Source organism: Phalacrocorax aristotelis, chromosome 23 (genome assembly GCF_949628215.1).
Source record: "Phalacrocorax aristotelis chromosome 23, bGulAri2.1, whole genome shotgun sequence".
Lineage (NCBI taxonomy): Eukaryota > Metazoa > Chordata > Aves > Suliformes > Phalacrocoracidae > Phalacrocorax > Phalacrocorax aristotelis.
Window position 1 is genome coordinate 5,095,143 of NC_134298.1, and position 137,235 is coordinate 5,232,377.

The 137,235-nt window shown below is 51.1% G+C and overlaps 9 protein-coding genes and 1 non-coding gene across 12 annotated transcripts; 5 read left to right on the top strand and 5 right to left on the bottom strand.

Annotated features, from left to right (window-relative positions):
• Window positions 1-6,460: 6,460 nt before the first annotated feature.
• Window positions 6,461-17,079, bottom strand: ABI3 (ABI family member 3). The gene is made up of 8 exons (XM_075116624.1): window positions 16,799-17,079; window positions 15,559-15,726; window positions 14,528-14,704; window positions 13,783-13,865; window positions 13,502-13,597; window positions 12,950-13,104; window positions 12,728-12,850; window positions 6,461-12,506 (listed from the first exon to the last, which is right to left on the bottom strand). Exons 1-8 carry the CDS (start codon window positions 16,913-16,915, stop codon window positions 12,346-12,348), a joined length of 1,080 nt encoding a protein of 359 aa, XP_074972725.1. The 5' UTR covers window positions 16,916-17,079; the 3' UTR covers window positions 6,461-12,345.
• Window positions 8,528-11,676, top strand: PHOSPHO1 (phosphoethanolamine/phosphocholine phosphatase 1). The gene is made up of 2 exons (XM_075116626.1): window positions 8,528-8,644; window positions 9,487-11,676. The coding sequence occupies exons 1-2, from the start codon at window positions 8,600-8,602 to the stop codon at window positions 10,246-10,248; spliced, it is 807 nt and encodes a 268-aa protein (XP_074972727.1). The 5' UTR covers window positions 8,528-8,599; the 3' UTR covers window positions 10,249-11,676.
• Window positions 17,080-17,572: 493 nt separating the features above from the next.
• On the top strand, window positions 17,573-20,265 carry GNGT2 (G protein subunit gamma transducin 2). The gene is made up of 3 exons (XM_075116630.1): window positions 17,573-18,405; window positions 19,515-19,604; window positions 19,974-20,265. The coding sequence occupies exons 2-3, from the start codon at window positions 19,521-19,523 to the stop codon at window positions 20,097-20,099; spliced, it is 210 nt and encodes a 69-aa protein (XP_074972731.1). The 5' UTR covers window positions 17,573-18,405; window positions 19,515-19,520; the 3' UTR covers window positions 20,100-20,265.
• Window positions 20,266-22,556: 2,291 nt separating this feature from the next.
• Window positions 22,557-22,628, bottom strand: TRNAQ-UUG (transfer RNA glutamine (anticodon UUG)). The gene has a single exon. It is a non-coding gene; the product is annotated as a tRNA-Gln (tRNA).
• Window positions 22,629-27,911: 5,283 nt separating this feature from the next.
• IGF2BP1 (insulin like growth factor 2 mRNA binding protein 1) lies at window positions 27,912-62,209 on the bottom strand. Its single transcript, XM_075116914.1, has 15 exons — window positions 61,534-62,209; window positions 60,390-60,450; window positions 39,647-39,695; window positions 39,105-39,156; window positions 38,257-38,320; window positions 36,243-36,524; window positions 35,422-35,556; window positions 35,052-35,174; window positions 34,408-34,543; window positions 34,185-34,307; window positions 33,747-33,863; window positions 33,482-33,556; window positions 33,047-33,178; window positions 32,740-32,853; window positions 27,912-32,323 (listed from the first exon to the last, which is right to left on the bottom strand). Exons 1-15 carry the CDS (start codon window positions 61,706-61,708, stop codon window positions 32,231-32,233), a joined length of 1,731 nt encoding a protein of 576 aa, XP_074973015.1. The 5' UTR covers window positions 61,709-62,209; the 3' UTR covers window positions 27,912-32,230.
• Window positions 62,210-72,340: 10,131 nt separating this feature from the next.
• Window positions 72,341-79,652, top strand: GIP (gastric inhibitory polypeptide). Its single transcript, XM_075116898.1, has 6 exons — window positions 72,341-72,418; window positions 74,485-74,612; window positions 75,671-75,817; window positions 76,159-76,290; window positions 78,448-78,540; window positions 79,509-79,652. Exons 2-6 carry the CDS (start codon window positions 74,539-74,541, stop codon window positions 79,516-79,518), a joined length of 456 nt encoding a protein of 151 aa, XP_074972999.1. The 5' UTR covers window positions 72,341-72,418; window positions 74,485-74,538; the 3' UTR covers window positions 79,519-79,652.
• Window positions 79,653-81,070: 1,418 nt separating this feature from the next.
• SNF8 (SNF8 subunit of ESCRT-II) lies at window positions 81,071-85,679 on the top strand. The gene is made up of 8 exons (XM_075116680.1): window positions 81,071-81,167; window positions 81,545-81,595; window positions 82,653-82,791; window positions 83,105-83,209; window positions 83,895-83,967; window positions 84,619-84,760; window positions 84,927-85,001; window positions 85,437-85,679. The coding sequence occupies exons 1-8, from the start codon at window positions 81,114-81,116 to the stop codon at window positions 85,572-85,574; spliced, it is 777 nt and encodes a 258-aa protein (XP_074972781.1). The 5' UTR covers window positions 81,071-81,113; the 3' UTR covers window positions 85,575-85,679.
• A 268-nt stretch (window positions 85,680-85,947) lies between these two features.
• On the bottom strand, window positions 85,948-98,421 carry UBE2Z (ubiquitin conjugating enzyme E2 Z). The gene is made up of 7 exons (XM_075116679.1): window positions 97,988-98,421; window positions 95,542-95,614; window positions 93,564-93,751; window positions 91,681-91,792; window positions 90,954-91,066; window positions 90,330-90,420; window positions 85,948-88,505 (listed from the first exon to the last, which is right to left on the bottom strand). The coding sequence occupies exons 1-7, from the start codon at window positions 98,320-98,322 to the stop codon at window positions 88,335-88,337; spliced, it is 1,083 nt and encodes a 360-aa protein (XP_074972780.1). The 5' UTR covers window positions 98,323-98,421; the 3' UTR covers window positions 85,948-88,334.
• A 2,160-nt stretch (window positions 98,422-100,581) lies between these two features.
• ATP5MC1 (ATP synthase membrane subunit c locus 1) lies at window positions 100,582-103,161 on the bottom strand. Of its 3 annotated transcripts, none has more exons than XM_075116627.1 (5): window positions 103,042-103,161; window positions 102,522-102,570; window positions 101,834-101,911; window positions 101,385-101,560; window positions 100,582-100,806 (listed from the first exon to the last, which is right to left on the bottom strand). In XM_075116627.1, the coding sequence occupies exons 1-5, from the start codon at window positions 103,128-103,130 to the stop codon at window positions 100,692-100,694; spliced, it is 507 nt and encodes a 168-aa protein (XP_074972728.1). In that variant the 5' UTR covers window positions 103,131-103,161; the 3' UTR covers window positions 100,582-100,691. The 3 variants fall into 3 exon arrangements, with proteins under 3 accessions (XP_074972728.1, XP_074972729.1, XP_074972730.1); XM_075116628.1 differs by having other exon boundaries at window positions 102,980-103,062; XM_075116629.1 differs by lacking the exon at window positions 103,042-103,161 and adding an exon at window positions 102,736-102,989.
• Window positions 103,162-104,532: 1,371 nt separating this feature from the next.
• Window positions 104,533-123,557, top strand: CALCOCO2 (calcium binding and coiled-coil domain 2). The gene is made up of 14 exons (XM_075116623.1): window positions 104,533-104,614; window positions 107,501-107,689; window positions 108,038-108,140; window positions 108,484-108,617; window positions 109,341-109,466; window positions 109,951-110,078; window positions 110,190-110,280; window positions 112,324-112,446; window positions 118,985-119,112; window positions 119,224-119,314; window positions 120,086-120,208; window positions 120,938-121,079; window positions 121,483-121,520; window positions 122,010-123,557. The coding sequence occupies exons 2-14, from the start codon at window positions 107,510-107,512 to the stop codon at window positions 122,184-122,186; spliced, it is 1,584 nt and encodes a 527-aa protein (XP_074972724.1). The 5' UTR covers window positions 104,533-104,614; window positions 107,501-107,509; the 3' UTR covers window positions 122,187-123,557.
• Window positions 123,558-137,235: the final 13,678 nt, after the last annotated feature.

The following is a 137,235-nucleotide window of genomic DNA, read 5'->3' on the forward strand; positions in this document are numbered from 1 at the left end:
ATTTGGTGTTAGCTGCACGATGACCTGGTTCCCAGGGGCCAGAAGGAGAACCAGTGCATTGAGAAGCGGGAGTGTCAAGGAAGCGTTATCTAATTGCCCCGTCTAGTTGCAGGTTTGTAATGGAAAAGGATTCATCAGCCGTCACCAAGGAAACCAGGGAGTGTGTCAGAATATGCTACTTTACCTAGAGTTTTGAGTTTGTGCCCCTTTCTTTTAGAAATCCTATATTTAGTAATTTAGGGTTGTTAATTCATAGAAGTCCTACGTGGCCTGAAATGTCTCGTGTTCCGTGAAAATTTAAGCTTTTTGTTACTACCAGAAAACAACTGGATTTTATTATACAGTGTCTCGTGGATTTTAATTTATTCATTTTAGACATATATCTCCATTGACTACAGCAATCCATCCTCTCTGCCTGCCGTTTAAAAAATGACAGAAATAATGTTCGATTGTCACAGAAGGTAACTTCAGTGGTTTAAATTAATTTAAGCTAATGTAACTTGTGATACGTTATGTTGTTGTCATGGCTCTTGGCTTTTCCCATCCCACAGGGAAATCATTCTCCAGAGGGTTGCGATTTAATCTATGTCCTTTCTGTTGAGGAGGAGACAGATCTGCCGGAGGAACACACTGTGGAGGATTAGCCAGGAGGTGGCAGTGGAGCCGATCGCTGCCTGCTTCTCGAAGAAGCACATGAAGTGGATGAAGGAAGGCAGCTTGCTCCTCTGACGGTATCGATGTTGGAATCTGTGCACGAAGTAACTTTCTGAATTAGAAAACGTTTCCAATTTGCAGCTTGTTTCTAATTAAGCGCTAACATCCCTGATCTCTCAAATTTTCACATTGCTTAGGTTGTATTTCCCTAGAGCCGCTGAACACTGTACGTCTGCGTTGCAGTTGCAGTGACTCTTCGTTGTAGCTCTTGCCAGCAGAGTTGTCTGAGCTCGTTTATGAATTGCACTGAGGCAGAGCCCGGAGTTGCATTCTCGAGTATTTTCTAAATATGCTCAGCAACTTGAGGCTGCAGTGAGAGATTTGTCACCTCCGTCAGCCTCTCTAGAAACCGTGGTGATGACTGGTGTCAGTTGTTATCCTGGATGACTGGCAAAGAGTAGGAGGACTTTTAGGCTTGGTTTATGTCAAAGCAGATAGCGATTGAACTTGCTTCCGTGTGAAGGAATAGGATTTCCAGCTGGACGCGTGCGGTGTGTTTTGCAAAGTGGGCTGCAGTTACTGGGAGCATCATCTTGCTCTGCTCACCAGCGTGGGGGAGGTGGGGTGTGTGAGAGCCGCCGGAGCGGCCGACGCCGCTGACCTGCAGCGCGTGGAGATTGTCAGCATTATCTGTGCATCTCTTGTGCCGCTTCAGCAGAAAGCTTATCCCACCTGGGAAAAAGCCCTTCTTGTTGCCTATGTTTCCTAATTTCTACGTGTTACATGGAACAGAACATACAAAACACTTTGGCTCCTGATGGGTGGTGACCTAACCACTCCTCTAGCGAGTCCTCATTTCTTCCATGGTGACTTGTAGCATTAAATGCAAAACTAAAGCCCATGTCAACAGGAGAGGCTTAGGGAAACCTCAGCCCGGACTGGTGTAGCCCACACTGAGCAAAGTTGGCCGCTTTCTTTGTCAAGCGTCCCGACTGCTGCGCGGAGCAGGACTCGGACATGGACGGGAAGGTCACCCCACAGGGTGAAATGAATGGAGTTGGCTCTCTTGTTGCTTGTTTGTGCTGGAGGTTTTTCGTGAAATTGACCATATAAATATTATTCAGGCACCAAAAATGTATTCCTATAAAAGAAACACTGTCTGTCAGAGAATACTGTGGTGAGATGGCACGAGGGGACGAGCTGTAATTGAAGTGTCCTTATCCGTGTTCCTTAAAGACCGAGCTGTAGGGATTAGGTCCCCTTGTGAGCAAAGGAAAGCTTCGGTTTTACCCTGAGCTTCCCCAGAATACATACTGCAGACCATGGGCGCCAGCGCGAGGAGGTCTGACGTAGGCGGCCAGATTGATTTCATGGGGGCCACTGAACTAGTCTTAACCCAGCTTCTGTTGCGCGCTGCAAGATGGAAATAAAGCAGAGGGGGACGGGACGGACAGACAGGCGGCTAGGTAGGCATTGTGGGTTTAGGATTGCTTACGCGCTGATGCGATTCGCTTGTTGAAAAAACAGGAAGACAAACTTGGAGAGAAGCGTGCATCAGTGTATTTCTCGTAGCGCGAGGATGTTACACCCATTGTGGGGAATCCGTGTGTTCATAAGAGGGTTGCCTGTCTATTCAGAGGTTGCCAGGAGCCAGGTCAGCCCAATGCAGAGCGCGCTGTCCTCACTTGCTCTCCGGGGTTCTTAACAGTGGAAAATCACTGGGATACAGGATCACCCTTGCCAAACTCCTCCGTCTGTGATGTTTCTGGAATGATCTTTGCCCCCCCTGCCTTTCAGTGGGAAGGAGACAGAAGGCAGCGGAGAATTTGCCCTTTTGAGTTTCCCACTTGCCTTATACCCACTGACAAATCGCTTGAACGCCATCCCCTGTGCTAACAGGAGCTGGTGTAACTCCAAAGGGAGGGGGGGGGGGGTTTTACCGCGAAAGGGGAAACAGCAAAACCCACACTGTGCGCAGGAAACGGGGTGTGCTCTGCATCAAAAAGCCCGATTCTCTCGGACTAAATAGACAATAAAATCTTTCCTTGATAACCAGGGTTTCTCAGGAGAAGGCGGTGACCGCAGGCGGCTATCCGTATGTAAACGTCGGTGTCCTTTAGCAACTGGGAGCATGGGCTGTTGAGAAATGTCCCAGAATAGCAACGGTTTGGCTGCAGAAATGGGCCGAGCTCTGCTCCTGCCTGGAGCTGGAACTGAATTTTGCCTAAAACAGGGAAGTTTTAGAGCGTCAGGGCTATGGCTTGAGCACTCGGACAACGTGGCCTTCCCCAGAGCAGCCGGCACAGGACGGCCGGCTCGTGTCCAGCCCACATAGGGAGCAGAAAACTGTGGGGTTTTGCAGACCTTTAGAATTTTGTTTGCATCCTTCCATTCTTAGACATATTTAATTAAAAGGCAAGACAAAACCCAACCTCTGGTGGTCTCCTAACTGCATGTTTTTAAGGCGGTGCTGCTGCATCCCCTCCCTGCCCACACCCTCTGCCTCCAGCCTTTGAACAAGCTGGCCTTATTTTGGTTTTTTTATATCACAGGCACCTCCAGTACAAATTAGCCTTTCTGCAAAACCAAAGAAACCACTTAAACACCACCCTTCAGCCGAGGAGAGTATTTTGGGGTGTGGATACATTTGCTGGGGCTGCCCTGCTTGTGTCTGCACCCGGGCACCCTGCAATTGGGTGTCCCCAGGCAGCGCCAGCACCTAAAATTAGCCTCGGCTCCCCCTTCTCCCCCCCGCCTGCGGGCAGGAGCTCGGCCCGGGGCCGGTGGCTTTGGGCCTCCGGGGGGGCGCCGGTAACAGGCGCCTTTCCCGGAGCTTGGTTTTGGGGAGAATTTGTGCAATTTTTGGTCTTGGGGAGGAGGGGGGGCGGTTTGCTCGCCCCTTTTGGGGGCAAAATTTCCTTCCCCCTCCTCCGAAAATGGCTAAATTACAAAATTGCTAAATTGGCTGTTTCTAGGAGGTTTTTTGGTTGCTTATCTCCGATTTTGCAACTTTGGGAGAGCAGCTGCGGCGGCGTTAGCGGGCAGCCGCGCGCTCCCAGCGCCCCCCTCCCCGCCGCGTGAGGGCGGGGCTCCCGCGAGGCCCCGCCCCTTCGGTGCACGCCGGCGCTGCTGCCATTGGCTGCGCGGGCGGTGACGCGGTGGGACTGCGGTTGTTGCGCGGAGCCGCCCCGCCGCTTCGTTTGCGTCGCTTTAAAGGGGCCGCGCTCGGGGCAGCCCCGGCAGCGGCGCCGGCCCCGCCGCACCGGACCGCGCTCCCGAGCCGCCGGTGCTCGGGCCGAGACGCCGGGCTGCCTGCCCACCCGCCGGCACCGGGGCGAGCCGGGCGCTCCCGGGAGGCTCCGACCCGGTAAGGAGGCTCCGGGGGCTGATCAGGCTTGAGTCTGCACCGGGGCGGTCGGTGCCGGTACCGGGAGGTGACGATCCGGTAGGACCCTGCGGGGACCGGGGCGGCTGGTGCCGGTACCGGAGGGTCTCCGCCCCGTTGGACTCTCGGAGAACCGGTGCGGCCGGTACCGGGAGGTGCCGAGCGGTCAGGAGCCACCAAGCACCGGCGGTGCATGAGTCAGCCCCGTTGCGGCTGTCACCGGTACCGGGAGGACCGGAGGAGCGGCCGTGCGTGAGTCGGCACCGGTCCCGCTCCCCGGGTGGCGAGCTGGAGCGTACCGGTACCAGTACCGGAGCAGCCGCTGTGGGTCCCGGCACCACCGGCCGCAGGGAGCTGACACCGGGCTGGCACCGGTGCCCCGGAGGGCGAGAGGCCGCGGGGGTGCCTGCGCTCAGCAGTGGGTCCGGCACCGCAGCGGGGGATCCGGGATCTGGGATCCGGGTTTGGACTCCCGCAAACCAGCCGCCAATCTGGCACCCAGCGCCTGCCAGCCAGCCGCGGCGTTTTGGGGCCAAAACCACCTGTTTCAGGATTTTTTTATTATTATTATTATTATTTTGTTACAGAGCAGAGAGCTCCGGCCCTGACAGCCGCAGCGGGAGCCCTTGGCTGCAGTAACGCCGCGGCTTCTTGGCAGGCGGCAGGAAAAATAAACACCATTAAAAAAAAAAAAAATATGGAACATCCCCATAACCCGAGGTGACCGGCCACGGCGTCGCAGCCGTGCGGGTGGAGGGGGCCAGCCCCGGCCCCGGGGAGGGTGTTCCCGCTCCCATTCCCCCCGTGCCCAAGGGATTTGGGGTGCAGCGGGAGCCGTGGGGCAGAAGAAGGGGGTGAGGTGGCACCTCGGCGCATGGAGGGGGTCGGGGCTGGCTGAGACGCCCCTCCCCGAGCTCTGCTCGCCGGTGATTTGTTATTAATTTGCTCATTTGCTTCTGCTTTGGGAGCTGTGTAGCTGGCCAGGGATGGGAGTGGGTCGGGTTTTGTTCCAGGAACGGTGAAATTGTCTCATGATCCCGATGACATGGCTGCTGGTGCCGATGTCTGTGCCGGAGAGGAAGGTTTTCCCTTCCTTTTTGGGGTGGCAGGACTCTGTCCTCTTGTTTTGCCCTTACCGCCATCCGAAGGGGTGGGCAAACCCTTTTGCCAAAGGTGAGTGGTTGGGTTTTGAGTTAAATTAAAAAAAAAAAAAAACCTAACACAGTGTATGTACCAGAAACATCAAATGTTTTTTTAAGATTAAAAACGTTAAAAGCAGGCAAGGGCAGAGTATGCCAGGGGGTTAAAACCAGCCCAGGAACTGTGCATGCAATTGGGAAATGCCCCCGCGCCCCCTTGCATTCAAGGCTCAGCAGTTCCCAGCTCCGAAATCAGGTGCTGATCCCCACCCACACTCGCTTGGGTGTGCTGGGGGCTCATGTAGGGCCTGATCCCGCAGCGGAGGGCGGGTGCGTAGCGCAGTGCTGCTCCTCTCCGTGCAGCTTGTCCCGCGCTGAACCCAATGCAGGATGAAGCCCAAAGTCAGCGCAGAGGTCCCCTGGGATGAGCAGCAAGAGCTGCAGAGATAAGGAGCGCAGCAAATATTGCTGGGCTGCAGCTTTTCCTCTGTGGGCCTCTTTGGGGCAGAAAGATCCCGAGGATGGCTGGAGGTATTGCCAGAGGGGAAAAAAACATTGAGATTTTGGGGATAAACCCTGGAAAATGATTCTCGGGATGAGCCCAGCAGCTCATCGCTTTCACGAGGCTTATTTTTGACCCTCATCCCAAATTCAATTTGTTTAAGCCTTTATGTTTGATGTGATTAATAACTAAATAACTCATTTATTTTCTGTTTCATCATTCAGGCTTTGCATAATGTTAGGAAGCGCGGCCGCGTTCCTTTTATTCTGGAGGGAGTCCCTTTTTTGCAGAAGGTGGACGGACGCGCTCCCGGGAAGCAGCCGCCGGGTGAGTCATCTCCGTGCAGAAATAGCTCTGCTGGGAGCAGTGACACGGTCCTGCAGGGATTTCATTTCTCCCTACCCCGGATGGAGCCGACTGCTCCATCCCACGCCGCTAGCTGTGTGCCCACGGGCGCTGCCGGCTCCTGGCTGGATTTAACAGGGTAATTCAGGGCTGGGAGATTTGCTAAGTATTTTTTTTCTCATCTCCGCTCCCTTCCAGCGCCGGGCAGAGTCAGGGTTTGAGGTAGCTGCTGCCAGACTCCACAGCTCAGCCTGCTTGTCTTTAGCTGGCGAGGATGAGCGCTGGTTTATTAAGAGTCGCTCCCAACGCTGGTATCTCCCTTTTCTGTATCGTAAGGGGAAAACAGCACGTGGGGGGAAGGACGTGATTTGTCCAACAGCCCCCAGAGGCTAGTGGTGAGAAGTCCCATCCCAGACCTTTAATTCACAAAATAAAGCTGGCTTAGATTTTAATTCCTCCTTTGCACAAAAGCAATGCACATTTTGATAAAAATTAATAGCGGTGTTGGGGACGGCTGAGGGCAGAAGGTGGCTCTTGCAGAAGTGTGGCAGGGGTGGTCCGATCTCCTGCCGATAGACGGGGGCAGCAGTTGTCCAAGCTGACTTCACAGATTATTGTTTTCCTTAGAAATCCCATAGAAAACCATCCGGTGGGCTCTCTTCTCCCCCACGACGGGGAAGCTGCTGTCGGGGCACTTGGCTTGGAGCCCTGGACTGGGAGCGGTTCTGTGCAGCCCCGGTGGCAGTGCCGGGGCGACAAGCCTGGTGGAGCAACCGGTTTTGTTTTCCAGCTCTTGGGAGTGGCTGGATTTACCCCTGCTGGGGCTATCGGTGTCTGCAGGGCTTCAGGGAGAGCAAAGTGATGCCTGGGAGGTGGGGAGGGGAGGCAAGAGCTCACAGGGAGCTCCGCTGAGGACAAGTTAATGTGAGATCAGGGTGGCTGATGCTGCTTCCGACCTCATGCTGGTCAGCTCTTGAAGGAGTCAGAGCTAAAATAAGCCCAAAAAAAGCCCAAAGTGGCTTTTCACTAGCTCGTAGGTCAGTTTTTTCTGTGCGTAACAAAACGCTAATTCAGGAGGGGTGACTAGATGGAACCTCAGGTAAAGGAACTGTAGATTGTGTGAGGGTTGCCGCTCAGGTCTGTTTGCCCTAATCTGCCCAAAATGCAAGACGTGCGCTGTTAGCCTTTCTTGTTCTGCAAAATGCAAAGATCTTGGGCCCAGAAGAGCCTTCTGAGGAGCGGGTTAGCACCCTGTGTCCATGTCATCCCCTGTAGCTACCCGTAACGGTATCCACAGGGTTAACCAGCCGGCCAAGGGCTCTTTCCCTGTGCCGCTGCATCAGTACTGCAACTTCTCCTTAAGGCTTAGCCCCAGATTATTTCCTCACCGCTGGCAGCTCTTTAGAATGTAATGACAAAAATTACAATTACTCTTTCATGTTTAATCTTTTTTTTTCTGTTTCTCTTGGTTTGGACCTGAAAATCGCAGTGGTTAATCCCGCTCCTGGGCTGGCTGCAGCATTATTTGGCTTCAAATGGTGGCTATAAATAAACATCAGCTTTTAACAGATGCTTCTGCAAAGAAATGACGAGTGTTTGGTTTGAAGGCTTCACAAAAAGTCAATTTTACAAGATTTCAACCCCAGGGTTTACTTTCAAGTGCCCACTTCCTTCTGCAGTAGGCCACCTTTGAGCTGCAGTTGTGGTTTGTTATTTTAGCAGAGTCATGAATCGCGTTTGTGCCCAAAATAGTTTGATACTGGGCTTCAAACCAGACAAATCTCCCACAAATCACCTTCAGCTGAAAAACCCTTCCTGTTGTCATGCTGATGACAAAAAAAAAAATCATTGAAATCCTCCTAGCCCCAGCTAAGCCAAGCTACTGGTGCCCAGTTAAAATCTCCCCCGGCCCAGCGTGTTATTCCTCCCGCTAACCATCCGGCTGAGTTTCCAGCAGGGTTTGGCTGCAAGGTGGGTTTTTCTGAGGTTTCCCATCGCTCTGCTTTGATCACTGTGGACCACAAGAGGTTGGCAAAATTCAGGAGACGTAACCTGGGCTCTGCCTTCGCTCCGGGGCAGCAGACTCGCACGTCCTCACCAGAGCCATGTGGGCACCCAGCTTCATTCCAGGAGAATTACTCCATTAAAAGAAATACCCCAAACTAATTATACTGGAAGAAAATCAGGGCAATTTTGGAACAGGGTATGTGTTGCTGGGGTTTATTGCCGAGATGTTCTGCTGGCTGCTTTCATGTGCAGCAAAGCCTGGGCGCTCGGGAGAATTAAGAGGGATCAGAAGCATTAAATAGGCTCTGCCCACTCACCCTGCTCTCCGGAGACTCCTTTAATTCCCCTGTTCCTGGTACAAAAGGTCCCAAGCTTGGGAGTTCGCTGCAGGACGTAGCCCCTGGCCGTGCAGTGACATTTGGTGCCCTGCCCGAAGGTGGCAGCCGGGGAACACCCAAGCCATTAACCAAACTCCCCCTTCTTTGTGGTTTGCAGCCAGGAGAGCAGCCCGGCAAGCCCTAAGCGCCGTCTTCAGCAACGTGCTGCCTGCAGAGTGATGGTCTTAAAATGAAAAGGTGCTGTGAGGGCGTCAGGCTGCCATGCCTGTTTAAGGTCAGTGCCATTCTCACCCGTCTTACCCTCTCTGGGCAGGGCTGTCCCCTCTCTTCTCAGGGTCAGGGAGCAGGAATTAGGTCCCCATCCTGCAACCCTCTGGCCTCAGGCAGCACAGGAGCAGCAGGGAGGTGAGTGGGTGCTGCTGGGGCCATCGTGGCTTTAGCTGAGGGGAGCAGGTGGGCACTGGGAGCCTGGGCTGGGGCTCACCAGCTTTGCACTGTTGGCAAAGTGGGTTTACATTGGTTTTGGAGCAGGGCAGGAGGCAGTTCTGAGTTATCCCAGGCTTCTCAGGAGCCTGCGGAGCCTGGCCCAGGGGGAAACTGCCTCCAGGTGATGGAGCAAAAATCAACTTGCGAAATGTTTTCCTCCGTTGGGAACAGCCAGACTTGTTTTGGCAGCAAGGGGGGTCTGCAGGGACACAAACCCCTTCTCAGAGGCGGGACAGGAGCAGGCTGGGGAGTAAACCCCCCACCCCGATGACCCTCCCTGCACGAAACACCCCAGGGTGCGTGCTGTCCCCGCGTCCCTTGGGAGGACGTGTGTGGCGGTAGCTCGGCACAGTGACCGTCTTGACTGCAGGAATGGGATTAGCAGTGACAAAATGATCTCTTTATAGGCAGGGTAAACGCCTTAGGGCCGGGGCTGAGGTATGTCAGCGGCAGATTAGCCTCTCTCCCCAGGCCCAGCTGGGCTAATAAGCTGCCGGGGGTAAGGCAGCCAAGGAGCATTGCCCTGCAGTGCTGGCAGCCTCTGGCTGCTGTGGTTGCCACCAACACTGTGCCAGGCCCCAAGGAAAGTGCCTGGAACTAACAGCTGGGTGTTATCCTTCCGCCTCGCAGGGTGTTGGTATGGCCAGCCCCCGGCCTCCCAAATACCTCCTTGTCTTCGATTTTGACGAGACCATCATCAATGAGAACAGCGATGACTCCATCGTCCGGGCGGCGCCGGGGCAGACGCTTCCGGAGCACATCCGACAGACCTTCCGCGAGGGTTTCTACAACGAGTACATGCAGCGCGTCCTGGCGTACATGGGGGACCAGGGGGTCAAGATGGGGGACTTCAAGACTGTCTATGAGAACATCCCCCTGTCCCCTGGCATGCCGGACCTCTTCCAGTTCCTCTCCAAGAACCACGAGCTCTTCGAGATCATCCTCATTTCCGATGCCAACATGTTCGGCATAGAATGCAATCTGAGGGCAGCCGGTTTCTACTCCCTCTTCCGGAAGATCTTCAGCAACCCGTCCGGCTTTGACAAGAAGGGGTACTTCACCTTGGGGCCCTACCACAGCCACAAGTGCCTTGACTGCCCGGCCAACATGTGCAAACGCAAAATCCTAACGGAATACCTGGCGGAGAGAGCCCAGGAGGAGGTGGAGTTCGAGAGGGTCTTCTACGTGGGAGATGGTGCCAATGACTTCTGCCCTTCTGTGACTTTGACTTCAGCTGATGTGGCTTTCCCACGGAAGGGCTACCCCATGCACCGGATGACCCAAGAGATGGAGAAGCAGCAGCCTGGAGCCTTCCAGGCCACTGTGGTCCCCTGGGAGTCGGCTACAGAGGTCACCCGCTATCTCCAGGACGTCCTCAAGAAGAAGTGTTGAGGATGGCTCAGAAGAGACTTGCATACTCTAAGCGGCTGGGAAAGGAGAAGCCGGGGGGGGGGGGGGCATGCTCTGTACCCCACGCTCATCAGCACTGCTCGCTCAGCCCCCGCTCCTGGGTTGCTTTCCTGCCTTTCCTCTCCGAGCTCCTTTCTCCCCGGTGATTAAAGCACTTTCTCTAGGTCCCCCCTTCTCCTTCCCCCGCCATGTTGCGACGAAGCCTTCTCTATGCAGCTCGGACATCTACCCAGCGTGGGTGTTTGCCAACGCTAACGGTGATTTTTTTTGTTGTTGTTTTTTTTTCTTCTTTTCCTTTCCCTTTTGATCTCACAAGAACAATTCCTAAAGGACCAGAAGCCGGCTCCCTGCAGGCTGGGCCCTGCACGTGCTTCCTCCTGCCTTCATCCCCCTCGCCTGCCCGACCGCCACTGGCCACGCTGGGAGCCGCGTGTTTGCTGCCTTGAACGCGATGCTCGAGGGCTCCTTGCCTCTTTGTCAGGCCACTGGAAATTTAATCGGGGGAACTTGTGCTGCCCAGGTTCCCGGGCTTGCCCTCTGCACCATGCCTGGGCGGGGCAGCCCCTGGCTCAGCTGCGGAGCCTTCCAACGGACTTACTTGGCCCTTGAGACTTTCTTCTCTGAAAAAACATGACATGAGGAACACGACGCTTTTTGGAAAGGTGGTACTTCGGAAAAAAAACCTCCTCAAGCCCATCCCCACCCACTTGCCCCAGGCATGGCGATTGCATCCTGCTGTGGGGAGGAGGACCTGCCCTTGCCTTCCATGTCCATCCTCTGCTTCTGCTTCTAGGAGAAAATGTCCCGTGTCCCTGGGGCAGACAGGTTCCTCCTTGCCCCAAGCCATTACCAGTCATCTCCTCGTGTTTGCTGGATGTTATCGACTCCGCTCTTAGCCTGGGGGGGAATTTCCCTCCTATGTGGTCAAGAGGTGCTGAACCTCCCCCCGGGAGGTGTGGTGCTGCAGCACTTCTCCTGGCATCAGGTCCTGGAGGCCAAACCACCCCCCCAAGCCCCCTTGCCCCACTGCAGTATTAATTGCCCCGTCTAATTGCACTCTGCAGGGGGGGCTACAGTATTTGCTGCTCTCTGGTGTTGGCTTCTCCTGGATTTATCCACAGCCTTACCGGCCCCTGAGGGTGGCTCGTAACTCCTCCAAAGCGTAGGAACGCTGGCAGCAAACCTGAGCAGTAAGGAAATAACCAAAGCAGCCCCAAGTTGTTCCTCCTCTATTTCATTTCCCCTCTCTTTGTTCTTCCTTCTTCCTCCTCCGGAGCCTGCTCAACTGTGTGGAACTTAAAGCCATGGAATTAAAAAAACCCGACATATATATGTATATAGATGTATATCTATATATTGCAGATACACAAGTTGTTTGTATCCAGGACATAAACCTGGGTGTGAAATGGCTCTCTGTGTTACATGTTGTTTCTCTTCCTTGGCCTGGAGAAGCGGGTGACAGCGTTGGAGGGGGAGTGGGGCCAGGCTACAAGCGATGCTCTGCAGAGGACACTATGGGGACCTCTTTGGTGGAGGATTGGGTCCTTGGCTCATCCCCCTCTGCATCTCAAGTTGATGGGGACAGCAGGCAGGTTCCCTGGGGCATGAGCCGGGTGCTGCTCTCCTCCTTGTCCCTACGGGCGTTTGGCCCCACCTTTGCCTGCGCTTTGGGCCGGTGCTGCCCTCGCTCCTCCCACGGGGCTGGGAGCATCGCCAGGATCAGCCCACGGGCCCAACATGCTGCCCACCGTGTTTCCATCAGCTGAGAGCGCTGCGGTGTCAGATGCTAAACTTTCCCTGCGCCAGCAGCTGCCAGTGCTGCTGCCGTTAAAAATACGAAGAAAAGGAAGGTGGGAGAAGAGCCAGGCGGGGGGGATGCTCTGGGTGCTGCCAGGGTGCAGCGGTGCCGGCAGCAGCACCCAGCCTGTCTGCCCACGCAAGGGCCAAGCTGTGCAAAGCCAAAATTCACAGGCGAAGCACCGCCCTTGCCCGAGCAGGAGCAGGACGCGGCCGATCCAGGTGCGTGACCCAGGGTGGGGGGGATGCAGGGGGATGCAGGGGGCTGCACGCCCTGGGTGCTCAGAAGGGCTCCACGTAATTGCCAGGGAAGAAACCCGCTTCTTCGCCCATGACGCCCTCGCACCAGCCATCCGAGTACCGCCGCGTGATGAAGAGGAGGGTGCCGGGCTGGAAGGAGAGCTCGTTGTCCTTCTGCTGTGTGTAGGGGTAGATGGTCACCACTGCAAGAGGAGGGAGAGGAGCTATGGAGCCCAGCAAGGCCACCGCAGGGGACAGGCCACCGCAGGGAAGGTCGGGAGGGGTGGATGCGAGCAGACTCACCATCCCAGCCCTGGCCAATGCCAGGGCAAAGCTGGGCCTTCAGTGCTGCGGTTGTGGGCAGGGGCTCAACCAAAAGCACTGCAGCAAAGAGATCGGGGGGGGATCTGGGGATCCACCATACCCTTTTCCAGGTAGCTCTCCGGGGCCCAGGGAGGGTCCTCTGCAGCGGGCGGCGGCGGCGGGGCCAAATCCTCAAAGTCAGGCAAAGCTGGCGGTGGCGGCAGTGGCTCGAGGTCACTGGGGACTGCAAAACCCCCCCCAAAAACTGATGGGTGATGAAGGGCTCCGTGAGGCCACACTAACCACCCCCATCCTGAGCACCCCTGGGCCACTGAACACTCACCTGGGGGCACAAGGTCCAGCGGGGGCACAGCCAGCTCCAGCGGCGGTGGCAATGGCAGGTCCCCGGGGAGAGGCGGGGGCGGTGGGATGGAGGGTGGCGGCGGCAGTGGCGACGCAGGGGTGCCTTCACTGGGTGCTGCCGGGGCTCCGCTCGAGCTGAGGGTGGGGGAGTGATGGTGTTGGGGGGCGCAGGCTGGGGAGATGGCTCTGCCTCCCCCCACACCTTTGAACACAGACACTTGCCCCACGCCAGGATGGGGTGCCACTTGCTGCAGTCACCATGGGCAGGATACCCCAGCATCTGTGCATACCCCTACAAGCCCTTTTCCCGCATCTGTGCCTCAGTTTCCCCATCAGGGGACTTTCTCTGTAACAGGGTTTTGCTCTAGAAATAAGCACTGTCCAGGGCAGCAAATCTCCCACTCCCCAAACGTGTATTTTTCACCAAAACCCCTTTGCAGCAGAACCTCCCCCAAGCAGCGGGGTAGCAGTGGCTGCCCCAGGCTCTCCCGACGCCCCCAGGCCCTCCCAACGCCCCAGGCAGCACCGGTACCTGGCGGATATCAGCGAGGAGGTGGAGGAGGCCACGGAGAGCTTTCCCTCAGGAACCACGGGCGGCTGAATGGGCTCCGGGACACGAGTGCTTCTTCTGCAGGTAAAGTGGCCACTGAGCCGCCAGCCTGGCCAGCAGCTCAGTATGGGGATGGGATCCCAACGGCAGCAGCATCGGGCGAGCCCATGGTGCACCTCGTGGCTCTGTCCCTGACACCGTCACCACCTGACACAGAAAGGCAAAGCCCCCGACCCCGCACCCATCCCCACGCGCAGCCTCACCCCAGGGTGCCTCCAGCCTGCGCCACCGACTTGATCCCCTTCCGAGCCAGGGTGCCCGTGCGGGACAGCTGGGTGCTGTGGTCCTGAGGGCACAGGGGGACGGAGACGCGATGGGTAAGGGCAGCCGCAGCTGCCCCACAAACTCATTGCACCCCAAGGGGCTGTGACCCCCCCCTACCCCCAGTGGGCAGCAGCACCCCAAGCTCTCCACTGGCCCCCCCTTGACAGGAGCAGCCGAGCGGAAGGAGCCACTGGCGCTGCGGTGCGGAGGCGGACGAGAGGCGCCTGCCACCGTGGGAACCACAGCCCCAGCACCACCACTTCCCCTCCAGCCCCGCGGCGGGTTCGCTGGGGGCTCGCTCCTGTGAGGCCGCCGAACCCCTCCCCCGGCGGGCGCCTTCCTGTGCGGGTGGTTTTGGTGCTGGGAAAGGCACCGAGGGGATGAGAGCATCATGGCTCAGCACCCACCCCAGCAGCGCTCATGGCCTTTGCTGAGCGTTGTGTGCCTCAGTTTCCCCTTTGCTGTTTTGGACCAGGTGTCCCCTCCCCAAGCTGGGACCACCAAGCCCCAGCGGGATGAGTCCCAGAGTGGGCTGTGGGGCACAGATGAACCCCACTTCTCCATCAAGGAGGGGATTGGGCCCACCTGGGCACCCATCAGTGCAACACCAGGGACGTGGAGGACTGAGAACGCCCATCCAAGCCCCCTCACCCCTGTGGGACATCCTCCTAGCCCAGGGCTGACCTTTATGCCGTGGCCAATGTCATCCAGGATGCTGAAGTTGAGGGGTTTCCTGTAGTAGGGCTCCAGGCAGGGGGGGCTGGCGGGGGGCATGATCTTCTGGTAGGATGGGAACCTCTTGCTGACTGTCAACAAGCCAATCCCCCGGCGAGACACCTTCTCCTTGTGCATGTCAACCTTCTGCAGAGATAGCGCTGTCCCCACTGTCCCATCCCAGGTTCTCCTCACCTCCTGCTGCCACCTCCAAGTCCCACCACCCTTCTCAGCCCCGTCTCCCTGCCTGTACGGGAAGGGGTTGCAGGGAAGGGTCATGGTTGAGCCTGAACAACTCCAGCCTGGGCAAAGTCACAGGGGCAGGTCCTGCTCTGCTCCATCACAGCATGGTGAGTGATGCCCTTGGTGCCACCGCAGCAGATATAGCCCTTCCTAAAGCAGGGGACGAGGGCACAGGGTGGTGGGAGGGGGATGCATGAGTCTCAGCTGCCCATAAGTTGTTATTCTGCTGCTTCCAGTGTGACCACAAGGTCCCGTCTCAACCCATGGCTGGGAAGGCTCCAGGTGGCTTCCAAGTGCCATCAAGGGGGCAGGTGGCCACGGGACTCCGTATCAGTGTCCCGAAACTCTGGGAGGACGAGGCCAGGACCAGCAAGGAGAGAACATTGCAGCCAAGACAACGCTCTGAGCCCCATCACTTCACTTCAGCTTCTCTGCGATTTCCCGGGCAGTTCCTACGGCCCCTCCACTGGGATTTGCAAGTGCCCAGACTGGCAGAACATCCTGGAGACCAGTTTCCCAGCCCCAGGTGGACTCATCCCCCCGTGACATGTTGGGTGACACCACCAACCCCCCCCAGGGAGATGGTCTTGCATTTCCACTGCAAGGTGATGCTACAGGGGCTGATGGGCTCTTCAAGCCATAGGGAAGGAGGGTCTTCAGCCCCTTCAAGCTATCCAAACCCCCTTTCCCAGAGCCTACCCCCTTCTCAGGACCCAAACCCCAAAAATGCACCAGCACCCGTTGGAGGACGATCCCACCTGGGCCACACAGCTGACATTGGCCTCCACCTTCCGCAGCTCGGCCGCCTGCAGGTCCAGCAGCCGGAGGAAGGCGGTGGCCAGGCTGCTGACCTGGTACGTCACGCTGGCCAGGGACTGCGTGCTCAGTGCCATCGTCTCCTCCAGCGCCTTCCGCTTGTCGCTCGCCTGGAGGGGGAAACCCAGCCGGTGGGACGAGCCCACCCCGTGCAGCCACCCCTGCCCTCCATCTTCATACTGGGGTCACACGGTAGCAAAGATGCTTCCTTCTGCTTTCCAAATGCATCAAACTTCCCCTTGGCTTCACCGGCGGGACACACGGACACCCGTCAGGCAACAGCGTTCAGCTTTTCTGGCACTGGGGATTCACCATGATTCCTCCTCGGAGTGCTGCCGTTCCAGCAGGTGCCGGAGCCGAGGGCCTGGCTCAGCCTCCTGCCACCCTTGGGGACAGCCGGCCATGCCACCAGCCATGCCAGGGATTGCGTCTCAGTTCTCTGAATAGTTCAGCATGTTTTCCCTTCAGCTCCACTCCAGTGGGTTGGTCACAGCCAGCCCCTTGGGAGCAGCCTCGGGGTCTGGCACGGGCAGACGAGGCCACTGAGATGGGCTCTGCAAAGCACCCAGGGACCCCAGCCAAGACATCCTCCCCAGCAAACAGGGCCAGAACTCTTCTTCGCCTATTTCATCCAAAAAACTCCTGCCCCCTTTTTCCCTCAGCAGGTCACGGGTGGGGGGTGGGGGGGCAGGCAGAGAGGAGGAGGAGGAGGGACACCGATGGCTGCAGAGCTTCCTGCTTGCTCTGCATGTGCAGGCACCCAGCTCACCTCTGCCCTGCCAGGAGGCACCTCTGAAACCCTGGGGACAGCCCGGGGACAGCCCAAGCCAGGCTAGTGTCCCTGGTGGCCTCCCAGGGCTTCTGTGGAGGCACCAAACCCCCGGAGGACTCTCCCTTCATCCCAAACCTCACACTGAGAGCTGAGCAGAAAAGCTGCTGTGGAGCAGTGGGGAAACATAGGCATGGGAAAAGAAATACCAACAGCAGCATGCAACGGTTGGGAGGAAGCTAAGAGGGATGCTCAGGCTCCCGTCTCCAAGGTTAGAGCCTTCGCCGTCACCCACCAGCCACCCCACCGGCACCACCGCCTCACCAGGGCTCCCGGCTGTCTCCGGCATCACACCCAGCCCCAAAGCCACAGCTCATCCCACGACATCCCCAAGCCGTACCCGTGCCCCTCACCTGCAGGTAGTTGCTCTCGCAGTAGTCAGCGACCCTGTGGAGGTTGCAGTGGTGATCGCGCAGGACCTGCCGGCCCGCCGGGATGTCATGCTGCTGCAGCTGCTCCAGCTCTGACATGGTGCCGGGCTCGGCTCCCACTTCCTCCCCGGCCGCCTCGGCGCCGGGTTTTGAAGCTCGCGGCGGTGCTGACGCAGGGCCTGTGGGCGCCGCAGCGTCCCCATCCCCCTGAGGGATGCCCCGAAGGCGCGGAGCCCACCCCGTGGCCCTCAGGAGAGCTAGGGGGCAGCAAGAAAAGGTGCGGGGCTAGTAGGGAGGAAGCCAGCATGGCCCCAACCCCACAGGGGATGTGTTGGGGGGCAGCCCCCGTCTGCAGCTGGAAGTCACCCCACTGGGGCAGGAGATGAGAGAGGCCACTGTGGTGAAGGATGCGAGTCACAGAGGAACCGGTGGTGTGGGGTCTGAGTGAACAACCAAAAAAGATCCCGACCCCCACGTCTGCCACCTGCACCCATCCTCCATGAGCTGCTGCCACCCTCCCAGCACATACGGGGCTAAGCTTGGCTTGGCGGCATCCAGGGAGGGTGATTCCCTTCCCCTCGCCTTTATCAGCCAGACAAAAGACACAGCCAAGGGCAGTGCTTTGACTACCAGGGCCTCCTCCCTGGAAAATCCTGTGCACCCCACGTGGCATCACCCCGGTCACCCAGACCTCGCTCAGCTCAGGGCACAGAGGGATGCGAAAGCGACCCCACAGAGGTGCCCGTCCTTCCCTCGCCCAGGGCAGCGCGTCCTTCTCTGTGCTTTGCTAACAACATTTCACGTGCCCACGGGTGGAGTGAGGCTGTGCCGAGAGCAGGAAATTCCCCTTCTCCAGTGCTTGGAAATTCCCCTCCACCCTCTCCTTCTCCTCCTGCAGGCGCTTCCTCAGGGCCTCCCAGGCTCTGTCCTCAGCCCCAGCAGCTTTGCACCGGCCAGACAGGAGCAAAACCCGCGTTAAGGCTTGGCCCTTCCTGAGCCCGCAGCCCCACCAGCACAAGGACAAGGGAAATGATGAATTTCCTCCAGCACCGGCCCAGCTCCCCACACCCTGAAGGACCAAGAGCCACCTGAGCTGCCCCCAGCCCCCAGCAAAGCCACGCCAGCCCCCGGAGATCCCCTCGCCCCAGCTCCCCTCCTCTCCATCCCCTCCTAAACTCTGTGAAAGCTGCTGTGACTCCCACAGGGGACAGGCCCTCTGTCCCAGCCAGGCAGGACCCAGGCGCCCAAGCCAGGGAGTCAGGGGGTCAAGGGCTCCCCAGTTGCCCCAGTCACCCACCCCAGAAAGCTTCTCGAGCCCACCCTTCCACCCCCATCCTCACCCTCCCCACGGCCCCACCCCCAATTACGCCCGGGCTTTGAGGCTAATGCTCAACACCTGACCAGCTTATTCTCTTGAGTCTATTATCAGCTTAAGGACCAAAGACATCTGCTCCCTGCTACCCTCCCTGAGAGCTGAAGGAGTCTTCAAGCCTGGATCAGAAGAGCAAGGGTCCAGCTGACGGCATCTCCTCCCGGATGGGTCTCTGAACATCTCCACCGCTGAGAGGGCCAGCCCCTCGTCCCCGGAGGTAAGTGGCTTCACTCCCTCCAGGTACAAATGGCATCGGGTCCATATGGTTTGGAAGCCACCTCCTCTGCGGGTCGGTAGCACGGCTGTGCTGTGGCTTTCAGCTCCTTGTGCTCTGCCACAAGCATCTCCCGGGGCCGGCCACGCACTGAGGGCATCGATGGGGAGAGAAGCGCTCACGCCACAAGAGCAGCTGCAGAAAACCAGCGGGGTCCCGGGCACACAAGCTTGACGCCTTCCAAAGCAGGGCCAAGGCATGTTTCAGCTTAATCATATTTACTTCTTTTTAAAATTTTATTTAGAAGGTTGTGGTCAGGCTTTCAAACCCTAATTTAAACATGGGAACAGATCTCAGCAGCACAGGCCAGATGTGCCGGAATCTCACATAACCCTAGGATGGGCTTTCATGAAAAAAGAGCTGGGCTTTTCCAACCCACACAGTCCCAAAGTCCTTCTGTCGCAGCAAGCAATGCCTCTGCGTGCAAATCGCCGAGTTCACAGCACTGAAGGGGCCTCAGTTCATGTTAACACTTACCTGGGGGGTGGGCATAAGGAGGGGAAAGAAGGAAAAAAATAAAAAACATGTAGTTCCTTAGAAAACCTGTAAAGATGCCCTTACCCAAGCACAGGACACAGATCAGGAAGGTCTAGTTTGTACACCTGGGCGTCCAGGTTCTCCTACAAGGCTGCTGCTCGGACAGCCCCGAGGCAGCAGCTTTTCTCCAGGCTCAGCCAGCACCGCTGAAGCGGCCACCTCGTGCCTTGGGGAAAGGCCACCTCATGCCTCTGTGGTAGCAACGTCCTCTTTAAAACCCAGGCTGGATCCACCTCCGCTGCCCCCAAACTGCATCGGGCACTTGATGAGCCTGTGGAAAACAAGCAAATGAAAATCTAGTTACAGCAGGTGTTACAAGAAGGGTTCTGAAAGGGGCCCGAAAGGTGCCTCCTGCCTCAGGCTTTTTTTTTTAGCATCAGCCTATGTCTCGCCATGGGGGTAGCCGAGACATTAGCAATGCTTGCAATACCCTTGGGGCCAAAGCAATAGTCCTACTGTGCCTTAGGAGAAGCCCATTTTTATATTAATAATGCACCATTTCCCTGTGCTTACAGGGCAAAATGGCTCAGGACATGACAGAGAAAGAGCTGCTGAAGATGGAGCTGGATCAGCTGAAGAAGGAGGTGAAGAACGAGAGGCAAATGGTGAGTTTTTCACCCAAAATGCAAAGGGGCCGTTCCCCAGGGTACCTTCCTGAAATGATTGTGTTGCAAAGTTAAAAAAACTCAAACACAACCCCTGAAATTAAACCTCAAATACAGGCAGAAGCATGTGCTTTCACACCTCTCCCCTCGAGGCGAACGTGCCCCTTGGGCTTAGCCCCACATCCCAGAGCCTGGGAACCTCAGCCCCGCACGCAGCGAGGTGCCCAGAGCACCCCAGGGATGCTCTCAGGGACAGCCCGCGCTGGGTGGGATGTTCATGGCCGTGGTTCCCCTCTGACAAGCGGGAGCGCAGCTCTGCAGCGAGGGCTCGTTCCCATAACCCACACGGAGCATCTCCTTCCTTGGCAGGTCTCCAAGACCGGCAAAGAGATCAAGGAGTACATCGAGTCCATGGCGGGCGAGGACCCGCTGCTGAAAGGAGTCCCCGAGGACAAGAACCCTTTTAAGGAGAAGGGTGGCTGTACAATAAGCTGACCCCACCGCTGCTGTCACTGCTGGGCACAGGGATGTCCCCCTGTGCAAGCCAAGACTGTCAGAAACCTGCTTTCCCTGTAGTCTGACCTCAGCACTGGGGAGTCCAGAACCACAGCGTAGCGCATCTAAAGGACGGCAAAAGAAAAAAAAAATAGGAAAAGAAAAACATTACTCCACTGCCACCGGAGATGAGGTTCAGCAGCCAGCGTAGTCTGTGCTTTTTTGCTCTCACGGCTGATTTACATTTGGTTTCCTGCAAGCAAAACTTCTGTATTTTTAGCAGCCAGCAGCAAACTGGGCTTCAATGAAACTGCAGAGCTGTGTCTGGTCTCAAACTTCTCCAAGCAGTCCAACCCCAGAGCCGAGCCCCCGCTTGCTGCAGAAGAGCTTTCCAGCAAGACCTTGCTCAAGTCAGTTCCTCTCGGTGCCTCAGTTTCCCCAGCTGGCACAGAAAGGCAACACCCACCCCGCTGCTTTGAGGCTTCCAGGGCTCTGAAGCTTTATTTGCTATTCCTCAGCACCCCCCCAGGCAGTGAGCACCGCTGCCCACCACTCCTACAGCCCATGGCTCGCACCCACCTTGTGTCGAGAGCCAGGGTATGGCTGGAGCAGGGCTGGGTGGGCTCCACCCTACACGGGGTAGAGCATGGGAAGTAGCAAGGTCCCAGGCAGCTTGTTCAAGCCCTCGCTCTGCCTCTCGGTCTCGCTTCCTCCCCTGGAAACCCCCTGGCAGCTGTGTGAAAGCAAGCCTGGGACTGCCAGGTCCTGCCTACGACTGTGGTGGCTCTGAGCGCTGCCTCCACCGTCAGCTCCCCTCTGCTGCTGCAGCCGTGCTGCAGGCAGGGAGGGGCAGCCAGGCCCCGTACGGGCAGAGGGGCTACAAAGTGTTGGTCCACCACGGCCCATCAGTGACAGGGATGTCTTGGACCAGGCGGTTTTAGGGGCAGCAGCTCCTTGGAGCAAGACACGACTCGCCAAGCCCTAAGCTACCAATGCCAGGCCATGATCCTCCTGCTCCCAACGGCAGCTTTTTTTCTGGGACAAACTTAATCCCCAGATTGTTAGAAAAAGCAGAGCAGCTGGGGCGTAGCGTGTTTCTGAGTTCAGTAGGGTGATATCTTGGGGAAGATTTGTAGGGTTTGTTGGGGGGGGGACGGGGGACAGGGGGACTTACAATGTTTGGGGGTTTTGTTTCATTGGTTTAAGTCCATTACATCCCCGTACTTTCAGCAAACTCCTCCCCAAGGCCCAGACAGCCTCTGCTCGGAGGTTACACACATCCCATGGCAGATTTAGACACAGCAAAACCAACGGCTTCAAACTCGGGGCACAACAAACCTCTTCTGCCCCACGGGACAGGGCTTTTGGGAAGAGGTGATGGCACAGCAGGTGGCTGCATGTCAGGAAGGGTGTGGGTCTACCACGATGCCGGCGGCTGCTGCTCAGGGAGCGCATGGAGAAGGGCCTGGGAGTAGTTTTAAATACTGTGTTTGTAGAAAATTGCTTTTGGAGCAGCATTTTCCCACCTTCCAGGCAGGTCTTATGGATGGGCCGGCCCTGCTCAGCACCGAGTCTGAGGGGCAGAGGGGGTCCCCAGACACGCCAAGATGGGGGTTCCCCAGCTGAGGATGGACACAAGGAAAAGGCTCTTCCTCAGGCAGGCGTTCCCTGACACACCCCTGCAGCCAGTACCTCCACTCCTCATACCTCCCTAGACAAAAACAGTCGAAAATAAAGGTAGTTTTGTTCTTTCTCGCAAACGCTAAATAAACCCAACAGCTCGACCGCGGCCTCTGTCTTTCTTGCGGCAGCCGGTGGCCTCCGCCTGGGCCAAAGCCGAGCACCGGAGCCCGGGCTGCCCCTAATCCGGGGCGATAACGCGGATGTGCTCGGAGGGGATTGAGCCGTTAATCGACGTTAAACGGCTGGAAAGCTGCGTCAAAGCTGGCTAAGCCGCTGCTGAAGGGATTCGGGACGCTTCTTGGCCCGATGGAGGCTTAAGCCAGGGCTGGGCCTTCGGGGCCGTTTTCCCGAGGCCTCTCAAAACGCCCACTTACGATCGCGAAGCCCCCGCCCTCGCCTCAGCCGCCGCCTCCGCGACGATGTAACGCCGGAATGAGGCGGTGTCGCTACACTATAACGCGCTGGGAGGCGGAGCGGAGCGCTGTTCTAGCCAATAGCAGTGCGGGTAGGCGAGAGTGTCAGCCCGAGGGCCCAATCAGCTCTGGTCCACCTCGTCGCTCCCGCGCATGTGTAGTGAAGAGGAGGCGCCCCCGCACAAAATGGAGCCCGGCGGGGGCAGGGATGGGCAGCGGCGGGGGGCGGAACGCACCCGGTGTTCCCCCCCCAACCCGCCCCGTCCCGGTTCGCAACCGCCTCCCGGCGCGTTACCGGAGCGGCGACGGCGAAGGGGGAAATTAAAAAAAAAAAAAAACACAACTAAAAAGAAAGCACACGAGGTCCCACCGAGATTTGAACTCGGATCGCTGGATTCAAAGTCCAGAGTGCTAACCATTACACCATGGGACCGCCGGGTGCACAGCGCGCCGCCGCGCCCTCAGTCTGCGCCGCCGCCGCCGCCGCCCACGGGTGAACACCGGCCCCCGCCGCCCCCACGCGTCCCGGGCCGGTTGATCCCCCACCCCGTCCCGTGATAGCGGGGCTCTGCTTCCCCACCCGCCCCCCGCTGTACCGCGGGTGCGGCGCGTCCGCCGGGGAGCGACCCGCTCCGCTCCGTACCCGGCCTTTGGGGGGGCCGCGGGCAGCCTCCGGACCCCACCCGGGGGGGCTCAAGGGCACCGAGGGCGACCAACCGGTCGCCCTCGGTGCCCTTGAGCCCCCCCGGGTGGGGTCCGGAGGCTGCGGAGAGGTTGGGGAGCAGCCCCGGTGCTGCACGGCCGGGACAGAGCTGCATCCCCGGGAAAGGGGGGGGGGTGTCTTTGCAGAGGGTCCATCCCCCGTTCCCAGAGCCCCCGGGCAAGAAAATGGTATTAATTATTCCTACAAACCCTATTAAATCACGGTACCGGCCCCGTTTGGGTGCTACCGGTACCGAGGACAGGCCGTAGCATCCTCTGGGATGTCCCCGAGCTTCACCGCTGCCACCCCCGCTCCTCCTCCCCGACCCTCAACACCCATTTCCCCCCCTTTGTTTCTCTATTTTTCCTTATTTTCCCCTTTATTTGTCAGTTTTTCCTTATTTCGCCCTTTATTTCTCAGTTTTTTCCCTTATTCCCCTTTATTTTTTCTCTATTCCCCCCTTTCTCTTTTTTCTCTACTCCCCCCTTTATCTATTTTTTTTCTCTATTCCCCCTTCTCTATTTTTTCTATTTCCCCTTCTCTATTTTTTCTGTTTCCCCCCTTTCTCTATTTTTTCTCAATTTCCCCCTTCTATATTTTTTCCTCAATTTTTCCCCTTTCTCTGTTTTTTCTCAATTTTTCCCCTTTCTCTATTTTTCCTCAATTTTTCCCCTTTCTCTATTTTTTTCCTCAGTTCCCCCCCTTTATTTCTCTATTTCGCCCCCAAACTCCAGAAAAACACACAAACACTTTTTTTTTTTTTTTTTTTGCTCGTTTTTTTTTTTCTCTTTATTTTTAAAAATGAAACGGTGGAGTTAAGCGGTTTGTGGCAAAAAAAAAAAATAAATCCCAAAACAAAACAAAACAAAAAACAACCTCGCTGGAAGAGAAATGGAGCCCACGTCCATCCGTAATCCCAACTCCACATCCAAGCCAACAAACTGCCTCACGCGAGGGGACAAGGGAAGAACACGGATTAGAAGAGGCAAGAAGGAGAGGGAGGGGGAAAAGGCGAAAAGAAACAAATCAGCTGAAAAGAGGAAAAACAATATCGTTAAAGGAAAGTACAATTTTTATTTTTTTCTGAATAGCCTGAAATTTTATAGGGGCGGCTGCTGGGAGGAGCAGCACCCTCGGGTGCACCCGTCCTGTGGGCGAGGAGGCGCTGGGTGCTCCCGGCGCGGGGGGTGCAGCGATGCGGCACCCCAAATTCAGCTCAGTCGCCCCCCTCGTGCTGCCATCAACCTGCTGCCGCCGTCCTGCCCCAAAAAAAGCCGCTGGGGGTGGGGGAAAAAAGGGAGGGAAAAAAAAACCCAAAACCAAAAACATGGACTGCGATTCCCCCAGCAAAAACCCACGGGGTTCAGCCCCGCCGGGGAAGCGAGGAGGATGGAGGTGTACTGCTGATGGAAGAAGTAAATAGCAAAGTTTAAAGGGAAAACAAATAAAATGGAAGTTTGAGCATTAAAAAAAAAATAATCAGTCACAACCAAACGTTTCGGACTGCTGAGGTCTGGAGCTTTTACAACTAATGACCACTTTAAAGTGAAAAGAAAGCCCATAAAATCTATTCTTAAAGAACATTTTTCTTTGGAAAAAGAGAGTAATTTTTATTTTTTCCCCTAAACTACAGCATGTGGAGTTGCCACTACCTAGTTTTTCATCTATTGTCGCTAAGAGGTAGATAAACAAAAATGAATTGGTTATACATAAGGTCGCGCCCCCGGGTCTGACGTGCGGCGAAGCGGAGGGACTCCACGGGCGCCGGCCGCTCGGGGCTCTCAGGAAAATCGTGAGTTTCATGGGGGGGGGTTTCGCCTCCTCCAGAGGCACCCTAAAATTTGCTGGGTTGCCTTCGGCCGCAGGAGCCGAGGGAGGCGGCAGTGGCACGGGGCCGGGAGGGGCGAGCGCAGTTTAAGGCCAGATTTCCTCCTGAAGTCAAGGAATTTGATCCCGAGATGAATCCAGATGCGCTTCGAACGCACCGACGCAATTAACAGCTGGGTAATGAACGTTCACACCAATTACGGCCATTTTAAGGATTACTTTCTGCCCTGATTCCGGTCAATCCCATCGATTTCCCGGGATGATCCACAACAGCAATGGGAGAACCCGGTGAGCCCGGCACCATTCCCTGCCTCCCAACCCTGCCGCGGGCAGCTCTGCCGGGGCCGTGCTCCGGATCAGCCCTTCCCTGCCCCGAAACATCAGCAAACTCCCTCCTGCCAGACTTAGTGTTGCTTTGCAGAGACCATTTCCCATACTGGTCCAAAATAATGGCTTCAGTTCTGTCCTACATCCCGATTCCTGGGGCTTAAATTATTAATTTAAATCTTTTTTAAGCAAAAAAAACAACAAAAAAAATCTCTTTCGGTGTTAGTTTGTGCTGATCTGCAGCACCCAAATACTTTCCACAGTTCATAACCCACCGCTCCGCCGTGCCGGCGGGGACGCACTGCTGCCGTGGCCCGGCAGAGCATCCCGCTACCACGGTCCGGCAGAGCATCCCGCCGCCACCGCGCCCTGCCGCCGCTCAGAGAGGTGTTCGGCTTCAACAACACAAAAAAACCCTAAATAATTCTGTAACGTACAGTAAAGCAGCAGGGATCAAACGCACACCCGAGTCAGCCCAGGGCTGACTTTTTAAGGGGTCTGACTTGGCCACTGTCCCATCCTGCCGCCCTCCCGGCACCCCTGGGAGCCCTCCTCGTCGGCTCTCCTCTTCCTCCTCCACCACGCAGCTCCCCCTAACCGTAGGGCGGAAAGCCGGGGTGCCAAAACTGCCTCCCCACCAGCCGGGAGGGTCTCTGCTGAGCTCGGGGGTGCCGGCGGCCGGATCCTGCTGCAGGGGGCGGTGAGGGACCCCCCCGCCCGTCCCTCGGGGCTCCCTGTCCCCTCTGAGGTAGTTTGTACGTGTACGTTTCCAGCTCACAGCACCTGCACTGTCTCCGAAAAAAGAAAATAAAGTCACGATTTAAGAGCCGCTGGCTGGTTTCGCCCTGCTCTGGATCTCATCCACAATCACAAATGAGTTAAAAAAAGAAGTAAAATTCAGTAAAAAAAAAAAAAAAAAGCTGTTTTAACCGAACGGGGACGCATCTCTCTCCTCCCTGCGCGCCGCAGATGCGGAGCCGCTGCCCGACACCCCAAATTAATTCTAGCCTTGAACAGTTATTGCCGAGCACCCGCTCCGAGGCCGCTTCCCGAGCGCCGGCTACGCGGCGCGTGGCCACCCACCCCCGACCGGCACCCCGAAGCCTCCCGAGCTCGAGCACCGCTCTCTCCCATCGCCGCTCCCGGCTCCCAAAGCAAACCCGAAGCCAAATCCTTCACCCTCGGGCCGGGAAAGCCCACGGCCGGCCTCGGCACGGCACAACCCAAGCGGCCGCGCGCTACGAGGATGCGGAAACGTGCCCGTGCCCTCTCAGGAGAATGGGCCTTTCACAGGATCGCACCGATTTCATCCAAACAAAACAAAAGCTACAACGGAATAAAGAAATTAAAAATGACTGGGGGAAAAAAAATCAGACACACCCTCCCCCAAAAAAACCCAAAAAACCCCCAACTCTGTTACTAAATTCTCCGAAAACAAGAAAAGCTCCAAAAATATCAAAAGCCTATGTTGTGCGGACCAGCAGGGGACAGGGAGGGAAGACCTATACAATAAAAAGAAATTAAATTAAAGAAATGTCTTCAACTGTCTTATAGCAAGTCGGCGTTTCTGATCTTTTTTTTTTTTTCCAGAGTCTAGAAAACACTCAGAATAGTTGGAGCTAGAAATTTAAAGAAATTTTTTTCTTCTGGCACTGATTAACTAATGACTAACTTTTACTGTTTTTTTTTTTTTTAAATGTACTAAAAAAATAAAAACAAACCCAAAACCTAATGCCCAGGAAACATAAAATGTAGCTTAGAGGCAGTTTCTTTTCAATATTTACAATGGTTTTTCCTCTAGTTTGACTCCGTAAAACCCTGCCACGCTCGTCAGCCGGGTCAGGCTGCAGGGAGGGAGCGCGGCCCCAGCATCGCTGCCGAGCCCACAGATGCTCTTGGCAGCCAAAAAAGCGTTCAGAGCTTGGAAGAGAAGAAACGTTAGCTGGGATTTGTGGATTATTTTCTTTCCTTTGCCTCTCTTTTTCTCCAGCTGCATGGCAAAAGAAGACTCTGATAGCATTAAAATGAGGCGAACCCCCAAATCCAAGTCTCTCTGTAGCGCGGCGGCAGCTCGTTCCAGCGATGTTTTGCAGGGGATGCGGCACCGAGGAGCACCGAGTGCTCCCGCGACGCCAACCTGTTCGTCCTCACGCCAGCCCTGTGGGGTAGGAGAGCAGCATCACCCCGCCGGGGGAGGGGGAAACTGAGGCACGGAGCAGCGCTTTGCTTGCTCGCTCTCCTTTTTGCCCCCTGGCAGGAGGCACAAGCCCTGCCTGCTCGCTGCCCGCCTGCCTGCAACTCCTCCCCGGCACGACCCGCCGAGCAGAAACCCATTATACCCCATTCCCCTCTCCTGCCCGGATGCTCCCTGTGTCCCTCTGCCCCAAAAACTCCCCGTCCCTCCTCACCCCACGGACGTCTCCGGCCAGCAGCCGACCCCCCCGCACGCCCCAGGACGGGGCAAAGGCTGGGGCTGCTCCTTGCTTATGGAGGGGAAAACAAAAGAAATTAAAATGGAAAAAAAATAAACCCAAATTATTTCTGCTAGGATAAAAATAAGGCAGAGTAGAGCTGATGGCACCGCTCACCCCTCCGTGCGGAGGTTTCCCCTAAATTACCTTTTATTCTGGTGCAAAGAGAGCAGCTAGAGGAGCTACCGCGGGGCCGGGGATCCTTCCCGCGTGCTTTCGGGGTTCACTAGAGCTTTTTTTCCTGCTTATTCGTTCCAGGCCTGATCTAGGGCTCGCTCGCGTCTCCTGCCACCCAGGCCAGCCGCGCCGGGGGTCCCAGTTTATCCCGCTTTCACTCTTTCCAGCTCAGCTTGGCTCCGGAGAAAGATGGGAGATGCTTGGAGGCGTCTTCCTTACTGCAAATCACTTTATATAAATCATTTCCCTTGGGAAAACAAAGAGATTCGGCCTCTTCCCCCCCCAAAAAAAAAAGCACCGACTGCTCCTACGTTACAGCAGCGGGACCAGCTGGAGGGGGGGAAGCGTCAAAGGTTTCCCTGAATCATCAGATTTTAGGTCAAGATCTTCTCACTGCAACAACCAGATCAACAGGACTGGGGGTGCTTGGGGTGGGATTTGGGGTTTTGTTCTTGGTTTTTTTTTGTTTGTTTTTTTTTTTTTAAAGTGTTTTTTTTGTTTTTTGTGTTTTTTTTGTTTTTTTATCCCTCAATGATACAGTTTGAACCAGTTATCAAAAACGCTTGCTGTCGGAAGAGACAATTATAATCACCGATGTCTGAATACACTGTTCTGTGCAAGGCTGGGAAAAAAAAAAAAGTAGAGAGCCAGAGATTTCAAGTAATAAGAAACCATTTTTCCTAGGACAAATGCCAGTCTTCCTTAAAAAAAAAAAAAAATTAAAAAATGAGGAAAACCCCGCGGAAGCCCTTCTCCCACCACCCCGAGGGGCAGGAACTGCTGGCCGGGTGCTGCCAGCCTCATTTTTGCTCCTTTGAACCCCAAATTTCTGGGAGAAAAAGGGTCAGCGCTTCCCTACCGCCAGTGGCGGGCCGGGTCCCGCACACCCCCCCCCCCCCCCCCCCCCAAGATTTTTTGGGGTGGGGGGGGAGGCATGGGGTGGCGGGATGGGGACGGCAGTGCCCCCCCCCGCTCCCAAATTCACTTTACCCCCACCGAATTTTTAATTCTTTTTTTAAACTAACATTCAAAAAAGGGTCTTTTTTCCTGCAGGTCTGGTGAAAAATAGCAAGACGGGACTTTAAAAAAAATACAACAAACCCCCGTGAACCTTTTACAGCAGGCAGAGAGGTTCAGGCCCATCGGTCCTCAGGGTCGGATTCATCCTCTCTCTCCTCAATGTGCGTTTATATATAAAAAAAATTGGCTCCCATTAATTTCTCTCTCTCTCCTTCTCACTTTTTTTTTTTTTTTTTTTAATTGCTTATCCTCGGTAAAACGGAGGCAAATCTCTGTAAAATATTTAACAGCATCATAGTGGAGAAGATGGTTTTACGCTGCCTCCGTGGCAACACAGGAGGCCGATTCATTTGGGTTCTGGGATATATATAAATATATATATATATAAATATATATATATATATGGCTTCCAAGTGTTTGAAAACAAAAAAACTCGCCTGAGCTGGTGCGGTTTAAATACCAGCAAACCCCGTGTACCCCACTTTGCATAGTCAACGCTGCCTAGGAGTCCGTCCTCGCATCCCCGGGAGTGGAAGATTTCTGATCCCAAAGCTCTTTAATAAGTTGATTTCTCGATGGAGTTGGATTGAGAAAGGCCTTTCAGCCAGTGGCGGGTTTTGGTTGGTTTTTTTTTTTAATTTAATTAAAGAAAAAAAAAAGAAAAAAAGAAAAAAAAAGAAAGAAATTAAGGTTTTCCAATTGAAAAAGTTGGTGGGCTCCAAATTGTCCAAGGTCTTAAAGAGTCGCGGCATCTGACAGCTCTTGTGTTGTGGTGAAATTCATTCACTGGCTTGAAAAGGCCAAAAAAAAAAAAAAAAAATACTAAAAAGAAGCTGCTGCCATCTTTTCCACTATGTCTGAAATTCCTGTCGTTCTCCATAGAGAGCTCATAACACTTGGTTACCTGCACATAACTCCTGGCTCATAAGAAATTATGAAACTTAACTTCTCTTTTCATTAAAAAAATAAAATATTCAAGACTATCAGCTTTTATATAAAATATCAGCAAGCCCAAAAAAAAAAAAAAATCAATTGCTGAGGTAACTTCATACCTTGAGGTAGCTTTTTTTTTTCTTTTCTCTTCTTTTTTTTTTTTTTTTCTTTTTTTTTTTTTTTTTCTCTCATTGCTCAAACACACAGCAATACCTGGCCTTCCCCCACATCTCCCTGTTGTTGCAACGGTCTAAAGGACAGTAACTGCTGCCGTGCTCCCGTATCGACGAACCACCCGCCTTCCCGAAGCTGCACGAGCTGAATTTCAAGCCGGGTTTGGCATTGGAGGATGAGCCCAGGGCCTGCTCGAGCGGGAGGGCTGGTCTCCACTTCAGAAAATAAACGGTTAAAAGCATCAGTGTCAGGTTTGTTCCAAATTCCCTGCTTTTAGCCTCAAATTGGCTCACCCGGGGGGGTGGGGTGGGGTGGGGTGTTGCTCCCAGGTCTCCTCCCACCCGGCGGGTGCATCCAGCATCATCCCTCTCCCCCAGAATTAATCCCAATTTTTGCTTTTCCACCCTCCTGCCCCAATTTGCAGGAAAACCAGCATAAATCCACATTTTGGCTGAATTTGCAGCAAAAAAAAAAAAAAAATAAAGACGGCGCGGGGGCTTAGCCTGGGACTGCCCCAGCCCCGTCGTGGAGACGAGACCTTCCCCTGCCTGGAAGGGGCAATGGCAGCAGTTACTGTCCCTTCCAAATACTCAATATTAAAAACAAATCATTAAAATATATCTAAAATATAAAATCCACATAAGAGTGACGGGAATCAGTAACCATATTACATTCGTTTGACGTATATATTTGGTATCGTCTCATGAGAACAGTTATTCTTACTGCAGAAAGGAGGGTGGTGGTTGGTGGGTTGGTTTCTTTTTTTTAAATAATGAAACATACCCTTATAAACTAATAAAAATGTGCCAAATTTTGAGAAGATTTTTTTTTCCCCCACCTAAAGAGATTTGGAGGGGGGAGAATAAGACACGTATAGCCCCAGGGGAGTTCATGTGAGCTGGCACCTCCCCGCTTCGCTAATAAAAATATTCCCTGGGTGTTTTCTGAGAAAAGCCCTGTGTTCCCCCACGACTGAGCCCCCGGGGGCTCCGACGGGATTTCGGGGCACAAACCTCCCGCTCCAGGCCGAGGGCAGCTGGCAGAGGACGCGGCAAAGGAGTCGGGAACAAAACCGGCCCCGGTTGAGGGGCGAAGCCGAGTCCTCTGCGGCCGGGCATCGCTCCGCTGCACCCCTCAACCCCTCCGGCTCCCTCCCGACCCCCCAAACCAGTCTGCATGCATTGAGTTCCCATAATCTGATTACTAAAGAGATGAAGATTAATTCAATGATTCCTACCAAGCAGGGGGGTTCTTTGCCTTTTTTTTTTTTTTTTTTTTTTTTTTTTTTTTGGTGGTGGTGGTTTATTGCTGTTGCTTGGAGGGAGGCGGGAAAAGCAAAAGCCCTTCCCTCGCCCCTTCCCTTCCCCGGACAGTTTGCCTCGTCTCTAGGACGGGTCGTCACCTCCACAGCAGAGATCACTGAGCAAAACGGTCGCGTGTCCCACTTCGGCCGTTATTTCATAGGCTTAAAAAAAAAAAAATAAATCCAAAAAAAAAAAACCAACCTTCTGTCTTTAAACTAGCCTAAAAAGAAAAGAAACATTCAAACAACTGAAAGAAAACAAAAATTATCCTGGAAAATAGAGGTGCTCTCCTGGCTTCTAAGGCTTTACAAGGCACTGCACTGCAGGCAGCACAGGCAAGAGGAATCCTGCCCTCCTGCCCACCCGCCGGTGGTTCTGAGACTGGAGCGGTGCAGAGCTCCCAAGGGACCCAAATCCATTTGGTGCTAAGGTGGGGGGGGGGTTATCTTTTCTTTTTTTCTGCCCCACCCCTGCAATGGATCTCATTACCAACAGGGGTTGGTAAGAATCCACTGGAATTTCTCTTAAAAAAAAAAATAAAAGAATTAAAATAGGAGAAAAAAAAAAAAAAACCCAAACCAATTTAAATGCTCCAAAAGGCTTAACGTCGCTCTGGGAATATCCACCAGCCGCGGGGAGGGAGGGAGGGAGGGAGGGGTCAGGGGATGCAGCCGCCGGGCGGCCCGGCTGGGACGGGACCTCCAAAGGCTACTTAAATGAGAGGGCAAATGCTGCACCCGCGAGAGGAGACCCAGTGCCGCGGTGGCCACGGCTTCACCTCACCGTCGTCCCCGGGCACCCGGCGCCACGCCGGCCTCGGCCGAGCAGCCGGTTGGCCCGGCGCGTTGCAGCACCTCTCGTTTCATTTAAGTAGCTGTCCTGGCACGTGGAGCTACAAACAGACCTGATTTTTCTTTTCTTTTTGTTTTTTTTTTTTTTTTTTTTACCCTAGCCATCTACCTTGGAAGCCAATCAAACTGCCTTTTAATCTCGATCAGTTAATGAAACAATTAGCATCTGTCTACGGTAACTGATTCCCAGCCACTCTTAAGCCCGGCATTGGCTTGTTCCGCTTTTCACGTTGGTGTCGGTGCTGCTCTTATTTCCTCCGCGCTTGCGTTTGGCCACTCTGTCCCTTCTGGTGCTGCTGCTTCACCTGGGCCAGGATGTCTCGGATCTTGCGCTGAGCCATCTACGGACGAGAAGAGCAAAGGGGGGAGCTGGGGGGGACCCCCGGGGCCAGCAAGACCCCAGGGGCGAGGGAAACGGGTTTGCATGTTGTGAAAGATGCTACAGTGTTCAGCAGGGCTGGGTGAAGTTGCTGCTGGAGATCCCTTCCTGCCCTATTTTTAGCATGGTTTCCTCCAGAAGTTGGGTTTGGGAGGTCACGCTCTGTGTGTTTGCACGCTCCCACAGCTCTCCCTCCTTTCCCCACCGTCCCACACAATCACCCGTGGCAAAGGGCACAGCTCGCCATCGCCTAGTTCCGCAAACACCACCAGCCAGGCATGGAAAAATCTTCCACAGGAGGATACACATGTGGACACAACCCCATACGAGCCATCAGAGAATCCACCAGTGCTGCTGTGGGAGCTGCCGGGGCTGTACCTGGCTGGCATAGAAGTGCCCGATGATCTTCACGATGACCTGTTCGTTCTCGTCGGGGGTCTGGTCCCGCGGCACCACCACCTCCGCCGCTGTCAGATTCTGCAGCTCGTTGACCTGCAGGGAAGGGGCACAGACCACCCCGTCGCGCCACGTGGGAAGGATGAGCCCCTCCGGGAGATCCCAGCCAGGCCACGGGGAAATCTGTCCCCGGGGTGTCCCCAGGCACTGTCATGAAGCAGCCGCCCCTCCCAGGGACGTCCCCCGCCCAGGGTGCTCCCCTCCCCATCCAAGCACCGCTTCTGCTTACGGTTTTGCCCCCTTTGCCGATGACCCTGCCCGCGGCCGAGGCGGGCACCCGGATGTGCGTCTCCAGCTTCACTTCTTCCTTCGGTCCAAAGAAGTTTTCCTCCTTCAGCTTCCCGTAAATCCTGCCTTGCGCCTGCGGAGAGGAGGGAACACGGACTCGGGCGCCGTCCAAGATGCCCTACCCCGCCCACGTCCCCACCGGCTCAGTGGGTCTCCATCCCCGAGACCTGGGATGGGACAGCATCCCATGAAATCCCAGTTCCTTGGGGTTTCAAACCAGCTCAGCCCCTGGAAGAGCTGATGCTGGGTTTTACCCAGCCACAGACTGCGGGGGCTCAAAATTGGGGTCACCGCCCTGCTCCTCCCTTCCCGGTTCCACGAGGCGGCGGGGAGGGACACCCCAAATTCCCCACGGTGACGGCAGTGCAGGGGGAACCTTGAACTGAGCCTCTGGAGGGCCCGTGATGACGACCATGCGCACTTTGGAGTCCGGCGTCTCCGGAGGGGCAATCTGGAAGGGGGAGAGAGACCACGGCTGCGGCGGGGAGCAGCACAGGCGGGGTGGCGGCCGTACCCTCCCTCCCCACAGGATTGGGCCCTCAGGCCAACCCCCCTGGGCTTTTCAGGTGGTTTTCCCAGCCAGACAGCACCCATTCAGCAGGTGCTGGCAGAGGCGGGGGGTCTCCATGGGGCAACCCTACCTTGATAGAGGCACTTGCGAACCGGGAAAGCTGCTTGATGTGCTGGCCCTTCTTGCCGATGATGGCACCAACCGCCTGCGCGGGGATGAAGACGTGCACGGTCTCCTGCTCCGGAGGCTGCAGGTACAGTGTCACCGTTCAGGATACAGTGTCACCATGGGGATCAGGGCTCCAAGCTCCCCCGCCAGGTGATGCCCACACCTCTCCCAAGGGTGAAGGGCTGAGCCAGCACCAGACCCTGTGGAGTCTGAGCACCTTCTCCATCGCATTTGCAATAGTTTAAAACCCCAGATCCTGCACCCACGCTGGACCTGACCTGGCTGCTGACAGCACAGGATGCTGAAGGTATAACCCTGATCATCACAAGGGTCTTCTCCACGCAGAGGAGATCCCCGAGCTGGAAGCTGGAGCCGTTTGAGTTGCTGAGTGTTCACTTACCATGAAGGAGCTGTACGGTGCAGCCCCGGAGACGCTGCTCGGCGGAGGAGGTACTGCGTTGGAGGAGGCAGGGAAAAGGCCAACCGCAGCCAGGTTAAGGCCAGGGATGAGGTGAGATTGCAACTGAGGGCGAGAGGAGAGAAATGCTCGTTGCTTTTATCGGGGCATCCTCCTAGAGAGCTCCCATCAGCCGAGACACAGGGCAGGACCAAACCCCACTCACGCTCATGGCGGCCACGTCGTTCTCATAGGCTTCCCTCACTTTCTTCATGATCTCCTGCTCCGCTTTGCAGCAGTTCTCGATGGAGCCCTTCACCGTGATAGTCCTTTCGGGGTTGTACAGAGTCAGGTCCTGCAAGCTGATGGGAAAGCCAGCGTCAGCACCAAGACCCTGCCCTGCCTGACCAGGGCTATGCTGGGTCCTCCGGTCCTTCTGATGGGTGCTGTTGGGGTGCCAGGGACACAGGGTGCCACTGCCACCATGTACTGGGACTGCCTGGTTGCAGTCAGAGCAGTGACCAGCATCACGGCTAGCTCTGGGAAACCCACTCTGCTTTCACCCAAAAACATGGCTTTAGAGTAAAACCCTAGTCTTGGCCATCAAACCAGCTGGTCCTGAGCTCTGCAGCCCCGAAGGGATGGGGAGGGGACGCCGAAGGGACGGGGAGGGAAATACAGAAAATAAAGCCAAGTTTTTTCAAGAGAACTTTGGAGAGTAAAGAACCCACCCCACAGGCTGGTTTCCCAGCTGACGGGCAGGCATCTCTGCCCGCTCATCTCATCACCCGCCTCCTCCTCATCCTCCCCGTCCCCCCCAGCCTGAGGAAGGTCTGCCCTGGTTTCCCCAAAGGGAGCGAGGAGCCTTACGACGAGATGGTGATTTTTGTCTCTGTGTCCTGCTCCACTTTCTTCAAGTTTCGCCCTTCTTTGCCGATCAGGCGCCCCACAAAGTTGTTATGGGCCAAGATTTTCAGAGGCACTTCATCAGCTCTTGGGAGAGGAATGGGGAAAAAACCAACATGAAGGATTACTGCAGCCAGCAGAGGAAGGATTTGGTACAGAGGGATGGGGGAAGCTCAAGTCCCCTTGCTTGGAGTCCCTGGGTCCCCCAAACCAAAGCTCCTGAACGCATGGGAACATCACCATCCTACCGCTCGGGGCATTAGGATGGTATCGTAGCCCAGCAAAGAGCCACAGGCGGCACACGCATACACAGAAAGGCAGGGGGAAACCTTACGTCTTGGTGTCCTTTGCCTCCTTCTGCATGATCTCCAAAATCATCTTACAGGCGGCGGAGCAGCCCTCGGGAGTGGAATGGATGCTGATGGCTTTTTCTGCGGCTCCCGCATTTTCTTTCCGGTGCACGTCGATCCTGCAAGCACGGGATGGGCGCTGGGACGGGGAAAGCGGCTCTGCAGCTTCCCAGCGGCATGAGCGCCGGCTGCTCCGCTCCCCAAGAACCGCTTGGAGCTCACACTCGACTGTAAGGTTATATGCACCCAGGGAAGGCAAGAGGAGTTAATTCTGGGCTCGAGACTCGACATGGACGCAGCGGCTAGAAGCTCAAATCACAGAAATCCAAATAAGGCATCAGCTTCTATTTATTTTAAGCAACAGGAGTGATTAAGTGGTGGAACAAGCACGTGCCTGGGGGACGGGATGGGCTGTCCATCACTTCCCATCTTAGATAAAGCCCTCCTTGGGGGACAAGAGCTGTAGCCAACATAAGCTTGGGGGCCAAATCCAAGAGCAGGCGGGTGAAGCTCAACAAGCTCGTGCTAAACGAGACCAGCTGAAGCAGTGATCTCTCTGCATGCCTGCCCGGGTCCCGTCCCCGGCAGGGCGGCCCCAGCAAAGGGAGATGTGGGGAAGCGCAGCCAGAAAGCCTGGCTGGGGAAGGGCATGAGAAGGTGGCTATTGGACACACTGCCCTGCACGGTGGGAGAGCCGGAGGGGCCTCAGATGGCCGATTCTCCAAAATTAATTCCAGCCTCGTGTATCACTGCAGACCACTCGGCTCAACAAGGTGCAAACCAGCTCATGGGAGAACGGACTCACTTGGACTGCGTCTGCTTGGTGATGTTCCTGATGGTGGCCCCTTCCTTGCCGATGATGGCGCCCACATATTGGGTGGGCACCAGGAGGCGGAGGGGAATATCCACCGGCTGCTGCTTGACTGGTGCCCCAGCAGTGACGGGGGAGCCCTGCCTGGGAGCACCGCGCGCCCCGAAGCCGCCCCGCCGCCCGTTCTCCGGCCCTTGCATGGACTGCTCGTCGGGGATGTAGGAGACTTTCAGCGCGTGGTTCTCCAGCTGGTGCCCGTTCAGCTTCATGATGGCTCTGGAAGGGAAGAAGGGGTTGGGGTGGGGGGGGTCTCTCCCGGCACACTCCCACGCTGAGCAGTAACGCATCAGCATCAGCTCAACCCAAAACAGGCCAAGCCCTCCTTGGCGTAACGCCCAGCGAGGAAGCACCGGGAGGGGGGAAGGGGATGTCACCGGTGCCGTGGGGACCTGGCAGGACTTTCCACCCAACCTGGATGAGCCAAAGTATTTTAAAGGGAACCAATCCAAGCACCCGGAGGAGGGGATGGGAGCGATGGGTGCAGGACAGGGTTGTGCAGGGAGCGATTCCCACGTCTCCTCTGCCTTCTAATTTTTGGCTGATATTTCAAATCCCTCTCTTGGCGGGACTTCAGGGACTGCAAGAGCTGAAAGCTGTCGATAGATGGGGCTGGCAGCAAGAGCAAAGCAACGGCTTTGGCCACCGCTCTCCGCAGCTCCTTCCTGGCTTTCTACAGAGAAAACCAAAACTGCAGCTCTCCAGAAAGTGGTCGGTGACTCACCTCTTGGGAAAAAAAACCCAAAACAAACAAAGAAAAAAGAACAAAACCAAAACCCCCTAAAACTGGTTGAACAAAGACTTTCACTGCCAGCAGCCCTGTCTCTGCACCATGCAAAGGGACCAGAGAAAGATGCTTCATGAAGCACATGCATCCCCAGAGGAGGAAAAAGCAGGGGAGAAAGGCTGCAGATGTGAGAACGAACCTACTTGCATGAAACTCTTTTGGTGGGTGCTTCCTTCCCAGTGAAAGAAACCCAAAATATTTCACCTTACGGGGTGCAAAGCGCAGGGCTGGTGTGGATGGACAAGGAGGAGGAGGACAAACGGGGAGCATTCCCCTTTCTGGGCTCCGCGGCCAGACCCTGCCTTCCTTACAGAAAGTGAAACAAGACCACGGCTCCCCCGTGAAGGTTTGCCGCGGCCATGCACGCAACCACAGCAAATTCACGGTGGCCGCGGGTTTGACAGCTGAAGTATTGTCAGCCAGGCGGCCATTTGGAAGCCGGCACTTCGGTGGAGTGACCACAGGCGACGTCCCCAGGGATGGTGGTGTAGCCACGGTGGCCACATGTGAGACTTGCCTGCCTCGGTGACAGAAACCTTCCTGGATAAAAACCTATCAATCAATCCCCGCACTCCTCCAGGCTTCCCTCCAAGGAAAGTGCTGATCCCGTCCCTCTTCCAGCTTCCCACAGCCCTTCGTTTGGGCGAAAGGAAAGCAAAATAAACAGCACTGAAAACCCCAATTAATTTTCCATATGCGTTTAGTGCAAAGCCTGATCTTCCCCAGGCAGGATGGAGAACGGAGCTGCAAGTCCCCCAGTGACACGGCCACCAGCCAGAGAGGACACATGTTGCCTGACGCCTACTAGTGATATTTGGTCTCATTATTACTTTTTCTGGAGACATAACTTCTGAAATCTTGTAAGTACAAGAAAACCTCTACCTTTCCTTGAGGAAAAAGTTATGGTTTTACATTGAACTGCAGAGAAAAGCTTAAAGATGCCGATGTCCTCTGAAGGACTTTCATCTGAAGGTGAAGGAAAAGAAATCAGAGTTCTGGGGGGTTTCCTCAAAGATTTGCTGCATTTTTAGCCACAATTTAGGAATTCTGGGGTAACGGACTCCCAGCACTGGAAATCCTGTTTTCTGCAAGCAGGGAAGGGGCTGGGGCCGGAGCCCCAGCAGGGAGGGCAGCCCGAGCTCCCAGGGGGCGTGGGGCACTTACTGCCTGGTCTGCTCCCGGTTGGCATAGGTGACGTTGACAACGGCAGTCTCGCTGTCCGTGTTTACTGTGAGCAAAAGAGGCAGAAATTAGAGAGGCAGCGTGAACACCAAGGCCCCCCCAAAATGCAGAGAGTCCCCGCTCAGACAAGTTCCCCCTTGGACGGAGTCCTCCGCTGGGGCTCCCCAGGAATTTGCAAACATTCTTCTCTTGCAAGGGAGAAGCGTGTCCAAGGGCTCAGGCTATGCTGGGACTCAACCTGGGCAGCACAGACCCTCCTGCCTTATTTAAAGGATCCCCGTATGCCATTGCACTCTGCAGCAAAGCCACCAAAGCCAATTCCATCCTGCCACCCCTTGCCAGAGCCCAGGGACGGTCCCGGGAGCTCCTCCAAGCCCTCCATTCCATTTCTAGGAGGGTTATGGTAACTCTACTCTCATCAAACCTCCCGGGGGCAATATTAGACCTCCTGTCTCAACTGATCGCCATTAGAGGCTGAGATAAAACCTGCCGAGCGGAGACAGACAGTCCCTGGCCAGCCTCAGGAGAGCATCCTGCACCTTCCCCCGATGCGGCTGCTGGTGGGTACCCACGGGCACGGTGGGAACGATGCCGACCCGGCACCCGATGCGGGGACACCCACGTGCACTCCCCAAAGCCATCACACGGGACTCATCTTGTAGCAATAGGGAACAAAAACTAGCCCCAGCACCCAGGCCGAGACCTCTTGACATCCTTAGCCATGGCTTCTGCTGACAAAGGAAAACCACGTGTCTGCCCTCGCCCTCCTCCCCCCCAAAAATAGCTGGGGGAGAAAATATCTTAAATACAGCTTCTTTTTTCAGTCCTACCTTGCTCGCAGTTTTCTACAGTGCCATACTGGGCTAGCAAACCATCCAGAACCTGGAAAAGGGAGGGAAAAAAAGTACTTTACACTGGGAATGTCAGGACAGACCACGGAAATGCAATCAATCAATAAAGGCAGCTTTCTAGTCATTAAGATTTCACAAGCAATTAGACGAGGGAAGCTCCTGCCTGCCCCAGGACGCTGGACCGAGGGGCCTCGGACCCAGCTGGGGCCGGGGGGGAAGAGTCAGGGAAAGGTCCCAGCAGACAGCGGGAAGAAAGGATCCATTTTGTTCCTTATACAATAGATAAATCATATAACCCTGTTATTAATGGGGATTTTGTTGGTGTAGCTTACGATGCTTCTACCAGTTGAATTTACTCCTGTAAGGGAAGAGGAATAAGCTACGTGGACACAAAGATCTAGTATAATTAGACCCAAATAATAACAAAGAAAAGGATAAATCAACTTTAATCCCAAGTACAGAAACCTGGGGGGGAATTAGTCCTTAAATCTGATCTATACTTCTCAGCTTGCTCCTCTTACCTCCCATCGCAGCTGGGGTGGGATGTTTCGGATTTGAATTTTCCGGCTCCTGAAATGAATGGAAAACAATTAAAAAGCAGATTTGGTGTCCGAAATGTGTCCGTCTTGCGTTGAACTGTTGCATGTTGATGTATCTAATCAGGTTTTGCCTTTCCGTACGCTACCGGGGTTTCTGACGGCTTTTGGCTAATTACACCCAGTTGGTGCTGGATTTATGCCGAGAGCTTTACCGAGAATGCGATGCCAAAATCCGCCCCCCAACCCTTTGGCACTGGCTGAAGCCCTAACGTGGGCATGGCTGAAAAGGCAGAGACCTATGCCAGGTTAAATAGAATGATTAGAAAGCAAAAAGGGAGCTGTGCGTTCATGTAACCTGCCCTCCTGCACCAAGGGACAACCCTCGGGATGCCACCAACCGCTGGTGGGACCCGGCTGAATTTTAACCGGGAAGATCAAGGCGCGGGCATCCCAGCTCCACTGCCCAAGAGGGTCTCAGGTTGCTTCTCCGCTCGCATTTTTGGCTCTTCCTAACCTCACTTTTCCCAAAATAGAAACTCTTTTTTTAATTCCGATGCCAAATTTACCCCGGGGGCGCTGTGTCCCCCCCCCCCCGCCCACCGCTCGCCCTGCAGCTGCTGCAGACAGCTGAGAGCAGCCGCGGGCTCGTCCAGCGGCTCCAGCACTGGTGCACAGCCACGCCGTTACGGCTGCCGGCACCCCGATGTGCTGCTGGACACCCCAAGATCCCTCACCTACAGGCAATGACACCTTTAGGCGCCCAGTGCTTCGAAAGATGCAGCTTTCGGGTGCGACCCATGTGTGAACAGTGCCAACCCCCCACGGATGGCTGGTCCCCCCTGATGGCCTCTGTTTCTCAGGAATAACCAAAACCACTGATTTTTTAAGATGGCTAAAGAAAGGGAAGATAAATGCCACGACCACGGCAGGCAGCTCAGCGCTCACAGCACTATATCGAGTAAACACCCTCAGACCTGCTCATCACAGACCCGGGCTTCAAATTGGAAGTATTTATGAACATGTGAAATAATCCAAAAAAGGAGAGAAAATGAGATCCCAGATCCTTATCTTCTAATTACACAACTTCAGAAGGTGGCTCAGCTCATTTGTCAGTGAGAAGAAATCGTCTCAGCATGAACCAGCCCAAAGCAGTCGGTAGGTTTTAGCCACACAGGTAAGGATTCCTCCTCAGCCCCTTCATCCTTGCAAGGTAAAAGCAGCTGCCCCCAGCGTCCCCTCCGATCCGTGCTGCCGATGCAAACCCACACACATCAAAATCCCCGAAAGGGCTGGTTGGGTTTCAAACAAAAGGAGAACTGATGTTTCCCAAAGTCACCAAAGATTCCCCAAAGATTCAGACCAGAGGGATGGGATGGCCAGATTTGGGGCCGCCCCAGACAAAATGAAAAAAAAAAAGATGAAAAAAGTCAAAATAAAGCACAAAAAGATAAGGTTTTCAGTGCTCCCATCAGCTCAGCCACCGGGAAGGCTCCAAAACACTAAATTTTGTCGCTACTACAGATGCAAACTGGGTAGACGGGGAAAAAGAGACCAACCCAACCCTTAAAACTGCAGCGTGTTGCGGGGGGCTGCAGGAAGCAAAGGAGGGGGGGGTATGTTCTGAAACCAGACCTCCTGTTTACATGCTAATCCGCATCCCAAAATGAATGGGAGAGAGAGATTAAGAAATTCAGAATGCAAAGAATGTCACAGTCCAGGGAGGGTCTAAAGGATTTAAAGTGATAGAGGAAACCCCGTAGGTCTCCCACTGCCCACCCCTGCCACGGAAACTTCTCCAGATAGCTACAAGCATCTGCACGGGCAGAGCATGTGTTCTGCACATACGTGACCAGAATCAAATGTGCTATGGAGAGAAAAGAGCCATTTATGTCCTCACACCGTAATTCTGCTGGTGGCATCTAATTTTCTCCCCCTAACCAAAAAAAAAAAACTAAAAAATGAAATAACAAAAAAATAATCGGGTCTCCTTTGCCGAGCTTGCTGGAACGGCTGCCCGGGCAGAGCATCGCCCGCATCGGCGCCAGCCAGGCAAGGCAAGGGGGCTGCTCTGTGTCTCACCGGGGCCGCTGCACTTTTATTAATATGTTAATTAACCGGTAATTCCTCCCATCGCGACCATGCCACCGGGATTATTTGACGCTCCTAACGGCCTCCATCGCTGACAGATATTAAATCCCCGCGAGGCCACGCTTGGAGGGAGAGACGGGTCTTTTATCAGCCCAACCGGGTGAGCTGCACAAAGCAGAGCGGGATCCCACGAAATCCCGGGATGACCCAGCACTCCGAATACTTGACTCCTGGCCCATCTCCATCGGTGCCCATCCTGCCCCGGGGGGGGGTGGAATCGGGGCTGCATCCATCAACCCTCCAGTGAGGTCTGGCTCGACATGGAGTTGCCCCACGGCGGGTGGAAACCTCCCCCTCCAACAAGCGGCCCCTGCTCAACTCCGGCTCCGTCCGAGCGCTCGGCAGCGGCTGTGGTTAGAATTACAGAGGAAGTCATGAATAAATAAACCCCACTATTTGCTTTGCTAGAAGCAGGTCCCGCCGTATTTAAATCCTCGTCGCGAAATGCCACTCTTGGCGCCACCGAACGCGACAGCCCGGTTCTGCTCGCTCCCACCTCCGTGCCGAGCAGAGCTTCGCTCCAAATAAATAACTCCGCGAGGCTGCGATTGCCCGGCTTTTTATTCATGATGTGCCAAAGGCAGGAGCTCCTCCCTCCCGTGCTGCCGAAGGGCTCTCGCAACCTCCGCTCGCCCGCCCTTGGCTGCCAGCCGGGACTGGTGCTCGTGCCCCTTGGGCGAGCAGGAGCCACGGACCGGCCCCGGCACCTCCAGCCTGTGGGAGAAGGCAACAGCTCTGGTGGACGCTGCTCTCCTTAAGCTGAAGGCAGGAGCCTCCCAGGTCCTTGGGCTGAACCGGAGAGGGCTGATCGACCTGGTAAAAAGAAGTATCTATTTGCAGATCTGGATGGTTTCTGCCCATGTGCTGGTGGCTCTTTTTTTAATTTAAAAAGCAAAAAGAAAAGAAATTGGGGGTGGAGAGTGGAGGGCAAACAGCCGCAGGGCTGCGAGGGAAGAGAAACCACGGGTCCCAGGGATGGATCCCAGCATCGCCCTCCTGCTCCACGTCGACGGTGCTATTTGTGATAACGGGATTTTAGCATCCCACCACATCCATCCTTCAGCCCTCGAAAACCTGCCAATGCAGCCGGCAGCCCTGTACGGATCTGCTGGCTCTCCTGCCGAACTGGGAGGCAAAGGGAGAGCTCTGAAATCTCTTGACACTCTCAGTAAACCCTCCCCAGCCGTGGGTTGGGCTCACTGGGAAAAAAAACCCACCCACCCTGATGCAACTGGGCTGTAACAGGAGGCTGCGATGGGACCCGCATCACGAAGCCACGCCACAGATGAGCATCTTGGGTCGGTCCCTCGTTAGCCCCATGCAAGTGGGAGCATCAAGATCTGCTCCATCAAAGGCTTTCCTCCGGTTTTCCTTCAGCCACCTCTTTAAAGAGCTCAACACACCAACGGATTAAACTCTGCGAGGGAAAAAGCAAAGAGACGGAGCAAAGTGCCATGGAGGATCCTGCAACTTCCAGGTACCACGCAATTTTCTCACCCTATCGCACTGTGCCCATCGATACCATGTGGGTCAAACCCAAAGTGCACCAGGAGGGAATTTTCCTCCAGAAGGGAGAAACTCAAATGAAACAAGAAAAAGTGGCAGCAAAGGAAAGCCCTGTTTGTTCAGAAAACACCCAGTGCTGGTCTCCAACAGCCCTGGAGCCAGTTGGAAACCTCTCTGCGTCCCTAATGCACCCAGAGCCCTCCCAGCCCGCGCGGCATTGCTGGTCCTCGGTGCTGCATCGGCGGCCGCATCCTCGGAGCCATGCAGCCTCAGGTGCCCATGCCACGTTGGCAGCACAAATCGACTGGTACCCGCTGCAACCTTCGCAGAAAACCCTGATCACCCAGGCAGGCAGGATCATCGCTAAGAATCCCAAATTAGGTTTGGGGTATTTTTGTTGTTGTTGTTGTTTTGGTTTTTAATTTTTAAATCTCATTGAGAAACATCCAAGCACAGATTCAGCCATCAGGCTCACTCTTCTCTCACCCCTGGATGCGTCCCCAGCGATTGCCTTTGAGAGGGTGGCCAGAGCCTCCCGCTTAATTAAGAATCTGCTGGTAATTCCCCGGAGTGGACTGGCACGGTGGCGGTGGTGGCAGGGACCCAAGAAAGGGGCACTAGCTAGTTAGGAGCAGGCAGCCTGGCCAGTGGCCAGCGGGAGGCTGGCGCTGGCCGCTGCGAGCCGGAGCCGACGGCAAAGCAGCACCAGCGCAGCCTGGCCTCGCTCGAGGGTTCCCCTCCCTTTTGCATGAGCCCCGCTTGGTGTTTCCAGGCTGATTTGGGGGGAGGGCAGAGCCACTCCTCACCCCACCACCAGCACAGGCACATCCCTGCCTCCAGCGAGGAGCTCCAGCAAGGCTTGCTCTCCCCTCCTCCTAATGAAGTTTTGGCCACAGGGCCCACCAGAGCTGCTCTTTCCCAGCAGGAAAAAGCTTTTGGAGAGGAGCGTCGCTGCACCCTCAGCCACTGAGGTCATCAGCGGAGGCTGGGAAAAAACCCACATCTCCCCATTGCACCCCACGGATGTGCCTCCTTCCCCTGTCCCGCAGCACACAGAGCCTTGCAGTGCCGGCAGGAGCTCGCCGAAGGATTGGGGTTATTTTAGCAACAGGATTCAGCCCTAAGCATCCCTGGCATCACGGAGGCAGGTGGAGGGATCGGTGAGGGAGGGAGAGGAGGACAGAGGGTGCAGGATGCTCTGGTCACCCCAACTATCGTCTTCTGAGCATTTAGCCCCAAACAACGTTCCCTTTGATCTGCCTGTAATGGGTATGCACATCCACCTGCATTACCGGAGCGCGATGCTCTACCAGGCTCATCTTTAGGTGGCTACAACCACCCCTGCACAGGGGTTACCCCTACGAAGGAAACAGCCCCACAGCATGGCCATTTCCAGCACAACCAGCCCCACGGATTTCCTTCCTCTTCTCCCACTGGTCCAGGTTTTGTCCTGACAACTCGATTTCTCTTTAGCCCCAAAGCAAGGGGCTAATTTAGTGAACACCTGCTAGAGAAATGGCCAACCCCGAGCATCTCGGCAGGAGCTGCTGGTCCTATGCCCCCCACCTCTCTGCGTTAGGGTGCCAGCAGCAGCGGATGGGGCTCTGCAGTCACACGTATGCCAGACACGCTTTCTGTGGGCTGTTGGCTACAGCATGTCTCTTATATCCAACACCTCCTGGACCTTCTCCGTCCCCCACCATGTATTTCTCAAAGCAGAGGTGACTAACGGCACCAAGACGCTGAAGGACCGAGCGCTGATGGCAGAGTATGGCCAAGCTCTGGGCTCTCCTCGACCCCAAGCACCGACCCCGTCCTGGCCATCCCCTACCGAAACCGTTTGTGCAGCTCCTCGGGGCAGGAGGAGGATGGCCAAAGCCAGAGACATGGGGGGACCTACTAGAACTGAACAACATTAATGATGGCTTTTCAATCAAATGCAAATGTTATGCAAATTTGGGGGCTGAAAACACAGTGCATCCCTGATTCAATTAACAGCATTTCATTTATCTAGTTAGGCTTTGATTCAGGAAAGCACTTAATCCTGTGCTTAATGTGTTGTTGTTGTTGTTTTTTAATGTTTTAAACATTTTTAAATAGGAAAATGTGGTTGCTAAGACACAAACGTTGCCAGGGGGACTCGGAGAAAAGTTGTAGCTGGAATTACTTGCTTTTTCCTTATAAATTGATAGGCTTCCCATTTGCCGGCATCTCCGCAAAGCAGGAATATTATCCCTATGCTCCCTTCATTGACAAGGAAAAGCACAAAAAAGGAGGCACCTGCTGGGAGCCCACAGCAGATCCCCACCACACCGCTGAGCACAGCCCAGCGCCGCCCACCCGCTCGGGTGGGATCAGCCTCCAGGTTTTAGCCACTTCGCCTGTGATTTGCCATCTTTTGCATCGCCCTCCAAGCCAACACATCTCTTTGCTTCCCCACGTGCCGGTTGGTCATTGTACTGTTAAACCCACCGTCCCATGGACTTTCCCAGCAGGGCCAGGCATGCGAGGGTCTCGCTGGAAGCGCTCACACGCTGGCAAGGCAGGAAAAAAAACACATACCAGATTCACCAGATGATGCTCGAGCAAGGCCAACGATCCTTATTCCCTCGTCAAATGCAGCATTGCTAAGGTTTGAGTCATACTTAAGCAGATGCAGATATTTGAATCTTTTTCTGAATCCAGACCTCCTGACCCAGCTCCTCACGTGGGTGCAGCAGGTCCAGGTTGAGCTTTCAGAGCCTTCGTGGCTTGGAGGAAAAACCTCAGTGTGGGAATGGGGAGGAACCACGGAAAAGTTTTCCCCTGAGTTTGCAAAGAGCCTAAAACCACCAGAGCGCTGAGATTTGGAGTCATTGCACTTGTTTTGAGCATTAACACTGCCATGTTAATATTTAATATGAGCATATAAGTTTAAAAAAAATGCAGATCTGGGCCAGCATTTCCTAAAAGTTGGGGGGTGAGCCCTATATTAAAGGCATTTTTTAAAGCACTGAAGTTTTCTGCCAGCGCTAAGGTCATCACTGCCCTCTCCTGGCCATGCCACTCCCCACCACTGGTCCCCCACTGCAGCACTGCCCAGCCCCCCTGTACCCCTTGCTTTAAAGCCTGGCTTCACTGCTGAAGCTGCTGATTGAGGTGGGTCTGCACTATGACCTGGGCTGTGATATGGGGCAGCTCAGGCCAGGAATAGTCCCACAGAGCAAGAAAAAAAAGTGATAGAGCCCTATCGAAAAGCCCCCGGATGTGCTACAACTGAGCAGGATCGAGGAGGGATGGAATGGGAAAGGAGAGCATCCCTTGTCCTGAAGAGCGACCCAGCTTGCAGCCTGCTCAGGAAACATTGATTTAAACAATGGCTTTTCTGTACCTCCCATGAATAAAAAGCAAAGGTCTCCCAGAGAACCATCCCCCTGCCTCCAAAATACCTTCTCCCACCAGACCTTAACTTAACGTCAACAGAGCAACAAACTAACTTGACTCTTAATCTCTAATACCCTTTCTTCTAAAAGCCTCTTGTGTTACTTCGAGCTGCGCTCTTCCTTCCTTCCAACCCCAGTGACCTGCTCGCTGTCATATCCTAAATCTTCATGAAGAAACAACCTCTCTATAAACCACACAGCAGCGAAAAGCCTCCGTGGCCACAGTGGTTGCTGTTCGCTGGGCGACCTGGCCAAGGCGAGAGAGGAGAGTCCCGGCTGCGCATGTGCGACAGCAAAGCCAGAGCTGCAGGGTGGCTGACGGGAAAGAGATTTGGGGGTGGAATGAAAGGAAGAGAAGGTTGAGAAAGAAATATGCAAATATGTATAATGACAAGATTAAAGCAGCAGCAGCAAAAAGAAACGCAGAGACAAAACCAGGCTCATCCTTTGAAGAGAAACAATCCAAGAGGCCCCTCCTGAGAAGATCAGGCCAAGCCAACAAAGACATTTGGCTTCTTGCAGTTGGAAGGACCCAGATGTGAGCCGGCCATGGGATTTCGGAGAAAAGCGGACATATGCCCCACGGAAGGATCTCATACAGACCCACTCGCCTTGGTTAGCAGTTATCTCTGGCAAGCAAGCATGACATGATTAATCCTTTCCATCAATCATCTCAGCAAACAGAATTTGATCCTGGGCTAATAAATCTGTCTAATTGGTTTCTCCCCATTAGCTCTTTTTTGGAACCGCTTTGTACATGGAGAATCACGCCTAATAATTGATGAGATTTTTTCAGGGAGCTGCTGAGAATGAGAAGTTGTCCATGAGCATCCCTTAGAAAGCCTTGGAGGACTCACTCCTGTTTTTAGAAGAGCTCCTGGATCTCGGGTGCAGAAGGAAGGGGCTGGTTGATGCCCAGAGCTGAGAAAAATGCGCTTGTCTTATATTCCCTCCATTAAACTGCCATGCCACCTTTCCACTCCTCATTTTCCCCACTGATCCCAGGTAGGTGGTGCTGGCATGGAGCACACGCCACATCCACCCAGGGAAGTGCCAACCTCTTAGAGGAGTCAATACCTCGGTGCTTCAAAAGATACAAGAAATCTCAAAGAAATCTCAAAAGCCCTTATCCTCAACTTGCCCGGAGGAAGACTCTAATCATTCCCCAGGCTTCTGCAGTCAGTCCTTGCCAAAGTCAATACATCAAGTATCTGCAGACAGGACAAGTTTAACAGTAAGTAATAGAGAGGAAAGATGGATGAGTTTTATACAATGCATCCATTTTGCATTATCTTTCCATTCTAATTTGCTGGCGGGTTGCCACGTATTGAAAGGCTCTTTCTGATGCTCTGAACATGCCCCAAAGCCAAGCCCAGCTAAACTAGGTGGACTCCCACGACCGGCAACCCAACCCCAAACCTCACCAGGACACGCTGCCTCTGACAAAGGGGTGGCAGACAAGACACCAGTTCCCTCCCAGCCACCTCCAGCTGCGGGGCAGCTCGGTCCCACTGCGACCCAGCAGCCAGTGAGACACGCTGAGGCATTTTCACCCCTTAAGAGCAATCTAAAATTTCAATTCTCAAACTGACCGTAATCAAAGATGACCCCCGAGCTGGCACCGGCTGGACTACGAACACGCCAACAAATGTGAAGTTGAAAGGCAAATTTTCTTGCAGACCATTACACATGGAGGGGTGGCAGAAGTAGGACTTGTTCTTTGCCCCATCTCTTACTCGTGGAAGGGCCTTGAAACACTTCGAGACCATCGCTTCAGAGCACAGCACAAACTCTGAGGCAGCGGGGCAAGGGAGCACACCGTGTCCTCTGCATGTCCTCAAAGCGTCGAAGGGAGCGCTGCCAACCCGCACGGCTGGTACCTTCCCGCCGCCCCTGACACTGATATAAAAACATGAATAAAAGCACACAAAGGTAAAGTATGTTCTGCATTTTGGCACATTCTGCACGTTTCAGAGCATCTTCTTTCACCCACCAGGGCTGACTTTGAATAGAAAACATCCTAAGCGTGGATTCTCGCTCAGCCACCTGCCTCCACGAGCTACAACATCAGCCACCGAGCCAGGAGATGTCTCAGCCCACCAGGTCTCCTGCCACCCTCCCCCAAATCCAACAAGGCATAAAATAAAGAGCTCAGATGGTGTGAAACACACAGCACCGTCCCACCAACTCCCGCTCGTCGTTACTGCCTTCGCTAGGGTGCTGGGATGGGGTTTCAGCAGGCAGCTGGGGGCCACCCATGAACCTCTCACCCACTTCTCCTCGCCACGAGAGGGCACCTCTACCCTCCTCCAGTGCCCGGGATGTATTTCTAAATGGTTTCCAGTGGCTCTGATGGTGCTACGGGCTCGGGGAAGCTTTGAGATAAGTTCAGGCTTCACAAAGCAGCCGAGCGGAGCTTTGGGCACCTCCCGCACAGTCGGCGTCAGCAGGGACCTCAAACCCCATCAGCACGTGCTCGCGGGTGCACTCTAATTTCATTACCAGGGTGATTGACAGGTGTCAGTCAGATATGTTTCACATAATTTTGCCTCAGAAAGCGTCCAGGGCCATCTTTTTAGTCTGTATTTCCTGCCCCCCAGGACAGTGGGGTATTGGCCTCTTACTGGAGATCTTACAACCCCACAGGCTCGAAATACTTCGAGCCAGGGAAATAAGGAGGGATTCGTTAAAGCCGAGGGGAGTTGCAAGGATTCAGGGCCCCGACAACTCCAGGTGCACAAGCACGTGTCAGCGCCGGCACGAGAAAGGAAGAGGAAACAAAACTGTGTGTGACTTCTGAGGGTTTTTCCGATTGAGGTCTGTCGGGAGGAGGAGGCGGCGGCAGCGTGGGGACCGGTGGCTTTAAGGGCTGCTCTGCTACGACACTGCCGCGCCGGAGAGCAGCACGGTGCCACAGCCCCGCGTGCCTGGCAGGTACAGATGTGTCAGATAAGACTGGATCAAAAATCAATATAAGAGCATCTCCGTGCAGGGCTCCGTGCCAGTGGCATCAAGCCTGTTTTAAGCCGAATCAGGTTGAACCAGTGCAGCAATTGCACGCAGACAAGCCCTCCAAGATCAAAGCGGACTCGTAAAGGTAGAATCCAGAAGTTACAACATGGATTACACTATCTTATGAACTTAATTCAAGGGTGGAGACCCCTTTGCCAAAACTCAAGTTAAAACCCGTGATGACGTACTCAGACCTGCCAGGCCTCCCAGTTCGGGTGGGAAGGTGGTGGGGGGGTGGGGTTCGGACCTCCAGCAGCCCAGGCAGCGAACATCACGCTTGTCCCCACCGCATCGGGCACACGTCCCAGCCCAGACGCCACACGGGAGCTCCCAAAGCCCCTTCTAGCCCTGGCACCAGCACTGGCGGGTCCAGGCGAGGGCGACACAGAGACCTGCGGCAGGTTTGGTGTCGCAGCCGGGGCTGCGGCTGAGCCCAGCTGGGGTAAAGCGCGATGTTTTTTCCACTGAAAACTGCTAATGAAATCAAAATGCTTCCTTCTTCTGTCTAAGGGAAGGTGAAGAGAAGAGAAGGAGGCGAAGGTGAAGAGAAGAAACTAAGAGATGAAAAAGTACAAGTGAGGCTTTTTTTCTTCTTCTTCACTTCCAGCATAAGTTTTAAAGAGAAGAACCAAGTTCACCAAATCTGGTTGAAGGCAGACTCGCTTTCTCTTGCATTTCCTATTCAGAAAGGAGGTGAGGGCAAAGCAAAACTCTTCTAAGAAAATGCGACCTAGCATTTTCATTGCAAAATGAGAAATCAAGGCTTCTCAAACAGAGCCCACAAAAATCACTCTTCAGGGGCAGGAAGAACGATGCCAACGAATCCACCTTGGACGGCCCGGCCAGGGAAGCCAGTGGTGCCCACGCGATGTGGCCGTGCTCATCCTTGGGCATCTACTTGGGTTTGGGAGAGGGTTAAACCCCACACACACACTGCTTCCTTCGTCCCACCTGAGCTGGACCAGCAGCAGAGGAGATGTAAAATTTCCAGATTGGGGAAGACATCCTATGTTTGTTAGTTTGGGGTTGGCTTTTTTTAGCAAGGGGGTCATGAATATGAGAAGAAAAGGAAAAGATTGAGGCTGGGGTAGGAGAGGGCAGGAGCTGGAAAGCAGCAAAGATAGGGCTTTTCTACTCCACTGCCGTTCACCTCGTTACCAAGTAAATAGCGGTGCCGAAGCAAAGCCATTTAAAGCCCACCACTACTTTGGCACGGGCAACATGAAAAGCCAGCCCGACAAACACACACCAAGTAAATTCAATGCACCATTAGGGAAATCCAGCACAAAGCTGTCTGAATATCTGATCTGGACTTTTTCCTAAGTGAATTCCCCTCAGTCATGTTCATGCCCTCTCTCCTGTCTGCCTTCCATAAACATTCCCATCGCCAAGTTTTACTGGCACAAATAGCGGCAGAAAGTAGCTTTCAAAGTTGCATGAACAAGTATTTGGGGAAACTAAATATAAAATTTGCGCTGTGCAAATATTCGTGCCAGGCATGATGGGGTGTGCAGCCAGTAAGGCACAGGAACAATATCACGGGGTGGATAAAGGCTCACCGGGGAAAGCTCTTCATTCAAGCCATAGCTTTTAAAGAGTCACTAATATTCTCTGCCCCTGATACGTATCGCATGTAAAAGTCACAGCCACTTTGCATCCCTGCCGTAAGCAAGAAGAGGCTACGGATGTCAGAGAAATTTGTTGCATTATTAGTTCAGCTGTAAGTGAACGCTAAACAATGACTATACAAAGTTCATATAAAGTTGTATGTTTAGGCTCAAATTCAGCGCATGCCTCGTTTTACCATCGAAGCAGCCCCATTAACTTCAAAAGGATGGCTTCCTTGTTTAAAAGCACGTCCTTAGGAGCCTTGTGAATCCGAGCCTAAAAGTACAACATTTATACAAGGGTCTTGGCTTCCCACGAAATTACACCCCAACAAACAACTCCATAAAGCCTACAGCAGCCACAAGCTCTTCCTCCTTAGAGGGATCACAATTTTCTTTTAGTCTTTGCTCATTTGATCAATTTGTTTGTAAATGCTTTTATGCCGGAGGCTTGAACCACAGGAGATCACAAAACACACGAGAACGTCTTCACAGCAAAGAAAACATATATACTCACATAGACAGGTGTGTGTATCCATATACATACACAGCTACCCACTCTGGTGGTCAGGTCTGCTTGGACGTGCCCAGTATTAAGCGAGGAATAATGTGGGTGAGGCTGACAGCCCTGGTTAGAAGGCAGAACCGCAGAGCTCTCCCCACCCCGGCCGCGTTGCCGTTGAGGACGCAGCATTTCCCGACACCTCGCAGGTAAACGCTGCTATTGCTTGTGACACCTTAATACAGATACCATTTAATGGCAGGTCGCGCTCTGCACGCAACGCAACCAGCAGGGCTGATCCCACGGCCTTCGCGCAGGCGTTTAAGCAAAGCCAGTGTTTTGCAGGTGATAAACGCTGGAGAAAATGGAGAGCTAGAAGGGAGAATGGAGCATCTCCGGCACCGCTCCATCCCCACCTCCCCACGCAGCAGCTCTGCGCCCCTTATTCTGCACCTCATCCGCAGCTCCCGACCCCTTGGTCCAGGCACGCTCCCGAAATTCCCAAATAGTTTGACAAGCCTTTCGCCACAAGCACTAAACGCAAGAGCTCGCCACGCAACTAAGAGCTAAAACGTAGGGGACAAGTAACTCCTCCGGACCCGCCACCTTGTGCCCCTCGGGGCTTTGGGGCAGCAGCCGCCTCCGCAGCATCGGGGGGCGAAGGGGCAGAAGCCAGGGGGAGCCAGTAACGGCTGAAACCGCCCGGGTGTGAGCTGGCTGATCCAAATCTCAAGAAATAAGAAGGAATCCCGACAGTCAGATTTTTTCAAGATTGCTCAGCACATCAGGCGCTAATCGCTTCTGAAAACGGAGCTTTTATTTAGACGCTTAAATGCAAGTTGGAAAAATCTGGCTCCAATTGTGGGTGAAAATCTGGCCCTGAGAGCCTTTTTTTTTTTTTCTTTTTTAAATTCTCTTCCCTTTTATTTGGCTCTAGATCACAATTCTCCTGTCTCTTTTACACTCCGGACCGGGAGACTGCTCCCCTAGGATCTCCGCTTTTAACTTTGTAAAAAAGGAAACTGCAGCGGGACCTTCGTCGGAGTCAAAACTTTCTCCTTTTTGTGCGAATCAATTTCCCTGTAATCTCAAGTGCTGTTTACACATTGCAATACCCCTGGACCGTGCGGGATTTGCATCTCGCCGCGCGCTGCATGGAGCCCTGCCAGCTCCCAGCGGTTCCTGGTGCTCGGGGCTGCTGCTGCTTTTATTATAGGCAGACCGCGTTCGTAGCATCTTAAACTCAACCTGGTGCGTTACTCTTAAAACTAAAGCGCGGACCTAGTTCTGCCGGAGATGCCCGTGGGTTAGGGTTTTATTTTCTTAAACCGGTTTGCTCCACGCGGACCAGACAATTACAGTAGCCAGAAAAGTGTGAAATTTCAGCTCTGACCATGTCAGGGCTCCCAAGTGTCAGTTACAATAAAATAAATGACCCATTTCCTGACGGATCGCGAGGGCTCTTCTGAGACAGACGGACAGATTTTTTATGTTTGTTTATTTTCTTTTCTTTTTTTTTTCCCCCTGACGGGAAGGCTGCACTCCCCTGCTCTTTCGCATCAGGAGCTGGGAGCGGGGTAGGGATGCTCTTGCCCCTGTGCCGTTGCCCTGGCGGTGCCCTCCTGGCTGCTCCCATCCCATGCCGGGCATCGTCCCCACCGACGTCCCCGCTCCCTCCCACCGAGCTCTGCCAGCTCCTGGCCCCTCGCCTCCAGCCAGCATCTCAATAAACTGTCCCCCCGCTCTTCGGGTTTTATTAGCCTCCTTGGGGAAACTCCCATGCAGGGGCTGTAACGGCAGCCGGAGCGGGCTCGACTCGAGGCATCAGCATAGGGACAACGAACGGTTTCCCAAAAGCACTTCCCAGCACACACAGACCACCCGGGTACCCCAAAGCCTCCCGTCCGAACAGGTACTGGCACATCCAAAGCCTCAGCGATACCAAAAAGCAGCTGGCTTCACTTCAGACGCTTTTAAAATGAAGCCGAACCCCAGGGAAGGGGACAAGGGTCGGGCAGTGTCCCCTACGGGAAGGGCTGGCAGGAGCCAGAAACGGGCTGCAGGACCCCAACCCTCGCGAGACCCTTTCCAGAAAGCCCCACCCATTGCTAACTCTGTCCAGAGGAGAAAACTGAGCAGGTTTCAATTAAAGCATGATTTTTTTTCCCCCCCTTTTAAATCTATATACTTAAAACCATGAAAACCGCTCCAGCATCTTCAAGAGCAGGCTATGGACACTGGACAAAAACCAGCGGGGAACTGGTTTCCACTCCCCTTCAGCGGGTTATCCCATCAGAAGCAGAAAACACACACTGGTTTTAAGAAAACCAGCTTAAAACAACACCTTACATTAACTTTCCCACAGCTTCCCAGGGGCACTACCAACACCCGAGTGGTGCAAAACCTCCAGCCTGCTTTGGTCCAAGACACCTGCCCTCGGCTCAAGGCAGGACTCAGGTGGGGAGGGACCTCCCAAGGTCACCTTGGCCAACCCCAACGTCCCCCCAGCCCACCCCCTCCGCAGGGATGCGGGTCTCGATGCTGCCTGGGTAGAACATCTCATGGTTCACCAGAAAACACGCAAGGACAAGGGCAGACAGACGGATGGAGATACACGGACACCCTCCTAGCACCTCCTGCAGAAAGACAGAACACCTTCCAGCCGAGACCCCTGCTATCCCCCCGGCTTCACGACCTCCAGGATAAACTTGCAATTGTCAGGTAAACTCCAGCAAAGATTTCTGAGCTGAATTTCCCCACCGCGTTCACACATTTACTGGAAATGGGCAGACGACCTGGGAAAGCCGCTGGGATAAAACACCACACGTGTCTGGAGTGGACAAACAGCCCCGTGGGGCTGGGCTTCTCGTTTCATAAAATATAGGTTAAGAAAAACCTTCCTGGTGAGCGGACTAGTCCATAACTGCCTCTGCAACACTCCTCGTGCCTCTCCCTGCAGCAGCTAAAAGCCATCCCAAGCAGATGCAGGACGGCGTAGGACATCAGCCCCATCTCTGACCCATTTTTTTCCTGTGCCACTTGTTTTCTTAAATTTTTTAAGCTTTCCTGGGCAAGTGCATTTCTTACCCGCCCAGGTACTCAGCGCAGGGCCCTCCCAGCCCGTTTCCGCACTTCAAACTGGGCAGAATAAGAATTTAAAGGTGCCCAAAGGCTCAAACCCATCGGTCAAGCACAGAGCCTGGCAGTGAAGAGGACGGGCAGACCTTGCAAAACTACTTCTGCTGGATCCTCCCCACTATGCCCCGGTTTATCAGGAGCCGGCTGGTGGCTAGGAGCCCCTCTCACCCACAGACCCAAAGAGGCAGCGGGCAGTGCTGTTCATAAGTGGGTGATTTAGGGGTGCACATCCTTGCTTAAGCTTTTAAATGCCTCCGGTCACAACGAAAATGAGAGTTTTCACCAAAAAACTTTTGAAAAGTTCCTCTGCTGAAAAAAAACCCACAAAATAAAAACCAAGAAAACCCCCCAGAAAAGTCTCTGTGACTGCTTTAAAATGCATTTTTTTCCCTCAGTTTTTCAGTTTTCTCCTACTCCCTTCCTTAATTTTTGGGAAGGGGGAGACACCAGCATCCCCTGGGGGCTTCCCTATGCATTTGCTTTAGGCTCCCACTTCTCCCCATCGAAACTGTTCTAGAAAACCAGTGGCATCGTTAAAAGAAGCAGAAAAAACCCCACACCTTCCACCTGCATCGATGGAGGCACCTTCCATTCCTAAATCCAGCAGATCTGGAAGGGGGCGGAAAGGCGGGTACTGGGGCCAGTAACCCCGGCAGGCAAAGGGGCTGGAGAGGTTTCCTCCTGCTCCAGCATGGAGCTGCAAAGCCCTGGGCCAACCTTGGGCCATCCCGAGCAGCCTAAACTCTCCCAAACCCTCCCAGTAACTCTGGAAAACATTAACATTGCTGGGGGCTTGGGCTGGGGGGGACACAAAAATCGGGTTTTTTTCTTTCTTTTTTTTTAATTCTGAAAGGGCTCAATTTTCAAAGCGAGTACTTTAACCCCAACCTCCCTCGGCCATATCTCTGTTTGCTCGGGTTTTTTAACCTAAAAGGCAAAGATAGAAATGAATTCAACTGGGGAAGCAGATTCAGTCCTAGCGATCGCCACCAAGGTTCTCTAGGGAATTCAATTTATTCCTTTCTTTGGAATTTAAAAATCATCAAACTCTTAACAAAGGGCATCTACATGGGACAGGCTCCGTCTTCTACAGGTTCAAAACTTGAGGCTATGAAGTTTACGGTTAAATTGCAATTTCTTGGACGTATTTGCCAGTTATGGCTCCTACGTGGAAAGGGGGAAATAAAGGCATTTCTCTCACTTCAGGCTGTAAATTGGTAAATATATTCTTTCTCTCAGGTATGTTAAAATTGATTAAATTACCTCAGTTTTAAACCACATGGATGAAATTTCCTGACAAATTACTAATAACTAATTTAGTGACAAATTATTTCAATTTTTTCTAGCTGGAAATCATCAAAACCTATTAATTTCCAAATTACTGCAGTTCTCAGAGGTGTAAAACCAGCAGCAGAGAGCTCTCAGCTCAGAGCTGGGGGCTCACAAAAGTAAAGCGAAGGAGAACTCCAGATTATTACCCTTTTTGGTAATCAAAAAAAAGTAGTAACAAACCAAATCCCACTAAACCCAGCATCCTCAGAAAGGAGCATTCATCCCGCCTTTCCATTTCCAAGCACTGCTGTAAACAAGGGTGGTGGTAATTTTTTTAAATGATACTATAACTTGTATCCAGACCTGGTTTAAGGGGAAGAGAATGATCCCTAGGCTGGATTAAAAGTGTATTTTGCCTCAGCATTCAAGAAAGTGTCTTTATTTTAACGGAAAAGAACTAGCAAACTTTTCTCAGCTCAATTTTCAGAGAATCCGAACATCAGGAGGGAGAAAGGCGCATTTTTTGATTAACACTGACAAACAAAGAGATCACACTCGCTGTTAGCAAAAACTTTAAAATATTTCGTTACGAACAATTAATTGCACGACTATGGACATGCGAAGGGACCGTTTCTCCCATGTGAAAACAGTGATTCGAAACAAAGACTGAAAAAAAAAAGCCAATTTTAAGATTTCTCCGTCCATTTCCATGCACTAGGAATTTCTATACGCTAAATCCTCGCGTCATTAACAACATTTAATAATTCCCACCTCTGCTCGGGAGCACAGGGACCCCCTAAACCTACAACTGGCTTGTGAATGACCTCGACTTAAAAATACCCTTTTAGTTGTAAGTCCATGGGCTGTTATCAACCCAGCTCCCTCTTCCCCCCCAATTACTGGGTTTCATTCTCTCCGGTCGACTCACTTCCACATTCCTCATATTTGGAATGTCTGCTTGATGGATTCACTTTTTTCCCCCCTCACCCCTCCTCCTCTCTTCATTCATTCATTCTCTCGACCCCATCGACTTCGGGCTTTTCAGCTTCCCAGTTCCAACCCCCCCCACCCAATCCTTAATCTTAAGTAGGAAAAATTGAATTCTTTTTTCCTTAAAGACCCTTTTCTTTTTTAACCTTCCAAAGAATAAAGCATACCATAATTTTTAAGGTTTTTTTTTTTAAACCCCTCTTAAGTTTCTCCACGCTTTTCTATCAGCAAAGTTAAACAAAAATTAACTCCCAAACCACAATGAGATACTTTAAACAAAACTAAACTAACTTTAAAACTCAGGTTTCTTAATGAAACGACATCAGCACTGACATTTCTTTACAGTCTAATACTTCTAAAGTATTTCGTTAAAATGGTTCCCCATGATCATTAACATAATTTGCAGCTTTAAGTGTTAGTTGAAGAATCACTGTAATTAAACAACTCTAAATTGTTTTATCCTTCTTGGGTGTTTTGGTGCAGCAGCTACACACCCCCCTCACTCCTTCTTGTGCCACAGTAACACATTCAGTGTTTTTTAAATTCATTTCTACGATTGGCTTTAGGGACAGGAGAGATTTTAAAGAAGGAAATAACACCAGGAGGAAAGATTTATTTACAACAGGCAATTTCACCGGACACATTCATTTCGAAAAACACCCAAATCGGTTTTTCCTGAGCATTCCTATCTGCGCTTTCAACGAGAAGAAAACACAACCAAAAAGCCAACTTCTTTTTATTTTCTGAATTAGCTGGGAAGCGCACCAATGCTCATGACTTGTTTTCCCACATTTCTAAAGGGGAAAAAAAAAAAATTAATATCAGGTTTGGGGGGAGGGGGAGGTTGTTTGGTTTAGATCCCACCAAAACCATCTGATTTTGTCCTCACTGCTCACACTTAATTAACCATTTCCTGTTCTCTGTGCCTTTAAACTGGAAAATCCAGTCTTAAAAACAAGCAGAAAGGAAAAAAGAAGGCGGGGGGGGGGGGGGGGAGGGAGGGAAAGGCGCATTTGAGGCAACACCCCACCCCCCCACCCCCCATCTCAGCCCTTATCCAGGGCGGGGGAGCAAAATACACCCAATTACCCCCAAAAGCTCGGTTGGGGCAACCAACCTGCCAAGTTTACAAGCAGCTGCCAAAAAGTTGCTTTTTTTTTCCCGACCCAGAAACACAAACTACTTCCCCAAAGTGAGACAAAGTAACCACGGCCACAGCGGAGGGCGGCGGGGACAGCCCACCCCCCTCAACCCCCCCACCCTCCGGGACCCCCGGAACGATCGACAGCAAAAGGGGCTCCTGTCGCTTTAAAAGCAGCACTCGGGAAGGGGGGGCTCATCTTAACCCCCCCCCAGCCCCCAAAAAAGGGGTTTCGCAGCTCAACACAAGGCATAACCCGGTTTAAAGAGATCCAGGAGAAATGCAGACCAACCTTCCTTCCACCTATTGTCAAGTTTCCCCCCCCCCCCCCATTTCTTTGAATTACAGAAGCCAAAGAAATATTCCCATTTTCAGTGAATTTTTCCCCCCGCGCTCTCTTGGGGGGGATGAGATCTGCTCCCCCCCTAAACCTATCGATTATCCAGCAGCAGTAAGGAAAAAAAGAGGGGTTTGGGGGTTGGGATTTTTTTTGGAGTGTTATGATGTTACCCTTCACAGGGTAATTGCCTTTCCAATAACACCCCTTTGCTCATTGATAATTAAGCCACAGCGAGTCCCCCAGCGCTGTAACGAGCGCTATCGATCAGCCCACCCCGAGGTGCTAAAAAAGAACTAATAATAATAAAATCTCAGCTAGGAAATTATGAAATGGATATATATGTTTTGTTCTCTCTTTTTTCGGGGGCCTTTGGGATCAGCCCCTGCCGGGGGGAGCCCGCTCTGCCACGGCCAAGGCTGCAAAGTTTGGCAGCCCCCCCCCCCCCCCCAACCTCCCAAAGCGGGGTCAAGGGGTTGAACCCCAAAATGAGCTCCCACCGCCCAGCCAAAAGGAGGGGAGGGGGTTTCGTCAAGAGACGAAGAAATTGGGAGAGTTTGGGGAGGAAGAGTTGGCTTCGCCTCCTCCCTCCGCGCCCGGGCGTTGAAGTAACCGCCTCGTCACGTGGCCGACGCGGGTTTCGCGATCCAACGTGGACTATTTGGGGTTGGGGACTAACTCGCCCTCAGCCCGGGCGGCCTCTCCTTGAGCTGGGGGTAGGGGGGGGTTTCTCTGAAAAAAAGAAAAAAATAAAATAAAATAAAATAAAATACTCTTTAGATTTCATAAATAACCCCCAGCGGGGCTGGGGAGAGCGGTGCCCGGGGCTTGCTCCGGCGTCCTGCACGCCAGCCCGGCGCGCAACAACAAAGGGCCAAGAAGATGGAGAGGGCCGGGCTGGGCAAGGCCGGCGGCGGGCGAAGTCGCTTGGCAGGTAGATGGAAACCGCCAAAAACGTAGTTCTTGCCCCAAAATAAAAGTTGCCGGTGGGCAGGAGCTAGGCCAGCGCCCCGTGCTCGCCGGGTTTTAAATCCCTCCCCGACATGGCACGGTGAGACCAGCCCCATGTTGGTTTTTTTTTTTTTTCCTTTTCTCTAAGTCCTCACCATCGAATCCCAGCAAATTTCACTTTTTGTAAACATTTTTTGATTATTTTTTTTATTATTTTACAGTTCTCTTGGAAAACAAAAGATTTCGCCCATTTCGCAGCGGAGGAACCGAGCGAGGCTGGGAAATTCTTCCAGTGCCACAAGTTTGAAAACCCCAACCCAAAACGCCTCAGCCATCCATCACCTTGGGCGAGCTGCTGGATAATTGTTTAACCATTTATTTAAAAAAAAAAGAAAACCAAAAACAATACTTGCTCACACAGGAAGTTTTCTTTAAAAAAAAACAAAACCAAAAACAAAAATCCAAACACCAACAAACAAAAAAAAACCAAAAAATATTTAAACGTTGATCCTCAAAACTGCCTCTCACCTCACTGGGGACGCATCTACAGCCAAATCACCAACATCTCTAATTTCACATGCACATATTTGGGTATAATTTTTTTTGCCTCCTTTATCTTACGTTCATTTTTTTTTTCCCCCAACAGAAATTTAAAAAAAAAATTAAATTTTAAAAATAGAAATTAAAACACTGGATTACCTTTGCTTTTTAGGTACTGAATGTTCAATCTCTAGCTGTTTTCCATGAAGCTCCACTTTCCCTAAAAACAAAATGTGTCTGTTTTTTAAAATCTGGGTGGAGTGGTCAGAAAGCTTTGGATAACATACTATCACGTGAAACCTCGCAATTTAATTCAAATTACGACCAACTACGCACAAATACATTTTCCGATTCCTTTACAAGTGCATTTTATTAAATCTAAGACTGGCTTCAAATGGGAAGCGGTGGGAGGGAGTGGTGAGTTAGTGTCTGGACAATGTTCCTTGGGAATATTTAATTCCTTAGTTCATCCCGCTCTGAGTGAAAGAAAATGAGGAATAATATTTTGAGACCAATTCTTTGCCTTTATTTAATTCCGCCTCGTTTCATCCCTGCAAGAAGTCCTCCGGGCAGATTTCTTCCCCCCCATTAAAAGGCTCAAAAATTGTAACTCCATGGCAGAAATGGATTTCTCTTTGAAAATGGAGTGGGTTTCTTTGCTGCTGGGTTATTATGATGATTTTTTTTTTTTTTTGGGGGGAGGGGGAGAAGAGGGGAAGAGCCCGGCGGGAGGCGGGGGGAGCCCGGGCCGAGGAGAGGGGGGTGGGAAAAATAATGAAAAAGAAAAAAAAAATTCAAATATTTTAAAAATTATCTGCTTCCCGGGGAGCTTTTTCTCTCCCTGCGAGCAGCATGGCGACCTTCGCGCTACTCCACACATCACATGCCCCAGGAAACCCAGTTTCAAATCAAAATGGCCAAAGTCCCAGCCCACCCGCCCGTGCCGCGACGGGACCCCCGCGCCGAGCCCCGCCGCCCCGCAGCCTGCACGGACGGGGGGGGCGGGGGTGAGGGGGGCCACGCGGGGCGGGGGGCGGCGGGGGGGGGGGGCGTGGGGGGGACCCCCCGCTCCTCCACCCCCCACACGCGCTGGTTTGGGGGGGGGGGGGGGGGAGTTGGGGGGAGGGGGTCCCCACCCCGCCGCCCTAACGCAAGCCCCGACGGGGCGCGACGGAGCGGGGGGCCCCTGTGGGTTTTGGGGGGCGGGGGGGAGCTGAGCGGTGCGGAGGGGGGGTCCGCAGCGATCCGGGGAGGGGGAGAGGAGGAAGCGGGCGGGGAGGGAAGGCGAGATAACGCCGCTTACCCGAAAAAGTTTCGATGGCTTTCATGGCCCACTGCTCGTCGGGGCAGTCCACAAAGGCATAGCCGGACTTGACCAGGAACTGCCCGCTGAAGGAGATCTTGTGGTCGTTGAAGACTTTCTCCAAGTCGGCCGGAGTCACGTTCTCGTTTAGGTTCCCGATGTACAGCTTGTTCATGGTGGCGGCGGCGGCGGCGGCGGCGGCGGCGGGGGGCGGCGGGCGGGCGGCGGCGCGCCGGGGCTCGGAGCGCGGCTCCCGGGGGGGCTCCACCGTGCGCCCGCGCCGTCGGGCTCCGGCCGCGCTCTGCCGCCCCGCAGCCGGGCCGGGGGCTCGCCTGGAGGGCTTCCCTTTTTTTTTTTTTTTTTTCTTTCTTTTTAAAATTTCCTTTTAACCCCCTTTTTTTTCCTCTTTTTTTTTTTTGCTTTTTCCTATTTTTCCCCCTTTTTTTTAATTTTTTTTTTTTTTTTTCCTTTTGGGGAGGGGGGCGGCGGCTGTTAGAGGAGGAGGAGGAAGGGGGTGGGGGGGGGGTCCTAGGGGAGGGGGCGGCTCCGGCGGGTGGCGGCGGCGGGCAGGGCGGTGGCGCCGGCTGCGGGGGCCCCCAAGTCGGCGGAGTGGCACTGGAGTGTCACCGGACGCCTCTCGGCAGCCGGGCACCGCCTCTAAATAAAACCGACCTGGAAAAATGAGTGAAAATGTTTGCTGGAGGAAGCCACGTGGTGATGCGGGAGGGCCCGGCCCCCGGGGGGAGGGGCCGGGGGGGAGGGGGCGGCCGCCACTTATTTATTTATTTTAATTTAAATACTACGTTATTTACCTCCACGCACATCCCCCCCCCCCCTTTCCGAGCGGGGGGCGCGTCCACCCCCTGTCCCGTGTGGGTGTCCGTGTGTCCGTCCGTGTGTGGATGTCCACCACCACCACCACCACCACCACCACCCCCCTCCCCTCCTCCGCCCAACCCCGTCCCGTCGGAGGCACTTTCCCATCTGCTGCAGCCCCCCGCCCCCACCGCGCCCCTCCCCCCACCGCGCCCCTCCCCCACCCCTTTCCCCCGCTGCCTCAATGGGATTTTTTTCTGGGTGTAAAAAACTTCGGCATCAAAGGGGCCGGGAGGTCCCCTGGCGCCAGGGGATAGGGGATGGGGGGGGGGGGGAACGGCCCGCCCGGCCCCCCCCGGGGCTGGCCCGGCCCGGCGGGGCGGCTGGGGGAGCCCCCCGGGGGGGGTTATTGTCCCCGGCATTGTTTTAAGCCCTTCATGTGCAGCCCCGCGGAAGCCTTCGGGGAAGGTGGGGGGGGGGGGGGGTTGGGGGGCTCCTCCCCGCACAAAAGGGCCCCACGGTGGGGGAGGGCCGTTCCCCGACGGGGCCTGATCTCGGCTGGGGGCTGGGGGCGGGTAGCGCCCCGTCGGCAAAGCAGCGTGTGCGGATCCTCCCCCCCCCTTCCCTTTCCCTCCCCGCCTGCCTTTTCTGGAGACTTTTATTTTTAGGCTCAAGATGGGTTGAAAATAGCAACGAGCCCCCCCGGTCCGCCCCCCTCCCCCCCCGCCCCGGCTCCATTCACCCCCCGCCTTCCTGCCTCCCCGACGGGGCGGGCGGGGGAGCCCCGGTGCGCGGGGGGCTCGGCCCGGGATGCTGCCGGGCGGGGAGGGGCGGGGGCGGCCGCGGGTCCCCCCCCACCCCCGCCGCGCTGCAAGTAGAGGCACGGTCCGGCCCCTCCGCGCCTGCAATTAAATGTAAATGTAACGCTGCTCCCCGGGAAAACTCGCTCCCGCCCGCCCCGCCCGCCGGGTGGGGGGCTCCGCTCTGCTCCCCCACCCCCGCCTTCCCTGGGAAAAATTGTAAAAAAAATTAAAAAAATATATATTTTTCAAAAATCCCGAACAGAGGTTTTTTGCTGAGGGTTTTCCGGGCGCGGCTCTCCCGGGCAGCTCCGCGCTCCCTGCGCGGGCGCGCAGCCGCCACCGCGCCCCCCTCCCCCGGCCGCCTTTGGGGGTGACGGCGGTGCGGGGCCGAGCCCCGGGGCTGGGGGGGGGGGGGGGGGGGGGGGCGGCTGGGACCCCCGGCACGGCGGGCACATTTGGTCATTCCCTCGGTGCTACACGGACGGGCTGGGCTGGGCTCTATCGCGAAGTATTTTTTTAATTAGCTAAATATTTTTTTATTATTATTTTTCTCCCAGCTGAGGAAGAGCCACGCGGGGAATTTGTTGGTAAATAAATCTGATATTTCTCAGGAATCAAAAGTTGCATAAACCTTAAGGAATAGAGGCACATGCCCGAGGACATTTGCATGTGCTCTTTGCTACAGCCTCCTAGGAAACTCATTAAACTGAATTATAAAAATCCTGGGAAATATTAATTTAAAGCAAAAAGCCTTTAGCTTTCCCTCCTTTATCCAATCCTTTCCTTCATCCCGGGATCTTTGCCTTAAAAACATGTAGATGCTGCTCACCAGGGAAAGTTTGGTTCCCATCCTTCCAGCTGCATTACTTGGCTCTCCTGAAAGCACCAAACCAAATTAGCCAGAGGAGTCTTTGGAGGAGCACTGCTGCGTCCATGTGCGTGTTTCTGAGGTTTCCAGGGTGTAATCCAAGCTCAGAATTCACAGGTGAAAAGAAGAGAGCAATGAAATTGGGAAATAAATTTCCTGCTGCTCAGAAAGTGCATTTCAAGCCTTCCCTAGCTGAAAACCTGAGCGTGCACCTTCCTCCATCGATATGTCCCCCCCACAAACACAGCTAAAATAAATGATCCACTATCTGCTTCAGATCTATTGCCAATCTTGAGCAGAATACTTTTGTTGTTGCTTTTATTGGTTTACCCAGTACCTTCCCCATGTAACATAATCCTCTGCAATAATGAAATGAAGGAAACCAACCTAAAAAAAAAAAAAAAGGAAAAAGAAAAAAAAAGGAAAAAAGAAAAAAGGAAAAATAAAGAAAGAAAACAAGAAAAAAATCCAAACAAAGAGGGAAGTCTTCAATTTAGACCTGAAACAAGAAAGGCTATCAGTCAACCTCCTTCCCCTCGCTGGAGCATTCCAGATGCAAGGTATTTAGAGAATGCAAACAGCAGAGACTAAATCATTGATCTGCTGGGGGGTAACGGAGCTGCTCTCACCCCTGTGCAGGAGCTGGGGCGAGAGGGCAGCCCCCAAACCCAAAGTGCCCCGGCTGAGCCAGGGCAAAACCAGCTCTGCAGAATCCCCCCCCACCCAGGGAAACAGTTCTCCCCTCGCTGATTTAAACGTTACCAGCAACTGCAACAGAAATCCAGTGGGATTTCTGGAGCCAGGGAAGGGCTGAGCAACAGTTTGTAGCCAGGCACTGTCACTTGTAAAACCCTCTGTGGCCTTTTTCCTCCCCCCAGGATTTTCTTAAATTGGGCGGGAGTTTTTTTTAAAAAAAAAAAAAAAAAAATCACACTGAGAAGTTGATTTTTTTGTGTAACTTCACATTTTCAAATTTTACTGCCCCGCTCTCCTACCAATGTAAAGCAGCTTCTGAGTTTTATACCTAAAACCTGATTAGGGCAAAAGTTGGGCTTTTTTAAAGATTTAAATCTTTGACTCAGGCAGAAATGGTCTTAATGAGTTTTTACAATTTATCTGCAAATTCAGATAATTATTGTTGCCACTTTGGAGTTTGGGGAACTTTCTGAAGGGAGAAGGTTGAAGCTGGGTGGTAAATAATGCAGCTAAGATTTCACTGAAATGGGGGTTTCATACGAAAGGGTGTAATTACTGCAGTCTGCTGAAGTGTTGGTGTTGATCTGAGGCAGAAAATAGCTAAAATAGAGATAAACTTTATACCAGATTAGCAGTAAACAAGAACAGATTATATTCTGTTATTTTTCTGCCAGGTATCATCTGAAACTTTCTTTAATTTGTTTTTTTTTTTTTGTGTTGGTTTTTTTTAATCTCCAGTGATCTCACTAGTATTTCATTTGGACAACATTAAAGATGCATTTAGAAACCCCAGAAACTTTGAAAAAAACTATATTTTTCAAAAGTTTGAAAATCTGGATTAATTACTAGCTAATAAATATGGGCTGAAAGTTTTCAGGAAAATGCACAGGTCATAAAGGAAAAAAAAAAAAAACCCAAGAATTTTGTTTTCATAGAATCTGTTTCAATCAAATCTCAACTAGCAGAAATGATCTGAACATGGAACAAGCCTGTCCTTAAAACACAGGTGAGAATTCAACAGAATAAGGAGAGTGAGGGTTACAGTTGGGAAAGATTTCCTTTTACTTAAGTGGAATCCCAGTTTAAACCACCTTTTGTTCAGTTTTTATTATGTGGAAAATATTCATGACTGGAAAAAGCAGCTCATATCTAAGAAGATCCAGTTGATTAAAGCTCGTGTTGATAAATTTGTTAAGAATCAAACTTGCTGTGAAATTAACAGTTTGCTTTAAAACAAAATTAAGGCTTGAAGTAGATTATTAATAATCCCCTGGTTCTCTCTGCATTTGAAACAGCCTCTTGGCATTTAAATGATGTTTTGTTTGAGCTGAGGAGCGGAGGAGCATCCCCAGCCCCAAGGAAGGGGCTGAGCGATGGGAAATGCCCCTCTGCTCCCTGAAGGGTGGGAGGTTCAGCAGCAGCAGGGCTGAAGATGGAAATGGTTAAACCTGCAACTTGCTCGAAGATCTGCCTATTCCCTAAACATTTTAGTGCTTCAGTTAAAAACAAAGCAAATACTGCAATAAACTCTGCCTTCAAAATCAACTCACATCCTGAAAAATCCTTTAGTTCTGGTACTAAAAAGCTGGAGTCTCTTTAAAAAAAACCCAACAGAAAACCACAACCAAACAACTATTTGCTTCTCCTCTACATCTGCTGCTTCCCAGTTTCTGGGGTCCCACCAGGGCAGGGTGCTGAGCTCCACGCGGGGCTGGGGCTGGGTGCGCTTCCCAGGTCTCCTGGAGCAACAACCCGAATCCTCCGTTGGCGTTTGCCAACACACAGAGAAATGTTCAAATTGCAACCAAACAAAGCTGCTTTGCATAGGGATTTTTTTTTTTCCTCCCCCAATGGAAATGGTTAATTTTTGGTTTTGCAGTCATTTTCTTTGGGTAAGCGGTAAACTCTAAATGTGAGGAAAGGAAAACACTCATCAGAACGAGCCCTGAAATGCTGTGGTTCAGGCAGTCCCTTTAATTTTCAATTTTCCCCCAAATGAATATGCCACCGCTTCTTTACAGCAGACCTTTCTAACCTGGCAATTTAATTTTTCGTCCTCCAAAATCACCGTGAGCCGCTGGGCAGATAGCGGGAGCAGCCATTTCTCCTGCGGATGGTGGAGCGGTGGGGGAAAGTTTGGGTCTTGGTACAATGATAAACTAAACTAACGTAGTTGAGAAAGCATCGTGGGGGATGAATCCTGCCGTTGCTGAACTCCCCCTGACCTTACTCCAAGTAGGAGCTGCTCTTTTGAACCCCCCTCCAAACATTTGCAGCACTTATAAAGCACAGATTAAATGTTTTCCTTTCAGTAACTGTAGGTGTTTGTATCAGATTTCCTCCAGTCTGAAATAAATGCATTAATATCAGATTTATGCACCGCGAGTACAAATTTGGGGGCCCCATAATTTCGAGTCACTGTTTAAATCCCCCAAAGAACAGCGGGCTCTCCAGTACTCACTGCTTTTCATCCCTCCACTTTTTAAACTCCTTGTAGCAGGAGGCAACGAAAGGCTCAGCCACTAATACCACTGCATTTTTGCCTAATTCTTTATATCCAAACCAAGTGTAACCCGGGAGGTTGGAAGCTGCACGGCAACATTTTCTGTTGTGGGTCACTTTAAAAAATATAGGTCATTTCACAATCGAAACCTTGACCCATACCCCACCGCCTGTGCCGGGGCACCAGCACCGCTGGGCTGCTGGAAAGGTGATGTTAGGAGAGCAGCGAGGGCATGAGGTGGAAATAATTTCACGTTACTGAACCGGCCACTTGGGCAGGCTCCTTGCCGTGGACCGGGTTGTCTAGTTTCTCGTCCTGCTGGTACGTACTTGGGATTTAGCAAGACTGATTATTTCCTCTCCTTTCCTGCAGCTCCACCACTCTAATCTCCCCAGCTGGTTACTTCTGGCTCTATCTTTGCTCAAAGGGGGAATAAAGGATGGTTTTCACATTAAGATCACTGTCGCAAGGTAAAGCGCTAACAGGGTAAAACACAGGTAGCTTTAATGCTAGAGCAAGTCCGGATCATCTCTCCAGCCTCTGGAAGCAGTGGCATTGCTCACTACCCAGAGGTAAAAACTGCAGTTGGGAGATTTTTTAATATGTAGCTCGGTGGTCCAAATAAATCTTCCCCGCACGGAGGTTACAGGTGCTGCCACGGGCTTTTTGTTACGGCAGTTACTGCCCTGTAGGTCCCTGCTCCTGGGGGGTACAACAAGCTTTTAAGAAAAAAGAAATAAGCAGAGCACGCAACAAGAAGTCCATACTCTCCATGTTCCATGGTTCCCATCTTTAGTTGTCGTGGGGTTTTTTTCCCCCCCAAAAAAAAGAACTGGCAATGAGGAAGGCTCTGAGACAGCCATCCCAGTGAGTTGAGTTAGTCAAGAACAACCGCTGGAGCCTTAAAAGGCCCTAGGGTTTGTTGGCAGTTAAATGGGAGGATTGGCATTTAAAAACATATCTGGTATTTCACCATTGTGAAAAAACCTGTTCCGTTCCCACAAGCACCGGAGCGGGCGGCAGGTCTGAACCCAGGAGAGAGGATGAAGCAGTGTTCGCCGCTCCAAAGATGCCCTGTAAATCCATCCAGCCCGTCACTCCTGTCCCCAGCGCAGCTCAGTGTGAACGCTGGGCAGGGCGACGCACAAGGGATGCAACAAGGAGCCAGGCAAACCCTCGCTGCCTTCAGCTGGAGGCAAAGCTGCTTTCGTCGCTTTTTGGTAAGTCTGAGCCTCCTGGCAGAGTCCTGGCACCAGCGATCGGCTGTGCGGTTTCTCCTCCCGACAGCACCAGCCTTTGCTGCGCGAGATACCGAGATACCGAAGATGCCGTACGGTGGCCGCGGCTGCGAGCGGGCAGCGGGACCCCGAGCAACCCCAGGAAGGGAGGGAAAAGCTGGGCACGGGCTGTGTGGTCAGGGCTTGGGGGAAAGAAGCTCATATTTAGGACTCACGCTCTGCAAAGGTGTAAGAGGATGAGTGAGAATAAAGCACGTAAGAGTTACCTCCTCTGCGAGACATTGCTGCTATTTTAGGGAGAGAAATGAGCTCCCAAGACAAGCTTTGCACCTCTGTGCCTTTGAGAGAACGGAATCAGTCCTGAATCAGGACCAGAGTTTGAATAATACTCCAATCCCTGTGATTTCAGGGAGAGGATGGGTGTGAAAAACTTAACACTCCCTCCTTCCTCTCCCCCTGTGATTGAGGAGCAGGACACATGCTAATACTGATCAGTCGAAGCCCGATACAATTAGGAACCTCAGATCAGCCTAACGCTTGCCCACAAAATGGAGCAGAAAACCTTATTTTCACCTGGGACATGCAACACCCGAAACCTGTCTCTGGCAGAGCTGAGGTGCCCTGAGCAGTGCCGCGCAAAACCGCAGCCGAAGAGCGCTGCTCCAGAGGGAGAGGGAAAATCTTACTCACCGCATCCACCGGGAGCAGGAGGGAGGTGTAAATTGTGCCATTGAAGGGGAGCTGTTAGAGCTAAACACTAAGACATTTCCTGGGAAGTTTGCAGCATTTTCATTTCTGAAAACTTTTGGGAATGGATCAGACTGGTCCATTCCAAGTGATTAAAGCGGAGCTAAGGCTGTCTGGGAGCAGGGGAGGGAATGGATGACCTCTTAAGGTCACTTCAAGCCCTATTTTCCATGATTACAGGGACATCTAATACTTGAAATGCTTTGCAATCAAAGTTGCCCTTGAGATGTTTCGGTGTCTCAAAGCAGAGCACAAGGACCGTTTCAGTAACGCAGCTGTGATCTTCCCAACGCATTCCCGAATTCCTGAAACACCAACTCCTCGAGTCAGGTCTGCTGCGGAGCAGAGGAGAACGGCTCACTAAGCTCTGTGTGGCAGGGTAGGGCGAAGCAGGGCAGCCCTGGCTCTCCTGTTTAATTTGCAGGGAGACAAATGCCACGGCTGGGTGAAACCTAAGCTAGAGAGTCCTCTGTCCCAAGGCGGGACCCAGCTGAAGCTTGTGAAATGGCTTGTGTTATCAGCGAAGGCAGCACACCCCAGATAACGCTACGAGGGTAGCGCTGCCGTGGCTGTGGTGGGCTGAGGCTAGAGAAGAGCAAGGTTTGCATCGTTAATTAGACCCTCCGTTACCCTGGAAAAAGCAGATTTGGGCACGTGGACCTTCTCTAGGGCAGCACCTCACTCGCTGCCTCTGCGCCTCCCAGACCTGAACCGGCACGTGGAGGTTCAGCGGTTTAGGCATCGCTCAGTGGATATCACACAGCCAGGATGAAATCAGACAGTGCCCACCTATCTCTGCGGGTAACTCCTGCGTATCTGGGGGTTTTTTGTTTGAAAGGTTGTGAGAAATCTCAGAGCGATGCTGCTGTCCCACCTGCATCACGAGCAGATGCCCTGAAATAACCGTAACCGTGAACCCTGGGTCAACATTTAATGTTGCTGGATATTTATTTCACTCTATTAACTTTATATCCTACAGAGGCACTTAATGAGAGGAAAACAAATAGGTTGCACTTTGGAGAAACAAGATATCCAAGTTGGCTGGGAGTGAAGTACCCAGAATACATATAATAAAGGCACTAGGATAAACTATTCCATTTTATTGATTAGCAACTGTGCTAGGAGTGTAAATTGGTTACTTGTAACTATTATAGCGCATCATTTATTACAGCAGGGGTGACGCTTCTGCATGGGTGAAAAGCTTTCGGAGACCCTGGCATGCTTGTGTGCTGCTAGCTAAAGGACTAAGCCACATGTTAAGCAGTTCCTGTGCAAGCAGTAATTACTCCCTAATAGCACTGAACTCTCAATCTACCCTAACAATGTCCTTCTGTGCCTTTATCTTAACGCCATATAGATGCGACACTTTTTGCTGGGGAGGCTGGTTGTGCCGGGGACTTGTATAACTGCAGAGCAGCAAGAGCTCGCCTCTGCCAGCACCAGGGTAAGCTGGATGCCGTTCACTCTCCGCTCCGTGATCTGGGGCAGGGATAGAGGTAGTGGTTGAAACCAGCCTGCGTCTGACAGCATCTCCCAGCAGCACTTCTCAGAAAAGGAGTTAAAATACACTTTTTAGAAAAGAACTGGAAAATGGATAGCCTTTACATGGAGAGACGGACCTCATCACGCTGGATTTCTGCATGTGTTTGGGACAGGATACACCGGGGGCACCGTGCCAGCACAGGGAAACCCCCTCCCACGCCGAAGCCACCGACACTTCAATTTTGCCATTATTAGTGCAGTTCCACCAAGGGCTGCTCCTTGCTCAGCCCTGTCAACCAGAAATCCTACTTCTTTCCCACACAAACCCCTGACGCAGCTGAGCCAGCACAAACCTGGGAGGGCACGCGCATATACACGCATCCCTCCTACAGCCAGGTGTGCCGGGTTACTGCTCCGAGCAGCTCTGCTGAGCTCCACAAGAAAAAAACCAACCCAAAAACAAAAGGGTGGCAGACCTGAGGAGAAAGCTGTAACTTGGATAAACTCCTGCAAAAGCTCAGGCTGCTCAGGGAAACCGAGCTGCGGGCGGGACCGGGCTCTGCCAAGAGCACACGGTCAGCCACGGGCACAGCTTCGCGCCGGTAACGGTGCGAGCGGAGCTCAGCTTGTGGGTTAGGCTGGCGCAGACCTAACCCTGCTCTGCTCCTTCACCAGGCTGAAGCTGGGTGTGACGGGGGTCCTAGAGCCGCGGGTACGCACCTGGTAGCGGCACGTGTTAAAATGTAATGGGTCCGGTCCTCCCAGAGAGACTCAGGGGAAGCGGGGCAGGTCAGACACCGGGGAGAATATCTTACCAGGCACGTAGACACAGCAGAGCTGGTGGGAAGTGGATTTACCTCTTGTACTCTGATAGCACAGTTAACATCTGCAGAACATCTGCTCTCCTGGATCCAGCTGCGCAAGGGAGGGGTGAGGTGGTGGCCTTGCTGACCCACATCCCCAGCAGCTCAGAGCCACAGGGAAACACTCCATCACTCACTCGGAAGAGAAGCAGCCCAAATGGGTGCTTGGGTCCAGCTGCTCTCCCTCACCACTCGTAGGGGCTGCTGTGCCACCACCCTCCACCTCGTTAACCAATGCTGCCTCACCATCCTCTACTAGTTCCCTGTCTGCCACTCTCCATGCTAATTTTTCTCCTCTCAGAAGGCACATTTTGGGGGACAGATGCTGTTTGCAGTGGTCAGGGTTTGCACAGGGTGTTGCCGACCACAGTCGGGATGCCCAGACTTGATGCTGACAAAAATAACGACTGATGGGAGCTATTGATTTTAGTAAAGTTATTCTTCCTGTAATAAAGAAGAGGAGCAGGTTGGATCTCTCTAAGACAGCACTTACGCTTGGGAAAAGAAAAGATGGAAATGAAGGAAACTTATTTCATAGAAGGAGGTGCTGTGTGGGATTAAGGTTTAGACCAATACCGTATGTATTATGCCCACAATCCATGTTCATTCTTGATTTTGTGATATAATAATGTTTAATTGCCATTAATGTAAACATATTTTAAAAGGTTATTTTCCTGCTTTGTAGGTCAATGGACCTAATGAAGCAGCTCTAAGTGGGTTTGAATTGCTCTGATTAGGTGCTTGATTTCCTGTTTACCTCATGGGAGTGGGTTTGGTCCTGCTCAGCTAATGTATATAAAAGCCCCGAAGGGTCCCCTCAGCACCAGAAGTAGCTGAAATCCTCTGGGCAGCTTCAGAGAAGCAGAAAGGTAAGAAGCTCTATACGTCAGTCTCTCTCTTTAACTTTTTTTACTCTTTTTTTTCCCCTGAGATAACAGTGGGAGCGATCAGTGTTTGAGTGTCAGGCGGCAGCCGCAGCAGAGCTACGTACCTTTGGCTGAGTTCTTCCCAAAGGGGTACAAGACTGGCCGTTCTCTCGGGGGCTTTGGCAGAAAATCAGTGTACGCGTTGGGCTGTAAAGGGAGAGAACGCGCTCTCGGGAGGGTTCAGTACGCGGCAAATATCAGGTTGGGATCTGCACCTACACAGGGAAATGAGGAGAAATTGGTTCTTAGTTGTTTTTTGGGACCTCCCAGCTAGGGATGAAACAGGGACGATGCTTCTTCCAAAGCAGGTGGTATCGCACAGAGGGCTGGAAGGCTTTCGTGTTGCAAAGATCCCAGCCGTTGCTCCTCCTCTTGTGAAAAAGTCAAATCGTAGGATGAAAACGGTGTAGGTGCCACAGCAAACTCGTGCCAGACAGGGCTAGCAGAGCTCCCCTGCTCCAGTTCAGCGTCACACAGGTAAAGGGGTGTTGGATTAATTAAAAATTGGTTTTTCAGCAGTCTCTGAAAACGCACACTGCTTTTCCTGCCCGCTTGGGTAAATTCTGCAGCGAAGGAGCACTGCCCTATCTTAAAGTTAAGGCTACAACGCGTTTCCTCTCCTAGCGTCACAAATAACTACCCTAAGCAGAACAATATTCTGGCACAGCTTACCTCTTTTCAGACCCATCATCGCACCTACAGCTATATCACCAATATATGAAGTGAAAAGCAAACAAGAGGGAGAACCTCAGTTATTTAATCATGATGGGTCTTTTTCTGTTTCATTTAAAATACTCCTCAGCTTTTTGTGTAGTGGAACTTACTTCTGCTGTTCACACGCTCTGTAACTCCGTCTTTTATGCTTTAGCGCTAAGTGTTTCAGGGATTTTGCCAACGTTCAGAATATTACACCTTTGTTTTTAAGAGCATTCCTCAGAATTTGATGTATCTGAGATCATGTAACGCATTTAGTGATTTTCTCACTTCATAGGAAGGGCTGAAAACATGTGTAAAAGATGTCACAATTTTCCAGAAATAAAAAAATGCCACAATTACAAACAAGATCCAAACTTGCAAATCCTCGTTCTCTCTAAAACCATCACTGGGCTGTTGTAAGAGTACAAATTACTTAGAGGAGTAAAATTCTATCAAAGTGTGAATAAATTTTTCAAGGGTGGGGTACTTGAGTCCCGATCTAGACCTCTTCTTTTCATTGCTCTATTATTCCTGTGAACAGCAGCTCTCCGTCGCGATGCCGTTTCCAGAAATAGCTGTAACAAAGAGCGAGGTGAGCGACAACAAAATATATCTGTGAGCCGTGATCAAAACCATTTTTGTATGGAGTTTGCAGAGCTGGAATAGTAATTAAAAGAGCTCAAATGTCCAAGGACTGTTGAGCCAAACTGTGGACGTGAGGACTAGGAACAGCTTGAAACTAATAAATCTTGGAATCCGATCCTGTCACTTGTCCATGGGATATTTTTCATAACAGATATTCACTGACTCTGGCTCCAGTCCCTACATAGGGCATTAGCCATCCCAACAGAAAATCTCCCAGAAATTAGATAAGGCTCCTAAGTCCTGCCAAACCGCGGTGTGGGATAAGCAGGGTGCCGCTGCTACTGAACTGCGCGATCCAACGTACCTTCCCGGTCACGTGCTCAAGACTGAATCAACCCTTAAAGCAGAAAGAGGTACCCACAGGGTCGGCTTGTAAACGTGGAGGAAGACAAAGCCCTTCCCTCCAGGAATGTGCGACCCACAGTGAATTTGATGGTTACAATAAAAAGTATGGGGAGCCAACATTAAAAGACACCATGGTGGGAAAGAGCATTGGCATTGAGAAAGTCATTTAACTGGGAACGGCAGAAGAGGGCTTTGTAGGATGGAGGAGGCTGCTCAAAGCACAGGGACCCGAGAAACACCTTTACAAGCGCAGGCACGTGCCCAAGCACTGCACATCCCTCTGGGTTCACCGTCCTGTCACTTATGTGTCCCCTGTGTTATAGGGGCCGGACATCTGCATTGCCCTCTGCTTTTGAACAGAGAAACCCGCCAAGAAAATGATGTCTCTCAAAGTTCTCTCTCTGCTCCTCGCTTCTCTGGGTTTTGTTTTGATGGAAGAAAATGTCTCGGGGTAAGTGTTTTGGAAAGCTCATGGTGTATTTTGAGCCTTTTCCAGCTCCCCACTGGAGGCAAATGGACTTTTTCCCATTGGCATCTTGGTAAGTAGGTGAGAACATGAGTCCTGAGGTAGATCTCAGATAATAGAGACAGCCAAGTGTACAGAGATGAGCAAATGATAAGAGAGAGATCAAACTAAAGCCCTCAGCCTTTGAGCCAGAGCCAGGAACTCCCAAGTTTTCCCTACAAATTTAATGGCTCTGGATTAGGAGGAACCAGCTGGAAGAGAAGGTTGGCTGAGAATTAGAAACAAGATGTAATCATCTCCCGTGAATGAGGCTAGGGGGCATCCAGTACTTGGAAGCTTCTGAAAATATGACCAGTTACATAAAGCAGGTATATAGTAAAGACTTTCCCTCTCTTTCCCCAACTCCTGCTACAAAATTTCCAACTACCACCTGAGAATATTGAAAAGAATCCTTATTAGAGCAGTAGGAGCTGCTGAAATCCCAGCTAATAGTACTAAAAACAGATCGACCTTGACATCCTTAGCTAACTTAGCCACCAGCTATGCCTACACTGTCAGACCAGCACTGGTCTCAAGGTCAGCCCTTGCCTCCCGCCATCCACCCCTGAGGCTCTCGAGGACACAGGACAAGGTTTCCTTGGCCCTAGGTGTGCAGCTCGCTGGAGGAGGGAGCTAAGGCACTTGGTGCCTTAGCTGGGAACCAAAGTCCTTGCAAATCAGGCTCCGGCAGGGAAAGCCGCACTGACTCCAGACTATCAGCAAATACCCTGACCTCATCTCCTCCCGAGTTCTCAGATCCGAGTTGCAATTGTGTCTGCAGCCAGCAAAACGGATGGGGAGCATGCTGGCCCCTTCTCTGGCCGTCCCCTCGTGTTACAACGCAGGAACAGTCACCTGGACCAAGAGGGATTAAAAGTGATCACAAATCCTTGCTGACTGTAGGGACCGCATGGGCCACCACACGTAACCCAAGGGAAACTCCGCACAGCATGTGCTCCCGCTCTGTGCGCGACTCACTCCGTCCCTGTGCTCTTATCCCACAGCCTAAGTATAAAGACTCCCAGTGCCAGACCAGTGCAAAGACGCTACTCCGAGGCCACCCTGGCGAGCGACTACAGCCGCACGATGGATAACATGCTGAAGAAGAACTTCGTGGAATGGTTGCTAGCCAGACGGGAGAAGAAAAGCGAGTAAGTGTGTAGACTTTCGATGCTCCTACGATCCAAATTTAGAGCTGTTGTCAGCCAACTGATGGCTACAGTAGAATGTAGAGCTGAGGATATTTTTCTTGGACTGCAGCAGTGATTCCCTAGGGAGTTGGTTTTCTTTTTTTTCTTTTATTTTTCTAAGTCCTAGAAATGTTTCTGGTCTGTCGGCAGACAGCACAACTATCTCTCTCCCTGCCCAAGACCGCCGCCTTCTCTGGCTGCTGGTAGATGGAGTGGCAGGGAGCTGGGTTTTGTGGAAAAGCAGCATTTTGGCACCCTCTTGTGGCACCTCGGGCTGGTATCTTCCCATTTTCCCTTCCCAGCAACATCATCGAGCCATACAAGAGGGAAGCTGAGCCCCAAGTATCAGCTGCGACTGGCCAGAGATTGGACCTGGGCGCTCAGGAAGCCAAAGACTTCTTCACCTGGCTGCTGAAAGCCAAGAAAAATCAGAGGTGAGATGGGGGAAGACAAAGTCTGGTCACAGGGAGGGATGAGGTCCCCAAGTGTTTAACTTTTGAACAAGTTTGTGGGGTGCTTGGGGGCACGTATCGACGGTAACGGTGTCACATAGGAAAATGAGAGGATTTTGGTTGCAAACTTTCACATTTTGCAATTCTGTCTCATGCGTGAGGAAAAGAACAAAGACAAAAATGCCCTAATTTTGAAATTTCTCACGAATTTCAAAAATACAGCCGATTGGGGTCTTTTTGTGGTTTTGCAAATGTCAGCACAGCCCCGTCAAAACCCAGCGCTTTGATAAGGTCAAAGCACGGACTTTAGACAGGGCTGAAGTGCATCCGCTCCTCCAACATCCCGACATCACCGAAAGGGAGAAGTCAAAATGAAGTGCTTTGACCTAATCAAAACAAAGCCCTCTCAAAAGAAAACTCTCCAGCGAAACCCCAGATGAAATTGATACATTTCTGCAAAACATTTTGATTTGATCAAATCAACCCACAGGGAGGAAAAAAAAACCCCAACCACCCCCTCGTTCACACTCTCAGCATGTTGACCAGTTGATTTTTAAAATAAGAAATGCAATAGCTCTCTCTCCCTATCACTGCTACAAGGTCTTCTTCTGAAAAGCCTGTCATCTAAACATGAAACCATGCAGGGCAGACGCCTGCCTGACCCAGGAGGAATTTCCCGGTTTGTTTCTGATCTGTCCCCGTTACCGGGGACGCTCAGACAGGCTTATTTTTTGGGGTGTTTTTTTTTAAGATGTAATCAACTTGAGATCATCGTGAGCACGGTAACGATGGCGATACGAGCTCGCTCGGAACAGGTACCTCCGGGCAAGGTAACCGAGCCCATATGGAGCGCGCTGTTGCTGCAGCTCGTGCCTTCCTCTCCCAAGCCATCTGGCTGAGAGCACACTTGTGTGTATCAGCGCTGCACGGCTTTGTGCTGTGTCAGCATATCCACAGCCTGTCAATAGCCTGTTTCACCTCCCCCAGCCTTAGCTTATGTCACAAATGTTCAAAAAGCAAATTAGACACGAATCCAAAGCAAAAAAACAATCTGTTCTCAGGCACTTTCTATATTTAAAAAAAACCACTAACCAACCACCACCAAATGAATGAGGGATGCATTTCCTTTCTTTAACATGATGGGGATTTTATAAAACTTAACAGGTTGCTGCTGCTTAGTCCTAAAATGGTGGCAAGCGGGAAAAAAAGGCACTTACCGCACACAGCCCACATCCTTCAGGCACAATCCTGGTGTCTTCTGGCGAAAAAAGAAAGGAATTTCTAACTACAGGGAGTCAGGGGACAGTCACCCAGGACAAGAATCTGGGGGCATCTGTTGTCTTTTAACAGGCTTTGAATGAAAACTGCTTTAGAAACCAGGGTGCAGGGGATGACCCAGGGTGGGGGAAACGAGCAGAGTTATGGTTCACAGAGGTGTCTCAGGCCAAGCACTCAGAAAATCAGACACCGAGAATTGCTAGTCATACGGAAAATACAAAATCAAAGAAACGAGGGCTTTGAGGGATCTCAGGAGGTCGTTTAGTCTGACCTCTGCTCCAAGGCAGGATCAACGCGCCCTAAACTGTTCCTGACAGATGTTTGTCTAACCTGTTGGGGGGGGCAGAGGGGGGAAGGGAAACCTTTGATGCTAGAGATTAATCAGCTCGACTAGCTTCATTTTAAACAAAAATTGTTTTCTAGTGTCTCCCTTAATCTCCTTAATTGCAAACAAAAAATGCGACTTGGAGGGGAAAGTCCTTTTTGGAAACAAAGACCTTCCTTTGTGAGTTCGGAGCGTAGATGCTGCTTCACCCACGCTCTGCCTTTGTTTTGATGCCTGCTGGGTCTGTGAGGAGGTGGGGTGCAAGGGGGGGTCACCGGGCTGTTCCTTGTGCGCTGCTGGGCAGCCCAAACATGCCAAGACCAAGGCACCGTTGTGTGCAAAGAGCTCACCGCGTCAGAAAGGGGTTAAAGCTTCTTGCGGGTTTATCTGAGTCAAAGATACTAGAAGACGAGGAAAATAAAATACCCCTGTGAACTTGAGGGGGTTGGGAATCGAGGTTGCCGTACGCTGCATCCGGATTGTTGCTTCTCCTCCGTCTGCATGGCGTGGCACAGGGCATGGCATGTTTCTTGCAGTTTTACCTCTCCGGAAGGTTCCGAAGGTTTGAAGGATGTTTTGAACCAGGAGTTTCTGACATGGCTGATGTCGACTGATCTCTGCAAACCAACGTGAGTGGCGGTTCTGCCTATTCCCGTTGTTACAAGCCTCCCTACACATCCTTTCCCAGCCCTTGTCCCCAGAGGTACTCACTGCAGTGCTCAATCCATGAATTTAGGATTTCTTGAGGTAGGCACCGAGTGCTTACATGGCACAGCTCAGCTGGATTTGACTGGAGGACTAAGAGCTCCGGCCAGAGTTTGGTTCTGCAAAAGTATCTTCAGACAGTTGATACAACAAAGATCCAGGGGAAGACAAATTTCAAAAAATTACTGTCTGGAGAAGGGAGTTGAGTAAATCCTTTTGCCCTTTTTAATGAGAAAAGGTGTTCATCAGACCACTTACAGGAAATACTTTTTCTGTGTGTTGTACACTGCTGTGAAAGGCATTCAGAGAGAAACAGGGATGCAAATGGCGCAGGGGAGGGCTCAAGGGCAGGGCGAGCCCGTCCTACACTTAGTTGAGGAAAATGAAGGCTGAGAAAGACAAAGTCACCATCTAGAAAAAAAACAGAGCGAGAAAAGAGCTGTTTATGCTAATGGCAAAAGTTGGCGCAAGAACAAAAAGGGATGAACTGGCCGTGAATAAATGTAGGTTGGAAATAAGAGGCAGCTCTGAGCTACAGACAATTCCACGCAGCTTGGTCAGACAATGCGAACCGAGTGGCCAGCCAGCAGGCCAGAGAAAACAAATAACTTGAGCTCGTACTGCAGCCTTTCCTGCGCAGAAACACTTATTTGCGTCTCTCTCCTCTAACCAGTTGCTCATTTTTCTCAAAACTTGTAGGTACTTGCTATTAGATACTAACTTGGCTGCATGTCTTGTGATCAAAATGGCTTTGCAAGGCATCACAGGGGGCTGGAGGGTAGAGAAGGCAATAACTTATGCCTCATTTCCTATAGGAACCAAATGAAAATGGGAAGAAGGGCAGTACCCCAGGAATTTATGTGTTTTCTGTCTCCCACTTCTGTTTTGTTAGGACTGTGTAACTCCAGGACCTTCCCGAGGAACTCCCTCTTCATCCTAACAAGACACATAAGAAGGAGGAAGATATCTTCTATTCACTCTGTTCTGTGCATAATGTCTATTTTGTTAATGCAATAAAGAGTATAGTCTGAAGCTGAAATAAGGTTCAGATAAGACTTGATTTGGGGATGGACTATGAAATATTACTTAATTGCTAGAAAAAGTAAGTGTCCTTTCAAACAAGGCTCATAAGAGTCACAACACACCTCATCTCAGTGAATTGGCCTGTGGCTGACCGAACTGTAACACAGACCGATCCCGAGCGCAGGTTTTCAGGAGTTTAGAACGTGCCACCGGGCGAACTCTTAAAAAATGACATTGGCATTGGCTGTGGGTGAAGTTCAGCTCGGGCTGCAGAGAAACAAACTCTGAGGCTGAGGGCTGGCCCTGCTGAAACCCAGCCGGGAGCCAGCCGGCCCCTCCAAAGGAGTCATAGAATCGTAGAATGTCCCGAGTGTGAAGGGACCCGCAAGGACCATCGAGTCCAACTCCCGTCCCCCCCCAGGACACCCCAAATTCACACTGTGTCTCTGAGGGCCTTGTCCAAGCACTTCTGGAATATCGCCAGGCTGGTGCTGTGATACCTCCCTGGGGAGCCTGTTCCAGGGCCCCACCACCCTCGGGGGGAAGAACCTTTCCCTGATACCCAGCCTAACCCTCCCCTGGCACATCTCCCTGCCATTCCCTCGGGCCCTGGCGTTGGTCACCAGAGAGCAGAGACCAGCCCTGCCCCTCCTCCTGCCCTTGGGAGGGAGCTGCCGAGCGCCATGAGGCTGCCCTCGGCCTCCTCTGCTCCAGCTGAACAAAGCCAGGGACTCCAGCCGCTCCTCGTACGGTTTCACCTCTAAACCCTTCCCCAGCTCCGTGGCCTCCCCTGGACACTGTCCAGCACCTTTATACCCCCAATGTCCTGCGGCGCCCAGCGCTGCCCACAGCGCTCGGGGTGAGGCCGCCCCAGCGCTGGGCAGAGCGGGACAATCCCCCCCTTGCCCGGCTGCGATGCAGGGCTCGGTGCCCCCCGGGGCTCGCTGGTGGCTCGTGTTCCACCTGCCGTCGGCCAGAACCCCCAAAATCTGACTCCTGAGGACTCGCCCTCCCTCCTGACCCCCCTTCCCCAAACCAGGGCTCCCCTGCGCCCCGCGGAGGGCACCCTCCCGCAGCGGGGACCCAACCCCACGAACGGGGACCTACGTCCCTCGGGGGAGGGGTGGGGTGTCGCCCTTACCCAAAGTGGGGCTCCCCCCACCCCGGGGGACACTGAACCCCCTCCAGCGAGGGCCACCCCCTGCCCCAGCAGGGGACACACACACTCTCCCTCCCACGGAGGGGAAAAAGCCCCCCTCCTCCAAAAGTCCCCCCCGGGGAGACCCGACCCCCAGCAGGGGCTCGACCCCCACACGCAGCCCCCCCAGCGGCCCCCCCGGCCCTCAGGGGGTGACGGCGGGGGGACACACGGACCCGCCGGCGCCCGGCGGCGGGACCCCGCCCCTGCCCTGCGCCACCCCGCCCGTCGCGGGGAGATGACGTCAGACAGCGCGCGGCGCGCGGCGGGGCCGGGATGCACCGGCGGGGGGTGGGCGCGGGCGCCATCGCCAAGAAGAAGTTGGCGGAGGTGAGGGGCGGCGGGACGCCGCTGGGGACGGGGTGGGGGGGCTGGGGGACACCGTGACCCACCCGGCCCGGCCCGTGCGGGGGGTGTCAGCGCCCCACTGCCCCGCGGGGGAGGTGGCCAGGCCCCGGAGGGGTGCCAGAGCCCACCAGTCTCGGGTGGGGGGGGCTGCCAAGCTCCGTGGGCCCCGCGTGAGGGGGGCCAGGGTCGCTGTCGGGCCGCCCCAGCCCCGCTCCCAGCCCATGGAGCCCCCCTGCTCGCCCAGGGCCGCCTGTCCGGGGGCTCATCCCCCCCTTAAGGAGCATCCCCCTCCTCCAGTTTTGGTTTCTGCTCCGCCCGCCCTCCCGCACCGTCTCCACCATCCTGTTTTCCTCCTGCAGGCGAAGTACAAGGAGCGAGGGACGGTGCTGGCCGAAGACCAGCTGGCCCAGGTGGGAGATCCGGCGCTGCCCCGGCAGCGGGAATAGCGGTGGTTGTGAGCCCAGCCACAAACCTGGGCTTCGTTTCCCCCCTGCTTCGGTGCCCAGAGCGTTGCCCGCACTGCTAGTGGGTAATGGTGGCACCCATCACAGGCTGGCGGGGGTTGGCAGGGACCCCTGGAGCTCACCCCGTCCCACCCCCTGCTGGAGCAGGCACCCCCAGAGCAGGGGCACAGGGCCGCGTCCAGGCAGGGGGTGAATGTCTCCAGGGAAGGGACCCCACAGCCCCTCTGGGCAGCCTGTGCCCCTGCTCTGGCACCCGCACAGCAAAGGGGTTTCTCCTCACGTTCAGGTGGAACTTCCTGTGTTCCAGCTTGTGCCCATGGCCCCTTGGCCTGGCGTTGGGCACCGCTGAAAAGAGCCCGGCCCCATCCTCCTGACACCCGCCCTTCAGATATTTACAAGCATTGATGAGATCCCCCCTCAGTCTCTCTTCTCCAGGCTGAACAAACCCAGGTCTCTCAGCCTTTCCTCACAAGGGAGATGCTCCAGGCCCCTCATCATCTCGGTAGCTCTGCGCTGGCCTTGCTCCAGCAGTTCCCTGCCCTTAAACTGGAGGGCCCAGAACTGCGCAGTACACATTAGGCTGCCTTTCCATCAAAGAGCTGTGATGTTTGCTACAGGTCTCACTCTGCCTCCCTTCTTGAGGTACCAGCAACATCTCAATTCTGTAGAATTGTTTCTCCCCCATGTACATCACAGAATAACTGCTGCCCCCTTCTGAGCCTTCCTCCTGGTTCAGAACAGCCCTTTGCCTTGCCTTATCTCCACTGATATTGGTTTGTATTCGGTGTTAAAACTGTACATGTGGAGAATTCTGATTCCATCAAGTGATTTTTATCTTGTTTCCTTCATTTAATACCACCGGGCCATTGCACTGGGTAGGCAGCACATCAGACCTGAGCGTTTCCCGATGACTCTACTCAGTGCCTGTTGAGGTCTTTGCTTATGAAAAAACTGCATTAAATAAGTGTTAAGACAGAAACGCTTCCCTGCAATTCTCTTCCAGATGTCTAAGCAGCTGGACATGTTTAAGACCAACTTAGAAGAGTTTGCCAGCAAACACAAGCAAGAGATCCGTAAAAACCCCGAGTTCCGGGTCCAGTTCCAGGATATGTGTGCTACAATTGGAGTGGATCCTTTGGCATGTGAGGAGTGGGCGCCGGGGTTAATGACTAACGATTCACCTCACTGTTCTCGTACTGTAAACAGCTCGCAGTGAGGCTGAAGTTTCTGCGAGGGAAAGCTGATGCTGTTTTGATTCTCGGGGTTTGTGAACTGGTGTTATTTACTTAAAGGGTGGGGGAAAACAGGTGGAGATAACCCAGATGGAGACTTTTCATTGATAGATCTGAGAGTCCTCACAGCAAGGTTTGCGAGCAGCCTGCTTGGCACCAGTGGCTGTTAAGGAAGACTGTTTTTGCCAATGGTCCAATCGCTTTCCCCTTTCTTGCTTCACAGCCGGTAAAGGATTCTGGTCGGAGATGCTGGGAGTTGGAGACTTTTACTATGAACTGGGTGTGCAGATCATTGAGGTTTGCCTGGCTCTGAAACACCGGAATGGAGGTGAGGATCCCCCCGTGTCTGGTTTCTAGGAGATACAGCAAACAGGAGGAGTGGCATGGCTCAGCGTAGTGTTCTTCACCGAGATCGCAGTTTTGTCTTTATTGTCCCCAAAAAGCTTTGTTTTATTTCTACATGTTACAACTGCACTGCTGGTTATCACCCACCTTCATTGATTCCTACAGAAATCAACCCACTCTGCCCCGTTTAGTTAACAAAACTATAACTTACAATATCACGGGGAAGGAGCAGGGATCAATGACAACATTGAAAGAGTAGGAAACTGGTAAGTCACTACTTTGAGCCTGGCAGTAAGATGGTTTCTAAATATCCAGAAGAGTTAGAATACCTGTGATAAGTGCCTGGTGAAGAGAGAGTAGATATTCTTCACTCCAAAAGGGCAACCTGAGACCAGGAATTGGGCTACAGCAATGCCAGTTAAAACTTGAGTCCAGCACATTTGTGGGAGAAGGCAACAGCTGACTGCTGCATGTTAGCTCTGGGAACAGAAGTGACTCGATGCCTGTCTCACCCAAGGCTCGATGCTGGGAGCAATGAACAGCCGCTGGTAAAAGGGAAGGCCGGGGTGAGCCAGTGGCAAACGCACAAAGGACCCTTGGCTACTCTTGCTGCAGTAATTTTGTTGCTGTGCAGTAATGCTTTCCTGTCCCCTTTGGTTGACTCCTAGGTCTGATAACACTGGAGGAACTTCATCAGCAAGTGCTGAAGGGAAGGGGGAAGTTTGCTCAGGATGTCAGCCAGTGAGTGTCTGTGTACTGCAGGAAAGGGGAATCGAGTAGCGTTCGGGGAAGAAAAGGGGGTGACTGATCTCAGCAGCACTTGAAGGTGCTGCTGTTAATTGGACTCCAAATTTGACTTCTAGCAATGGAGCCACTTACACCTGACCCACAACTGATGACTCGACCATTTCAGAAAGCAGCAGTGTGCTTCCTCTGGGAGCCCATAGGCATAAAGGACTGTTGCCTCGAGCTGGAGACAATTAGTCCCCTGCAAATCCAGCCCGCTTGCTGCCACAGTCTGCTGAAGCTGCTGTGGTCTCCTGAGCTTGAGGAAGGGACTGATACGGGTCGCTGCAGAGGCAGATTTTAGGACACAACTCACCACAATCACTAATTGGGGCTGAACCTTAAAAGTTTAGCACTTGCAGCTCAGGTGCTACAAGTGTGTCTCTAATGCAAGTCTGCCCTTCTGCAGGGGGCACATGTACGCAAACTCATTTTAAATTGCTTTATAAAACTTTTTTCAGCTGTTGGTTACCTGAAACTGCAGCAAGCTGCAAGGAGCTGCTATTGCTCATAGCTTCTGCACGTCAAGTCTTCCTCATTTAAGTGTAGTGGGCGGTTTGAGAGAGGCTCTCACTTTAAAGCCTTGCATCGACCTCTGCTTCTCAGGGATGATCTCCTTCGTGCAATCAAGAAGCTGAAGGTCTTGGGGAATGGCTTTGGGATCATCCCTGTTGGTGGAACATATCTGATCCAGTCTGTACCAGCTGAACTCAACATGGATCACACTGTCGTCTTGCAGCTGGCAGAGGTATTGAGCCAGGAGACTTTAAAATACAACCACCTTGAAAGAACTTTATTGCTTCCGTGACACGGAACTGTGATTAGACCAGGCCTATGGGCAGAACTGTCCATGCTTTTCTAAGCTATGGACTTAAGCTGATGAAAAGCACACAGTATTTTTCCTCTCATTTCAGAAAAAGGGCTATGTAACAGTCAGCGAGCTCAGGTCCGGCCTGAAGTGGGAGATGGAACGTGCAAAGCAAGTGCTGGTATGTACGAGGGTCTCTTGTGCGCACTGGGGTTCAGTGACAGGGTGGAGTGACGGCTCCCGCGGCTGACGCTTTGCTGGGGCTGCGTTACTGCAGCCTGCACGGGGATCCTAAGCTAGCTGGTGAACCAAAGGCAGAGTACGCTCTGCGTAGCCATAGGCGGAGGAAAGCAGTCTCAGAAGCTGCAGCTATTCCTGTGGCTTCACTAATCTCCATTAAAACTTGAATCTTCTTAGCTCAGGTCCTACATAAACACACATGCTGGGCATGGCTGGAGGTCTGAACTATAATTTTTACTTGACCCGGAGAAGCATTATAGCCCAAGTTCTACACCCTCCCTTCCCCTCGAATAAATGTGGGGTCAGGCTTCTGTTGTGAATGGCTTCTCAGCCACTTAGTTAAGTTTCACTCGCGGTTTCTGCTCTGTTTGTACAGGAACACTTGCTGAAGGAGGGAATGGCCTGGCTGGATACGCAGGCAGCAGGAGAACCTCAGTACTGGCTGCCTGCTCTCTTTACAGAGCTGTACTCTCAGGAAATCACTCCAGAGGAAGCCAAGGAGGCAGTACCTTGACTGCTACGTGTCTGTGCCTGTATACAATTCTTCTTGTGAGGTTATTTGCGTATCACCTGAAACACAGGGACAGTGGACTTGAAATAAAAGTTTTATAAAAAGTGTCTAGCTTGAAAAGTTTAATAGGACTAATTCCCTCCCACTTGCTTACCTCTGAATTTTCTCCCTGTTGTGGGTGGAAATGCCGCTTACCATTACAGACAACTAATGACCTCGTCACAGCAAGAGGAAAAATTATCTAAGCTGCTATTGCAACTGCAGGCAAATGTGACCCTGGCTAAAGAATCCTGGAGCCAGCAGCGACGCTGGGAGCGTTCTGAAGTCCTCTCTGCTCTGTGAATGAGTTGTTGTTCCACTAAGGAGTACCACAGTCTAGATTCTGCCAAAACAAACTTTATTGCACAAAAAAAAAATCTTATGTACAATAGTATATAAACAAGGTATCTTAGAGTGACTCTTGTGCATATATTTTCAACTCAATTAGGTCTAAAAATCTGTTGCTAAAACATCTCTGCCTAGAGCAGTCATTTGAGGATTGTCACTTTGAAATGGAAACATTCAGAAATGGTAGGACAGACAACATTAGAACTATAAAACTAATACTTCTCTCTTACAGCCACATGCTAGTTATGTGAATAGTGTCCACAATAAGGCATTTTCTCGTTTCGTTGTATCGGTGGATGGTAACGCCACATGCATCACAAACAGATTTCAGAACCAGCTCTGCCTTGGGAAGGCAGCAGAGTCACAGCTCTACCCACAATGCTACTGAACGGTGAAAAACAACGTGACATTTACAATGGGATTAAAGAGGCGGTAGAGTAGCACGCAGCTCGTGACTTCTCGGGAGACCCCTCTGCCTCCCTGAGACCTCATTTCGAGGTGACCGCCGCTTTATTTACTCTCATCTGGTGTATGTGTTGAGTGAGTCCTACGTAGGTTCAGCTTTCCCTCGAGGGAAGACAGGGTTTAAGTCTAAATCAAGCCAATGACAGACCCAGGGGACTTTGCTTGCTAAAGGGAAAAAGGGTTCCCAAGTTGTTAAATGGCACCTTAAAAATTCAGAAATGTTTCCACCTTTCAGCTTTTCAGGGCTGCTTGGGCAGCAGCACCCAGGCTTCCGACTTCTGCAGCAGTTGGTGTAAATCACAGAGGCTGAAGGTAACGCAGTGACGCATGGGGCATTGCCTTTCTGTACAGCACACTGCAGGGGGCCTTGGCCCCTCTATTCTGCACTTTTTTTTTTAATTAGAACAAAGATGACTGCATTGGACGTTCTCCCACTGCCACCAGGAGCCTGAAACAGGGCCGAGCTGGTGGGAAGGTGTTTAAGGAAAGTGGGAGAGGGCCCAGGACAATGTGCAACTTTGCTTTTAGCTTTCCATCAAAGCTCCCGTAAATATTTAAAAAAAAAAAAAAGAAAAAAGGTAGATTAAGCTCTTCATCAACAAAACATACTGCTCCAATCAACCATCACCAGGCTCATTTACCTGGAGAAACTGGGTATTTCACCTCCACCCACGTTACACTGAACACATCTTTGATGGAATGGCACCGGCAGCCAGCAGACACCTCTCCAAGGGGCCAGCCTTCGCTCACAGTAAAAAAGCTGCTCGTTAAAACATTCAAAGCACTGAAGTGTTAAACGTTACGACACTCGGCTAGCTTGCGCTGGGCCAAGTTTGGCAAAGGAGTTTGTCAGTAACAAGGCGTACACCTCTGAAGAGCTCCGCCCAGAAACAGTGGCTTCCTTAGCTAGAATTGCCCCTTGTTCTAGCATTTCAATCAAGGTTGCAGAGGGGAGCGAGGCGGCAGGAGGAAGGAGGGAGGAAAGTAAAATATTACACTGGGTAGAGAGGTGGAAAGCAAAGAGTACTTCAGTTAAGGAAACAGAACAGCTACGTTCAGAGCAGCCAGAAGAAAATATTTCTAGAATGCTAAATTCAAATCAACACCTTAAAAAAAACAAATACACAAACTAGACTTTAAGTGCTCCCCCCATCTCTGACCAATGATTTTCTCACCCTCCCTTCCCCAAAACGCCAGGATGAACACACCTGCACTTGATTCATGGATTCTTGCCGTTTCCACTTTTCATCCGCCCCTTTGCGCCTGAAGTCTCAGCGGACGAAGTCACCCAGGGCTTGAGTAAAGCTTTCAGAAAGGAGCCCAGATTCCACCACTGCTCTTTATCTTTGGTCTGTCTAGAACAGTGTCTAGAAGAAAGACATCAGGTAGATGGGCTCCACAGAGCAGAGAGGCTCCATCTCTCCCAACCCGCACAAAAAGGTTTCGCCCTGGCACAGGGCGCGTGGGCCCTGTCATACCCTGGACTCCTCAAAGCGCTCCCACAGCTACAGCTCCACGTTCAGCATGGCCCCGGGGAAGGGCTCACTGTCTAGGAACAGAACAGCTGTAAAAAGGATTTGCAGTCTAGATCTCATTCTTTAATCAAATGGAGAAAAAAAAAATTACCAAAAACGACCAGTGCAGGTGTTTCCAAAAAATAACCTGATGCCGCATGCTCCAGCTTTCTAGCATAGTAAGTACCTTTTAAGAGTAGCCTGTCACAAGCTTGGCTTTGTCTAGCATGAAGTCTTCTCGTTCAGCGTTATCCACCAGAGCAGTAAAAGGAGACAGAAGCTATCCTGCAGTTTTCTCCGCTCTGGCACTGGTTTGGTTGTCGAGTCTGTCAGGGGTACTCTAGAGTGTGAAGACGGAACATCCCCACGGCTTGGCCTCTCCACTGTTAGTGCGGCTCTAAGCTTTAGAGCAACCTTGAGTGTCTGTCTCTGTCTCGGAGGAGCTGCTCTCAGAGTCTATTTCTGTATTCTCCTGCTGGTGTTTCTCTTGCACCTTCTGCCGAATTCCTTGCAAACGCACTAATAGGGACTGATAGTCAAAGTGGCCTCGTTTTTCACCGAAAGGATCCTGGGAAAAAACCACAGATAAGCCTATTAATAGAGACCGTTAGCCTTCTGGCAAGAGGCAGAAAGAAAAAATGCTGCGTAGTAATTGGGCACCAAATGGTCAAAGACTTAAGGGTTAAATCCCATCTTACAGCAGAGAGGCCCCTGAACCTTCCACTGTCATGGCAGAGGTTGAAGATAATTTCTGTTTGGAGCCTCTTTTGAGAAACCTTACAAACGCAAGCAAACTTAAACAGATGAAAGGCCAGGCAGACACAGGTTGGATTTCTACCAGCAGCTTTGAGGAAGTAAACTGTTTCAAAGATTTGGTCTCAAGCCCACCCCAAGGAGGCAGGGAAAACATTACAAATGAAAGCCCCTGAAATCAGAGGCCAAAGACCCGACCGCACTTTGTGTTAGTGCTACAGACCCCTTCCAAATGAAAGCACCAGTATTCTCATCTTAAATCAAGGCCCCCAGCTGAGACGCAGCAAAGTCAGAGGCAGAATGTCTTTGGAGATTATTTAACATTTGCTGCTTTTATCCCCATCCCAGGTCAAAGACGCATTGCCAGGGCTATACAAGGTCATGGTGGAGTTTACGCTGCCCTATCTGACGGGAATCTTTGGTACAAGGCAACACGTGGCCCCAGAGTTAGCAAGACAACACATCTGGCAAGCACTCAACTGATACTGAGCCTGGAGTGACTTCATTTTAAATACAGGGTGATGAAGACAACAATGCCATCTCTCCAGCACGCTGTGTTCACGCTTCCTGCACTATTTATTTACAAGTGAGCAGAAAACAAACCACAGCAGTCGCTGCCTCTGGGAACGGAACATAACACAGCCCATAAACCCATGGAGAAGCAACTGAGCCCTGGGTCCTTGTGGAATAAACATGAGCAGGCCGCACAGGACAATCCTCTAATGTCACCAAATTTGACTGCACAGCCTTCAGTTCAGCACTCTCTGCAAACACAGACCTTCCTTATGGGAATTTCTCACTCCAAACATCAACTCTCCTGCTTTGGGAGTGGTTTTGATTCGTGAATTACACAGCCAGTGAAGGCACTGACAGGAAAAAAGGGCTCAGAGACACAAGATCATTAAATCAGCCACCTCCATCTTTTCTTTGCAGTGGAATTTCTCAATGAGTCAGACAAGAGGTGGCTGATGAGGGAGGAAGACACATCTGTTCATATGCAAATAGCCTGGCAAGCTATTCTTTAAAGTCTACTTTCCTGCAGAAACAAGCTCCTGTATTCAACCTGTCTAGATGTGTCTGCCATATTATCACTCTTCCCCCACCCCTTCCTCCTCCTCCAGTAGCTTTTGACTCAGTCAGCCACTTTCAATCTCATCTGACAGAGCAAGGAGTATCAGAGAAAAGTTCCTACCTGCTGTATGAGCAAAGGAACCTTAGAAAAAGAGAAACTCTACCAGCGACCCAACAGGAAAATGAGGACCAGTTGCCACCAGCATTGAACAGCCTGCATGTGCCCTCCCTGCTTAACACCAAATCCACACGAAAGCAAACTGTACTGGTTCCACTGCTCAAAGAAGTACCTGCTTGCCTGGAGAGTGGCTCAGGTCCAGCGCTCTGAGAAACCTAACAGCCTTGAAAACACTGTGTGCATACTCTGAACTTGGGGAAGGTAGTGTTTTTTTCCCACAGGAACACATCAGGTCTCAGTTTCATGGTTCATTCAAAGTTGGAACACACATTTCATAGAAATTTCATAGAAATGCACCTACCTCTAGGTGCTGCACATTGTTATTTGTCACTAACCACACCCCTTACCTAAGGCAGTGTGTTATGAACAAGAAAATTGTCTGCCACCCACCTGCATTGTCTGTCCTTGGAGATAAAGCCTCTCTTTACACACCCCTTCATAGAAGTCGTAGTATTCCATGAAGGATTTCTCCATTACGCCCCTGAATGCAACGAGAGAGCAAATGGTCAACACAAAACAGCAGCGTTACAACGGTCCCATCACCCAGGGTCACCCCACCCCACTGAGCTCCGGTTCATGTAATCGGTGTGGACACCCATACAGGGTGTCCCAGACAACTAACAGGGTACAGCAAGGCAGGACACAGCAAAACGAACTGCAGCATCACTGCAGCTGAAGAGATTCTGCACGTGTTTCCACCACAGCTGTGCTCCCCTCCCTCCGAGATATTTTTTTTCCCCACAAGACAAGGCACGTTTATACTCAAACGCAAGTCAGAGGGTGCAGCTATTGTGCACATTAACGCAGCCTCCATCAACCCACAGCTCCTGGGCTCCAGACAGATGCAGCCATTCACTTCAGGGGAAACAAAGCAACTCTTCGCTGGACCAGGGAGAGTTAAAGACTTGCTCTTCCCTGGAGCAACTCTCAGGATTTCAGGAAGGGCAGCCAGAGATATTTATTGTGCTTCCCCACACCCACTTTGTAGGCTCCCTCCACGCCTCCTTTCCATACCGTAAAGGCTCAGGACAGGGACACTTTCCTTCCAGCATGTCGCACACTGCTACCCGGATGGTCTCATGCCGAATGCACTCGTTATAGTTCTTGCTGTCCCCGGGGTGCCTCTCCTGGAAATAGAATTTGGGCCACTGAGTCCACACGACTGCAATGGCTCTTCATGTCTCTCCCTCCTGGGCCTGATGAATTTCACCGGTGCACAAACCCACTACAGCTTTGTCTGTTCTGCGTATGCTGGTCTAATTTATACTGCAAATGAAAACCTGGCAGGAGTTTACATGTCTCCAGAGCCTCGGACTCACACAGCTGTGGAGACAGGTCAACTGATAAAGTCAGCATAGAAACCTGCCCCACTCTGAGATGCTGAAGACCATGAAAACCTGAGCAGTTTGGTTCCTGGGTGACAATATGTCCCAAGGAAGCCATTTCAGGAGTTGTGTAGCAGAGAAACGAAGAGCCATCCCATCTCCCCGGCAACTTCTCAAATGCCTCTTGTTCTTCTGTTACCTTACACATACGTGAGCTAAGCAGCCTCCAGTTCAGAGCTGCCTCGCAGCTCCCCCTCAAGCTCTGAGTGGCAGAGACAGAGCAAGCTGGAAAAGAGCCAGGTGACGTAATCTACTTTTGTCCCCGTTTCCACAACGGGATTTGCCACCGCGAGCAAGGTGTGGAGGGAAGAGACAAATAGGTGCAGAACCAGAGATGGTCCACCTCAAACTCTCACCTGTTCAAAGCCGGGTTCATTGTGATAGGGGTTCTCAGTCATCAGAGACTGGATGGAGATGAGGACTGAAGAGATACTCTGTGCTGGGCTCCATGCAGGCCCGGTCCAAGTGCTGAGGCATCAAAACAGAAAAGCATCAATTAACAATGCAGGACTGGCCCAGTGAGCACCATCCCTCCAACTACCGAAGGTCAGAGGGCTTGGGAAAACACATCTATACCTTACAGAAATGCGATAGGAAAAGACACAGCTGCTACATATAGAAAGCACTGAACACCGCAGAACTTTCCAGGGTCAAAGTAGTTTATCCTCCCAACCAAATGAGTACTTTAGCTTGAGCAAGATGAGAAAGGCTGGTAAACTTCACTCCACTGCTAACACACCCAGGGCATCATACATGAGTTTGGGAAAAGTAACACTTCCAAGCGTTTTACAGGGCACTTTAAAGCTATGGCTATCATCTCGCACAGCAGCCTGGAGCAACACGAGCTACGAGCCCTACCGTAAGGCAAACACAACTCAAGAACTGAAGTCAGATTTTCAAGACTCAAACAAGACCGTCGCTTGGGCAGCCTGCAATGCAGACGCTCAGCACGAGAACTGCCGTCACAAACACTAACAGATGCTCTGCCATAGGAATAAGGTGTCTGTTTCATACACACGGGGTAGCAAAAACCTTTGCACAGAACAGCATAAGCAGAAAAAGCTGTTCTGCTACTTGCCCTTAATATCCCAGTTCCAGACACAGACCTGTCTCCCTGTGAGCCGAACAAGGATGTGCTGACCCACATATGCTCTTCCTAAATCCTTCCATTTGCAGCTCCCTCCGCGCTTCCCATTTCTGCTACGGCTTTTTGTTCACTCTTCAATAATTTAGCTTCCAAGCCAGGGCTACAATTGCACGAGCAATATGGCAGCTTGCGTGGGAGCTGCGGGGCATTGAGACCCCCAAGGTACGGACAAGCCCTACGCATCTCGGTGCTTTGCAGGTGTTGGCATCCGGCTCACTGCATCAGGACAACTCCTGTGCTGAGGAAGGTGTTTCCCAGCACAGCGGGAACACCACAGGCTCCTGTTGGCTGATGAAATAAATCCCAACAGCAATTCAAGCCGTCACCGCCTCACCTGGATGCCGTTACTACCTCTCTGCAGCAGAAGGAACGGCGCACCAACACCCCAGCTGCACCAGTCCGGAGTCTCTGCAAAAGCCTTTCTTCACTGGCAACTGAAACCGTCACAGCTGCGGTTGGGAATATCACACCATGGCCAGGGTTCCCTAAGAGCCATTCAATCAACCAGGACTTTCACATGTTTGAAAAATCAAGCAGGTGGAGCCTGTTTGAACAGGCAGCATGGGAGCAGCGCTTGTAAATCATTACACCCACCGCTCAGCCCCACATACTATGTGTAGGTGGAAGCCCAGAGCAGTCAAATGGCTCTCAAGGAAGTTCTTAGTGGCTTTTAATTTTATTTATTTATTTTTAAACCCACACAGAGAGAGGAAATTAAAACCACAAAAACCTACATTCAAACAACATTAAGGATCAGGCTGCAAAGCGCAAAAGCAGAAGAAACACAGTGCCCGGGCCGAGGCTTTGCAAGGGGAAGCAGGAGAAAAGCGGCAGCATCCACTGAACTTCATGCTTCCCCTGCTCTGCTCTCAGATGCTTTTATAGACAAGTTAGACTCTTATTGCAGTAGAGGAATTTGTGCTGGTTTATGACTCTGATTCTGTACATGACTTCACAGAAGCATAAAGGTGCATCCAAGCACACGTCTGGGGCAAGATCAGGGCACAACGCGCTGAGAAGGATGCGTGAGGCAGGATACAGCCTGCAGCCACCTCCTGATTTCCCATCAAAACAACCAAAGTCTCCTCTTACCCTAGAATACTCAGGCAGACTTTCCCATTGCGGTAGAAGTTGGGGTTAAACCTCACTGTGTTATTTCCCGTTGTCATCAGTTTGACCCTTGGTGGGTGGATGGGATAATCTGGAGGACAGCGAAACAGGAACAAGAAGAAACCCCCTTCATAAGGCGTGTCAAATGGGCCTGTGATCAATGCATGAATCTGGAAAACAAAAGCCCGTCTTGCGCACCACTTCAAAATTGTGCAGCACCATCAAATCCTCAACAAAGCCAACCAAAGGCAAGAAATCTCCACCCAGGCAGCAGCACGGAGGCAGCGTCTTCCACAAGTACACGCCATGTGCAGGCCATACTTAACCCTCCCTCCTTCCCTCGTTAGCCAGAGCCACTGCTGCGCACTTCTCTCCCCTCCGCCACGCTCAATGTGCAAAGCAGGTTTCCAATGCAAGGTTTGGCCAGAGTCCACAACAGCTGCCTCCCATACATCTCTATACAGTCCAAACCAGACTGAATCACAGTTCAGCTGGTAAATTCTGCTTTATTAAAAAAAAATTCAAATATGAAAAAAAATTATCTAATTTTAGAAAGAAAAAAATTCAGAATTTCTGCCAAAACTAGAGCATTCCTCAATTTTATGGTCTCGTGCTGATTTGGTCTTATTAAAACCAATCACTCACTCTCCTATGCCAGGCTCTGGAATTAAGACCCTATTCTCTCCATGCTAATTACCCTCAAAGATCCCAATTGTCTACCAGGAAATCTACTCCCTTTGGGCTATTAAGGAAGCTTACTCCCCAAGTGATCCAAGCAGCCTCCTTTATGATCCTCTTCCCTCCCCAGGATTTCAGTTAAAAGCCCCAAGGCTGGCGTTCCACAAACCCGCATTTCCGTTGAAGGGCATTTTGGCACTTTCAGCTACCGACGCTGAGGGAAGCCAGTGCTGCAGCTAAGCGCCTCAGGTGGGAACTGCTGTGCAGAGACACTCCCTTTGCGCCACCTCCAAAAACCCAGGGGCCCTAAGTCAGGCAGGCGCTTACATGGGGGGAATTTGAGGGAATCTGGGGGATGCCACGTTTGCCAGGGGGTGGGAGAAGTGTGCAGCAGAGGAGAAACCAAAGCCACCTCACACACACACTCTCAGAAACCAGCGCAGCTGGACCAGGTGACGCTGGCTGGAGAAAGGGCAGCACCAGCCAAAAAACACACTGGATCAAGAACACCGTTTGAGCAACCTCTGCCTCCCAGCCCACTGCATTCTCTCTGACATAATCGGAAATTCCCAGTCCTGGAAAACCCCGAGAGCCAGGAGGGGAAGAACCGGGGCAGGAGAGGGAGGCCGTAGCCATGCCTGTGTGCCTAGAGAGTAGGTCTGCTGGAGGCGACGTGGTGGGAGCGTGGGTCAGACCCGCACGCGACCCTGGTACCTGCGAGAACCTGGCGGGCAGCTCCACAGCAGGACAGGGCCTGGGTGCAGGGACACATCTCTCTAACCACCTCGCAACAGTTAAACATCTCCAAGTCCCACAGGTGGATTACAGATACTCCAGCAGTGCCGGTGGCTAATGAATGTTTCTCATTTCCAGCCTCTCTGAGGGACCTCCCATGGCCAACAGCTTTCCAGGGAGCCCTCTCTTCTTTGAGCTGCTCTATTGATTGTTTTCAAGCATCAGTAGGATGAAACAAGCCGGATCAGCACCCTGCTGGTTCACAGGGCCACTAAGGCAGAGCTGGCTTTATCTGGGGAAGCTCCTCAGATCCCTGTGATGGTACCTCTCCACAGAGCCAGTTTCCTTGACAGCCCCCTCATTTTTTAAATGTGGCCCATCTCAACATCACCAGGAAAACTGGAGCCTCATCATGCTCTTGCAGGACTCACCCTGGCTTCTCTCAAAACATTAAGGGAACACTCCATCTGGGCAAACCCTCAGAGCAGCCACCAACAGCAACACACAGAGAAGCTGAAAGCTGAACCAGCTCCAAATCATCTCTTACCTTGGTCATGTCGTGGGGATCAGGCACAACAAACATTCCCGGGGGCGGTTCCTTGTAAATGGACATGATATCCCTGAACAAAGGAAACAGGAATTAGTCAAGGTCTCCCTTGGCGTTCATCAGCCCTTGAGGCACAGAACGTTCTAGACAACAAATCTGTGCAAAGGGAGAGACCTCTAAGATGCAACCTTGCAACTCCTAAAGAGCACGACTTTTTTTCTTTTGCTTCTGATTGTCTTCTGGCTGAGCTGTTTCAACTTATCCCCCAAAATAGTTGAGGCATTTCAAGAGCACAAGCAGCATTCAATGAATCAATAGGCGAGACATCAGACCAAGTGCACCTTGACTACTCGCTGCCTTGTATTTTACCATAGATCAGCTCCAGTGCTTAAAACTTCAATAATAAACTTCCCCTAAGGTAGTCATTTAGAAGTTCTCTTAGGTGAACTTTGTTGTTTAAAGGATGATTTACCCACCCCATGTTTTCCTTCTTCACACTCAGACTGTTTACAGGATCCCTCTCATACACCCAGTCATTTGTTTTCCCCAAATACACTGTGACTCAACCGCCTTTGAGGACGTCACTGCTCCGACAAATTTGGGTTTAATCAGACAGCGGGTTCAAGAATAGTTAGGATGCACATACACGGTTTGATCACAATGGCCTTGTTTCCTTAGGAACATGGACTAAACGAACTGAAAAGTAACAAATCACCTACAACTCCCTGCAGTTTATAAATAAACCGAACTGCACCCATTACCTTTCATGGCCAAAAAACCTCCCTCCCATAATCGGAGCTGTGTTGAGCTCTGGGACAAGCTTCCACTCGACCTTACCATTTGGGAAGCAACCGGAGTTCAGAGAGGTTTCAGGGTGAGAACAAGCACGAGAGCAACAGGAGAGCCTCGCCTTCCTGCCTACCATTAAGAAGTCAGTGCTTTTGGCATTTGGATTGGAAAGTGCCCAGATATCTGGTGCCATCTTTGGAAGGCATTATACAACCTCTAGAACAAGGATGAGCAAGAGCCTGGCAAGCAGCGATACTTGCTCCGAAGGAAGAGGAAGAACTTGTTGAAACAGTGCCAGCACATCTAACAATACAAGACCATATTGCTCATTATATCAAAGGCCATCGACAGGCCGGGTTTAACCAGATGATCCTTTTAAGAGTCAGAGCAGTCAAACGGGTGGGCACCAGCAGGAAGGAAGATCGCTACGGGCAGGTTTAGGATAAACATCTCAGCTCGACCATTGATGGCACGGAGAAGCCTGCTCCCCTCCCCGTTTGACAGTGCCTCCGAGGAGCAGCCCACAATCCCGAGGACAGGATTAGAGCCACGCACCAAGGAGATCTGCTGCCAAATGCCCCAGCAACAGCACACGGAGAAGGAAACCCCACGCGGCAGTACAGGAGTCCAGGGCTCCAGGGCAGGTGAGGTGTGAGACTCCATCCTTGCCAAAGCACCTGGGCAAGGAGAGTACTGGGGTGTGGTGGGGGCCGGGGTCTGTCCCCAGGAAAGCCCTGGGGGCAGGGAGGGACCAGGCCTTGTCCCCAGGTCGGCTGGTGAGGGAATCACAGCATGGCAGGGGTTGGGAGGGACCACCCCTGCTTGAGCAGGCTCCCCCAGAGCAGGGGCACAGGGCCGCATCCAGGCAGGGTGTGAATGTCTCCAGGGAAGGGACCCCACAGCCTCTCTGGGCAGCCTGTGCCCCTGCTCTGGCACCCGCACAGGGAAGGGGTTTGTCCTCATGTTCAGGTGGAACTTCCCGTGTTCCAGCTTGTGCCCGTGGCCCCTTGGCCTGGCGTTGGGCACTGCTGAAAAGAGTCCGGCCCCATCCTCCTGACACCCACCCTTTAGATATTTATAAGCATTGGTGAGATCCCCCCTCAGTCTCTCTTCTCCAGGCTGAACAAACCCAGGTCTCTCAGCCTTTCCTCACAAGGGAGATGCTCCAGGCCCCTCATCATCTCGGCAGCTCTGCGCTGGCCTTGCTCCAGCAGTTCCCTGCCCTTCTTGAACTGGGGAGCCCAGAACTGGACGCGGCCCTGCAGATGTGGCCTCGCTAGGGCAGAGCAGAGGGGGAGGAGAACCTCCCTCGCACTGCTGGCCACACTCCTTTCTGCTGCTCCCCAGGACACGGCTGGCAGCCTTGGCCACAAGGGCACGGCGCCGGCTCACGAGACGGCGAGGCCCAGGGGACAGTCACCGCCCCGAGGGCGCCGGGACCAAGCGCCTCCGCCCCAGCTCCGTGCCCGCTCTCCCCCGGGCAGCCCCCGCAGCAGAGGCCGGGGCAGGCCGGCGGGGGTTCCCCGGCCCGCAGGAGCTCCGCGGAGGCGACTACCGGAGCCACCCCCACTCCCACGCCCCGGCCAGGTCGGCCCGGTAGCCGGACCCCGGCAGCGCCGCTCACCCACCGGGCCCGGGGCGGGGAGCCTCCTCTCACCGTTTGATCCGCAGGAGGCAGGCCGGGCTGGGCCGCTCGCTGTCCCAGTCGCCGCTAACCGTGGGGTCCCAGAAGGCGGAGTGCGTGAGGAGCGCGGCCCCCGCCGCCGCCGCCGCCGCCGCCGCGATAGGGGCCCCGCCGCCGCTCCCCGGGGCGACGCCGGTGCCCGGAGGCGCAGCACCGAAACCCGCCGCCGCCCATAACTCGGCGGGGATGAAGACGCCAGGGCTCCCTGCGGCGCCGCCTGGGCCGGCCGACGCGCCGCCGCCCGCCGCCGCCGCCGCCGCCAGCACCGCGGCCGGGGCCGCCTCCTCGGCGGCCGGACTCTCCGCCATTCCGCGCCCGGCCTCGGGGAACGCCGCTTCCGGGACTCCGCACCAGCGAGTCCGCCGGCCAGAGCGGCCCCCGCCCCCCGCCTCCACCACCGATCCACCGGCCAGAGCGACACCTCCCCCGCTCCCTCCCACTACCGGCGCAAACTCCTCTCAGCCACCATAGAGTCTCCCCCCGCCCCCGGCGGCAGAGCGTCCCTTCCACAGAGATGCCTCGTCGTAGGCTAGAGCGTAACGCTGGGAGCAGCGCGCCCCCTGCTGCGGCGAGGGTCTCCCGGGCTGGAGGCAGCCGAGATAACCAGTTTGGGGCTTTTTGGGTGGAAAACAAGAGAAGAGAGAACAAGTCTGATTGGGAGCGGCTGAGGGAGCTGGGGGGGTTTAGCCTGGAGAAGGGGAGGCTGAGGGGGGAGCCCTTCTCGCTCTCTGCAGCTGCCTGAGAGGGGCTGGAGTGAGGGGGGGGTCGGTCTCTGCTCCCAAGTCAGCAGGGACAGGACGAGGGAAACAGCCCCAATCTGGGCCAGGGGAGGTTTAGGTTGGAGATGAGGGAAATGTCTTCCCTGCCAGAGCGGTCAGGCCCTGGCACAGGCTGCCCAGAGAGGTGGGGGAGTCACCGTCCCTGGGGGGGTTCAGAAAACGTGTAGCTGTGGCACTTGGGGACATGGCTTAGGAGGCCTGGGGGGGTTGGGTTGGGGGTTGGTGGATGGTCCAAGAGGTCTTTTCCAACCTTAATGAGTCTATGAAAAAGCTCCGTTGGGAAGCAGCTGCTGCAGCACACTCGCTACCAGCACACCTCTGCCTGCAGAGACTCGGCAGGGCAGCCCCCCAGCCTGGACCGAGGCAGCACCCAAAGCCCTTACGGGGTGCACACCCTCACCCCACCAGCCTCAGGGAACGGTCAGGAAGCAAAATAGCCTGCCCGGAGCGGTGTGAGGGGGGAAGCTGTTACTCCGGCTTGCAGGAAACCAGCAGCTCTGCTCCTGCCCCCCAGGGACCAGCCCACCCCTACTGCACCTGCCAGAGCTGCCCAGAACACTCGGTTATTACGGTAGCAGCGTGCAACCCTGAGCGAGTGGTTTTAGTTCCAAGGTTACTTTTGTTTTACCACGGATACAATTTGATGAGTTATTTATGCACAGTTTCAGATGTGTAAGGGAGAATAAATGTGACAAGCTCAGACACAAGCAGCAGTGTTTTCCTGAGGCAGCAAGTGCTGAGTGCCTGACACGCCGGCAGCTACAACCTGCAGTCAACATCCAGAGAAGATCCCCAAAGCGCCGCATTACTGTTGTAGGGTTATGTTTGTCCCCAGGAGCCAGCCTGGCTGCAGGAGCAGGATTTTTTCCTCTCTAGTTCAGCCAGTGAGTCTCCTTTGAGTTCTTTTTGGTTTCAGAGCCACATTTCTCCAGAAAGTCTCAGGGACAGTTTTCTAAGAGTCAAATCCTTCCCAGCCCCCCTTCCCCTCACAGGGTGTACAAAGTCAGTAACAATGAAGAGACAGAGTGGTTCCTGCACCACATTCGTAGCCCCAGGGAGGTCACAACCACACTTCAGAGGCTTTAAGCCCGAGAGTAGCTGCATTAATTACCTAAAGCAGATAACCAGACAGGCTCCCCTAGAGCTCACCTCCCTTAAAGGCAGAGCTGTCTTACAAGGTCCAAGATGCAGATTAGACTTTAGAATCGCTCCTCTCTAGTACACGCCAATCTCTAAAAACATCTCAAGCATGTAACTGTTGTGGGAGAGGGAAGAAATAGAACTCAGCTGTGGGCCTTTGTTTAAACCGATGTTTTGAGGAGACACATGAATAGTGCGACCTTGAAACCAGGTCTTCTTTGTGAAAGAAGAGAATTCAGACGATACAGCCCTGTGTACCCTGGTGTACTTACTGATAATTTAGTTATGCAAACACCATTAACGCACTTTCAGATGAAAACAAGACTCGTAGCATTTTCAACAAGAGCGTTTGGAAAAAAAAAAAATCAACACTTTGCCAGCTCATCTAGAAGAATTTGCTTTACTAGGGCAATGTTTGTTGGAATTTTTGCATAGATTTGAGCTGTTCAAGGACAACCTCTCTTACCTAACTGACTTCACGTTACTTTTCCTCCTCTCCCACCACCATTTCATATTCCCCTTCTGCTTTACCAGCAGCTGCCCCCATACCTGGGATATTACCCTTTTCAATCAATATATCAACTCATCCAAAGATTTCCCCACCACTGGGCCAGAACAAAAAAATAAAGAAAAAAATAAAGCCACCAGTTTATTTAGAGAAATCTTTTCTTTAATTGTCAGTCTGGTACGCTTTGATGGAAGCAGACTCAAACCGCAGAGGACAGAGTGATGGAAGCCGCAGCCAGGACCTGAAGTTGTCACATCGCAAAGAGGATAAGGAATGCCACCATCAAACAGAAGAGACCCATGGCCTCGGACAAGGCGAAGCCCAGGATGGCATAGGAGAAAAGCTGCTGCTTGAGAGATGGATTCCTGTACAGGGGGGAGGGAAACAACAAACTGAGGGGTGTGTGGGTGCGATAAATGGATCCATAGTGAGAAAAAACACCCAAACCAGAGTCTGTATCACAGAAAACCAGGATTATGTCACATAGGCAGCAGATTTTGGAGCACAAACCAATTTTACGGCGGGCAGCCACAGGCTGCAAGAAGCAAGCCATGATTTTTCCCTGTTTTCAGTGACGCAGACCTGTTGAACCCTGACAGCTAGTTTCACCTGCCCTGGTGGTGCCAAGCAACAGTTCCTGCTTACAACCAGTTTCATTTCTTCTGGAGGCAGGCAGAGCTCCACAGAGCAGCTGCATCGTTCGGAATTAAGTTTAGGGTGGATTCAAACAATCCAGGTGCTTTCTCATTTATTTTACTAGAATAATGGATTATATCAACCGTTTTATATTCCAAGGAGGGCTGCTTCAGTTAAACACAGTATATGCGCTAATATACACTACACATGTAGAGCTGGACATGTATTCCCATGAAAGCTCTACTATCTATTCAATTTAGTGCTGGGAGAGGGGAATACATTCAAGCCAGCCTGGCACATTCCTTACCTGGCATAGCCAATGATCAAGCTGCCAAACACCGTTCCAATGCCCGCTCCTGAACCAGCCACCCCGACCGTGGCAGCGCCGGCACCAATGAACTTAGCAGCAGTGTCGATATCCCTGGAAACAGCACTGGTTTGGAACTCGCGGCTTGTCAGCTGTGGATGGGAAATGCCAGCTGGCTGCAGGATACAAGAGAAGAAACGTGCTAATGACGCTTTTAATCGTAAAGAGAAAAGTTGAATAAAACACAGTCACCGTTCATCCTCTACTCGAGGCAGAGCAAGATCAGCCAAGCTTGCTAAGCCATCACCAACCTGGGCTAGAAGCTCTGCCTCCATACTAGCTGTCCTCTGGATACACAAACTTATTTCTCCATCTCAGGAGAAGCCATCACGTGTCACAGGCAGCGAGCACAGAAATACAGGACCCAGTTTACCACACAGAAGTCTCACCTGTACAGTTTGAACCTCAGGCCTGCTGAAAACAGACACTGAAACTGGTCTGGCCAGAGCCCTGGAACAGCACCGGAACTGAAGTGAAACACAGACAATTAACTCCTGTAGTTAGAGACACCCATGCTAATATCTGCTAATAACTATAGTATAACTCAGAAAAGAGCAGTTGTTTTATGGAGAACAGTCTTAGAATGCTTAAAACATCTCAAGAATGAACAAGACTAAAAAGCAAAAGGCATATACAAACGTAGGATACTTCTATTTTAACCAACTGGATTAAATCCATGAGCAACAGTGCCACAGACCACACACTGCAACACAGCGAGAGTCCGATCTGCTACATCAGCTCAGGCATTATTACAGCCCCAGAATTTCCTTCCTAATTCATACCTTGAAAGAAAGGGGTAACCAAGTACCTCTGTGACAATCGGTTAACTTGTCTTTAGAGAAGCCCTTGGGCCTGCAGTTCAATGAACACCTAAGATGGTAAGTATCACCCTCCAGGCACCAGAGGTCACCTTGTTTCCCTTCCTTGTTAAATCCACGGTAAAACAAACCCACACGATCCCACCCTAGCCGAGGGCGTCCAGGACAGCGTTTTGAACCAAGCACCACAGAGAAATGCTCCACAATCATATATCCCCATTAGTATAACACAAATTTGCTGGAAAAAAAGGTGACTTACTAGAGCTGGAGAGCTGAGGAGAGCCAAAGGAGCCTGCATTTTGCTTAACCTAAGGCAAATAAAGGAAAAAAAGGAAATGGGAATCCCAACGCTACTGCCACCAGCCAACCCCCCCTGCCCCTCGGGACTGACACGCGTCCATCCCGAGCTGTGCCCGAGGCTTTTCCCCACCGCCTCCCGTTAACCCCCGTTTGAGGCCTTCCCGGGAGCAGACCCGGAGCTGCGCGTTTCTCCCTCGCCGGACCCGGCCGCAGCCCCCCACCACGGGCCCACAGAGCCCGTCCGAGCCCCGTTCGGGCGGACGGAGACGACGGAGGGACCGACGCTTCTCGCGTCCTCCACGGCCGCCGCCTCCCAACGAAGGGCACGGCGCGACCGGCCGCCCCGGGCCCAGCTCAGCCCCGCGGCGGGGCCGGGGCGGAGCGGGGCGGGGCGGCAGGGCCAAGAGCGGGGCCCACCTGCCCGGGGTCCGCTCGGGGCTGCGGCTGGTAGAGGATGGCGGCACCCCCGCCCCGCTCACCTTGCCGTGTCCCCCCCACGTCCTCCGCGCTCATTGGCTACCACCGCCCACGACGCGCGGCATCCTGGGAAAACATCCGCGCCTCCCATTGGATACGACCGACCGGGTACCTCCCACCAGCATCCGGGACAAGCGTAACGGGGGTGGGGGGTGGTGTCGCCAAGCTGGTCTCCATTGGTTAGTTAATTCCGCTGAGTGGTTGCTGATTGGCTGGCGGACTGGAGGACTTTTAGCGGACCAGGAGGCGCGCTGGGCTGTTCCTTGTACCATAGAGACGGTGTGACGACGGGGGGCGGGCGGGGGAGGGAGCGATCACCCGCACTTCTCTTCCCCCCGCTTCCCAGTCTCTCCTAGAAGACTGCTTTGAACGTTTAAACGTTTTTCTTTGGTTTATTAAAGCGCCCGGTTCAGCTGTGGTCGAACCCCGTCGCTGGAGCCGAGGTTTAGCGTCGCCGCTGCCCCGCGGAGGGGCCCCGTGCCCCGTTACCGGCAGCCCCCCCGCGCTGCGGCCCGCCGTTGGGGTGAGCCGGGGGGCGGCGGGCCCCCCTGAGGCCGCCGGTGTCCCGCTCGGCGGGGTGCCCCGGGGGTGGAGCTGCCTCCCAGCGCCGTAACTCCTTACGGGACTCCGAAGTTCACGCTCTGCCGAACTCTGAGCTCTCCTTCGCCGCCCCCGCCCCCCCCCCCCCCCCCGCCGAGCAGGGCAGCCCAGGACAACCTGAGATCCCGAAGAAAATAGAATTATTTTCTAAGTAATAACAGTGAACCGTGCGAGGCTGGGGAAACAGGATTTGGCGGCCGGAGAAGGGAGCTGAGAGATAGGGGAGCATTTGTTTTCCGGCTGTATCCTTGAGGAGAGCTGAGAGACTGACAGAAGGGAACATCCTGCCTCAGGAGATGCTGAGAACTGGGTGATAAAGTGTATAATCAAGGAGAATATATGTAGTTAGTTATATATACATATGTAGTTGGGATGTTGATAAGAACTAAAACTAAGTGTCCTTTAGGTGAACTATCTGCTTTATATTACTAAAATCACGCCCATAGGCCAGAAACCCCCTACTCAAATAAGCCCCTCACTCCGAGCATGGGTGGTAAATTGAAAGGGAGCTGTACCTTTAGGGTGAAATGAGAAAGAAACTGCCCCGTTATTAGCTGGGGGGTGTGAATATTAGCTGTGACTGACACACTGAACTGTATAAATACTTGCAGTTTCTCGGAGCGGGGGGCTGGCTGTGTGGAGTTACCGCCCGGCCCTCGTGGAAATGAAAATTTTTCATGCAAAATGCAACGAATAAAACACCCCCGCTCTGTGCGTGCTTTGGTGTTTCGCTCACCGGGCGAACGAGCCCGCTTTTCGGGATAACAAACCGGCATCGGTGTCCCCGGTCTGACCCCGCAACCGGAGGGCTGGACCGGGGCTGGGGGCTGCCCCCACCGAACTACAAGTCCCAGCAGCGCGGCCGGGGCCGCCCATGGGGAGGTATCCCGGGGCGGGGGACGGACGGACGGGACGGGACTCCGCCTTTTCCCGGTCCTCCGCCGCCTCCCCGCAGGTTTCCAGACGTGCCTTTCGGTGAGTGCGGTGGGGGGCGGCGGGGTCCCGCACACCCATCCCGGAGCCTGTGCCCTCCATCCCGGGGGTCCTACGGGGGTGGGAGGCGGAGGCTGCCCCGCTGCGAAGCGGCGGCGACACTTTCGTTTCCCGGTGGTGGAGCCGGGGGTGTCCGGTCCCGCCCAGGGTGGGGGGGGGGGGGTGCGAACAGCCCGGCCCGCTCCCCGCCATCCACCGGCACCTACCGGGAGCTTAACGGGGACCCCCGGGGCACGCGCTGCCGGCGGCGGGGGGGGAGGGGAGCTGCCCGGTGCATCCGGACCGCGGTGTCCCGCTGTCCGACCGCGGCTGGAAGTTGCTTTCACTTGGGAAGGTAGAACCGGTGTTTTTCTCCATCTTCGGGGCGCTGCAGGTTAATGAAAGGAGAAAACAGCAACAACGAAAGAAAAGGGAAAAATCCCAGAAAGTCCCCAGAGAGAGGCTGGGCCGTGAACACCGGAGGAAGCGTTATTTAATGTTATTTATTCCGCTCTGCTCTGTGGGAGCCGTAACGGCCTCGTCCCCGGGCCGGGGCTGCCCGTTACTCACAAACACCCGGAGGTGCGGCCGTCCCCGTCCCCCCGGGAAGCAGCGGGGCCTCCCTCTGCCGCTCCCTTCGCCGGGGACTTACCAGCAGGTCGCATAACTAAAATGTGAACGGTAATAAAATGTCCTCCCCGCACACACACACACACACACACACTTCCTGTCAGCTTTTACTGGAAGTGAACCGCGGACTCTGCCGTCAGCGCACTCTGCACTTCCTCTGCGTTTGTTTCCTTTTAAGATCACAATTATTTTCACCAAAACCAACATCTTTTCTTTGCAACGGAAAGCGTCGGTTTGCTGCGTCCAGGCACTGGCTTTGCAAGTTACTTTTAACCCTTGTGGCAGCAAGGGCTCGTGTCCTGCCCTGAAGCGATGCAATAACGTGATTCAGGTGCTGTCCTTAGATTTATTTTCCTTATTTCTTCTGTCTGGTGGCTGTCAAGAGGGCCCTGGTGTTCAAGAACTGCAAGTCATTCATCAGGGCAGGAAAGATCAACATCAGCCAGATAAATTCTGAGGCTTAGATGGCTCGTATACCATTTTCTATGCTTTACTGCGATAACTAAACCTGAAACTGCAGCCCTGGATGTCCTGGAGGGCTGCGCCTCATCCGTGTCTAGGGTCTGCCCTGCCTCCCGCTCCCAGCAGGAGGAATTCTCCATCCTCCCGAGGCAGGCTGTGTCGGTGCAGTTATTGTTGCTCCTTCCAGCTGTGGGTACCTCTTCCTTTCCGATCACAGCCCCGCAATCCTCATCTAAACTTGTGCCTGATTTTCAGGCTGTTCTTTGGCACAGAATACAGACGGTGTCCTGGGTGATGCCGAATTAAAAAAGCAGGGTTCCAGGGAGTTCATTTCCATGTGAAACTGCTGGATTGGTGATGACCTGAAATGCTCCAGTGGGACGGTTGTTCACGATGAACTTTCCCTCCATTCCGAGGTCAATCCTTGCTTGCTGCCACCACTAAGATCAGCTGAGAAGGTTCTGCTTTGGATTCCTGGAATTGAATTGTCCAGGATTGGCGGCAGGGTTTTGTCAGCAGCGATCTGCCCCTTGACAGATTGCCAGGGCTAAAGCCCAGCTGCCTGCAAGACCTAGTGACAAAGAGGGTGATTTAGTGTTCTGTTTCCAGTCCCGCCTAGGCTCCTGGCAGTTTGGATTCTCTTTTGATCGATAAACCCGCTACACATTTATGCGGTGTGATTTGTAGCGGCACAACGTGCCGCAAAGTTTTCTGTGTAGACAAGTCATACAAAAGCTTTAATGCTGTGTGTTGACCCTGCTGTCATGCAACGTATTAATTTCGATACTGAGAATCATCTTGCAGTTCCAGCGTAACAGTCACGAGTAGCAAAGCTATAACAGCCTCCTGACACGGGCTTGTGGGACAGAACTCCGACAGCCTGCCTAACCAGGATCTGCTCCGTTGGTGCTCTTCATGGGAGCTGACCTTAGCAAGGTACCTCTCTTCCCTCGGAGCCGGGAAGCTGAAGGTGGAGGATACTGTGTTTGGATGTCAAGTCGTTGCGTTGGATTTGAATGCGGAAGCCAGGAAGGCTGTTGATTTGCTTATCACCTGCATGAGTGTGTCTGGTGTGTCTCACTGCGGTCAGCCAGTGAAGGTGGAGTGTGTTAGGGCTGGGACTGCACAAGGCTTGGAGCTCCTAGCATTGTAAGCTGCTATTTTTGTCTGGTACTACTGTCGGAGCGTTTCACTGATGCAGCAAAACCTCTATTCTTCTCAAGCAATGTTCAAGTCTCCAGATTTCAGAAGAGCTGATGAACCCCCATGTTAACTACATATGGTGGGGTTGTCCCTGGGGTGTCAAATCACATGAAAAACACGATGCGAGGCTGCATGTGGGGACAGCCGGCGTTCCAGGAGGGTCTTCAGGCATGGGATCCCACCAGCAGGCGTACACGCTCCTGCTGCCGCAAGACACCGCTGCCTCTCCCATGTGGCAGATCTGTAGGATAGTCGGCGGGTCTGGTTCTTGGGGTCCCACGTGGGAGAGAGGCTGCTGTGCCACACTGGCAGCCTCAGAGCACCAGGCACGAAGCAGCAGGCAGATGAGGGTCTTACACGCGACTGCTCAAGAGGATCTGCAAGCTGCTGTGGATGTCAGGAGCAGCCTGGCTGCAGCGGCAGGGACTGCAGTGAGCTCGTGTGCCTTGCTGAGAAACCTCGGGGGGTGTGTAGGGGGTTTTGAACCTCACAGCTGTGTCATTCCCAAGCCGTGCCTCTTCATACCCTTCATGGACACAACTACGTCGGCAGCATCTGCAGATGAGATAATCCCCTTATTCTTTTCTCTTGTAGACTTCTACGATGGATGAGACCCCAGACGAGCCTCCCACTTCCGCTGTCATCTTAGACAACTGCCACTTCTCCCAGGTCGTCTTTAACAATGTGGAGAAGTTTTATGTTCCCGGAGGAGATGTAAACTGTCATTATACCCTTACCCAGAACATCGTTCCTCGTGGGAAGGACTGGGTGGGCATCTTCCGGGTAAGTGAATACTCTGAAACCAGATGTGTCGAGTATGAGAAGGCGGCAGCCGGCACAAACAAATAGCTTGGGCTTTGATAGAACAGGCTTGGGGAATTTTTTTCAGTCATAACCTTGTGTAATGGAACATCGTTATTGTGCCTAGGGACAAAGTGCCAGACCTGTTGTGACCAGAACAACTTCAAGGCTAATCAAACACTCTGATTATCCATTCGTGCATATAGACCACAACTCTTAGAAGTCAGGATATCAATGCAAAAGTCTTCCCAGTAACTGAGGAAATATTGTCCCTTCACCATAGGATAACCATGAACTCTGTGATGCCATATAACAATTGTGCTGTTGCAGGTGGGATGGAAAACAACCCGGGATTATTACACATTCATGTGGGCTCCTCTGCCCAGTGGCACTCCCAGCAAGACAGCCGTGCAGCAACAGATCCAGTTCAAAGGTGAGTCGAGAGCTTGGGGCACTCAGGGACTGTGTGTGCACGTGCCCACACAATAAGCCACCAATAAGCACCGCATTAGGAATTGCGGAATATCTGTAGGACCACGTTTTGGGAGAGTTATTTCAAAACCTGTAATAAATCACAAAATTTCCAATCTGCTAAATTCCACCATCCTGACTGAGTGATATTGTTTGTGTTCTTACCACTGGCACCAAGATGGTGCAGGTTCAATATTGAACTAGGATGTCTCAGTTTTCTGAGGTTCTCACTTTCTGTGCTATGTAGTTAAGAGACTTGAATAATTAGAAGCTGCATATGACGGGGTTGTTGTGTCTGTCTGAAGCTTACTACCTACCGAAAGATGATGAATACTACCAGTTCTGCTACATCGACCAGGATGGCATGATCCGGGGAGCCAGTGTGCCTTTCCAGTTCAGAGCAGACACTGAGGATGATATCCTGGTGGTTACCACAGAGGTAGGTGTCCTCTCTTCCCCTGCTTTTTCCTGCCTCTGCCTTTAGTGGCATATGCTCATTGCTGACGTGGAGGGACCTGGTAAATCGGATGCCAAGCTAGAACTCGGTGGACTTGGTTTCTATTCTTGGCTTTGCTGCTGGTCTGTCACACAAATTTGGGCAGCCTTTGTTTCTCTACCTGCCATTTATCAGACCAGTTTACTTAGATTGTGAGCTCTTTGTACGGGGGGTGGGGCACGACTTAAATACATAGCGTTTTCAGGGCCTTTTGAATATTTTTAAATGAAACTCTCGTTTTCATGGAAACAGTCTCCCGTTAGATGGGAGTAAGAGCGTGCACATGGACAATAATTGAGGTGCCAAGCGCTCTTACTTTGCAGTGTCTTTCAGTAATGACTACGCTGCACACATGGTCCTAATCTAACAAAATGCAAGAAGCCCCAAACCTCTGCCTCCGCTGACTTGTGTGGGCACAGAAGGCATTGAGCATCTCCAGGGACCAGGGGTAGTGTGTGCTCAGTATTCAAGAATTGGGCTGATGGTGGGCTTTGGACAGACGGGAGAGGGAAGCAGCAGCCTGGGCTGTGCTAGAGGTGAAGGCACGGGGAGGGACACAGTGTGCCCCTCTGCAGAGCTCCTCTTTCTTGGCTCTTTGCACTGTGCTATTTGGAGAGTAGCTTTTCAGTGCTGCTGTTACGACAGAACAACTTTGTTGCTTGCCAGGGAGAAGTGGAGGAGATTGAACTACGAAACAAAAATTTGTGTAAAGAAAACGAGGAGCTGAAAGCAAGCTGTGCGAGTCTCCAGAAACAAAACACCGATCTGCAGGAAGAGCTCAGCAAGACACAGGTAAACAAAAAAAGTTCATCTACTAAGTCAGAAGCTTTAAGCCTGCAAGGTGAAGAGGGACTGAATCAGGTCTTGTTCCACTGTATGCTTCCAGGAGAAAATTAACGAGGTTTCTCCCATATTATCTGTTTAATTCTTTACAAATCATACAATGCTCCTACTGTAAGAAGAACAATAACAATGAACAAGAGGCATCAGCAGCCCCAGAAGTCAGGAAGGGATGGGAAGGAAAGGGGAATGCTCATAAATGTTTGTAGGCTGTCCCAAAACGGCATTATCGTTACCTTTTCCTCCTTCAGTTTTGCTCAGGGCTTAATATCAGTTAAACGGGGCCTGAAGGAAGAGTCAGGATGCAAAGGAGAGATTTCCCTCCTTCAGGTGGGCTGCCTGCAAATGCTGCTTTGAGGGATTTTGCAGTTCCAGTGGAGAGCAGGACTGTGCTTGGGTCCCACTTACCTCCTGTCGACCTGACTGTGGTTTTCAGGAGCTGCAGAACAGCTTAGAGACTCTGAGGAGCAACACAGAGAAGCTGGAGCTGGAGCTGAATTCCCTCAAAAAGGAGAACAAACGTCTCAAGGAGCTGGATGACTGCAGAGGGGCAGAACTGCAACGGTAAGTGTATTTAGAGTATATCTCAACACAGGATTTCATGCAAGCACCTTGCCTTTATGGATTAGATTTCGGTCCGTGAAAGTGTGGTGTGTTTTGATCTGTTCTGAGTAGACTCAAAGAGCAAATTAAGAATGTGACCGTTGACAAGGAGAGCCTGGAAACCAGACTGAAAACAGCCCTGGATCACTTGGATCAGCTGCAGGTAACTAACATACAGCTGCCCTCTTTTGCTGTGCTTTGCCTCTGACAGAGAACTGAGCCACCTTGAGCAAATACGCGGGGTGTGACTTTCTTTTTGGATTACGTGGGTTCTTTGGGAAAATGCCCACCTTGGATTTGCTTTGACCTCCAGGAAACGTCAAGAAGCCGGTGTTCTGGAAGGAAGGGTAGAGGGGGGTGTGCTAACAGAAACTGCAAACGCTTAATTCCCTGAAAGCATGCCTTTTGCCTGCTCATTAAGTTGACCAAAGTCAGACTTGCTTACGTCCCGCTAGCTAAGGGTCCCGGCAGAAAACACTTCTGTTGTGAAAAACATTCTAAAATTATGTTCAGTACTTGGGTGAAAACAGGACTTCTGTCTGGGAGGTATGTGAGGGGAGAGGATGGACTGAAAATAGCTTGGCTGTTAGGTCTGGGACAGGGAGACCCAGGGCAATGGGCTAACCATCCGGCTACAGCGCCTCTGCTCTTCTCTGTTCTCTGACTTCCCAGACTAGGAGCATCATGTTGAAACTTCATAGAATCACAGAATGGTTTGGGTTGGAAGGGACCTCTAAAGGCTATCTAGTCCAACCCCCTGCAGTGAGCAGGGACATCTTCAACGAGACCAGGTTGCTCAGAGCCCGGTCAATCTGACCTTGGATGTCTCTAGCGACTGGGCATCGACCGCCTCTCTGGGCAACCCATTCCAGTGTTTCACCACTGTCATAGTAAAAATTTTTTTCCTTATATCCAGTCTAAATCTAACCTCCTTTAGTTTAAAACTATCACCCCTTGTCCTGTCACAACAGGCCTTGCTAAAGAGGTTGCCCCTATCCTTCCTTTAAGTACTGGAAGGCCGCAATAAGGTCTGCCTGCAGCCTCTTCTTCTCTGTGCTGAACAACCACAACCCTCCCAGCCCGGCCTCACAGCAGAGGGGCTCCAGCCCTCAGGTCATTTTTGTGGCCCCCTCTGGACCCACTCCAACAGGTCCATGTCCTTGTGCTGAGGAGCCCGGAGCTGGAGGCGGCACTGCAGGGGGGTCTCACAGAGCGGAGCAGAGGGGCAGGACCCCCTCCCTCGCCCTGCTGCCCGCGCTGCTGGGGATGCAGCCCAGGGGATGGCTGGCTTCCGGGCTGCGAGCGCACATTGTTGGCTCATGTCCAGCTCTTCATTCACCAGTACCCCCGAGTCCTTCTCCACAGGGCTGCTCTCAGTCTCTTCATCCCCCAGCCTGTGTTGATACTGGGTCCTGACCCAGGTGCAGGACCTTGTACTTGTTGAACCTCATGAGGTTCTCCCAGGCCCTCCTCTCCAGCTTGCCCAGGTCTCTCTGGATGACATCCCGTCCTTCTGGTGTGTCAACTGCACCACTCAGCTTGGTGTCATCTGCAAACTTGCTGAGGGTGTGCTCGATCCCACTGTCTGTGTCATTGATAGAGATATTAAATAGTACTGGTCCCAATACGGATCCCTGAGGGACACCACTCATCACCAGTCTCCATCTGGGCATTGAGCCATTGACCACGACTGTCTGGATGCCACCATCCAACCAATTCCTCATCCACCAAACAGTCCACCCATCAAATCTGTATATCGCGAGTTTAGTAGAAGGATGCTGTGGGGGACCATGTCAAAGGCCTTACAGAAGTCCAGACAGATGACATCTGCAGCTCTTCCCTTGTCCGTTGATGCAGTCACTCCATCATAGAAGGCCACTAGGTTGGTCAGGTAGGACTTGCCCTTGGTGAAGCTGTGCTGGCTGTCTCGGATCACCCCCCTGTCCTCCATGTGCCTTAGAAACTTAGAAAGCTCCTCATAGAACGTACAAACGAATACTCTGTTCTGATGAAGACATCAGCTCCTGTATATCCCCATGTAACTATTCTCAATTTCTACAAAGGTTTTAATAGAAAAATGTTTGCGGAAGAAAAAAATTAAGCAGCCAGAGGATCTGGAGCTTTGCCTTCTGCAGCAAAAGGCGCCGGCGCTCCTCACTCAGAGCTGTTTGAGTTTCACTTTCTGTGCACCCTTCTTTCTTCCTAGGTTCAAGTGTTGATTTATCAGAAGGAAGTGGAAAGCCTGTCTCGTACGGACTGTGAAAAGACAGAGCAGCTTGAAAATTTAAAGGAAGAGAACCGCCAGTTACACATGAGTAGAACTCAACAGGTAAAGCCTTCCCTGGGTATCACGGTGCTTGGGGGAGCCGGGGCGGAGAGGATGAGGCAGCCTCGGCAGTGAGCAGGTACAAATATTGCTCAGTCTTACAAGAATCGAGGGGATTCCATGACAGAAAATGTCCGTGGTGGCATGGGTGCCCACATAGGCAGTTCTGTGAACACACCACCTGACAGGTTCTTACAGCATATGCTTATTCTTATCGTATGTTCTAGTTTTGGAAGAAACGCCTGTATAACTAGGCATTGTCGTTCCGATTCTCTGTAGTAGGGAAATTCTGCTGTCGCTGTCTTGATCTCTTATGAGTCAGCCCAAGGGATAAAGTAAAGGATATGAAAGAATAGCGCAGCATGCTGTGGCATTTCTCTCTGCTGAAGAAACCATCACTGGCAGTGCCTGAGGCCGTCATATCACCTCTAGCCCTTTGCTCTGAGTGACCTTCTAAAGGTGCTTCTCTCTCTGTGTGTGCTACTCAGGAAGCTTTTGGAGGCTCTGCTCGGACTTCAGCATTGAAAATGAGATGCCTAAAATAGGTGATGTGATCACCTCCACTGTGATGCCAAATGTTCCGGATTCTGAGGGTGTGATACTTTGAGAATGGCTGCAGAATCCCATAGTACTCTAGCTTATCTGATTTACTGGTTTAATTTAAGAGTCAGCTGCAAGATTAATTCCTAAGGATGTGCTGGCTCTCCGCAGTCAATGCAAGTCTCACAGCACCAGGAAACCTGGTGAAACAACACATTCCTTTAAATTCCTCACAACCATGATTGTGTCTTAACAATAATTGGTCAATAGCTGCCCGGTTTTCTAAGGTGGCTTCTTGGATTTGGGTCATTTCAGTAACAATGGCTGCCAAGGCCTGTGAAGTAAAATGCATATCTTTTACCAGTGCACAAATAATTAGTTTTATAATGCGGTAATTCATAGTTACCCCGGCTCCAGGGGTGAGAATGGCAGCTGCTGTGATTTCACTTGGGCTATATAAAATGCTTTGTGAATCCCAGTTATTAGGTAGCTGATGAATAATTCTTCTTTTTAGCAATTCATGTTGCAAATCTTTTTTATTTACAAGCAAGGGAGCCAATCTTCCGATAGAACAAGGGCCTCCAGTTATATTCCCTGGAACATAAGTATAAGCCAATCTTCCACTAAGTAAGAACCATCCCAAAGGTAATCGAGTATGGGCCGAGGCGTAACTTGTGGTCCCGCTTCTTTTACAAGTCAGCGGGGGTCGTAATCGTGCCAGATTGTCACATTTTGAAGTGTAATTTACAAAAGTAACACAGTTCTTAGCAGGGAGCATCCCTTGTACCCTGACTTTTAGCATTCCTCTTTCTTTACTTCTAATAGTTCTTGCCAGGCTGTAGAGGCTGCTGTAGGCTACATTTATTTCAAATGCTTTGAGCATGGTATAATTCTTTAATAGTTCTAGTGGAGTGGGAACTCCTATCACGCATGAACTATACATCTCTCCTACTGAATTCCCAGATCCAATACAGATGGAGGATCTGTTGGTTACCTCTCGGGCCAGTAATTCCCACAGATTTTGATTCCTGTCCCATCATGGTAGCATAATCTGTGAAGCACTTGTTCTGATAATCTGGATGGGAAAACCTACAACAATGAACCATTTAATTATTAGTTTCACAAATAATTATCCAATATCATATAAACCTGTTTCCCTGGATACAATCTTAAATAATTCAATACTGGATACAATTTAGCTTTAATTTCAAGGGTCCCTTTGGAGTGGAAGTCTACGGAGGTACTCCGTTGGGCTAACTTCTTGCATTCGCGGTGCCATTCTGATTCTAAGTAATGCCAAGGACAAAACCTTGGTCCGTTTCATCTGGGTTTCTTGATGTAATTTTCTAATTTGTTGTTTAATTGTTTGATTCATCCTTGCCACATTCCCACTAGATTGTGGTCTCCATGGAGTGTGTAAATCCCATTTAATCTGCAAAATATTTTGAAACTTCTTGAATAATTTCTGCTACAAAGTGGGGTCCTCTGTCTGATGAAAATCCCTCAGGGACTCCAAATCTATGTATTATTTATTTTAAAAGCACTTTTACTACCTCTCTGACTTTGTTGGTGCAACACAGGAAAGCCTCTGGCTTTCCTCTGAAAAGGTACTGACAGTTACCAATAAGGACTTACATCCTTTACACTTTGGTAATTCTGAACAATCAATTTGCCAATAACTCCCAGGTGCAGAGCCTCTTCTCCCCTCTCCTGGTAAGGGTCTCTTTTGAAGTTTTGGATTATTCCTTAAACACATCTCACATCCTTTTGCAATACCTTTGGCAATTTTTAGCCTATTAATGCCTACTGCATATGTTTTTTGTCGTTTCAACTAATGCTCATCTCCCATATGAGTGGCACCATGTGTGGTTTTTTCATAATTTCTCTCATTATTTGAGGAGTAACTACACATTGTCCATCTGGAGTTTTCCACCATCCACCAGAGGTCTTAATACAACTTAGAAACTCAGCCAATTTATTTTCCTTCTCTGTAGATTCATAGAATCATAGAATCGTTAAGGTTGGAAAAGACCCTTAAGATCATTCAGGAACATTAATATCAAAAGTTCTTTCAGGGGAAAAGGCCACTCTCCTTGTAAATATGCATGTATTACCCCAAACGCGTATTTTGAGTCCGTGTAGATGTTAGCTCGCTTTCCTTCCAATATTTCCAAGGCTCGAGTCAATGCATTAATTCAGCTTTTTGTGCAGAAGCGTTCCCTGGCAGTGGTGCTGCCTCTATGTCGTTTTCCAAAGTGACAACAGCATACCCGGCTTTCCGTTCCCTTTTGGTGACAAAGCTGCTCCCGTCAGTGAGCGATTCCCAACCAGGGTCCCGTAAGGGGATGTCTGTCGGGTCGGCACGGCTGGATCGCACCTGCCCAGTAGTCTGTCAGCTCTGTCCGCCCCAGCAGTAAATCCACGCGCTGTAACAAGGTAACGTTAGTTCCTTTACCTTGTCATTCTTCCAGCTCTTTTGCAAGTATGCTACCGAAAATTGTGGGTCTGCTCTTGAATCCTTGGGGAGCACTATCCAGCACAGCTGGATCTTCGAATCATAGAATCACAGAATCATTAAGGTTGGAAAAGACCTCTGGATCATCAAGTCCAACTGTCAACCCAACAGCCTCCTAAATCATGTCCCCAAGGGCCACGTCTACATGTTTTTGAACCCCTCCAGGGATGGTGACTCCCCCACCGCTCTGAGCAGCCTGTGCCAGGGCCTGACCGCTCTTGCAGTAAAGAAATTCTTCCTAATATCCAATCTAAACCTCTCCTGATGCAGCTTGAGGCCATTTCCTCTCATTCTATCTCTAGTGACTTGGGAGAAGAGACTAACACCCATCTCGCTACAACCTCCTTTCAGGTAGTTGCAGAGAGCGAGAAGGGCTCCCCTCAGCCTCCTCTTCTCCAGGCTAAACCCCCCCAGCTCCCTCAGCCGCCCCCAGCACACTTGTGCTCCAGACCCTGCCCCAGCTCCGTTGCCCTTCTCTGGACACGCTCCAGCCCCTCAATGTCTCTAGGGCTTTCCCATTCAAAGGCAAACAGCTTCTGACTTTGTTCTTCCAACGGAATGCAAAAAAAGGCATCCTTTAAGCCCAGTAGTGTAAAATAAACATTTGAATCAACTATCGCTGTTAACAGAGTATAAGGATCGGCTACCACCGGGTGATCATCACTCACTGTTTGATTAACAGCATTTAGATCTTGTACTAAACAGTAGTCCTGTGAATGTGGCTGTTTAACAGGCAAAATCAGGGTTTTATATTCCAACTGACATTCTCGTAACAGTCCATATTTTAGAAAGTTATTAATTATAGGCTCTGATCCAATACAGGCCTCCATTTTTATGGGTTATTGTTTTCCTCTTAGCGGTTTTGCTTCCTGCTTTAATTCTATTTTTACCAGTTCGGCTGATTTTGCTCTTCTAGGACTCTTGGTTGCCCAGACAAAGGGACTGCAGCGTCTTCTATCTCTGAAAAGGCGTTACTTGGTCCTCCTTCTCCTTGTCTGCTGCTGTCTCAAGCAATTCCTATAACACATGTATTTGTGCTTCCCAGGCATTATTTTGCAGGATACGGACTTTGATTTTCGTTTTTAAAGGTTATCTGTGCCCCTAATTCATTTAACAGGTCCCTTCCCATTAGAGGTATCGGGCATTCTGGCACGTATAAAAATTCATGTTCAAACATCTTGTTGCCAATTTTACATTTAATCGGTTGGAAAAAGGGTCTAACCTCCTGCTTTCCTCTGGCACCAACCCTAGCCACAGAATATTTACTCATGGGTCCCTTGCAACTATTCAGTACAGAGCCTGTGCCTCAGCAAAGGCAGCTGCTAATATTGCTGCATTCTGCCTCCTAGCTTTTAATTCTTCTTTTTCACTTTCTTTCTTTGCAACTTCCTCCCTATTACTGTAGACTTCATACGCAATTTCAGTTAACTGAGATAGGGTCATTCCATCTACTTTCTGCAATTTCCTCCTAATATCAGGTGCCGACTGTCCTACAAATAAGGTGGTAGAAGTCATTTCATTTGCCTCATCTTCCAGTTTTAAACATCTTTTTCCTAAGCTACAAGCAGAACAACAACGCAAAGGCTTTTTCATGTCATTCATCATCATTAATACATTCGAATCAGATATCAACAACTTACATTTCTTCCTCGTTTCATGATCATTTCTTAAAGAACAAATCTACATATGGAATCTCATCCCGTTTATCTTGCCTTTTACAAAAGAACGTAAGTTGCAGGATTGTATTATAATTCAGAGACCCCATTTCTGGCCATTTTTCCTCATCTTCCAATTTATACTTTGGCCACCACTGAGTACAATATTCTTTTCATGTCCTTTTTTTAGAGGATCCCCACCAAACTTATTCTGATGTTTCAAGATGCACCCTAATGGGAGCAAGGGGAAACCTCTGCAGATCGTCCTGCTCCCGTAATGTTATCCAGAGAACATTTTTACCAACCACGCTTTCATGCACTCCAGTCATCACTGTCCGATTGTGCACAAGACTTACAAAACACCTTTAGAACCTTTGCCTTTACCAATTGTTGCCCCACGCAATGTCTCTTTATCATGCGTTGCACCTTTGAGTCACCTGCCTGCTCCAGATGGGGAGATCACTCACGGAGCCCTCTGAACAACAGGTCGGTGCGTGCTTGGAGTCTGAAGAGCAACTTCTCCCCACCGGGCGCTGGCAAGACGATCTGGGCAAGGCTTCACGGCGGTCTCACCTGGGTCACCAAAAACTTGACCAAAAAGCAGATCCGTCACCTGGTGTGCCATGAGTCAGTAATCACACACTCAGGAGGGACACTGCTAATTTATTTCAGGGTTGTGCAAGCCTGGGTGCTCCGTGGTTTTCCACAAATCAAGCACACCAAAGCTGGCTACCTCATTATATTTATACAATAAGTCCATACATATTCCACCTAGCTAATACATATTAATTCTATTCTACATAGGCTGTGTAATGGCATTAAGTCATTAATCTTGGCTCCACTTCAGATTCTTCCACACCTGCCTTCCTCTCTCTGGGGGTCTTTGATGGTCTTTACAGATGAAGTACCCTAACCCTTATTATCCATATATATGGTCGCGTGTTACACAAGAACAACTTAAAGCTATTTTTCTTGCCAACTCTCCTTAATCTTTCTTCTAAAAGGAATGTATGTCATTGATTAAATGAGTGAGCTGATGGCCAAGACATCCCATCCCTAAGCTTAGGTTAAGTATTAAAACATGAAACAATGCTCAATCAAAAAGGAAGGACTCTAGATTCGCATTAACTAAACATATACGATACCCCTTCTTTCCAAGGAAGGGGGTTGTTCTCTTACAATCATCTCCCCCCTTTTTGAGGCTTGAGGTGTCTTATCACCTCCAAGTCTCAAACCATTCCTTTCTATCTCCTCAGGGTGTACTGAATAAGACAACAAGTGGTTATGATTATAAGTATAATTAATAAGATAATTACAAACAGTTGCTTTAGCCATCCTAAATTGGGAAGCCACGCGGTTAACCAAGACAGATCCAATCCATCCCTTTCATAATGTCCAGGGCTAATTTTCTCAATTGTTGTCTTTTACTTTCTAGTAGCTGTGAATTATCTGAGAGATTAAAACAACACATTCCTTTATATTCCTTACAACCACGATTGTCTCTTCACAATAACTAATCAATAGCTGCCCCCCAAGAGACATCAGCAGCCCCAGAAGTCAGGAAGGGATGGGAAGGAAAGGGGAATGCTCACAAATGTTTGTAGGCTGTCCCAAAACGGCATTATCGTTACCTTTTCCTCCTTCAGCTTTGCTCAGGGCTTAATATCAGTTAAACGGGGCCTGAAGGAAGAGTCAGGATGCAAAGGAGAGATTTCCCTCCTTCAGGTGGGCTGCCTGCAAATGCTGCTTTGAGGGATTTTGCAGTTCCAGTGGAGAGCAGGACTGTGCTTGGGTCCCACTTACCTCCTGTCGACCTGACTGTGGTTTTCAGGAGCTGCAGAACAGCTTAGAGACTCTGAGGAGCAACACAGAGAAGCTGGAGCTGGAGCTGAATTCCCTCAAAAAGGAGAACAAACGTCTCAAGGAGCTGGATGACTGCAGAGGGGCAGAACTGCAACGGTAAGTGTATTTAGAGTATATCTCAACACAGGATTTCATGCAAGCACCTTGCCTTTATGGATTAGATTTCGGTCCGTGAAAGTGTGGTGTGTTTTGATCTGTTCTGAGTAGACTCAAAGAGCAAATTAAGAATGTGACCGTTGACAAGGAGAGCCTGGAAACCAGACTGAAAACAGCCCTGGATCACTTGGATCAGCTGCAGGTAACTAACATACAGCTGCCCTCTTTTGCTGTGCTTTGCCTCTGACAGAGAACTGAGCCACCTTGAGCAAATACGCGGGGTGTGACTTTCTTTTTGGATTACGTGGGTTCTTTGGGAAAATGCCCACCTTGGATATGCTTTGACCTCCAGGAAACGTCAAGAAGCCGGTGTTCTGGAAGGAAGGGTAGAGGGGGGTGTGCTAACAGAAACTGCAAACGCTTAATTCCCTGAAAGCATGCCTTTTGCCTGCTCATTAAGTTGACCAAAGTCAGACTTGCTTACGTCCCGCTAGCTAAGGGTCCCGGCAGAAAACACTTCTGTTGTGAAAAACATTCTAAAATTATGTTCAGTACTTGGGTGAAAACAGGACTTCTGTCTGGGAGGTATGTGAGGGGAGAGGATGGACTGAAAATAGCTTGGTTGTTAGGTCTGGGACAGGGAGACCCAGGGCAATGGGCTAACCATCCGGCTACAGCGCCTCTGCTCTTCTCTGTTCTCTGACTTCCCAGACTAGGAGCATCATGTTGAAACTTAGAAAGCACCTCAGAGAACATAGTAACAAATACTCTGTTCTGATGAAGACATCGGCTCCTGTATATCCCCATGTAACTATTCTCAATTTCTACAAAGGTTTTAATAGAAAAATGTTTGCGGAAGAAAAAAATTAAAGCCAGAGTATCTGGAGCTTTGCCTTCTGCAGCAAAAGGCGCCGGCGCTCCTCACTCAGAGCTGTTTGAGTTTCACTTTCTGTGCACCCTTCTTTCTTCCTAGGTTCAAGTGTTGATTTATCAGAAGGAAGTGGAAAGCCTGTCTCGTACGGACTGTGAAAAGACAGAGCAGCTTGAAAATTTAAAGGAAGAGAACCGCCAGTTACACATGAGTAGAACTCAACAGGTAAAGCCTTCCCTGGGTATCACGGTGCTTGGGGGAGCCGGGGCGGAGAGGATGAGGCAGCCTCGGCAGCGAGCAGGTACAAATATTGCTCAGTCTTACGAGAATCGAGGGGATTCCATGACAGAAAATGTCCGTGGTGGCATGGGTGCCCACATAGGCAGTTCTGTGAACACACCACCTGACAGGTTCTTACAGCATATGCTTATTCTTATCGTATGTTCTAGTTTTGGAAGAAACGCCTGTATAACTAGGCATTGTCGTTCCGATTCTCTGTAGTAGGGAAATTCTGCTGTCGCTGTCTTGATCTCTTATGAGTCAGCCCAAGGGATTTTCAAAAACTCCTAATGTTAGCTTAATTCTGACACCACTGAAATGAATGGACTTACTTGTTTAAAGGGGCACAGCCTTTTTGTCCAGTCTAAGCAATGACTGCTCAGTTTTGTTCCTTACTCTGCATGACTTCAGGGTAGTCTTCTGTCTTTTAAAGTGTATTACTCTGTTGTGATCATCTCATCTGCCTTTCTGAGCAGGCCACAGAATAAATCCTTGCCCTTCCTTATCTCACTTTCCCATTCGGTCAAGCGGGACTAACGCTGAGCTAGCTAAATGAAGTTCAGAGCTATTTTGGTTCCGATATAAGAGTATCTGTGTTAGTGCAAAGCGTGACTTTTCTCTGAAATGGTTTCCTGAGCTTCTGGAAATTCATTCTGCCCTTCTGTCCTTTCGCAGAAACTAAGGGAAGAGAACGACGAACTCCTGAGGCACCTCTTGCAGACTAGAGAAGTTTCTGCCTTCTCTGTTGCTTCAGAAGCTCAAGCTCCAATTCCAGCTCCTGAAGTGGAAGGCCTTCTGTTTGGAAATCCATATTGTGGTGAGATTACTTGGCATTCTGTCTGAAACCGCAAATACATGGCAGTTAGAGTCTCAGCAAATTATCCTCCCCCTCGAATCGAATGCTGTAGAAAAGACATTATTAGCAGCACCTCTGTGCAGCTTTGCATGTGTGCAGGCGACTTGGCAGCTGCAAAGTGCTGCCAGGTGTTAAGAGTTGACTTAGTGATCAGCTGTCTGTTCATTTTCTGCCAAGAGAGACAACTATTAGCTAGTTTATTCAGCTGTGAGACAGCTAGTTATGTGGCTTATGTCCAGTTTCCATAGTCCTAAATATAGAGGTTTAGATCCAGAGCCACATCCTCATGTTTCAGGAATTACTAGTTATCAGCACATTACATTGTTAATCATTTTGTTGTGGCTAAAATGACTTCTTTTTCCAGTTGCAGGAGCAAACCTGGGGGCAGGAGCTGCAGACATAGTAAGTAAAGCAGACACGACTGGACATGAATTGGTGGTTTATGGGCACAAGTTAGTGGTTTGAAATAAAAAGCTCCAAGTTCAGCTCTGTAGCCACTTGTCTGTTTTAGTCCTGGTAAGATAGCGGACAACAACATGGAGCCACATATGCTTAATGTGTAGAATTAATAACAGTTGTTGGTGTTAAGGAGGGGAAAGGAAACTCTGTTGACCTTAATCTTTAAGGACCAGCTCTTGGCAGCATGCAGCTGCCAAATACCTTATTTCATATTGGAGATGTGGACATATACTACATAGGATGGCAAGTTAGAGTACCTCTTGACTTCTAAATGCTATTTAGAGAAGCCTGGAGTCTTCTGAACACTTGAGAGTATTAGAAGTCAGAAAGACTCATCCAAAAGTGATAGTATCTGACTACTAAGCTTTTCTGTTTCTTCTCTTTGAATGTAATTTTTAAACTGACTTTATTTGCCTTTGCTTTGTACTTCAGGCTTCTATAAGGAAATGCCCCATGTGCGATGAAGTATTTCCCGAAGATATTGAAACAAGTCAGTATGAGGCCCATGTGCATAGCCATCTTCTGGAGTGCCCACTCTGCAGTGAGGCCTTTGAAAAGTCCAAAAAGCAGGTGTTTGATGACCATATTCTTTGTCATGGCCTGGAATAGGTCTGAATTCGTATCTGCTCTGTAGAATAGGTGGCAGAGGCCGCAGTTTAGAATAGACCAAAATCACTGTATAGGCTTGATTCACGCTAAGAAGATCGCCCAGACAAGACTGACCATGCCACTAGTAGCGTCTTTCGGAGCTTTCTGTTCCATGCAGCACACAACCAACACAGAACTCGGTCAGACATCCACATCCCGAAACTGAATCACCGTCATCAAACTTAAGTCCTCTGTCTTGGATCAAGTATAAATGCTTGTTAAAATCCTGTCATTTGTAATGACAAATCCTGTCATTAGTAATTTAGTTGAATGTGGTACCAGCTCTTTAGAAGAGGGTTAGCCACAGAACTGTTCATCCAGGTAGGGATCCAGGGGATGGGATGTCGTACAGCAGTTTTCTGCACTTGGCTGACACATCTCTATTATAATGGCTTTTTTTCTTTAATATAGCACTGTGATTGCTAACCAAAGACCGGAAACATGTTGTAATCTTTTAGGATCGCACCTTCAGTCCTGCTCAGCTTCTGGAATGCAGAATTAATTATTAATAGTAAAAAAGTCTAAATAAAAATATATCTCTTCTGTCACCGTCAGTCGTAAAGCAAGTGAGAGAGACCTGTAGGTAAAGAGACCGAATATCTGCTTGCAGATCTGAAGGCCTCCTTCCAGCAGAGCAGGCAGCACGGTTTATTCTAGGGTGAGGCACGTGCACCGTTTCTCCAACCCTCTCGTGATGGGGAAAACCTGACATTTCTGAAACAGGGAAGGTTGGCGTGGCGTGGAGCCCACAGGGGAGCGGTAGCTGAGTTGTCTTGGCAGCACAGAGGATAAACAGTCTTTCAGACAGAAACTGGGCATCCTCATTTAAAGGAAATTATTAATTTGGATTATTTCCCTTTTATGTTTCTAAACCTTCTTGATTTAACAAGAAGAGCCTGATCTGAAACCAAAACATTGTGATTCAAAACTAAGTGCCTTGGGATATTACAATGCTTTGTGTGCAGATTATCCAGTTACTACTATTATTTCTGCTTCCGGATTTTCAGTTTACAATTAACAGCTCTTTTTTCCATGCAAACAGAAATGGGGAAAGGTTTATTATCTGGCTGTCTTAGACTGTGTTTCCTACTGAATATCTGAAGCAATAGCAAATCCTAAGACATTTACATAGAGTTTTAAGAATATTTAGAGTAACAAGGACTTCAAAATGTTTTACTGTTTTGATTCTACACAAACTTTTTATCAATCTAGGTTTAAACAGAATATTTCTGTCTTGAGATGTACTATACTGGTAAGCGTTATTTAAAAAACCTGTAAAAGAAACTAATGGCAAACAAAAATAAAAGCTATACGGAGAAAATCTTTGAAAAATGTCTCTATGTCTGCTCATTCTTAAAGAAGTAACTGGGAGGAACTGACGGGGTCTTAAGGGAGCTATTTGCAGGCTCTCAATTACTTGCTGAAGCTTCTGTCTAACAAAGTACTTAAGCACATCTCTGAATAACTTTTAGCACGCACTGTGGTGTCCCCACGGGTAGTGAGACTGTTTCTGTTTAACAAGGAGCACATATTTAACTGGTTGATCCTCAGTGGCTCCTCACAGCACGGGAATATGTCAGGAAGGCCAAAGGGTAGCATGGGATAACCAAGCAGGAAAGTAAAATGAGCTGTGTGGGATCTATTTGTTTATATCTGTTGGCAGTAGTGCTGGTCTAAAAATCTAGAGCTGGCTGAATTCCTTCTGTGTCATAGGAACATCCGGCGTATCAACACCTTTTTTCCCTAGGCTAGGAGAAAAAGCTGAAAACCTCCTCACTCAGGATAATAAAATATTACTTAATAAGTTCTTGGTATTGTCCATGCTTTGACATTATTGATTACTGTAGTATGTAGTACATGCCTGGCAAAGCTTTATCCCAATTTTGACAATCAAACGTTGCATCAAAATGAGGCTCATTTTTAACTGAATACTTGTTTCCTCAGGAAAAGTCCATTGCTTTTCAAGAAAATGCTTTTCTCCTCCCGACCTTTTCCCATACATCCTCATTCTAAATAACATTTTTCTTCTTCTACTGCGTGGAGAGGGACAAAAGCAATTTTTAGTAAAACCCTGCTAGTTCCCCCAAATGCCGGTTATCAGACCTCTTTCCTCTCTCCACTGGTTCTAGTACTGGCTTCAGCAGCTCGTATCCTAAACCCAAACCCGGACACCTGGGGCTAGACTTATGTCACAACATATCTATGTCCTTGAGCTGCTGGTGCTGAGTGTCAGTGCCCCCAAATTGCCCCTCCATCCCTTTTACGCTGGTACCTATCATTTTCCACTTGCCTGCTCCTATCATTTCTCCAAACCTCGGTGGCCATGCCGAGGTGCTGGCCCTGGGACACAGGCAGCAAGCGGGTGACCGGCAGAGGGGGTCAGACTGCAATAAATCTCATGAGGATGCTGGCTTTTTGAAGTATTTTAAGGTATGTCATTGTTTTTTTCCTGTAATAATGACACAGATTCAGATTCCCAGCCACATACTTCGGCCTGACGCAGGTCATACCTTCCCTATCCTGGGCAGCCAGGGACCAACTTACCCTGAAGCACAAATTACATCATATATTTTCTGACCAAGTTTTCATTTTGCTTGTAATTTACAGCATTATTTATGTTACCGCTGCATTTAGCCTTTGGAATCGTAAGAGGTTTCAATCCTATCTCAATTTTATGGTTTAATACAGAAGTAGCTCAAATGGCTGATAATTAGATATAGTTATACTTTGGACGAGATCCAATATTACATTGATATGTATTGGATACAGACCTTGAAATAAATTTTCAAAAGGGACTGTAAGGGTTTGGCACGCTTTATACCCGAACCCATGTAGCATCTGAATGGACATTTATTAGAAATGCATCTAAAAGGAAGAAGTCCTACTTTGTGGGCCAAATCTCTGTGAATATAGCTCTTTTCAAACCTTTACAGGGCTCATCATCTTGGTCCCCCTTAGGAACTGGCCCAGCTTGATTTCCGTGAGCAGTCACTGCTCTGTCTGGCGTAGCATTTTCTGTTCCCTCATCCGAGAAACACCGCTCAGCCTCACAGAGCTCCTCCCTTTCCTTGGTTGTTTTGCTTCTCCCTCATTTTTGTCAGAGCCTTTGCCTTCCTTTTCCAAGAAGCTGGCTCTTCCCTTAGGCTTTCTCTCCCATTCACACTGAGTATATTTTGAATATATCTGTCCCTGTCCATGGCACATCATTTTCCAATTAACAGGTTTGTGTACGTGTAAAAAGCAAACCAGACGATAACATCTCTCTGCTGCAAAGACACGCTGCTAACTGTGGTCACAGAGGGCATCACGTGCTCACTGATGTGAGGTCGTTTCATAGGAAAGAACATGGGTTGGCCTGGGAAAAGTTCTTTTTGGTGCAGAAGAAAAAGAGACTGGCCACAAGGGAGATGGTTACAGATTCCAGATTCCCAAACTACCTCAGCCCTGAAAGTCAAAGTATCTGGAAGGCTGCTGAGATAACAGATAACAGTCCCCTTCCTCACTTGAACAGCCTCTCTCCTCCACCCGATCTCCTCCTGGTTCCTCTTCATCTACCCATGTCTTCTTTCTTCCTCCCGCAGAACAGTTTGGATCTTCAGCGTTGTCAATCTCCTCCAAAAACACAGTGCTGTGGTTCAGGGTGTGGACGAGGGGGAGGCAGAGGCATGGTGCATGGCCCATCTGGCAAGTCCTGGAGCGCTGCTGCTGCTTCTCTTCACTTCACCTTAATGAGGCTCCCACGGAGAGCAGAGGAAGCTGAAAGGAAATAAAAAGGCTTCTGACAAAAGGAATGTAAATAGACAAGAGGCAGGTGAACAAAGGAGGAAAAGGAAAGCTGTGTACAAGCTGGAGATTGAGTGGTTCTACTCCGTAATCAACTTGACAGTTTGATTTTAAGACACAGCAGAAGAGATCGATAATTCTTTACAGCAGCGTAATGCACATCTAGGGTTTGAAGTGCTTTGATCGTCAAAGTCCCTATTTCAGGGATCAGTCCTGTGCTTACTTCGTAAGCGGAGGTGCTTCTGCGTTTGGCATGTCAAGGATGGTAGGGGAAGGGAGCAGGGAAGGGAATGGTGGAAAAAAACATTCTAAAATGGCACAGGCTGCTGCCCTGGTTGAGGTGGGGCAGCTCAGAAAAATCTGGGGAAAGAAATGCTCACAGGCCCCTGTGAGACTGAAAACGAAGATATTACGCTTACGCTTGTATTATTTTCTGAGGACACATTGGTCATCTTTGTTCTGCTGTGGAGATCCAGACTGACCTATTCCTGCTCACCCAGGAGTCAATGAGTCCCTTTCTCTCTAGTGCACTAGTACAAATAGAGAGTGTTTAGTGGGTATATAATGGCACGAAATCCAAACGCTGCCATTTATCACCCTCTTTGTACTGAATTAAATCACTACGTGAAATGCACTGAAGAATCGAACCTTTATTGTTTTGTTGGTGAAAGGATTGGGTCCCAGAATTACATCAGTTGTTTTTCTCTAAACAGCTATTAGCCTCCTCCATTATACTAACAGAACTGGTTTCCATCCTCTGGCTCATTTATTCCAAACCAGCATTATTGAAGTGAATGGGGTCTAGGCCCTGGATATTAGAAGAGCTGTTGGTCTACTCATAAATAACAAGTTGTCAAGGATTTTAATGGAAACCCTTAGAGTGCTGTAAATCTGTGCAGTTCTGCCTGCATCCCCTCCCTCATTTCCATCACAATATCACTCCAGTGGGACTGCAGCTTGCAGCATGTGCCAGGCAGCCTAGATTGGTAGGACACGGGGGGAAGGAAGGGGGGAAAAAAGCTGGAGATGGGGTGGGGGACTCAGAACAGTTGGTACTGCGGAAGCATCTGCTGGGTGGCCAGTTTTGGAGTCACCTGGCCTATTCAGGGCAGCAAGGGGAAAGGGGCTATTCATCCAGGGGGACTGGAGAGGGGAATAACAGAACCAGGGATGCTTGTGGAATAAAGACGGATGTATTGCAGTTTACATTTCGCTCCGTTGGTCTGTGAAGCAGTAAATCTCAGCAAGTAGAGGGTTTTGTTAGGTTTTGATCACGATTTAAGTGGTAGAGCTAGTGCAGCGGCACTGCATAGACTGTCTCTTACTGTTAGTCAGAAAGGACTTTCCTTTCCAAGATGAATATATTTTAACCTTCCAAGCCAGTCTAACCTACCTCCGGGGAAAATCTGACACCACGTCCTGATCCAAATAGCAACGTTTCTGTAGTTCACTGGATCTGGCCAGAAACTGGGTTACTACAAGCCCTTTGACCTCCACTTAGTCATCCCCCAAGTATCTGTAGCTCTCCTGCCTGCTCAGATCACAGCACCCTGCTGTTATACAACGCTAAAGCCTTCTAGGAAGGAATGTGAGCTCACTCGTCCGTTCTCCATTGGCTATACGATATTATGGTATATATTACGATCAGCACAGCCACGCTTGTGCCCACCCCACTCCCAAAGGAGACGAGACTGCACGGGCCCTATTTAAGAGATCGCGTGGACTCTCTGTCCTCCGAGGCGCCAGTGCTCATTAAAATTTGTATGCAAGGTCAGTTTAGGCTTAAATGGAGGCTTGCACCCTGGCTTACCATGTAATATAAATAAAAAATGACATTGGTGACAAAGCTTCTGCTAGCTTCAGAGTGCCCAGGGCTTATGGTCTTATATAATTACTAGTCTGGCACTGAGAGTCTAAAATACAGCAAAGCCATCAGCCACGCAGATCTTAAATTAATTACTTTAAATATAGCTGCTTTCACATTGCAACCTCACATGACAAGCACGGAAGAAGCAGGCCTTACGAGACTTATGCTCTACATAACATAATTAAATCTCACCCCCGTGTTACAGACAGGGAAACGGTTATGCAGACATGAAGGAATTTGGCCAAAGTCACTCAGAAAATTTGTGGCATAATCCCCTTTCTCCCTCGCCAGATTTAACATCCATTTTGAGAAAGGCTGAACAGCACAAGAAGTGAGCCGGGATGGAGAAAAAATGGATGGCTGCCAAAAGGGATTGATGCCTTTCAGACTCCAGGGAGTTTTTAACCCTTCCCAATGGTTTTCCCAGCCTGAAAAACCTGGTGGGGTTCATCAGGCTGTACTTCTCCTCTACTGATCCATAAGAGATTTGCCAGTGGGAGCAGCTGCTTCGAGAGTGAGTTGATAACTCAAGCCCTGAGGCACTTACATCTGTATGTCTCGTCCCCTGCCTGCTTCCCTTCCCCAGTAACAGGATGAGACTAGAATATTGCATGCGCTTGTATAATGTGTATTCCTGTGGGGCCTGGGTCATGATTACGGCATCTAAATGCAACCAGAAACAAATAGTGACAATGAAAAAGACAAAAAAGACGGTCAGCCTGAAGATTTCAAACATGTTTTACACTAAATTTGTTTCTATTTAATAATAAGTTGCAGTTTCATAAGCCATACAGTGTCGTTAATTCCTTTTTTAATAACAGTTATAATATTTTTGAGAGCAGCTGCTGCACATGTTGTGTAGTACAGCTGAGAGAGCCATATGGATTTTTAATTCCTGAGAGTTATTACTTGGTTCTAGCAGTATACATGAACCCACGCTTGCCTTAATGGAGTCATTAGACTTGACAATCCTTCCTTAAAGCGGGCTATTGTTAGGCTAGATCTCATCCAAAACCTAGGAGAGGTCTGGAAAAGGAGCTCTTCATCACACGAAACACAGAACGACAGTATTTTTTTTTTAGGCAGCTCAGTGGTTTTTACATCTTCAGGAAGTTCCTTCTCTGTTAGTATAAGAGAATCTTAACAACCTGTATTCTGTCCTTTCAGAACTATACCTGGAAAGCGTGGCCCAAGGTGTTACTGTCGCTTTACTTTGGTGGGATTTTTAACAAATCAGGCAAAATGGGGACACGCAAGCTTTCTTGCAAGCTACCTACTAGAAAGCCCCTCTGCTCTTAAAGGAAGAAATCTTACAAGAATACTCAGAGCTACAATCCTAACACATATTTTGGAAGAGACATTAACTTTGAAAGCTATATTAAATCACATTTCTCAGGGAACTTTTCTAAGACAGCCCCTAAATGTGAAATTCTTGCACTTCATCCTAAAACATGTAGCCCAGTGAGAGACAGAAGGCAGACTAGATGCATCACTGCGGGGTCCTGAATGAAAATTTCTTTAGTCCCAGTAAAGGCTCCAATCCTTGTGTTTACAAGCAGCAGAAGAGAAAAATACCCTGCTTTAATGTGGAAGCTATATATACCTATATATCACTTGGCTTCATCGTATTGAGTATGCTACAGACTACTCAAATAAATCTGAGGACCTCACTGGATCTTTAATTCTATAGAAAATGTTGGAAAACTCTTAACCTTATGACATTCTAGTAAATCTGCTGCTGGCTGCCATGGAAATGGAACAGGTTAGTTTAAAGGAATCAGTATCACAAGAAAAAGAAAATGGAATCCAAGCTTTTTTGTGTGTGTCGAACAATTAGCTTAGAACAACCTGCTCCATTTTTAGCCATCTCGGTCTGTTTCCATGGCAGCAGGAACTGAATTCATACAACTGTTGCAAATTCTGGATGTAAATGGTGCTGCCCATTGTGTCAGCAGCACCAACAGGCCTCGGAGTCTAATTTCACCTTCCCAAAGCTGGTAATTTTGTTTCGTTTTTATTTATTTAGGATTATTTTTGTGCCATTTTAAAGATTTTAGACAATATTGCGCTAGGATCTGTGCACTACCATTAGCCCAGCATTAGGGTAGCACGGACAGAGACAATGAAATCCAATCTCCAAATTTTGGGCTGTTTAAAACCGATCCCAGACAACCAGCTGCGTAGGGTCTCATCAGGAGGTTTGCTGCCTCACAAATAAATTCTTGATGGGAAGACCCCATATGCTCGTTGCCACTTAAGGATCAAGATTTGGCTCCGCAAAGGACTGTGTTGTGTCACCTGAAGCTTTTGGGGGCCTCGCACCCACTCGCCTCCCTCCCCTCAGCCCCCCAAAATCACACCACAGCGTCCCAAAGGCAGAGCCTGCCGGTGCTGGCCCTCCATGCAAAGCCCTCGGACTGACGGGGAGCTGGGCTCTGCCATGGTGTGTTCCCGAAAAGCGGGCTCGTTCGCCCGGTGAGCGAAACACCAAAGCACGCACAGAGCGGGGGTGTTTTACTCATTGCATTTTGCATGAAAAATTTTCATTTCCACAGGGGCCAGGCAGTAACTCCACACAGCCAGCCCCCCACTCCGAGAAACTGCAAGTATTTGTACAGTTCAGTGTGTCAGTCACAGCTAATATTCACACCCCCCAGCTAATAATGGGGCAGTTTCTTTCTCATTTCACCCTAAAGGTACAGCTCCCTTTCAATTTACCACCCATGCTCGGAGTGAGGGGCTTATTTGAGTAGGGGGTTTCTGGCCTATGGGCGTGATTTTAGTATTATAAAGCAGATAGTTCACCTAAAGGACACTTAGTTTTAGTTCTTATCAACATCCCAGCTAGTTGTCCTCCTTGACTATGTACCTCAGCACACAGCTTTCGGTGTCTTCTGAGGCAGGATGTTCACTTTTATCAGTCTCTCAGCTCTTTGTCAATATATAGTCATAAAACAAACGCTTCCCTATCTCTCAACTCCCCTCTCTGGCCGCCAAATCCTGTTTTCCCAGGCTCACATGTTTCATTTTTATTGCTTAGGGGAAAATTCCGTTTTATCCGGGATATCATTGGGAATGGTTTCGTGGCACAGAACCCCGCCCGGCCATGAGGAGAGGGGACAAACCCTATCACGAAAGCCCAAGCCCTCCCCCTCCGTCCCTCCCTCCCTCAGACAACACCTCCCAACTCCCCCCGCGCGCCCGTCGCGCCCCTCCTGAATATTCAAATCACCCCCGTCCTTACAGCTGTGATTGGCTGTACCCGTTCAAACGAAGCCACGCCTCCCCTGACGAGGAGGAGCCGTTACCAGCCGTTTGCTCGGGGGCGGGAAAGGAGGGCGGGAACGCCGGAATGCTCATGGGTGCACGCCTGTGACGTCAGCGCGTCCTCCTGTTGCCGTAACAACGCCTCTCCCGCCCCTTACCGTTTTTATCCAATCAGAGACCCTTCTGGGCGCTTGGCCCAATGGAGCGGCAATATGTTAATAAAGGGGCGGGGAGAACGGGGGAGTTATGCGGGTCGTTTTGCCCAATCAGAAGGCGGGAAATAGATGGATCAATTTGGTTGTAGAGTCTGCTTCTGGCACCATGGTGGAGGCGCTGGGAAAGCGTTCCTGGCGTCTCTTGGATGGGGAAGCCAGATGGTGGTGGTGTCCATTCCTAAGGCCCCAATAGAATCACAGAATGTTCCAAGTGTGAAGGGACCCACAAGGACCATCGAGTCCAACTCCTGTCACCGCACAGGACACCCCAAATTCACACCGTGTCTCTGAGGGCCTTGTCCAAGTGCTTCTGGAATATTGCCAGGCTGGTGCCATGATGCCTCCCTGGGGAGCCTGTTCCAGGGCTCCACCACCCTCGGGGGGAAGAACCTTTCCCTGATACCCAGCCTAACCCTCCCCTGGCACATCTCCCTGCCATTCCCTCGGGCCCTGGCGTTGGTCACCAGAGAGCAGAGACCAGCCCTGCCCCTCCTCCTCCCCTTGGGAGGGAGCTGCAGAGCACCATGAGGGCTGCCCTCGGCCTCCTCCAGGCTGAACAAACCAAGTGCCTTTAGCTGCTCCTTGTAAGGTTTCTCCTGTAGTAAATTTGCATTTGCACAGGGGACACAACAGAATTAGAGCTGCCAAGACAATGAGGGGCCTGGAGCATCTCCCTTGTGAGGAAAGGCTGAGAGACCTGGGCTTATTCAGCCTGGAGAAGAGAGACTGAGGGGGGATCTCATCAATGCTTACGAATATCTGAAGGGCAGGTGTCAGGAGGATGGGACTGGACTCTTTTCAATAGTGCCCAATGACATCCCAAGGGGCAACGGGCACAAGCTGGAACACGGGAAGTTCCCCCTGAACATGAGGACAAACCCCTTCCCTGTGCGGGTGCCAGAGCAGTGGCACAGGCTGCACAGAGAGGCTGTGGGGTCCCTTCCCTGGAGACATTCACCCCCCGCCTGGACGCGGCCCTGTGCCCCTGCTCTGGGGGTGCCTGCTCGAGCAGGGGGTGGGATGGGATGAGCTCCAGAGGTCCCTGCCAACCCCCACCAGCCTGTGATGATTTTAACATATCACTTGAATTGTTAGAAATGAAAAGCTTTAGCGTCTGTGCTTCTCGTTTTGCACAAAGTTTGGCAGCCTGTCTCAGAATTCCCCTGTTGATGCAGTTGACTTCAGACATGCTACCAGTCATCAGTCTTCTTTATTCATTATTTATTCTTTATTCAGTATTTCTTTATAGGCCCCAGTGTCCCCTGTTGTTCTAACACTTGGTCTTTGCGAGTACGTACTATCCCTAATGTTTAATCTTTCTGAAGTACTAGCTTGTGATCATTATACATATTTCTCTCATAATGACTGAAGTTAGGCAAGAAGTCAAAACTTAATAAGTCTCTGAGCTCTTGCCAGTATTTTCTGGATTTGTGCCTTGAGAGAAGAACATGAAGAAGCACTGTACATGGCTCCATTCCCAATTCAAATAAAGAGTTATTCAGGCTTGTATTTCAGGAGTCTTTGTTTTTCACCACTCATCAGAAATATCAATGGGGCTATTTGTTCGAGCAGTTATTGCTAGCTAATATGAAGCTCCTGAAACTGTAAGAAACTGTCAGTTTGTTTGGTAGTCATTTATGACTAATTGCCCAGATTACTGTCCAAAGCAGACAGTTTGTAAATAATAAATCCATAGCGAGCAAAAGCAAGCCACCTTGATTGCCAAGGATCTAATTGAACAGCGATTCTACATCTCCCTCTGAGTCCAAACAGAGAGTTTGAAATTTCAAATCTTCGTTCTCTTGAAACTGCTTCTGCTCTGCTCTGCAGTGCGTGGAGCTGCCAGCGAGTATGGCTTTTGGGGAGCAAGAGGTAACAAGGACTGAACAGCATGCTGGGCAGACCATACCGTCTCAACAGGTCGGTTAATGAAATGAAAAATAATCAAGTGTTTATGAGTGTGAGTTGGTGAGGCTATATGCATATGATGATCCCTTTGCTTGGTTTTGCAATCAAAAAGGTGAAGTCCAAAATATTTGTTTATGGCTTTTTTTTTTCCTCCCAGACTTCTTTCCTCAGAAAATTAGCCACTTCCCTGGAAGGAGTGAGATCTGGCGGAAGTATTTGCTGGCTAGGAACATGAGCAGGGTGGTAAAGCTCTTCCCAAAAGAATTCAACTTCTTTCTCAGTGTCTTCCTGCAGAGTAAGCCCTTCTTAAAGCCTCACTTTCTCCTTGGCACAATTATTTTTTGGCTATCAGATTTAAATTCTGTTATTTGCATGTCAGGAGGAGCTAACTTCCAGCATTTTAGGAGCCTTTCCTGAGTACTAGGCAAAGTTTAATATGCTGGGCTAGAGGAAAGCAAATAATTTTCTCTTTTTGAAATTAATGCTGGAAAAGAAATCAGGAAAAATAAGCAATTTTCACTTAAAACTTTTTTAAGTGCAGAGGACTAAAGGAAAGTAGTCCTGATTCTTCAATCTTACAATATACTGACAATCCTATTTGCTGTTACAGTTAAAGTTACACTTTTGCAAAATTCTTGCAACAGTTTGAAAATCTAGGCCTAGAAAATTGACATTAGAAAGCAGCTTTAATGCAATTATTTCATAACTTTTGTAGTGCCCCTCCGTTCCATTTCCCTCCTCAGTTATGACAATTTGTAGCCCAAGAGCTGATCAAGGAAACACAAGGCTTGTATCTGTAAGCTAGGCTCTGGCAGTCAGGGCAGAGGCATCTTCATCACCAGATCTGAGAAGGGCACGAAACCTGGACAGGATATGATGTGCCAGCTCTACGTCTCAAGGGTAATCCCTCCATTCTGTGTTTCAACATTGCTGCTTTGTCACTGTGCTGGTGTTTTAATATCCAGTTTAGCCTTGCCTCGATGTGGTCAGTCAGCCATAAATAGCTTTCACTGGTCATTTTCTTCAGATTCATCACTGTCAAAAGAATTCATCGCTGTCAAAAGGAAAATGCCTACTTTACATGTTATTCTGTAAACTCTCTTTCAGAAATTGCTTCTAATATTTTGAGACAGAACCACCTTGACAAGAATTCAGGGCATTCAGGATGGATGAATTGAACAGGGAAAACTTTCTCTCTCATCAGTGGATGAGCACTTAAAAGACACTCATTTTTCATTAGTCCCATTAAGCCCTATCGTCCTATTCCAATCAAGCGTCTTGCCAAAGTGTTTATGATTGACACTCTTAAGTCATGTCCCTAATGAAGTCTAATATAAAAACTTCAGTAAGCTTCTAATTATTTGGACTTCCAATAATTTGAGGAGCAAAACCTTAATTTACTTTGGTTTATTGTTGACCTTTGGACACACTTGATTTTATGGGCTAATTGTTTGACTTTGCATTGACCTCACTGTTATTTTTTAGGGAATGTTCCAAGGAAAGAATGAAAGTCTATGAACATCTGGAAAAAAATAATAAGAGATGGAACGGAGGACACATGGAGGCTCTGGCTTGGAGAAAAAGAAAGTAAGAAATCAGATATTCTTGAGCAAGAGATAGGGTGGCTCCTTTTCTGTTGTTAATGTCTCATTCCCTCAAACATTCATGCTTGAAGTGACCTTCAAACACTTGCTGAGTGGTACGAAGACCAGCTACGGCTGTAAATTAAGTGGAGAACCCACAAACACTTGCTGTAGTGCAGACCCAAGCTCTAGTTTAATCAGTGCTGGGTCCTACACCCCAGGAAAAGACATTTAGAGTATCTCTCCCAGCTCAGCACCAGGCTAGACTATGGTAGGAGCATATCTAGCATAGAAGAGAGTCCAGCAGGGACATCAGCCAGGCTTGTCACCTTTGGTATAGCGATTAATGAGTTACCAGTGTTGTTCATGTGTTTCAAGCAAGTTTAGAAGGAAATTGGCTTCATGTTCTCCCTCCCAGCCTTTTATTATTAGTAGATTTCGGTTTGATCTGAGGATTTATGTACTGGTGACATCCCGTGACCCTCCAAGGATGTTCGTCTGTAATGAGGGCCTTACCCACTTTGGTACTTCACATCCTCTGACCTTTTGTATAATAGCTTGGTAAGTAAACAAGCCTATTAGCGGAAGTTAATGACAGTTCACTACGTAGCAACCAGAGATACAGAGAAATCATAATGGTTCCACTGTCCGAAGCATCTTTCTCTTGAGAATCTCTAAGCACTTCATAAATACTAGTAATTCATCTTTGTCGTATCTGAGTGCCATAAATAAAATTACGCATGAAATATTTGAGCAGATTCCATAGTAGAATACAGGATGTGTTATATTATCCAGATCAGTGCTGCGTACAAGTTTTGGCACAGTTAGTACTTCTGTAAATACACACCTAATTAACTTTCTGTATTATTACGGTGCTTGTTTTCATTAAGCATTATTGTAAGAAAAAAATATATAAGAAAAAGAAATCTTGGAAGGAAAAAAGGTCCTAAATGCAAAGATATTTTGTTTTACTTCTTTATGGAAAGAAGTCAAGGCTTAGCTGATGGCTGGAAAAGGTTCTGGTGTGCAGTTCTGGATCATTCCAACACAGAATTAGCTCTACTAATAAGTGGTTGTAGAATGGGGCCTGACTGAGAAAGAGGGTTATCTTCCATTGAAACTGCTGATTTCTCAGAAGTGATGGAATTGGAATGCTGATGAGATTGCGGTGAAGTGAAATTGAAACTGTTGAGCCTCATTTATTGGGTTCTTTAGAGTAATGGGATCAGTATAGGGCTGATCATATTTAGTGCCATTAAATCTTCTGTGCTTAATTAAGATGCTTTGTACATTAGGCAGTGTGACCAGGATCATGTAGAGAAGAAGGGAGGAGGCTAATACCTTTCTAACCCTGCATCTTGTTCATTCATTTACAGGATAATGTATGCATGCATCTGACAAATTATTCCATTAACAAGAACAGAGTTAATTCTGCCAGAGAAAAAGACACTGGTAGTCAGAGGTAAAGAGGAGAGAACACTTCTGAGCTACTCCCAGAGGGGGTAGTGTTTACCTTTTCTTGTACATCCTCATGTGCTTGACTTAAGACTTCAAAGCACCTCTTTGTGTTTCCCCAACGCATTGCATTTTTTGCTGTTGAATAGATCAAGTGAAGAAACTCAGGTGAGTAACAGAATTGGACACCAAAACTGGGAAGAAAACTCCACAGAGGAGAATTTGTACTCCAGACTGACAGCGTACGTTGGAGTTGTTTCAATTTTTGTCTCGAGATTAAATGCTTGCCTGCTTTTCCTAGGTACACTGATTTGCCTAGTAAAATGTTACCTCCCCTTTCAAACCTTTCTTGTAATCTTAGTTCTTCATGCTATAACAATTCTACATCTTCACTGTATTTACCGTTGTCAGCTGTGATAGGCAGTTTTATATTATTTTACCTGGACATAATATTTTTTCCTGTTGCAAGAATTTCTCTTGCAATGTGCCTTCTGCATTCTTTCTTTGTAAATAAATCAGCTGCAGTGCTGTGATTGTGCAAGGCATAACTCCGCAACTCACATAAGGTGATCCAGGAGTACATGTTTCTTTTCCTAAATCCTTTCCTATACCAGGAAATGGGGTTGCTCTAACTCAGTAATAGTTTGGGCAATGGAAGTTTCTAGGCAGTTATAATGATATAAAGAATGATATAAAGAAGCGGTACAGTGATTGAGATATTGCAATATTAGGGTAGAAATTCACCAGTTACCTTTGTGTTTGTTACCAAAGTTTCAAAAATTCCACCCTTTCTAGGAAACTGTCCACTTTTGATAACTGCACGCAGAAATACGGCTGTGATACCAGCCAGATGTGGCTGCATACAGAAGATGTTATTAAAATACAGATAACGGCACATGCTATTATGCAACGTAACTATCAGATCTGCTGCC

Bases quoted from the DNA above. Each gene is read 5' to 3' on its own strand.
- PHOSPHO1 (XM_075116626.1), top strand. From the start codon at position 8,600: ATGAAAAGGTGCTGTGAGGGCGTCAGGCTGCCATGCCTGTTTAAG. The intron at 8,645-9,486 runs GTCAGTGCCATT...TCCGCCTCGCAG, and splicing joins GGCTGCCATGCCTGTTTAAG to GGTGTTGGTATGGCCAGCCC.
- CALCOCO2 (XM_075116623.1), top strand. From the start codon at position 107,510: ATGGATGAGACCCCAGACGAGCCTCCCACTTCCGCTGTCATCTTAGAC. The intron at 108,141-108,483 runs GTGAGTCGAGAG...GTCTGTCTGAAG, and splicing joins GCAACAGATCCAGTTCAAAG to CTTACTACCTACCGAAAGAT. The intron at 112,447-118,984 runs GTAAAGCCTTCC...TGTGGTTTTCAG, and splicing joins ACATGAGTAGAACTCAACAG to GAGCTGCAGAACAGCTTAGA.
- UBE2Z (XM_075116679.1), bottom strand. From the start codon at position 98,322: ATGGCGGAGAGTCCGGCCGCCGAGGAGGCGGCCCCGGCCGCGGTGCTG. The intron at 93,752-95,541 runs GTAAGAGATGAT...TTTGTTTTCCAG, and splicing joins ATCCCCACGACATGACCAAG to ATTCATGCATTGATCACAGG. The intron at 91,067-91,680 runs GTGAGAGTTTGA...TTCTATTTCCAG, and splicing joins ATGAACCCGGCTTTGAACAG to GAGAGGCACCCCGGGGACAG.
- GNGT2 (XM_075116630.1), top strand. From the start codon at position 19,521: ATGGCTCAGGACATGACAGAGAAAGAGCTGCTGAAGATGGAGCTGGAT. The intron at 19,605-19,973 runs GTGAGTTTTTCA...CTTCCTTGGCAG, and splicing joins TGAAGAACGAGAGGCAAATG to GTCTCCAAGACCGGCAAAGA.
- IGF2BP1 (XM_075116914.1), bottom strand. From the start codon at position 61,708: ATGAACAAGCTGTACATCGGGAACCTAAACGAGAACGTGACTCCGGCC. The intron at 34,544-35,051 runs GTAAGGCTCCTC...CTTTCCCATCAG, and splicing joins ACAAAAATCACCATCTCGTC to CTTGCAGGACCTGACTCTGT. The intron at 33,557-33,746 runs GTAGGGTTGCCC...TCCCCCTTCCAG, and splicing joins TCGCAAGTGCCTCTATCAAG to ATTGCCCCTCCGGAGACGCC.
- ABI3 (XM_075116624.1), bottom strand. From the start codon at position 16,915: ATGTCAGAGCTGGAGCAGCTGCAGCAGCATGACATCCCGGCGGGCCGG. The intron at 14,705-15,558 runs GTGGGATCGTCC...CTATCTCTGCAG, and splicing joins ATGTCAGCTGTGTGGCCCAG to AAGGTTGACATGCACAAGGA. The intron at 12,507-12,727 runs GTATGGTGGATC...CTCCTCTTGCAG, and splicing joins GGAGAGCTACCTGGAAAAGG to TGGTGACCATCTACCCCTAC.
- GIP (XM_075116898.1), top strand. From the start codon at position 74,539: ATGATGTCTCTCAAAGTTCTCTCTCTGCTCCTCGCTTCTCTGGGTTTT. The intron at 75,818-76,158 runs GTAAGTGTGTAG...TTCCCTTCCCAG, and splicing joins AGACGGGAGAAGAAAAGCGA to CAACATCATCGAGCCATACA. The intron at 76,291-78,447 runs GTGAGATGGGGG...TGTTTCTTGCAG, and splicing joins AAAGCCAAGAAAAATCAGAG to TTTTACCTCTCCGGAAGGTT.
- SNF8 (XM_075116680.1), top strand. From the start codon at position 81,114: ATGCACCGGCGGGGGGTGGGCGCGGGCGCCATCGCCAAGAAGAAGTTG. The intron at 81,168-81,544 runs GTGAGGGGCGGC...TTCCTCCTGCAG, and splicing joins CCAAGAAGAAGTTGGCGGAG to GCGAAGTACAAGGAGCGAGG. The intron at 83,968-84,618 runs GTGAGTGTCTGT...TCTGCTTCTCAG, and splicing joins TTTGCTCAGGATGTCAGCCA to GGATGATCTCCTTCGTGCAA.
- ATP5MC1 (XM_075116627.1), bottom strand. From the start codon at position 103,130: ATGGGAGGCGCGGATGTTTTCCCAGGATGCCGCGCGTCGTGGGCGGTG. The intron at 101,912-102,521 runs GTAAGTCACCTT...GTTTCACTTCAG, and splicing joins TCCTCAGCTCTCCAGCTCTA to TTCCGGTGCTGTTCCAGGGC. The intron at 101,561-101,833 runs GTGAGACTTCTG...TGTATCCTGCAG, and splicing joins CTGAGGTTCAAACTGTACAG to CCAGCTGGCATTTCCCATCC.